This window comes from Onychomys torridus, chromosome 4 (genome assembly GCF_903995425.1).
Source record: "Onychomys torridus chromosome 4, mOncTor1.1, whole genome shotgun sequence".
Lineage (NCBI taxonomy): Eukaryota > Metazoa > Chordata > Mammalia > Rodentia > Cricetidae > Onychomys > Onychomys torridus.
In genome coordinates, this window is record NC_050446.1 from 60,765,773 (window position 1) to 60,890,447 (window position 124,675).

The following is a 124,675-nucleotide window of genomic DNA, read 5'->3' on the forward strand; positions in this document are numbered from 1 at the left end:
TGAAACAAAAAGAGATATAAAGTACTATAATACCCTTAAACACCAGAGAAGAGTGGAGAAGAGAGAGCCATGCCTGCAACTTCAGGTGGACCATGCAGAGACTTGTCTTAGCACAAGCAGTTTCCGACCCTCGCGCTATTCAAGGATGCAAGAGAGAGAGTCACAGGAATAAGGAAAACATCGTCTGGATGGCACATCAGTCCAACCTGATGGACCCCTAAGGCTTTCTCATTCTCTTGTGAGAATGTGCTTCTGTGTCCATTCATCAAAGGAGGCACAGTGGCATTTCATCAGGGCAGAAACACTACAGTTTCAAATGGAGCTCTCTTTGAATGTGTTATGAATAGCTGTTTTCATAAGGCACACATGATTTGATGCTTCTGCTTCCAAGGTGATCTTACGTAACTCACTTGAATTCCATTCACTCTACTCAGGGAGCCAGATGAAATATGGGATCCTATATGCCAGAAAAAAGTTAGCTAATGAGGCTATTAGGAATCAAATAATATTTCCCTGCCAACCTGCCAATAAAGATGTGTCTTTCTTAATTAAACCTTTTGTGCTATTTTGCAGAATTATTTAGAATTACTAAGTAACTTCATCTCCTTCCATTTTTCTCTCTTACTTTCTCATTTTGCTGTTGTTTTTGAGAACTGTTTTGCACAGAAACATGCTAGGAAATTCGAGCAGATTTTTAAAAAAAAAAAAAAAGCAAACAAACAAAAAAAAAACTCAGCAGGTCCTTTGATCCATGTCTTGAGGTATAATTTAGTCTGCAGATAAAGGGTTTGGAAAAGAAGAAAATTAATTACATGCACTAGAATTAAAGTAAAACTAAAATAGCTTGCAAACTTCAATTAGTGGAGATTGAGGGGGAGAAGTGGAAATATATACTGATTTTTATGAAATCAGATCACTTTGACTGACATAGGTGATGTCAGGAACAATGAGAGGGGGAAGCAGGAACAGATGGTGTCCAGATTCCCTAGTCCTGTATCTCAGCAGTTAAAGGAGAGGGAGACTTTGAACTGAGACACTTGACAGGTACGTTTCAAACTTTTTATTTGAATTTCTTAATGTCAGAAAAAGTTTTGATTTGAAATAAAATTTGATTGTGTGTTTCTTGGGAATATGGGAAATGCGGGTGTGTTTGAATATGGTATATTTCCAAGAAATTTGAGTCTTCGGCTTGATATTTTGTTTTTACGTAATTTTGTTATGATGTAGTCTGTCTAATTGTTTTATATTGTTTTAACATTTTCTGTTATTGAGACTTAAAATTAAGTCTCTCAATTATTCTCCCTCTATGCTGCTCTTCCAGTTGCCATTGGCAGACCCCTACTCCTCCTGTCTGTCAGTAAAGCAGGACTTAGAGAGTTAAACGCGCAGTGCACTTTTGAACATGTTCTCACTCTCCTGGAAGTGATTTAGTGACTGCCCATCCCAGGTTTACATGCAAGTCTGTCACCAAGAATTCAAATACCTTCATTATCTGTTTCATACTCTTTAACTCACTTTCCACCTTGTCATTTTTTTCCTGTGAAATAATCATGGAATTTTTTTTTTTCTGTGTTGTGTCCTTGTGTGTTTCAGATTACCATTATCTCACTTAAATGTTTGCTTTTGTCCTTTTATTTATTTATTTCTATCCTCTACTCTTCTTTGCTGATGTATAACAATACTCAGGAAGTTTTTCTTATTCTGCCTTCCAGGGGTACATCCTCTGAAATGTTTATATATACTCTTCTATCACTGGTTTTTGAAGTGATATACTTTTGCATATACTTGAGGGCACATGCATCTATTCTACTAAACCCTAAATTTGATGATTCAGTGTAGCCAGAAGTTTCTCCAGTCCTGCCTGACCCCAAGGTCCAGATGAATCTCTCCCACCCAAGGTCCTACAGCCGTTTATAAAATAATCACTCAGAGGCTTAATTACAAACTGTATGGCCTATGGCTCAAGCTTCTTTCTAGCTAGCTATTTCATCATAAATTAACCCATTCCCTATTAATCTATATGTTGCCACGTGGCCGTGGCGTTACTGGTCTGGTGGTATCTTGTTCCTTGAGCAGCAGGTGGTGTCTCTCTCAACGCCCTTCTCTCTGTATCTCTTCTTGGATTTCCCTCCTGGCTACAATGCCTCCTTTGGACCATATAGGCCAAGGTCATGGGCAGAGCAAATACCACTAAAATTCAGTGCCTGCCCTAGCCCTAGGAATAGTCGTCTGTAAACATAAATTAATATGGATTATCCATTCTGCTACTTATTAAAAGTTACTAATATACTAAACAAATACTTGTTAAACTAATGAATATATATATATATATAGTTGTAGTATTTTAGAATTTTTGTGAACACATCAAAATAATAAATACAAGCATTTTTACAATTAGCATAATCATCTATGCTTTTATTTTAGATCTCCATCTCATTTAATTATATATATATGGATCTTCATCTCATTTTGACTAAGCCAAACCTGATCTATGAGTATAGCAGAATGTTATTAGGAGTCACTTTATGGTTATGTTTTTTTAACAGAACCATAGTAGTTTGCTTTCCTTTAGGTCCCTCACCTATCTAGTTTCCAGCTCTTGGTCACCAGAGCAGTGTTGGGGATGTGTTCAGTCTTGGAGAGTGACCCTTAAATATAATCAGACATTAGTTGGTTACTCCCACAAGCTTTGTGCCCCTATTGCAGTAACACCTCTTGCAGGCAGATCATCATTGTAGATTCAAGAGTTTGTAGCTAGATTGGTGTTTCCCATCCTCCTATGGTAGCATGCAGAGTACCTTCTAGTACTATGAACACTAGTCAGTAGAGGTGATGCCTCTATCTAGGTAGGCACCAGCTCAACTTATTCATGTTCAATATAACTCTACCTTCTTAAACATCACAAGGGGTTGGAGATTTAGCTCAGTGGTAGAGCGCTTGCCTAGCAAGCGCAAGGCCCTGGGTTCGATCCTCAGCTCCACATTAAAAAAAAAAAAAATCACAAAAACAACAATCATTACATATGGGCAGGAATATGAATGATAGAAATAATAAAAACCTGAAAAGAGTTGGCTCCATAGAGATCCTGAAAATCCATTGGTTCGTGCCAAATTAAAACTATAATGAAATAAGTGTTAACATTTTTTAAGGGCTATCTCTATGGCTCAGCTGGCAAAAGTGCTTGCCGCCAAAGCTGACAACCTGAGTCCCATCCTTAGTATGCACATAGAGAGAACTGATGCCCATAAGCTGTCCTCTGACTTCTACATTCAAGCACACACATGCACAAACACACTAAATAAAGTTAACAAAACAAAACAAGCCATAAGATCTGTGGGTCAGAAGAGGGCAGCAAAGTGTAGCTCAGGCTAGAAGACTGGACTGAAAACGGCCTGTGCGGAGTGTGTGCCTGATAGACATGGCCCTATATGGTGGGTGCAGCATTTAGTAATAGAGAGATGCAGGAGTTGAAAGATGTTCATCTATTTTCTTTGTACCAGTGACATCAGCCAATATGTCAGATAAAAGACTATAGAAATGATGGACGGGTTCTCATTATCTCATAGCTAGATTCCTCCTGAGGAGAATATTGTCAATTCAAGGACCTACTAGAAAAAAAAAAAAAAAAAAAAAAAAAAAACAGAGCTAAGATTTCTCTTAGATATCCTGGCCTAGAAAAACACAAATAACTCAGATTGACAAGAGGCCAAGTCACAAAGACTGCATCCTAGAAAACAAAGGCCAATGACAAACCCAAGGTAAAAGGAGACCAGCAGGGGCCAGAACTAGATGGCAGATTGAGTCTAAATGCACCATAACTTTTGGAAGGAACTATGAGATTAATTCTGATATATCCATACCCTTCCTCCTGGTTAAAGGTGGCTGTGTTCACATGAATGTGAGACCTCACATGGCTAAAGAAATCCATTATTGGGAAACAACTTTTGACATCTTTTACTGCTTAAAGTTGTAAGTGTGGTTTCTGAAGATGAGAATGATCTCAGAGTTCTGTGCTCTCTCGCCCTCATCCTTCTCCCCACTGGTGCATTTGCAATTTAAAATATATCTTTCTTTGTCTTCTTTTAAGACCTTCCATTATGCTTTTAGTTCATGTCTTCCCTTAATAAACTTGAACCACTAGAATGTATGTTTAAGACAGTCCAATGGGCTCTCAAGAATTTTTTGTTGAATTCACTGTAAGCTCTTACTTAACCCCACGTAGATGCAGTGTGTTTTTGGTGCTTCTGTCTACTATAACCAAAGTGGTCATTATAGACAAATTAATACAAATCTTTTTCTCCTGATGTGGTAGAAAGTTTTTCTGAGCTGGGGTCTTATTTTTAGAAGAAGTAGGTGCTGACAGGTTCCCTCTATGCCCTAGCCTGTCCAAAAAACAAAACAAAACAAAACAAAACAAAAACTAACAGTGAATAGAACTAAACATCTCTACCACCTACACATATTTGTGCAAGGCCAGTCATAAAGCTGCAGTTAAAAATAACTTTTCAAGTATTTCCCTTCCTCCTCTTTTATATGGCAAACCTCTATCAAATGAATTTTTTTTTTTACTTGTAAAATGTTTTCCCCTTAGCCCACAAACTAATTATGTGTTTCCCCAGGCCTACAAACAAATTGGATATTTACTTTATTATCTAAGCCACAATCTATGCTGTCTAATTATTATTAATGTCTTTATATTTTCCTGTCTTAAATTTAACTGCTGTATATTGTACCATAAAAAAACAACATGTCAACAACTTACTGGTACAAAGACAGAAAGTTAATACGGCTCAATTAGGATAATTAATTACTGAAGATAGGCTGTGTGCAATCCTTGGTTCATTTGACTTGATCTAATAGAATCCATATGCCATGCCATAGTTGAAAGGCTTGAGAAATATTGTGTTAATTAATTAACTACCTTCAAAATCGATTGTCTGGTTTCAGATCTGTATTTCAAATGTGTATCTTAAAACAAGATGATGCATCAGGTTCCTGTGGAAACTTTGACCTTTGTGGGGAGAGGCTATAAAAAGAGTTCTTAGATTGTTTAAAAAAAAAATATTAAGTACTATATACAAAAATTTGTTTCTGATATTTTCATCTTAACCAAATCTCTAGTCCATTTAGAAATTATATAGAAAATGACCATGTAGTTAAAGTTTTCAAATCAAAACAAAAATTTTCTTTTATTTCAAAAAGAAATTTTTCAGGTTTAATAACAATTCACTTTTAAATTCCTACAATTTAATTAGTAAATTAAGGATATGTGTGTTTATGTGTACATGTCCCTATGCTTATGTATGCATGCATATTCTGTATGTCATGTTTTACAGTTTCTACTTCTAGAATCTAAATATTGATTTTTAAAAAATCGAACTATGATGAAAATGTTTTAAACTTAATTCCTATAATTTTCCACAATAAAAATGTATTTTTAAATTCAAAACATATATTTATCATTTCAAAATACACTTAAATGGAAGTAAATATATCAGACCAGAGGAAAGCAAAATGTTCTTCCCAAGAACAATGTTCATAGTCATTTTTAATTGTTTTTGTTGGCAATAAAGAGAAGAGAAAATCCTACAGACATTTAGAACAGGTAAGTCATAAACCACAATCAGCATCACTTTGGAAGCTTTGATTTGGCAAGACTTCTTCTTAGTATGTCTTTAAAGGGCAATCCTTAAGAATATGCATCTGGACACCACTGCCCCACTTAGAGAAAACACAAACAAATGAGGAGCTCCCTGTATGCTCACTTCTGGGGCCAAAGCTCCAAAGCAGCAGGAGTCTCCATCTGTCTGCAAGCTGCCCTGCACTATTTGATTCACAAAGTTGTTTTCCTTTGGTAAAAGCACATTTAGCTAACCTCTGAAGAGCAATCTCTATGGTGATTAGAAGGAAAAGTAAGAATATTATAGTCAGGCTATGTACTAATTCTTAACTTGGTAATAAAAGATTAAATTTGGGGAGGAAAGTACAAACATGAATAGGTTATTGTCCAAAGAACTGAGAAAAACACAAAAGTTAATAATTTATAAATGTTTGAGAACAATTAAAAACTTAACTTAAAATGAAAGCAAAATATTCATGTGATAAAAAAACAACAAACATTTAGTAAACTCAATCAACCCTTGAGAGCTTTGTAGAAAAATACTCATCAAACTCAAACACACACACACACACACACACACACACACACACACACACACACACACACACACTTCCTGATCACAGTGGAAATATCACCCTTGTATTGAGTACCCAGTTTTATCCCATTGTTTTTGAAGACCAGGATGTGATTCACTGTAAAAATAGCTCTCTCCAGTATAAAGTGTCTGAACAAAAATAGTTTGTTGTTGTAGTATTCAGGAAAGTCTAAAAAGTGTAGTGTGTGTGTGTGTACTCAGCAGCCCCATAGACTCTAAACAACCACTGTATAATTGTGTACTTTGCTTTGAAGAAATGTGTTAAGAACATAAAAGAAAATATTGATTCTTGGCTATAATGGCTTTCCAAGTTAAACAACAATTGTTTCAATTGACAACCAAACATTTTTCTCATGTATATAATTCATTAAAATGATATGCTTACATTTTTAGTAAAACTTCTTCTTTTACTATGTATTTTATTTTGTATATTTTAGGAGAACCTACGTTCTAGACAAAATTATTTGAAATAAAATTAAATATAATAGGATAAAACAAAGACTAACACATTGGAATTGGGCAAAACAAACAAACAGAAGAAAAAGAGCCCAAGAATCAGAGACCCCCTGGTTTGCATGCTCAGCCATAAAAACACTAAACTGAAAGTCCTAAGATAGATCTTTCTGCCTCCTTTCCACAGGGTTCCAGGACGCTGAGATGGAGACATCCCGTTCAAGACTGAAGGTTCCAAGATCTAGAGAGGATTTTTTTTTAAAGGAAAACAAACAAACAAACAAAAAGTTAAATGGCAAAAAAAAAAAAAAAAGACAAAGACACAAAATGCTGTGAGCGCCTACTTTGGGTGGTTGTTTTGCTTATCTGCTTTGCTTTGTGTAACACTGTGCCTAGTTTGACATGACAGTAACACTTTTTATTAAAAGTTTTTTCTTTTACTTATTTTTTTCTGAATTCAACAATAGAGGCAACAGAAAGTCTTTCTGGTGTTAGGTAAAATATGCATGGGAGAGGGGGGATAAAAATTTTTCCCATCTCATATCAGTAGCCATAAATTACCAGAAGCAAATCTTCAACAGAGCCAGTAACAATACAACCATGGAAGTGTTGGAAAAGACACATCCAGTTTCAAGAATTAGAACTGTGGTGGTCTAGTATCTTCATGTGCTGACCTGGGAAGTGGATTGTGCATTTGTCTACTTCAGAATCCCCTCGGGGGTAAGAGACATACAAGGTGGTCTGAAGCATAAGGTTGTTTTTTGAGTTACCTGTGATTTTAGAGGGCCCAGGTTTCAATGAGTAAGGTTTTTAGATTACTTAACTCCTTCTTCAGTCAGATCATTTTGAACTCCTCCAATCCTGCTCGGTCCCTCCCCTTTGCGGGGGATTTTTCTCTCTTTAGTTCCCTACTGATGTATCAATGTCTAAAAACAGGAAAGCAGCTACTTGGAACAGGACAGACGCTGCTATTTATTAGAACTGAGAGTTTCTCTTACCATCGTATCTTTTCAAATGGTGATGAATATTCATTAAGCTAGAAAATAACTGGCCAGCTGCAAGTCTTTGCAAGGTGTCTTAGCTCTCCAAACCCAAAGGAAACAAAATCAATCCTGTTTACAGGCATCATGAAGAAGGGAGAAAGGAGCTAGTAACACATTCCTGGGAAGGAAGCGAATGCCCTACAAGTCTTAAAGGAACAGGTGCATTTAAAAATACCCCTGGTTTTCTGACTTCTTACAAAAATTTACCTTAGAGTGTTGAAAAGAGGAATTATCTAAGTATCATACTAATCTTTAATATGATCTCCCTTTAGTGGTAGCTAGGAATAAGATGGGTAGGAACAAGATTGTTTGAAAGATTGTCCTGAGGCATGTGTTCTCGCTTATGATGAGTTAGTTAGTCAGTAAATTGTGTGTAGAAAAAATCCTCCATTTTTCCTGAGACAGCAAAAGAAATGCTAACTGCCTGAGAGCTTCCCTAGAGGAAAGCTGTTGGATCCTGGAAACATACCTCTCCTTCAGTGCTCCTCTCTCTTTCTCCACTTCCTGCACCCTTGGCTTGCTGTCTCCCACTCCTGTTGTTACATATGCAAAAGCGAACAAAGAACACCAGGCTGAAAAACAAAACTGGGGCCATTTATTTGCCCCAATTCTGTCAGCCTCAGAAGGACTGAGAAATCATGATATAAAACTAATGTCATAAACCCTTAAATGCTCCGCCTTATACATTTAAAGGAATATGAGCACTTTGGAATTCCTGATTTTCAATTTGTCTAATGTTGTCTTAGAATAGAAAAGGGGGGAAGTATGTAATGGTTACACTAAGCCTTAATTTCATTTGCCTTCTGCTAACTATAGCGCTCCAGACAAGAAGAGATGGTGGGGGCAGAGTTTATAAGAGTGGTATTTGTTCTTGGTCATGGAGACTTAGTTAATTAAGTGAATTGCCTATAAGGGAAATCTCAATAATTTTTCCCCATGATATTAAAGAAAATTATTAACTCCTTAAAAGGTAGGTCTTAATAAATCATCAATTTATCTCACAGATTATGATATTTTTCACATAGGACCCTTGTAGCTTTAAACCATAAATTTGCCAAAAATGAAACAAAAAGCACGCACACACAAACACGGATTCTGTTGTGTTGACCCACTGCTCCTGAAACCCCTGAAGTCTGGTCAGCACACCTTATGACAGTCCACTGAACAAAACGGACCACTTGCCATTTGCAGTACTGCGTGTTTCAGGATATCTTGCCATGCTGGCCATTGTGTGGTTCATAGTTGTCACAGCTTGATCGAGCTATTGATTGGTTTCCTCTCTTGGCAACTTGACTACCTCTTCCAGTACTATAAAAGCTAGACCACGGGAGGGAGGCTTTCTCATTAAATACAGCTTGACTCTCCTGAGTCCTACATCCAAAGTGTGCAGTGTCTTAAGCAATAGGAACTTACCTTCAACCTCTGAGAGGCAATCAAAGGCATCAGTAATTACCTAGATTGTTTTGGGAGTCACTTGGTCTATCCTAACCAACAACTAGAATGTGGTTTTTCACGCCAGCTACTAGGATTTTTTGTTAGATAGTTTATGGCTCTTTGGGGGAACATTGTCAGCCCAGTGGCATCACACATGCACACACCACACACACATACATACATGTATGTGTGCATGCCAATGAAATCAAAGAAAAAGAGGCCATCAGTTTGAGAGAAAGTGAGAGTACATGAAAGGAAGAGACATAGGAGGAGTTAGAAGGAAAGAAGGGCAGGATAAAATGATGGATATGATTTTAATTCAGCTTTTAAAAAAGTGTAAATAAAAAAGTAATTCTAATTTTGCCTCTGAAGCGGAACAGTCCCGCGGCTTTTATTGAGAAGAACATCTTAGCGGCTCCACTGGATCACAGCTGAGGAGACAGACACTAGCTCTGCTTTTTCCTAGTGTCATGAACTTGGGTCAGTTACAAACGTTCCGAGTCTGAGTTTTCTAATTTGCAAGATAGAAGCATTCATATTTACCTAAAATCGTGTTATGAAGATTTTAAAAATGTACTTTCAGAAAACTTAATATCTTATCTAGACTACAAGTAGCACTAAATGGGCGCTATTAAGATACGCGTCGGTTCCTAACTGTTAAATGATACCTTTGACGTTGTTTGACTTCAGATGTTCTTCTTACTCTTAAATGGCCTTGTCCAAGTCAAGTCAGAGGCAGGCACATGGGAGCGTCGCCAGCACAAGGTGCACTGAAATGCGTGCACATGCATCGCCAGCACAAGGTGCACTGAAATGCGTGCACATACATGCATTGGTTTCAAGGAGCTGAATAAGTCCTCTTTTGTGACTGCTATCGATGCTCAAACTTCAGCCATCTGTTTTCCTTTAAATGTTCTCTGACTGTCCCTTTCTTTGTATGACTTCAACCATCTTCTTTCCAGGCCCTTGGGCATGAAACTCTATTCTTTCTCATTGCCTCCCTTTCTCAGACTTTTCATAATCAAAGTCTTGCAAAATATTCTCTTGAAGGAAAATTGATTTCATTTGTCTTCTCTTATCTGTCCTATATTAGCTGAGTCCCTGGTGAGAACATTAGTCACAGGATCCAAGCAGGGTTTTCTTTTTCCACCCGTCAATTGAAACAAAAACCTCCACCACTCAATCTCCACATTCTCTTATATTTTTGTAACTCAATGTTGAGAGCCTCAAATTTCTCAGCTTCTTCTTCATCACTGCACACTGGCCTTTTGATGACAGTCCTTATAAATTTAATAATTTGAAGAATTATTTAGATTATTAGCCACTTACATCAGTAATACATAATGTAGTTTAATTTATATTTGAATTAATATTTTTTGAAATAAAGTGATGTGAAAATCAATTTGATTTTTGGAAAATTATAATTCAAAGCACATAATCATTATCACATTATTTAAGCATGTCTCAGAAACTGCTAATGTATGTAGATTTATAATGATGTAAACGTTATAGTGTTCACACACAAAAGCATCAAACTGTTTTACCACACATACACAAGCAAGGATGTTTTTTATCTGCAGATGTGTTTGTTTAACTGTGTTTGCTGAACAAACAGTGGCTAGGAAAGTGCAGTTCATTCTGTGATTTCTTTAAAGTTGGGAGTCATTCCAATTTGATGAAACAAGAAAGCGAGGGGGAGAGGGGTTGGAAAACGTATTTTCTCTTGGCTCCATCTTCAATGCTGATCTTAATTTTTACTCTAACAAAACTACAAACTTGTGACGTTCAAAGTTGGATTGAGTTCACATACTTAGTAGAAGGTAATTATAACTATTGTCACCAAGCCAATGTAACAACATGCCAATTGTGACCAGCCAAGAAGCCTGGAAGTCAAAAACTGCCTTATATTTATTTATTCTCTAATGTTGGCTGTTTATCAGGAAGTGACTTCAAAAAAAAGGAGCTGCAATTAATTTATTAAATAAACTCTCAAAACCCTGGTACATGAGCTCCATTAAAAAGCAACACCTTCAAAATATTTGGATGTAAGTGTTCATTATATTTGATTTGACTATTACTGTTTCTAATGATTTGTGAAAATATGATCATGATGACAAGGATTAATTTGATACAAAACTTCTACATGTTTTTGAAACATGGTATTTCTCTCTGTCCATTATCTTACAGGAAAGGATGTATAATGTGTTTACATGAATGTGTGTGTGTGTGTGTGTGTGTGTGTGTGTGTGTGTGTACATATTGTGTAATTTTAAACTTAATTTTCTCTCAATAGTAAACGCAACCAATAAATGAAATACAAATTATAATTTTAGACCATACAAAACTCAGCAGAAAGATCGGGTCAATAAAAAGTAACCTGTTCTGATGGAGATGATGTTTGGTCAACAGGTCTAAGATCGAAGTTAGCAAGAGAAATGGGGTCTGGTATTTTATGACCTCACAGTAAGTGAAAATCATTGTACGGGGCTGGAGAGATGGCTCAGAGGTTAAGAGCACTGACTGCTCTTCCAGAGGTCCTGAGTTCAATTCCCAACAACCACATGGTGGCTCACAATCATCTGTAATGAGATCTGGTGCCTTCTTCTGGCTTACGGGACACGTGTAGGCAGAACACTGTATATGTAATAAATAAATAAAAATCTTTAAAAAGAAAAAAAAAAGAAAATGCATTGTACATATCAAAATAGCTAGAAGAAAACACATTGAATGTACTCACCAGAAAGAAATAGAGATTAAGCTGATCATGTGCTAAATGACCTGAATTGATTATCACCAAAATTATATATATATGAATCAGAACATTTTGAATCAGAAGGTATTTACAATTACCTTCCTCTACTAACTATTCTGTATTTCCTCCATCTTCAGCAGGCACCTCAATAGGTCTTGACTCTTTCCTGGAGGAGTGACCCATACCTTCATTCCTGATAGATCTGTGCCCTTTGTCATCCTGCCTGGATTAGGTTGTTGTAATTTCCCATTGACTTTAATCACAGGACATAGTAGCACCAAGAGACTCCCTAAGGATCTCCTGCACTCCAGACATAATCTTTACCTCCATTATGGAGAAGCAATCCAATTTCCTCTCGGTAATCTGGATCAATCATCCCTCCTAACACTGTTATTCCTTTCTTAGCCTGTTGGCACAAGGGCATCAGAAGCCCAAAGTGACCAGGGGGAAGTCTTATCTTCCAGTTCAGTGGAATGTTTGCTGTGTGTCCTGGCATGAGCCTCCACAATACCACCATCTCCGGAATCAAAACTTCTAAGGCCAGCAGAACTTAAGGTCATAGGAACAGGAAGCAAAAAATTTTCCTAGTGAGTAACTAAGAGGGATAATGAATGGAATCTATTCTGTTTTCTACTCCTGGATTTTTGGACCCATGGATTCTGGCTATGGGAGAAACCATACCGTATATTGGATGCTTATTCAAAGCATATACCACATTCTGGAGAACCCTGCCCTAGCCTCCCAGGCTGCTACGACCTAACTGGTGCTGTAACTGTCTTTAAAAGTCATTCTATCCTTCTATCAGGCCAACTGCTTCAGGATGGTGGAGACCATGGTAAGACCAGTGGATTCCATGATCATGGGCCCACTGTCACACTTCTCTGGCTAAAAAGTGAGTTCCTTGATCAGAAGCAATATTGTGTGTAATACCATGATGGTAAGTAGATAAGACATTCTGAAAGTCCATGTATAGAAGTTTTGACAGAAGCACTACATGCAAGAAAGGCAAATCCATAACCATAATAAGACAAAGTGTTGTACTTTCTGCAACGCAAGTGGTCTAGTGTAGTCAACTTGCCAGCGGGTAGTTGACTGGTCACCCCAGGAAATGGTGCCATATCTGAGGCTCAGTTTTGGTCACTGTTGTTGGCAGATCTGGCATTCAGCAGCAGCTTTAACTAGGTCAGCCTAGGTGAGTGGATGTCCATGTTGCCAAGTCCAAGAAAAGCCTCCATCTTTGCCACCATGGCAACATTGCTCATAAGCCCATTGGGCAATGACAGGAATGGCTGGGAAAAGAGGTTAGCTGTCCACAGAATGGGTCATTATATCTACCTGATTATTAATTCATTCTCAGCTGAAGTCACCTGATAAGCATTTACATGGAATACAGGTATCTTTACATCTTTCACCCATTTCGAAAGGTTTATTCACATCCTTCTTCCTCAAATGTCTTTTTCACCAATTTTCCAATCATGCTTTTCTCAAGACCTTGAACATCCAGCCAATCCATTGGCTACAGCCCATTAATCAATGAACAATTGCACTTCTGGTCATTTCTTCTTCCAAACAAAATGTACAACCATACCCAAAGCTCTGCCCACTGTGAAGATTTCCCTTCGCCCATGTCTTTCAGCATTGTCCCAGAAAAGGATTGTAAGGCTGCATCTTTCCACTACTAGATGGTGCCTTTATTATGTGCAGAATCTTCAGTAAGCAAGACCCTAATCTTCTCTTCCTCAGTCAACTGATCATAGGATATACACAATGAGGCTATAGGTGCATGCTTGGCAGCAGATGGCCTTGTAATGGGAGTAGAAACCATAGGCATTTGGGAAAATTTTTCATGTAACTTGCTTGTGACTTCAGGGCCTGCTCAGGCCTGATCATGTATATGCCACTTATATTTGATAACAGATTGCTGCTGTGCACATCCTACTTTATGATTTGGTGGATCAGGGTTAGGTTTAACTCATGATGGGCAGGAGAAGAGAGTTAAAAGGAGCTGTGGTAGGAACAACCACCCTTGTATCTTTCAAGTCCTTGATGGTGGCGCTAATTTCTCCAATTCCTCCAGAGATGTGATACTGATTTTTAGTCACTATTTTTTTTTGGCAGAGGCAACTCTAAGAGCTTGCATTTGGCCTTTTCAATCATAATAGCCCTCATTCCACAGGTCAAGGAACCTATGTGAGAATTCTGCCAACATATATATACATGCATTTGTGTGTATACATATGTATATACATATAAGTTATATATTCTGGGACAGGAGAAATAACTAGAGGATGAGTTCAAGGACCCACAGGACCTACTGTGAGTCAGATTTTAACCAAAACTCCATTAATCATCCAAACTCTATTAAGTCTACTTTAACTGGAGTTTAAGAACCATTTCTTGGGGTCTCTCACAATCAGCATCAATTCAGAACCAGTAGACCCTGGAAATTCTGACTGTTTCCTTTCCCCAGTGTATGGTTACTCTTGTAAAAAGCCATAGGTCCCTCTGGGGAAGGACTGAAGAAAGGCTAACAGTAGAACTTGTAGGTATCTTATCAAGGTCCTTCCTCAGGGGAACCTGGCCATCAATTCATTCAGGGGTTCTGGGTCAGCAAACTAGCTCAAGTACAAAAATTGGTTCACAGGTCAAGATTCCCTTTTGCCACAATCCAGTGTAGCCTTCCTTTTATTTGTTTGAGGATTTTTCTGCCCATACAAACCAAACAGAAATGCAGCAGGCTTCTTACCTATTTCATGCCCAGAAACACGATGACTGATTAGCAAGTGTCAAAGGCCCATATGAGTCATGTCACCATAAATTCACTTTGCCTGTGCTGACCATTATGGATCAGGCCATTATGGCCATTTCTTCACCTGTGCTGCCCATTACAATAATTATGAGCACTTTCCCTTTGGCAAAATGCTGCCATCTGGTCTCTGCTACCTTCTAGCCCAATTAAACCCATTTAATTCATCCAACTGAACAGTAGTGTCTCTAATCATTTTCCTCTAACACAAGGAAAATGGCGCAAACAAGGCTCCTTGGATTCCCTGATGCCTCTCTCACTATTTTGCATCTTATAGGATTAGTGAAGGGCATGTCTTCTGGGTCTCCCCATTGTTGAGGATTAGGTTTTACTTGGTGTGCACTCTCTAGCATTATAGTTTCCAGGTTTTTTTTTTCTTTTTTCTTTCTTTTTTTTTTTTTCCTTTTTCTTTTTTGGATGTACTAGAATAAATCTTGGAGTGTCTTACAGAGCTTGAATGTTTTATTTATTTTGACACATGGAAAGCTAAAACATCATTTCCTTTTCACAGTTTAGCATCAGGCCGACTGTTTCAGTCATTCTCTGCTCCTGTTTTTGTTGCCTAAGAAATGCACGAGCAAATCAAATAACAGGCTTAACAGTGAGGTGGTTTGGGCATTATCCTTGGAGAAATCCAAGTGGTTTTATATTCAGGATTCTCCAGTTCTAAATGTCTGTAGTTAAACTTGTCAAAGCTTACCTAAATTTTCTAAATCTACTTTGATTGTTAATTTTTCCTATATATTTAGCAACATAGCTACGCTCTGATCTCTAGCATAGCAGTTCTCAACCTGTGGGTTGTGACCCCTTTGAGGACAGACTGTCCCTTTCACCAAAGTCTCCTAAGACCATCAAAAAACACAGGTATTTACATTACAATTCATAATAGTAGTAAAGTTAGTTATGAAGAAGCAACAAAAATAATTTTATGGCTGGAGGTCATCACACATGAAGAACTGTCTTAAAGGGTCTCAGCGTTAAGAAGGTTGAGAACCACTGCTCTGGCAGCTGCCCAGTGTCCTGAGAATATTTTTTTACATATTCAAATTGCTAACATATTAATGCTTTCTCCTCATATTTTTTCTTATTTCAGGGATCTCTATAGTCAGTCAGATATTCCCCTTTTGAGATGTGGTCTCACACTACCTTGGTTATATTTGAACTTGTGAACCTCTAGAGTGCTTGGCTTATAGACATACATTGCCACACTTGGCTTCTTCCTCATTTATTATATAGCTAAGCTTAAATGGCATGGCTACATAAAAAAGTACACATTAATCCAGAAAAACCAGATGAGGCCAGAGTTCTTACCAGCATATGAACTTCTAGAACTTAGTAGAGAATACCATATATAGTAATTCCCTGTCACACTGATTATTCTACTTTTATCTTCATGTTTTGTTTCTTCTTTTTTCTAGGAAATATTGAAAATTTTAGAATGTAATCTATTAACATTCAACGTCATAATTCAGGAGCTAATGCTAATTAAAAATCCAGGCACTGGAGGGGAAAAAAACTGTAAGTCAAGAGTTTATCACCACATGATTTTCTCACATACTTTGTGCCAAGAAGAAATAGATATGCCCAAGAGGCAAAGAAAGACGAATCCAATTTGAAGCAGAACTAACTGAATTATGAGTGGGAAAACAAATTTCAGAATTGAAAGTGAGTATAGATGTAAAGATAAGTTCACTGTTCATCAGTTTACATTAATATTTACATAATGGAAATCAAGATTTTTCTACCTTAGATAGATTTCTGATGTCCCTGATAAGAACAAGATGAATAGAATGGATCTCTGATGTCACAATGGATCACCCGTCAGTCAGAAATGAGACTTCACATGCACAATACACTTAGAGACAGTGACTTATTTTCTCTGGATTGATTCCTTAAATAGGGTATCCTGACTCCTATATTTATGTCCTGGATTAATGTAAAATATGTTTATTCTTTATAAATTAACTACTATTTCTGTTTATTTATATTGTTATCATTATGAGAAGAGACCAGCCTCTCAAGGCATGGGCCTCTCTGCAAATTTATTGCCCCCTTAGAAAATGTAAGCAATTTTAGCATTCTTGTATATGTATGATCTCCAAATCTTGCCTCATTAATCCTTGTTAAGATGACAATAACAGTTAAACAGCTCCAGATCTTGCTCATTCTTTTGAGCAACGCTGTTGCAATAGCATTCAAGATATAACTGGATCAGGTACACTAGTGTCATCTGAGAACTTTCTAACTCCAAGTTCTCAGGTTCACCTAGACTGACAAAATCAGTAGTCGGTTTCCTACCAAGTTGTCTAGGAAATTCTGAGGCATGCTCCTGCTGGCCAGCCTTATTGCTCTTCTGAACTGAGGCTCTTCACTGTTTTCTTATCTTGATCCCTCCTCTTTGGCAGTGTGGGTTAACCCAGGCACTTCTGCCAGCATCATATTTTTATATGATCAATGTAGCAAATAAGTTATATTGAAATATTAAGAACCAATTTGTTACAACGCCATCCCTGCTCCTTTGTAACACAGTTGCATGGACCAGTTTAATGACTGCCATTGTTTTGACATGCTGATGGTCAAAAGTTTTCTGGATGGATATCTGTGATCACTCTAACAGCACCGCATCTGTGATTGTACAAATGATAAATTAACCAATACTGATACAACTGCAGTTGATTAGTTTATGACTATATTCACTGGGAAGAAATTCTAAATTTTAACCAGTTAAAGGAAAACAGTGGTGTGAGTTTTCTTTGCATCCAAGTTCATGGACTCTGGTTTCTATCTATTAGTCCCTAAGGGGTGGGGGTACCCTCTCAAGAAACAGTTTTTTTTAGCCCATGTAAAAGATACTTCTCTTGTGATCTGATAAATGTGATTCACTATATACAACAGAAGAGGCAGGATGTGAATCGAGTGTTTTCTGGAAGAAACAGAATAAACTGTTCTCCCTGACCCTGGGGGCACCTCCCTCACTGTGGAGTGCCTACAGGAGTTGTATCACAGCTGATTAAGCACTTCATTGGAAATCACGAGCAGTCCTACAATTTCCTACATCCATATTCAAAGTCTTATTCTCTCTCTTCAACCGTACTCCTGGAGCTTGGCCTGGTGTTTAGCTGTAGATCTCTGCATCTGCTTCCATCTGTTACTAGAGAAAGGCTCTATGATGACAGTTAGGGTAGTCACCACCGATCTGATCACTGGGGTAAGCCAGTTCAGGCACTCTCTCCCAGTCTAAGCTGGAGTCATCCTTGTGGATTCCTAGGAACTTCCCTAGCACCCAGTTTCTCCCTATCCCCATGAAGTCTCCCTCTATCATGGTATCTCTTTCATTGTTCTCCCACTCCATCCCTGTTTCAGCTCGATCATCCCATTCCCTTATGTTCTCATCCCCCATCTCCTACCCTCCATTGCCCACCTCATGCCCAGTTTATTCATGGAGATCTCATCTGTTTCCCCTTTCCAGGATGATCCATGTCTTCCTCTTTGGATCCTCCTTGTTAGCTAGCTTCTCTGGAGCTGTGGGTCGCAGTCTGGTATCCTTTGCTTTACATCTAATATCCACTTATGAGTGAGTACATACCATGCTTGTCCTTCTAAGTCTAGGTTACCTCACTCGGGATGATATTTTCTAGTTCCCTCCATTTGCCTGCAAACCTCGTGATGTCATTGTTTTTTACAGCTGAGTAGTACTCTATTGTGTATATGTAACCACATTTTCTTAATCCATTCTTTGGTTGAATGGCCTCTAGGTTGTTTTCAGGTTCTGGCTATTACAAATAATGCTGCTATAAATATATTTGAACAGGTGTATGAGGAAACCTACAGAGACAACCAAACCAAACTAGTGGGAACTAATAAAATTTAGACCAACACCTGTGGAGCCACCACAGGACTCTGCATAAGCGAGACAGCTGAGTAGCTTGATCTGCTTAAGGGGCTCCCTGGCAATTGGGTCAGGATCCAATCCTGGTGCATGAGCTGGCTTTTTGGAGCCCACCACCTGCAGTGGGACACCTCTCACAGCCTTGAGGCAGAGGGAGGGGCTTGAACCTGCCTCAACTGAATGTATACCAGGCTCTGCTGTCTCCCCATGGGAGGCCTTACCTTCTTGTAGGAGGGAATGGGGGCTTGAGGGAAAGGCTTGGAGGAGAGAAGATGGGGATCTGTGATTGGTATGTAAAATGAATAAAAAAATTTCTTAATTAAAAAAAACAAAGTCTTATTCACTCTAGTTTTAAATCTCTATGTGATGTGCAAATCATTGCTTATTGAATTATGCATCCGTCAATACCTCTGAATTCCTTAGAACCTCTCAGAAATGGCGTGTTTCAAGACATTCCTTTTGATTGTTACAACCAACCCCCATTTGAGGAAACAGAGAGTTGAAGATCACAAAAACACATCAAGATCAGAGGGCAGTTCAGGGCCATCACTTCCACCCTGTTCCAGACTCTGGTTCTGTGCTCTGACCTTGCTGGCTATAGCTCCAAAGAGGCAAGGAGCCAAGCAGACCCGGCTGCCATGACAGCTGAATGGTAGTATCAGATGAGTGAGTGGGACAGACAAGGTTTCTTTCCATTTCAATTACTGTGGGCAGACTCTTCAAACAGGAAATAACAGAGTAGAAAGGGATGAATTACTTTCAACACAAAAACAAAGGGAGAATAGACTGTGAGGAAAAGGATGTGTCCATACTTTGTGACTTTGTACAGTAGCAGGGTTTTTTTTTTTTCTTCTACCTCTTGTCAATTCCTTCTTCCAGAAGCTATTTTAAAACCACAGTAGTTTTCTTCTTCCAGATCCTTTTGTTTTTCATATACTTTCTTCAAACTCTGGTTACGAAAGGGGAAGTAAGAAGTCCTTCAGAGCCCTTTATTGTGTTTTCTCTCTTGTCTGTATGTACAGATTAGAACCTAAAGTGAGCACTAACTAGTCTTAACTTAATTTGGTAACAGTGTAACATGTACTAAGTCCCCAAAAGCTCACTATTAGTTACCACTTAAGGATTGCATTTCCTCTACAGATTCAGATGGAGTTTTGCTAGATGAGAAAAAACAAAACAGCTCTTTATTAAGTACCTACTGTGTGTGAAGCTCTCATCACATGAAACCAGCAGTATAAGACAAAGAAGGAGGTAACACAAGGGCTGAATGGTGAGGATACAGGAGAGAGTGACTGGCATTTGAAGATGGCACAGCTGTAAGGGAACCAGAAACCAACCATCATGAGGGGAACAGCAACCAGACTATGCTCCGGGGAGACCTCAGGGAAACTTCTGTGTGTCTACAAAATCAGTTCTTGCAGGAATCAACCCATTTGTTTATGTTGCATAGTCTGCTGAGAGCAGTGTTTCCATCAGTGTTTACTACAGGAGACAGATACGTGAAGGCCAATCTAAGGAAGGTGGAAGTCAAGGCAAACTGCCTGATGTGTGACAAACCTGGGTGCATTTCCATAGGAGAAAGAGTTGAATTTTACATCTACTTTTGTAAGTTATGTGGGATACCCACCTCTGGATAGCAGGGTAAAGGCAGAGAGGAAAAGTCTTACACAGAAACTAAACAGGAGAGTGAAGGGTCATTTACACTTTGGGTAAGGCAAATCTTCTTCTAGGTAATTCAAAAAATAGGAACTATAAACGTCAACATTTAATTTAAAGCTTAAAAGCAAAACATATATTTATTGTTTCCATGTGAGAAAATAATCCGAAATGATCTTTGAAAGAGCAGTGTAGCTAGACTTAAAAATGTGACCATAGAAGAAGCTCATGATTTCTGCAGGGACTCTCTTGTAATTTTATTTAACAAACCACATGTAACTAGTTACTTTAAAGACTTCACCAAGATTCACAGGTGTAATATTTGAACAATAGAATGATAAAATAGTAAAACAGTAGCTCGTTTGATATCACCACTAAGAATTACTATGTTTGACCTGCTGAAAACCACATGTGAGGTTTAATATATGTAACATATACTATTATAATTAATATAATATATAATGCAATATATATTAGCAGCATGGAAAAACCTATGGCTTAAATAAGAGAATATTTAACTATTTAATATTCGTTTCAACTTGGGACAAAGGATTAGTAGAAGTAAGTATGGGAATACATATGCTTTGTGAAAACCAAGTTACTATTATCTAACATATGTACTAAAGCTCTTCCTTAGTATTGATATCTCAGGCAAGAGTCTAAATATAAACCTAAGTATTACTTACAATATTATGTGTCAAGTATGTAAATAAAACTGCAAGGCAATTCAGTAAGTTCCTATTTTTCCCCTTTGCAAATAAATTTAACACCCTGGAAAATTAGTTTCAAATTTAGAATTCTTAGAAAGTTCAAAATCCTTGGAGAATTGTACATAAGTATGCTAGTTCAGGAATAAGCTACCCTCTGGCCTTTGGGAAGTCCCTTCGCTCATTCTCAGGTAATTCCTGAGAACTAAGGGTTGTCAGAGAAGATGTATGACCCATCAGCAGGAAGGAAATTTCAGCTAAAACTTCATATTGTATCTCTATGAGCAAAAGCCACTGGGTTGAAACATTTGGAGTCTAGTGGTCTAGGATATGCTCACAAGTTCAGACTTATGCTTCAGGGAGACCTGTTTCCTTGATTCTGATCACTTCTCATCTCAGGAAGAAATGCCAAGCCAAAGCAAGCCCAAAGTTGAGAACAGTAAATGCAAAAACAAAGCCAAAGTCTCTCTCCATTTTTCTTCCCATGGTTCTAATGCTAGGACTACAAATGCTGAACCAGGACAGATGCCAGGGCTGAAAGGAAACACATCTAAATCCTTAAACAAACAGAATATATGTTAGCCTGAATTTAGGGAGCATGTGTCAATTACAGAACACAAACGAACTGCAGTCTATAAAACTGACCAGGGCATAGAGACCTGGATTACCAGGCATTGTATTTTGTAAGAAAAATAAAATGATGATGATGATGATGATGATGATGATGATGATGATATGCATAAAGAAAAACAATAAAAAACAAAGCAGAGCAAAGAAAAAGAAGGGAATCCCTGGGTTCCTGGGTGGCGATGAATCCTTTGTTCACTGCGTATATATTCCTTTTTAAGCCTGGATGTGCAGCCAGAAGCATCCAGCTTCTGGAGCTCTTGGTACTCAGCAGATGGAAGCTCAGGACCACACATCAACAAGTAGTGCATATGCTCCCCACGGGACAAAATGAGACACAAGTGACTAGGCCTTTGCTGTGTGCTTTCACCCTTTGCTCCTGCATGCTGTAAGCTGAGGTAAATGTTTATAAAACTTTTGGAAACTAGCATGTTAATTTTGATCCAAGGGAGGGGTTGTTTCTGGTCAACTGAGGGATTTTGAAATGGTCTCCAGTTGGACCATAAACCATTTCATTTTGTAATTATAAGAGAGACGAAATCAGATTTAATTCAACAACTTTTTTAATAGCTGCATCTGCTGTAAACTACATTATAAATTTGTTCGTGTAGTTTGAATTGTAGTTTTTATGGATTCAAAACAAAGCAGCATCATGCAAAGAGTTTCTTGCTTCCAAGGAACTCTTCCTGTCATGGGAGTACACTGTCATAATACAGCATTGTGAAACTCAGTGTGGAGTACTTTCCAAACACTAAATACAGAATGTCCACATGATCCAGCTATATCACTCCTGATACATAGCCAAAAGGCTCTATATCTTATCACAGAGGAACTCATGCATCCATGATCCTTAACAAATTATTTGTAAGCAAGGAAATGGAACCAACCTAGATGTCCACCAATAGATAAGTGAATGAAGAAAATGCAGTATATATATGCACGACTGACTTTTATTCGACTGTAAGGAAAAGCAGAATAATGAAAGGAGGTTGATGGACTTGGAAAGTATTACATTGAGTAGGTAACCAAGATCATGAACAAAACCACATAATCTCTTTTATATACAAATCTTAGCTTGTGATGTCTACCTGTGTGTGCATAAATAGGTGTGAGTGTGTCTATAGACTAAGACACTAACACGGAGGTTGAGAGAGGAAAAAGAGTGTCCAGGAAGGGTGACAATAGTGACGATGTGGGAGCAGAAAGGAAGCTAGAAGAGTACAGAGTGGGGTAAGGCAGGAATGTGGGTAAGGATATGGGGAGGAGAACCAAAATTTTATTTGAAAATTAAACCTATCACTGTGTGTGCTGATTAAATTTTTTAATTAAAGCATAACTGTAACATATTAGATTGCCAGATACCATGTAAATGGTAGAATCTGTCTGGAGGAATTCCATTTTATACTCTAACATCCCCAGTGTGCTTCCTGAATAGTGTATGTTTGAAACAGTTGGTAGACTTAAATTTGTTTTATAATGTTATAATATAATCTCAGCTATAACAATGTTAACTTCACTTTGTGTATACATTAGCATTTGTTATTAGGCATCACACTCAGATTTGTTTTACAAATGATTAATTTCAGAGGTAATAGTTTCAAAATGGGTTGAGCAGTATGTGGTCTGCCTAGTTGGTTCTGTCATATTTTAACCTTTTCCAACTGAATAGTTCAAAATACTATGGGGAGTATTCTTGCTGAATGTAAGCATTTTCCCTTATCTGAGCCTTGTGTTGTTTTTAATTCTGTATCAATATTAGCATAATATTTTAATGCCTATCTCTTCTGGGTGCGTGGCATTTACAGTTTTGCTTACTTTTATCAATAAATACATTTGATTAGCATTCTTAAACACAAAATTTTGTATATTTGCTTGTATTTTTATATTCTCAAGCACATATGGTATTTTAAATTCTCCTTTGAATAATTATGACATATTACTGGTTCCATCATTAGTGATTAAGTTAAACAAAAGCTTTGACACATTTAAGTTTTTATTTGTATGAAGTTATGACCTTGCTTTTTCCTTTTTGAAAAAAATTTTTCATTATTTTATTTCTAGTATTTAACACAAACCCACACATTGAAATATAGTGCAGAAAGGAGAAAAATTCCCTAAAAACATTCCTATATGAGAGGAAATTTCCTTTTCTTATAGCATAAGAATCTGTGCATGTTGGGGTTCTCCCATTGTGCTGTAAGCCTGTATTTAAGACCTCCTCCCTCCTTCAATATACAGCATTCGGCATTAAAAAGAAGGAGAGGGAGAGGGAGAGAGAGGGAGAGGAAGAGGAAGAGGAAGAGGAAGGGGAAGGAGAAGGAGAAGGAGAAGAAGAAGAAGGGATCAAGACCATGATGGGGAAAGCCATAGAGACAGCTGACCGGTGCTAGTTGGAGCTCACTGACTCTGGACTGACAGCTCAGGAACCTGCATGGGACCAAACTAGGCCTGCTGAATGTGGGTGACAGTTGTGTGGCTTGATCTGTTTGTGGGGTCCCTAGCAGCAGGACCAGGACTTATCCCAGGTGCATGAACTGGCTTTTTGGAGCCCATTCCCTGTGCTGGGATACCTTGCTCAGCCTTGATACAATGGAGAGGGGCTAGGCTCTCCTTCAACTTGGTATGCCAGACTTTGTTGACTACCATGGGAGGCCTTACCCACTCTGAGGAGTGGATGGGGGCAGAGTGGGAGGGAGGTGAGGAGGCAGGAGAAGGAGAAGGAAGGGGAACTGGGGTTGGTATGTGAAATGAAAAAAAATTTAATAAATATATTTTTACAAAAAGAATCTGTGCATGTTAGAGTCTTAGCATGGAAAACAAATTCATATCTTTTTTAATTAATTTATTAAATTCACTTACTAGTTTATTGAAGTCTTTAAAGAGAGGACTAAAGACATCACCATTTATTTTGCAAAATATTTCATTAACTGTTGCAAAAAAATTGTGAGAAATTCAATTACTCTGTACTCCAATGAAGATGAGTGAACATCAATGTTAACTTGCAACTTTAATATTCTCATAAAATCTAAATAGAGATTTTTAAGTAGAAATAGCATAAGTTCTTTTAAGTGACTGGAACATCTTGAATAATGTTTCTGTGAGCAAATTAAAACACAAAGGAAATTACAACATTCACATGAAAACATCTAAGCAGTAAGTAGTGCAACACTGTGAGTACTATTAAGCCCTATACAGTTTGTTATATTTAAACAAACACAAAACTCCAGCATGGATGATTTATCAGTTAAAAAAAATACAAAGTCACTTCTAAAAATGTCAGCCAAGACTTTAACAAATAATTGTAGAAAATGATAGATCTAACTTTCAAAATGCTAGAAATTCTCCAAATTAGTTTCTAGGCACCAGAGAAGTTTTCTTATGAAACTGTCAGATTTTCTTTTCTCCTACAAGCAATACAGAAAGTTTCCATTGGCACTTCAGTTTTATAGAAGTCTAGTTTCAAAAATAGCATTGCAGAACTAGTACTGACTGATCTCAGACTGGTGTAGCTGAGGGGTACACCACAGTAGATGCTGGCAATAAAGAAATCTCAACACCACTCAGTATGATAAAAGAATGATAAAACTGAACATTATAATACCTTTTAAACATGTTCTCTAGTAATTCAGCATTCTGTACTATTGTTTATCGTTAATACTTGACAGTTTGGAAGAATACAGAACTACATGAACACTGTCAGCAAAAATATGAATCTAGGCCTCTGATAATAAATAGCTAAAATTTGAGTGTAGTAAAAGGAAGTTTTATACAGTGTTGGCAACTGAAAGTTCAGAACAATCTGCATTCCTTTCTAATGCTGGCTTGCTGTGAAATCAACAAAATTGACACTATCTTAGCAACACCATTTCCTGTACAGGTAAATTACAAATCTGTATATCAGATCATCTAACATGTCAGTTCTTGATAATTTGAATTATTTTCCTTGACAATTTTAAACAACTATTGCAGCATAAGACACTATTAGTGATGACTAAATCATTACTTTCATCCATTGTAACCTGACTGACATACTTCAAAACACACATATATGGCTTTTGCCAAACTGACTTTTACTAACTGAAGTCAATCTTGTTCTTCAGAAAGCCCAGAACAAAGTAATGTTAGAAAAACTAAATCCATTTCAATGTCACTTTACCTCATGAACAAGGCTTTCTTCTGTCTTAATTTAATTCTTACCTAAATACCTGACAGTTCTTCCTCAATAAGTTCAAGGCTTTTCCTGGCTTGGATTATCATCATAGTAGTCTACTGAAATACTGAAACAGAGTATATTATATAGATAAAATTCCTCTATGGTTCATTTAAAAAATAACCTGGGTCTTTTTCAAAATCATATGTCTTCATTTAGTAATAGTCAGTAAAGTTATATTTTAGTGAATTAAAGTCCACACGTGTAGCAGACTAGCTTCTCTTGCTGTAATTGTTAAAAATTTCCTGATTTCAGTGAGTCATCATCAACATCAAAGAAGAAATATGTCAGCACACCAAAGATAATGTGTTTGTGGAATTATGGCTTTGCATTTTCAAATAAATATTTCATATCTTATCACTGCTATTTCTGGGGTTTGTTCTTGGTTCTCAAACTTCTGATGCTGGTATCTGGTTGTCCTTAAAATATTTACCAAATATAGAATTCAGGGTTCCACTTCACCATAGAATCAGCCCAGATACAGTATCAGATACTAAGTTGCATATGATGCTACATTATCTATCTGCTTTAAATGTTACCTAGGTTGTGTTTTGAACTGAAACAATAAAATAAAATGACAGGGTATTTACAGGTTCATTTTCACAGCAATCTCTCTCTCTCTCTCTCCTCTCTCTCTCTCTCTCTCTCTCTCTCTCTCTCTCTCTCTCTCAGATTTAGAAGATAAAAACAAATCCTTCATTGAATCTCTTCATGTAAAATGATTGATCACTTGTCTACACAGTAGAAATGGAAAGGCCAGAGTTTCTATTTACAGATTCAGGAAAACTGATTTCCTCCTATGCCTGCAATAAGATTTTTTTTAAGTAGCTGGCAAAGTGTTTGCAGCTTCCACCAATATATTTCCCTAGTGATTCAGAAAATGATTGCAAACTGTAGAATTTGCTCACCAAGTGTCAGAACAGATGTGCCACAGGATACAACCGTATGTAGCAGCAACTGAAAAACGCACAGGAATTCTGCTCAGTTGCTTTTCTTAAAGAAAAGAACGTGAGATGACAGTCCATTGGAGGCGTTCTAAAGAGGGTTGAAGTCTTTGCTGGGCAAACTGCTTGCTGCCACCAAATGACAACAGGACAAAGGGTTTTACAACAAACAAATATCAAATTGTCTTTTCATGTCTGAAAGATTGAGTGAGGTCTCCTCGAGTGGGAAGAGCAGAGCTCTGGTCGGTGTGGGTGTGAAGGTGCACAGTCACCCATGGGTGAGGGCCTGCTATGTTGTGTGGGTTCTGAGGCATGTCAGCTCCCGAGAGTTGATTGTGCTTATCTTCTTTCCAATTCCACATTCAGTGACATCAGGTTGGTAACTTGAAATCAGTCACAGTGGGAGTATTTACTGGCCAACATCATCAGTTGAGGCTTTTCCCCCCGTAGAGAGAGGGTTGTTAAATTTATCAATACAAGTCTCATTTCACTTGAGGACTTTCTTTGTGGCATTCAAGAATCCGTTTGCTATTAAATCTTCTGGCTTTAAAACCATAGGTTCAAATGGCACAAAACAGGTGAGATCTCTCTATTTTCACATGACTAGATCATACATTTTTTCTGGTTTTAAGGCAACACTTTCAATATCCTGGATGCTTTTTCCATTTAAGTGTTCAGTGGGACAGTCATGACTGTACCCTGGGACATCACTGATTGTTGACACTGTGTAGGATGCACTGCGGAGAGCATCAGAGTGGGAAAAGCCATTTCCAAATTGGATTTTATATTGGTTCCAATTTCTTCTCAGAATTGCTTGAACCTATCAATCAAGAAACAGAAACAGCAATAACAACCCATTAGATGAGATGAAAATGTTCTATTCGAAGCACAGATGGCATCACCTTTATACTATCAGATCAGCCTCCGCAACCTAGAGGCTGACCACTTCTAGGTCATGAAATATTTGCTCTATTGCTGTAGCATGATATATGTTTGCCCAAGTGTTCATTGTTTGAATAGTTTTTCACAGGCTGTCACTTAATTTTTGGCTACTTTTTATGTGCTGTGGGGTAATCCTGTATGCTGTGAAAATGTGTTGCTCTCCTGGTTAATAAAAAGCTATTGGCAGGTAGCCATGCAGGAAGTATAGGTGGGACAACCAAACTAAGGACTGGTAGGAAGAAGGGAGGAGATGCAGAGAGGAATGAGATGAGATGGGTGTGCTGTACTGAGAAAAGGTACCAAGCCATGTGGCAAAGCATGGATAAGAAATACTAGTTAATTTAAATGTAAGAGTTAGTAACAAGCCTAAGCTATCAGCCAATATTTACAATTAATATTAAGTTTCTGAGTGATTATTTGGAAGCAGCTGTGGCACAAGAAAACTCCACCTACATTTATGTGCCCCTCCCCAGGAATCTAAGCATTTAAAAAAAATCTGCAGCAATCCACATACTGTTAACATCCTCAGATATTAAGGATACATAGTTAACTTTCTGTTTAACATATCCATGTAAAATCTATATTAAATATTTCATAAAGTCTGTCCTATTTCTTTTCTTGTTCCCTCTCCAAACTCTAAACATTCTACAACCAATACTGATTTATAGGAAGCTATAACTTTGGGGGTACTTTCAAGTTTCTTATATGCTATTACTTAAGATAAAAACAAGGTTTTCCTGTCTTACTTCATGTTTTAGTATTAAAGGAAAAGGGATGGTCAAATATGTAGCCATCCATTTCTTAAACATAATTCAAAATTAATTACAGACATGTCCATTTAATTTCTTTGTAATTCAAACACTTATAAGTAAAATATTATAAGCTCAGTTATACAATATATTATTAAGAAATTCATCAACTTTTGGACTTTCAGGACAATGCTTTCATATTTGACAACAAAAGCTAATGTATATTCCTGTGAGTATTGTGGTAATAAAAGAATTATAGGATAATATATGTATTTATCTTGAATAAAACTGCATTTGCTTCTCTTGTGGTTTAGTAATTGTAAATCAACAAATAAGATATTTAAATTAAAGTAGCTTAGTAATATTTATGCATGTAGTATCATTTAAAATGCAAGCAAATTATAACTGTAATGGGTTTTTTGTTGGTTTGTTTTTTTTTTTTTTGAGACAGGGTTTCTCTGTGTAACGGTCCTGGCTGTCCTAGAACTCACTTTGTAGACCAGGCTGGCCTGGAACTCACAGATCTATCTGCCTGCCTCTGCCTCCCAAGTGCTGGAATTAAAAGCCTGTGACACCACCAGCCAATCTGTAATGGCTTTAAATGGTATGTGTTAAGTAAATATTTAGAGATATGAAAAATGCTTTCAAACAATTATGTAACTATTTTTGGTGGGAATTATTTTATTCTCATGTTTATTCATATTTTTCTTGTTTATTATGAATGCTAGACTAATCAGATGCTGGACCTACATAGCTTCAAATTGAATGGGAGTGGGATATAGCTTTTCATAAAATAATCCACACTAATGTTAAAAGACCTCAACAAGAAGACACCCATCTTGAGGCCCTAGGACCAATATTTCTAAAAGAAAAGCTAACTAAATCCCAGCAGTCAAAATTAGTTTGAGCTGTTAGATGTTTATCCTTGAAGAATCTATGGTGATAGTTATCAACTTATTTCTTTTTAGTGATTTCTTCTTAAATCAACAGAAAAATCATGAAAAGACAATGTCCTGATGTGTGAATTATTATTTACCAAAGTTAAAAAATGAATTTAATAAAGACCCAGGGTCTTTGCAAACGTGTGTGATTAAAAAAAAAAGTTATTTTTTAACTTCTTTCTCTAATATAAGAGCACATTTATTTAACAGAGTGTTAAATTAGACATTCAGTAAGTTTAAATGGGAAAAAATAAAAAATATGTAGCTGGGTGCTATAAAAGATATGATATGGTTTAAGTGGTGTGTGTATGAGTTTTATGCAGGCAGCTAAATCCAATGCTTAGCATAGTATATGCTCATTTATATACCATAAGGATCAATGATAATACTCATTAATCTAAATCAACTTTTAAAAATATGATAGAGATAAAGAAAAACTACCCAGTTTTCTTTACTGAATGTTAAGGCTTCTCAACGATTTTTTGTTGTTGTTGTTTAGTTGGTAAAAATACATATAATGTATTGTTGATACATATGCCCTTCTGATGACCATAGTCCCTTGTTTACATTACCAGGACATATTTTTATTTGAGTGGGATGGTGCTGGAAGTGGCCTAGCCACTTGTCAACTTCTGTTAACTAGCAAGAAATGCTAAGAGGAAGATAGATGTCTGCTGAAAAATCAGCAGTGAGAGTCAAGTGCACGTGCAGAGAGTAGGCAAAAGCAAGCCACTTGACCTACTGTGAAGGGCAAGAAGGAAACTAAAACCAAGCAACTGATTTTAACAAAAACATGACATACTTGGAACCACACAAACTGAATCTGGCAGCTATTTCTTCATGTTACAAGAGTGGGAAAAAACTAAGAGGCAAAGAGACAAAATGGGAGGGGATAAGGCATTTCTTAAGATGAGGGATGAGATCACACTCAAACAGGGATTGTGTCTCCCAAGCAGAAGGAAAGAGGACAAATGTTACAGATGTTGTGATCAACTGAGGGATCTGGCAACCACCTAGTTCAAAGGATTTCTTATTATTAAAGTTTTCCAATGCCAAATTTTCTCAATTTAAGGCATGGCAGAAGAACAAGGTACTGTGTCTCTTTTGTTTATACAGATAAAGGACAACAGGAGTGCAAGGCATTCACTTCAATAATCCCTGGACACTGTTTCGGAAGGAAAGCGCCAATTTGACATTTAGATTGCAGTATAATTAATGCTCCCAGTTCTGCATGGTTTTTCATTGAAACGGTGAGTTATTTGACCAACAGAGCAATGAAGCTATACTATTTTAAGGATGTGGTGAGGTTGGGCATTGTATGAAAACTTTACATTCCTCAGTTTACATTCACCTTTTTGACATTAGTGTAAATAACTTGCTTTTATTTCCATTTTATAAGGACAAATACACTTTCTTTGGTTCCAAGTCTTTCCTAAAATATAACTGCTAGGAAGAAAGACCTGTCTCTAGAATCTAAAGGTCCTGTCTCGTTCATTCCCCATCGTCTCCTACTCTAGTCCACTACTTACTTTCCCAGTGACTGTGATTTAAATATTAAAACCACACTAATCTGTGTCTATAGATAAAAACCCTGTCTTCCATATTTCATACATGCTCTTTGGCATGTGTTCATATCGTTCTCATGAAAACCTAAATGTTATAGCCAACATCAGCAACATACAAGATTGCCTAAGTCAGTGCATCTGCGTACATACATACATAATAAAGTCTGTTTGAGTTTCCCTGTCAAGAAAAAATGATTTATTGGTCCTTTCTTAGTGCATTCTCTGTCTACAAGTGTTATGGATTAGAGGAAGACAGTCACTCCCATGTATAACATAGGAGAGTCACAGAACTAGTTCTAGCACAATAGTCACATTTGACAGTGCACTGTTCTGTCCCACTGTTATACACGCTGTCCTAAATAAATACAATGTAATGGTGATAGTTTCGGTTACATACACTTTAATTTTTACTTTAAACAATTTGTTAAATCACATCCAAAGAGAAAAAAAGTAAAAGTTTACTTAAGTGAGGAAAAAATACTTTATAGTTTCTCGTGAGATGTATGTAATTTCCAATCATTTATTTTATAGGAAATATCCTTGTAGATATTGCCCACTGGGCCATGTGTCCCCCATCTGAGGTTTCCTGGTGAGTTTCTCGGTTTTCAGTGCCCATTTCTCACTGAGTTGCTGTCTGGACTTCTGTGCTGTGCTCAATTCTGCTAGCATGCTCCAGATGAAAATTGGCCAATAGACCAGAAACAAACAAAAAGCAAAGACAATAATGCTCAAACTGAGCAGTAACACTATCCATGTGTATAGAAATATGGACCCAGTTAGATTACTGAAACCTCTCAAGTAGGAAGTCCTCAGGTAACAGCCTATAAATCGCCAATGTTAATTTGTTTTAATCTTTTGTGTCTATGGTAAAATCTTTTAAAAGTTACATAGTTGAGCCTACTGAAAAAGAGAAAGGGAGAAATGCTTAGCTTGTTTCTTGTGACAATGTATGCTCTATGAAGTTAACCTTTGCCCCCATTACTGTCCCCAGGGCAACATCCAAACTTAGTATCTCCTAATGGTAGGTCAAAGGGCTGCCTACTCATTGGAATATTTTGAAGTAAGATTAACTTTTTCCTATTTCTCAACTCTAATATTACCTGTGTTTTTAGATGAAAATTTGTACCTACAAAAAGTAATTTTATATTATTTTTTCTGTGATAAAATTGGTATTTGAAATAGTTGTTTTGGGCTTGGACAGTGATGGCACATGCCCTTAATCCCAGCACTCAGGAGGCAGAAGTAGGCAGATCTGAGCTTAAGGCCAGATTGATCTACAGAGCAAGTTCAAGGACAGCCAGAGGTACACAGAGAAACCCTATCTCAAAATAATAATAATAATTGTTTTGGGAGGAGTTTATAATCCCATTTTGTTTTAAAAGAAAAACTGTATAAATTATAAAAGTAGTAAAATCAATAAGCGTACCTCTCCATTAAAAAAGCAGAAAATTGTAGACACCAAAAGACCCTGTTTAAAAAAAAACAAAACAGAATTATCTGGATCTGTTTTTTATTCTTTTCTTTGTTATTTAAAACAGTTTTAAATTTAAAATATTTTGGTCATATTCTTTCCCACCCCCAAGTTCTTCCAAGTCCTCTCCCAATCCCTGCTCACACAACTTTAAGTTCTTTCTCAAAAAACAAATACTCAATACAAAAGCAAAACCCCCAAAACCAAGAAAACAAACAAACAAAAACCTCACCCAAAAAGGAAAAAAAAAAAAACCCACCAAACTGTAACCAAATAAAAGCACACACACAAAACAAACAAACACACAAACAAACAAAAAACTAGGGAGTGCATTATATGTTGGTCAACTCCTCCTGAACATGAGGCCTGTCCTGGAGTGGTTGATATGCCCAGTGTCCCTCTATTAAAGATGACTGATTTTCGCAGTCCCAGCAGAGATACACGACAGTTCAGTTGTTAACCTTTACCCTCATGGCCAAGTTTTCACCCCATCATTTTTTTTAATATAACAAAATAAAATAAGATGAAGCAAAAACTATCACACTGAAGTTGAACAAGACAAAGCAACAAAGGAAAAGTGCCCAAGAGGAGGTACAAGAATCCGAAAGATTGCATGTATTTATAGTCCACTTGTTACAGAAGCAGTCAAGAGTAAAACCAAATCCACATGCAAACTCAGTACAGAACTTGTCAAGCTTGCCCCCTTGATCGGCAGGAGCGCCTTACCTGATAGTGCATCAGGATGTGCATGACATAGTCATACACCTCCTCGGCAACCCTTCCTTCGGGCCGCCACGGAAAAAGCACAAATTCAATGCCCAGTAGTGGTACCAAGATGAGAGTAGCTCTCACGGCTTTCATGTAAAGATTGGACTCCGCTTGGTGAGTAACTTTCAACTTGGTGATGAGGACGCGTACAATATTTAATAGGAAAAAGAGGTTTACCTAAAGTGAAAATAGAAGAGCATCTAAAAGTCAGTTCATGTTTAGTATTAAGAAGCCTTACAAGAACTCCCTTTTTCTAAAACCTGGACTATTTCATGCACAAAGACTGAAGGCACATTTTGTATAATACACGTATTAATTAGTGTGTATTTCTAAAGTGATGCTATTCAGATTACAGGTACATGAATTTTGATGAAATTAACTTTTAGAAAAATAAAATTATGGTAGAATTGTAGACTTATTATGAATCACATTCATTCTGGAAATATTTCAGTTATTTTCTTAGTTCATTTTCTATATAATATTTAAGGCTTGTCTATGATTCCAAATCAAGGTCATAAACACTTTTAGCAGAAGGAACTATTCTTAAGAAATGTTCATTTTTTTTTTTAGGATTTATTTGTGGTGTGTGTGTGTGTGTGTGTGTGTGTGTGTGTGTGTGTGTGCATGCGTGTATATGTGTGTGTACCCATACAGGGCTGAGGAAGAAGTCAGGTCCCTGGAGCTGGAAATACAGGCAGTTATGAGCTGCCCAACATGTAGGCTGGGAACTGAATACAGGTCCTCTGGAAGAGCAGCAAGTGTTCTTAACTGCTGAGCCAACTCTCCAGCCTCAACAAATACTGATTTTTTAAAAATCACCTTTTCCTCAGTGCACATAGTATAGACTCTCCAGGCATGTATTCTGCCATAATAACTGTTTTTATGTATTTGTTTTGTCTTCCTTTTGTAATAATCTTCACAATATCTTTTATATAAACATTTCTTATAACAAGTACCTGAAAAAAGATTGTAATTTTCTTTATGCTTATGAAGATACGGTCATACAACTGAACCAGCTGATAATCAACCTAGATGATGCTAGAGAAAGAATCTTTGGTTTTCCATAACAACTTCTATAAATAACTTTCTGCAACTACAATTTACTATTTATGTGATGTAGCAACTTTCCCCCAAGAGATTACACTGTCTTTGAAGAGATTCATTCCTACAACTCTGAAAATGGAATTTGACTCGGTAATTAGGAATCTGCCTTATGAAACATAAATTAACATAATTTTAATTTGTCTGTACCCTCCCATCCCTTTCATCCACTTTTTCTTTCTCCAAACTCTACTTTCTCAACTTTCATACTGACTGTTTCAGTTCCTTTTCCTCTTCCTGTGATAAAATACTCTGACAAAGTGTGTGAGAGTCTATTTCAGCACGCCGTTCAAGGAGCAGTCTGTTACAAAGGGAAGTGGAGGCAGCGGGACTCTGAAGCAGTTGGGCCAGTTCTATATTAAGCCGAGAATCAGGAGCGAGGAACGCATGCTGGTGCTTATTTCACTTGCTTCATTTATTCTGTCCGGGATTACCTGGCCATGAAATGGTCCTACCCATGATTAAAACATATCTTCCCACATCAATTAAAGTAATTAAGAAAATCACCTACAAGCATACTCAGAGGCCTGTAGGTCATTCCATCAAGTGGACAGTTAACACTGACTACTATATTGACAGAAATACAAACTAAACTTTACCCATTTCCCATTGACAATTCGTCATGCTTTTAAGGAGATTGTGTCCAGAAATGTCATATTGGACAAATGGTTAATCTATTTCTTTTTTCTCTCATCTTGACTTCTATTGCATCTGTCCTTTGTTTGGTAACCTAATCATAAATTTTTAAACAACAAACAAGTATGTAGTTTATGTTTATACACCTTAATAAACTCAAAGCTGGGCGGTGGTGGTGCACACCTTTAATCCCAGTGCTCAAAAAGCAGAGACAATCAGATCACTGTGAGTTTGAGGCCAGCCTGGTCTACAAAGCAAGTTTCAGGACAACCAGGGCTGTTACACAGCGAAACTTTGTCTTGAAACACAAACAAACAAACAAACAAATAAACAAATAAATAAATAAATAAATTCAGACAAGGTTAACCCATCTGTCAAGGCAAAAAAAGAATAAATAATATGTGTTTATTAATTTTAACATGTGTCCTGAAAATATTAAGCATAAAATTACTCCACTATTAGGAGAATTCCATGTAGCATAGGCTTTAAAGCAGCCCCCTAATGAGAAGCACACGTTTATACACACTGAAATGCGGTGAAGACAAACAGAGAATGCCATTTGACAGGTGGGGAAGAAGGATGGCCAAGTCAGCATGCCAGCTGCACTCCTACCCCCTCTAAACAGATTTCCCTCTTAAATATACATGGAGGTTTTCAAAATAAAAAAAAAATTCCCAGCCACTTCCTGGAAAAAGCTGGGTGATGATTCTTTTATCCACTTATAAATGAATTTTTATCCATTTATAAGTTATAGGTATAAAATATATTATAAAGTATTTTAAAATCCTAATGTTCAAAAAACACTAATAAATGGCAGAAATGTGGCAGTTTAGAACCCATCCTCCATGAAAGAATAGCCAAATACAAAAAGATTCTTTAAAGCCATCATGCTTATTTAAAACATGAAACTAGAATTGATGAGGAAGCCAATGTCTATGTAAGCTTCTCTCTATATATAGCTGGGGCAGGGTGAACTGGATACCATGCTCTGTGCAGTTTCCCACGTCAGTAAGTATTTTAAGCAAAAGCACAAGAAAAATGTTAAATTTTAGATGAACTTATCTGAACTTTATCTGACTTGGGACAGACATGGTTAAAAGATTCCTGGTGGTTTTTATTTATTTATGTTTTTGAGAATTTTACACATGAGTTCTTCGTTTTCATCATTCCCCACTTACCTTCTCCCTCCTAAAGCTCCCCTCAGGTAAACCTCCATCCCCATACCTTCTCATACTCATAGCCTCTTTCTCTTTATCATTGTTTTGTGTGTGTGTGTGTGTGTGTGTGTGTGTGTGTGTGTGTGTGTGTGTGTGTATTTAGACATGCATGTAAATACATAAGTCTATCTGTAAGTGTTGCTCTGTGTATACATATATAAGGCTGAGCACTCGGTTGATTATGGCACCCATCCCTGGGGAAGATGAAGAGGTACAGGTATTAATGCCTGCTGAGAAATCTTTTTTTACTAGGGCTCCCATAATATTCAACAGCCACAAGATATTTTTGTAGCACAAATCCTAATTAGTCCTTAAGATAAACCCAGAGCCAGATATTGGGCAAATGCTGAAAGATCAGAGAGACAAAGGAGCAAGTCACAGCCACCTCTCACCTCACCAACTCCTCAGCCAAAAACAAAAGGGGGGGGTGAGGGGAGCACCTGTCTCCTCCCACCTTATATTCCTTTCTCTGCCCAGCCATATCACTTCCTGTCTCAACTTCTCTTGTGCTAGGATTAAAGGTGTATGCCACCACTCCCTGTCCTCTATGGCTAACTAGTGGCTAGCTTTGCCCTCTGATCTTCAGGCAAGCTTTATTTGCTAGAGCATACACAAAGTATCACCACATATCTTCCTATCACCACATACCCAGAGTCACAGAAAGAAGCAGAGAGATTCAGTACAGTGGCTGAGGGAGTACTGTTGGAAGACTTCCATGCAAGGACGGCCAGTAATTCCTTACCTATGCCCTCAAGTGGCCTAAACGTCTCCAAGATCTCAAATTAAATGCATCGTCTCTCAGCAGTATATTAAAAGTGCTGGAGATGCACCCTCCTGCTTGGCGTGAGGGAGTGTGAAGGAGGGAGTCTGAGCAAGAAAGATGGATTGTGTTTAAATGACTTATTTATTGAAACTGTACAAAGACTAGAGCCCCGCCTAGACTCCTGGAATTTAAAGGGCCAATGAGGGACCCCAGAGTTAAAACAAGGACAGAACAATTTAAATTGGATAAGAAACAGTGTCCTAGTTTTGTCTTAGGTCACTCGGTGTCAAATGTTTTATGAAGATAGAGCACATATTTACTTCCTTTGACTGAGCAGTGTCCTTTTTACTGAGGTTACATCCCTGCTCTTCTCTCCCAAAGTTGGTGTAGACAGGCTTTTCTGGAGATTGAGTTAGCTGTTGTTACATTTTCCATTTTGTAGGTGCTTTTCCTTCATTAGCACCTCTGATTTTAAGAGTTTGAATTGCAAACTACTGCTGCACACTCTGGTCACATGCAATAAAATATTGACTTGGGTTTGTTCATGGGTAGTCTGCATAACATGTCTTAATTTCTGTGAGCTCTGTTCCAAACTGAATCATGGTATCATGCAGAAATGACAAGTGAAGAATTGTTGAAAGAATTCTTTTGCACATTTTATCATAATCTAGGCATTCTGCTAGTCACATGCCAGAACATGTCATTTACTCCTTAAAAGAATTTTTGAGGAATTTCTACTATACCGTCATTACAGGAGAGGAAGCAAAGTAATGGAGAGGTTAAAAATAAAGTGAGCCAAGCACCACTTCTCCTTCGTGACTGTTTTTTAACCAGTTGATATTTTTCAGTATTAAAATAGCTTGGCCATGAACATGAAGGTTGGTATCTATATTCTAATTTGTTCCGTAAGTAGATTGTGTCTGTTTCATGTCAGTCATATTCTGCTTTTATTATCATGGATTTATACTGTGTTTTGAAGTTTAGTATTGTGATGCCTTCTCTGTTATTTTTGCTTAGAATTGTTTTTTTTTTAATTCTGTAACTTTTATGAGTCCATATGACTTTACAATTGTTTTTCCAACTCCATGTAGGATGGCATTAACATTTTGATAGGTGCTGTGTCCAAACCTGTGGATTGCTTGAGACAATGCATTAGGCATTTTAATAGTATTAATCTTTTCAATACATGAGACATCTTTTCATTTATATGGATGTCTGATATTATTTCCTTTTTTATAAATTTCATTGTCAAAATCTTTCATTTCCTTAGTTAAATTTATTAGCAGATATTTTTGTCAGTGTGTACAGATGCTGTAAATGGAATTGTCATTTAAATTTATTTTACTGTCAATTTGCTATTGGTATAAAAGTCTCCATTATTGATCTATATTTTGTAATTGAGAATCTTATTATGGATAGATTAGTATGTCTACCTGTTATACAATATGAAGCAGTAGGGTCTAAACACGGAAAGCAAAATTAGTTACCAGGAGCCTCAGTTATGATATACTCTTGAGAACAGCTTGACAATGATATTTGTGAATTACGTCAACAGTGTTCTAAGGCAACCATATAAACTAAATTAAAGTTGAAAAACAATAGTAAAATAATAGAAGAATTTTTTTGTGTGAAAAATCATCTGAAAGCAAGGGTCAGAAGCATTTAACTTGTTCTAAGAAATTTTTGCTTCTTCTTATATGAAACCTAATGCCAGCTGCACAGTACCACTTAGGATCTCACTCTCTATGCTAGTTTGTATTAATTTATTGCTCATTGAAGTAACCCAAAGAAAGCAGAAAATGTGACTTTCGTTACCCTATAAGTGAAAAAGACAGAAAATAAAACTGCCCAGACAGCTTAGGGGAAAAGATTCCCAAAATGCACAATACCATTCTCATCCTTGGCCAGAAGCAGGATATGTTCTTGGATTTATGGTTAGGAATGCCAGAAAGGAGCTCTGGGTTCTTAACTCTTTCAAAATGAGCACCCTTGCCTCAAGACTATATATGACCATGTGAACCAAAATCCAGTCTGGACACTAATCCCTTCTGATGAACAGCTTTGGAATTGGATCTCTAGATCTTCATGGTAAGACAGGTTGTATCTATTCCTCCATTTCAGCCTATTTCCTAAATTTTTAGGGCTTCTTAACCTGGGAATATTATAGTAGTCTTGGAAGCCATTGAGAATGGGTACTAGGGCTCTCTTAAGGCTTATTAGGGAGAGCTATTTCCTCCAGGACAAAATTGAGTCTGCCTCTGTCCCTGCATGAAGATATAACGTACTTTAAGAACTAGTCTAGCTGGATCTGTCGATCACCTGGGCATGATACCACCCTTCAGAAAAACTGCTTCATCTTAAGCCATGCTAAGGAGGTGAGATGAATAATTATCCCCTTAATGAGATAATCTACTTATTCTTTTTTTAAAAAATGCATGCCAGGCTTCCTCATAGAAGACTGTGGAGATGCCTACTTATCTGAGTTACTCAGAGGAGCATAAATTTTTCTTGTACTATCTATCTCTTCTTCTAAAACTTACCATGTTTTTCTTGATGCCCTGGGATTTCTCACTCTTTCTCTGAAGCTCCCACCCATCTTCTGCCATGTGGCTGCTTACAAACGACATGTCTTTCTCTCTTCCTCTTCTTTCTCCCTCCAGCTGGGAAAATTTACAGCCTGTCCGCCCTGTTGTTTTTCTCTTAAACTGTAATAACAGTGTCCTTGGGGTTTTTTTGTTATGTGTGTATGTTTTTAAATTTAAATAAGAAGACTAAGAACCTAAAAGAGGAAATCCCAGTTGTGATGGGGCTCTATAAATTTTCTGGTAACACAGCCACATTCAAAAATGTCCAATTGCTACACGCATATTAAGTGATGTATTACAGAATACATCAAGGGATACTCTTTCTAAATAAAGCTGTTTCCTCAATGGCCCATTACTCTTGCATAGGTGTGCTGTAGTTTCTTATCAGAGCAAGCCTCTGCTCTGCAACTTGCCTGAGCAGGCAGAACTCATGGTATCATCCCTCAGACTCTCTGACGCTCTGACATTTACCATATTTAGCTAGCGAGAGGAACTAAGAAGTTAGAGACAAGAAGAGAGAAAAGTCAGAGTGTTTGCTTCTTCTTCCCTGCCTGGCTGTGGTTTAGGCACCAGCTGTTTCCCACCAGCCGAGCCAGAGTCCTTGCTGCATCACTGTTAGCATCTGTCTAATTCCTTTTGAACTGCTTTGACCTCAAGTCAAGTTCAACTGCAAAAGCAACTTCCCACACATGGTCCTTAGTGCTTCTCCATCACTTGCAAATTAGCAGTTTACCTTTCCTGCTCATATCATAAACAGAACACCTTCATTGAGCCCTAGTCAATTAAGTAGCACATCAACTCTGACTAATAAGGTTGGAGGGGAGATTCAGGTAATAGGAGCAACAGTGAGAAACAGAGAATTGCAGTTACATACCAGTAAAGCAGCACAAATCGGACCATGGATAATGTAGAGGAGATGGGTATCGGAGCTGATCCAGCAACTAGGGGATAAAGTGAAGACATTATATAAAAAGTTTTCACTTCGCTTAGCTCTAATAGAAGTCACAAGTGGAAGATATCTTACTTGTCGTTGTAATACAAGCTTCTGGCAATGGCATGGATGCAGGCAGGAAGCAGCGGAAACCCTACAAGTAAGGCAAAAGCAAATGAATAGATGCTTTTCCTTACAGATGAGGCTTCTCAAAGAAGTTGTAAATGTGAAATTCAGAGACACTTTAACAGCCACTTATGTTTACTGTGGAATTGCGTATGTATAGTCAAGCAGTAAATGTGGCAAACTATCAGGTTTGAAAAGCACATGCCATTTTGAATCAGTAAGATTCCAGAGATTAAAACTATAATATGCTGCCTAAGTCACAATCTTTGGAAGAATTTCTGTATTCCCATAATTTCTGTGGGGTGAAATTGGATAATATTTTTTTTTCCTGGAGCTGAGGACTGAACCCAGGGCCTTGCGCTTGCTAGGCAAGAGCTCTACCACTGAGCTAAATCCCCAACCCTTAATATTTAATATTAATTGTTGGAAATTTTGAGGCTGATAATTATTTCTACTGTAAGAGACAGATTCACAGTAAGTCATGTTTTGCAGAAAAAGAGAAAAATATGTTTCTTATACCATGATTTCTGAATGTTTTGAAGCTTTCAAATAAGAAACTGAAGTGAAGCCGGGCGGTGGTGGCACATGCCTGTAATCCCAGCACTCAGGAGGCAGAGGCAGGTGGATCTCTGTGAGTTTGAGGCCAGCCTGGTCTACAAAGCGAGTTCCAGGACAGCCTCCAAAGCTATAGAGAAACGGTGTCTCAAAAAAAAAAAAAAAAAACTGAAGTGAAATGTTTTGTAGAGACAATCAGGATGTACTGACAATTTGGTATGTGAACAAGCATACCTCTTTAAATATATCTCAATATCTACATCTCTATCTAGATAGATAATAAAAAAATAAAATCTGTTTTATCTCTGGAAACTAGCCCTATTAAATTAATTTCCTACATATTATGTTCATTATTCCAATGACCTTAAGAAACCTGGCAGTATGTTCCACTGTTAGTTTTTATGAGTAACACAATGCCAAGTGATTATGTGAAAGAAGTAGATCTTTTGCATATTTTAATTCAATTGTTGACCCCTCCCCCCCAATTTAATTATAAAATGACAGTTTAAGAAGATCTCAACAGGGCTGGATGTGGTAACACACATCTTCAATCCCAACACTCAGAAGGCAGAAGCAGGTGAATCTCTGTGAATTCACACCCTTCCTGATCTACTTAGCAAATTCTAAGCCAAGAAGATCCAGTCTTAAAAACAAAGAGACAAATAGGGAGGTAGGGAGGAAGGGAGGGAGGGAGGGAGGGAGGGAGGGAGGGAGGGAGGGAGGGAGGGAAGGGGAACCTCAAAGGGTTTTTGGTGAAATTTCAAAGCACCAATGTCCTCATTTTACACATGACCAAGGAAATTCAATAGAGGGCAGAGACTGGATCTTTAATCCATAATTTCAATTCTATTGTTTTAGACACTATCATTCAACTTGGATAAGCTTGTCATTGAAATATCAAATGTTAAAAAGGTATCATATTATTAATCAAAATGAGACAATGAGTTTGTGACACTTTGATTTATATATTTCCATTTGTCACAGTGAGGAAAGTATCGATTTACATGTTAAGAATGATTGGTAGTAAGTCACATTGCCTAAAAGCTAAAAGTCTTCTTAATCAGATGATTCTGAAGGGGATCACAGTGGCACCTACCCCAGCCAAGAAAGTAATACCACATCAAGTGCTGCTTCTCTGCAAACACGGCCACCACAATGAGTGTGTGCAGGTAAATGCCTTCACAGAGCATCCAAAAGTAGTTACAGCCCATCAGGTAGAGATGAATGAACTGAGACACTTTGCAGCTCACCTAGGAGGGAAGAGTGTTTTCTTAGTTTATGAAATCCACAGGAGAAGCAATTGTCTAGTTTATTTCAGAAACCATGGGATTTTTCTTTCCACTCACACAAAACTGTGCAAGCTAAGGAGTTTGGGTTGTATAATGCTCTTTTGAACACTCTTCCTATGATGGATCTAAAGTGATTAACCATGAACTCTGTCAGTTCATAAAAATCATGTGATATTCCAAACAATTCTGTAAGTCCAAAGCATCCCTTTGCTTAAAGGGTGTCTGTTTTTCTAATGTGTTCTGGTTATTGAATAATTAATATAAACTGTCCACACATATGCAAGTACACATCTGTTTGATTGTGGTTGTTGCTTTTGGTTAGAAAAACTTAGATAGTCTTATCTGCACTTAATTAAACATGTGCAAATACTTGGCAAGTTTTGTGTCCTTCATTCCACAGGCATAAATAAAATTTACTAAGTTATTCTCCAATGAATCTACACATTATCCACATATAAAATATGAGCTTTTCATATCAGGATAAAGATAAAGAACTGTGACTTTGCTTCCTCTTTTCCTTGGGTTCCCACTCTCTCTTCTCTTATAGAGGGAAGAAGAAAGAGTTTCAAACATCAGATAAAGGAAACACAAAGGAGCTGAGAGATAAAGATTCTTTTATCTTTAAGTAAGTGAATGTGTAGCAATATGTGGCAATTTTAAATTTCCAGTCTAAAAGCCAGTACACATTTAGTGGTTATAATTTTCTGAAATAAATATCATATATAAACCTAAAGCACTGGGAAATAAGTTTTGAGTTATCATGAACTAAAACAAATAGTATTTGCATAAATATCATCCTAAAGCATTTGTAAAGTTATCATTTATACATATTTACCAAATCCATGAATGTTTCCATGAGGCATGCATTGTAAATGGCCACACATTATATAGATTTAAAAAAAAAACAAAAAAACTAGTAATAGGAAAGTGAGATTATTTGCAAATATTTGTATAACATTAATCAGAGCTGCTTTCTAAACCAAAGTCTATAATTTTATTTTTATGATTATATACATGTAATACACCTTCCTAAAGGGTATTTGTAATGTCATTTCTTCATTTAATATGTGTTAAAAATTCATTTACAAAATTATAAATAATGCAGTATGTGTTTTACAAAATGATATTCAAGTCTCTCAAAGATAAAATAATTTTTAAAGATGATTTCATTATATTTATAATATATTTAATTTTCAATGTTTATATAGGTACTACATTCTTTTCTAACTAAATTTGATTTTGATGTTACTTTAATCCCAGCATTTGGGAGATAAAGGTAGACAGATCTGAGTTCGAGACCAGTCTGGTCTACAGAGTAAGTTCCAGGACAGCCAGAGAGAGCTACACAGAAAAACCATGTTTTGAAAAGCCAAAAACAATTAATTTAAAGTAAAATTAACATAAATTATTATAAGAGGAAGCATTTAGGATATACTTCAGAAAAATAGTTCTGTGGAGGGCACTGTTAATATAATCCAGAAAATACTTTTTTTTTCAAATAACAAATTCACTGTACTTTAACTTATACCTTCTCTATTAAATACATACCCTTATGTATAAATGTAAGACTTAGAAACTCTTACTATGTTACAAAACGGATCCTCTCATTCCTAGAGAAATTCATTCTGAAATGGCAGAATGCCAGCCAATGTTTTATATTGCTAATTATATCCTGGTCTGTTTCCTACCCCAGTGACTTTAGAGAGAAACACAAGACAGATTCAATCACCCAGATGCACATGTGCAAACAATGGGAGAAACTTTAGAACTTTGTAAATTACCCTAAAAACACACATAAAACACATACAAGAGTGTTATTTATTGACCCATTTGTTGAAAATTCCTTCTCTTCTTTGATTCCAGTAACTAGATAATATAATCCAGAAAACACAACCTAATGTTCCCAAGAGCACAAACATACAGAGACACAACACACACACACACACACACACACACACACACACACACACACCATACATATGCCACACACACCACACACATACACACACAACATACATGGACACCATTTATTGACACACACCACACACATACACACCACGCATGCACATACCACAGATGCACACAAACACAGACACATATACACACATTCATATCCAAAATTGGAGTTTTGCCTCAACGTTAAAGTAGATGATTCTAAAAATGTGAATATTTCTGCTATATACACATATATCTGTAGTGGGTAGTTGTTCCAGCTTTGACCTGGAAGTACTGCCCCTAGTGAGGCTTCCGGTAACTGCCATGCCTACCTATGACCTTCCCCTGTGCCAGGGCCAAGACGGGAGCCCTGAAGACCCGAGATCTGGATGTGCTGGGTCTCTTGGTTCCTTGTCATCCTAGATGCTGGATGGTAGATCGAGCAGAGTTCTCCAGAGAACCCAGCTGGACTTCACCTCTCCTGGATCCTGTAACCAACCCCTTTACTGGCTGTAAATTACCCTAAAATAAACCTCCTTTTTAACTATGTGGAGTTAACCTCCTTAATAAATCCCCACAATACGTATCTGACTCCAAACATAGTATATGTGTATGTATATAGATATATAATTATAACACAGATAATTTATATACATAAAAATTTTAGCATATATTTTTAAAATATGGCTTATAGGAAAAGTTTTATTAGTGTATATTGAGACAATGGTAGACTGTTCTAACATTTTATTTTAATGGAGTTTAACATTACATACAAAGTATGTAAATCCTTATCCTCCTGGTTTTATTAATTTTTAATGTAAGCCTCATGCCAAAATATAATTTAAAGTTCCTATTACATATATAGTTTTCTTTCATGCAAGTATTCAGTTGCTTTGATTGCTTTTTAAATTGAACTGAACAAATGTTATCTAGTCATCGTCATCTATGGGCCAGCAGTATCAAGATTCCATAGCCATGACATGAACTGAAGCCATGGAAATATTGAAGGAAATTTACCTTCCTAGACTATAATATTGCTAAGATAGACTTCTGCATGTCAAACCCCAAACTTTACATATGTATTTATTTAATGACACATATATTCCATATCAGAAACCACTCCCAACCCATGTCTCTCCCCACTAATTCTCAAAGGTAAGACCATGCTTTACTTACAGGATTTGTGGCCACTAAGGGCTGGTTATTAGCCACAGCAGTGAGGTGAATGATTGTTACAATCGAATTACAAACAAATGAAAAGAACAGATTTTTATGCAAGGTGATCCGCTGGCAACTTAGGCTCCTACAAGGCAAAAGAAATACACTAGGTTGATATCATAAAATGTTTCTACATTTTTAATTAAATGTAATTTAAATAAAGTATACTTTCAATTGATAGAGGTTGCTCTAATTTTGAAATAAATTATTTTGTGTATCCATACTTTTCACTTGATAAAAATGTTAACTGAGGACAAACCCAGATAAAAATGAGTTGCTTTAGTAGGGTGACCATATGTAAGGAGGGGAACTTGCCTGTACAAAACCTCTGCATTAACTTCTTCCGCTTAATTCAAACACAATTAAATTTTAATTCATTCTGCAAATGCAGAAATTGAGATTCAGTGAAGTTACATAATCAAAAACATGTTGATAATGAACTTGAATACTTCAATTTATCTGAGACTCTCACGCAGATAAAATGCCTCTAGTTACACTACACAGTCTGCTTTGATTATATACAAGTATATTTTGTTGGGGTGATAATGACTATATTCATATTAATCAGTCATAGGAAAAATAATTGCATTTATACTAACTGCATTGATGAAAATTAGAAATCATTGATGATTGTTTAGTATTGTTGATTGTTTTTCTGGTTGCCTCAAATAGCCTCAAGATATAAAAAGAAGTTGCCCTTTTATCATTTGCATAAAACAAAGGAGAACTGGCCCTGTGTAGTTCATATAGAGTAGATTTCAGAAAAGGTGTCATTACAGTTGAGTGAAGCAGCTTTTCAGATGTAATCCACTTAGATGTAATCAAGCTTAGATTTTTTTGTGTGTGTGTACATGACTACTTTACCCACATTCAAGGGAGAATTCCAGCACAAATTCCCTCAGAAGCAATTGAGTGGTTTTATTTGGGTTTCCTGGTAATGATAATAAAATCAAACCTACATGAAGCTGACTGCTGACTGGCAAAATTAAGCACATGTGTAGTAATTCATATTGCATCATTTCATCGCAGAAAATAAAACCTCATATATATTTTACTGAAACTAATTTAAATAGTCTTCCTTGAGAAACCACCCTACACAGTTCCAAGACTTCTACTTAAAAAATTAAAGATTTAGTATAATTTTGTCACTTCCCTTTGCATTAAGAAACAGAATGTCAAAATTTGGAATTAGGATGGGTATCAATGTTTCCTATGTTTAAAGATACAATTTTTAGACTATTTTCCTTCTGAAACGTATGTAGTTCTGTGATTCAATATATATTTCTACTGCTTCAAAGAATGAGGAAGTCAATATAACCCAAACTAATGTTTACAGGTTGCCAATACATGCTGGATGCTATTAGTGAAGATTTATAAAAGAGTAATGATGGACAGCTCTTAAAATAACCATTGAGTGTAGATGCAGTCATTTAACAACAGGTATTTACAATCATCTGTAATCCATCAAAATAGAATTGCAATGTCTTGTTTCATACTAGAGTCAGTGAACTTGACTTGATTTCATAGTGCATAGTAGCATGAGAGGAAGGCTCAAATAAAGTTTGATCTACAGAGTGTTGAAGATATTCCACAGAAAACAGGAACTTCCAAGAGTTTTTAAGAGTAGCATGATTCTTGTAATTTAAAGAAATTCAACACTGAAAGACAAGGCCTATTTTCAATAAAATGACACAGTAATGACAATGCAGACAACAGATGAACAGGACAGGACTACTTAAAGATACTCTTCTTCTTACAGTAACAGTGCAGACAACAGATGAACAGGACAGGACTACTTAAAGATACTCTTCTTACAGTAACAATGCAGACAACAGATGAACAGGACAGGACTACTTAAAGATACTCTTCTTACAGTAACAGTGCAGACAACAGATGAACAGGACAGGACTACTTAAAGATACTCTTCTTACAGTAACAGTGCAGACAACAGATGAACAGGACAGGACTACTTAAAGATACTCTTCTTAAATAACTAGCATTGTGTAGTTTATTTCCATAATGTATCACTCTCCTATGACAGAAGTCATGACCAGACAACTGTCTGCTGGAGATTTTCACTGTACCTATAGAGTACCAAGCATTGTGTAGGGAGGAACTACTTAATAATGCACTTATGTGCGTCTTTGGGTTTCAGAATTTAAGTAAATGAGCTATCAGAAAAAAAAAATTTCTCTTTATGGGGCTAGTTTGTCTTTTTCTGCTGATTACCTAATCTAAGTCATTGGGTAAGACCTATAACCCCTCTTTTAAAAAACTCATAATTTTCAAATTATGATTAAAGATTAGAAAGCTTTGCTTAAAGGGCAAACTTGAAGTATTTTAAAGTAATTGGTTGAAAGCATTAAAGAATTCTATTCTAAAATAGCAATATGTGCCAGACCTGGTGACAGAGGCCTAAAATCTTAACTATTTGGGAGGTCAAGGCAGGAGAACAAAAAATTTAAGGCTAGCCTGGGCTACAGAGGAAGTTCCAGACCAGGTTTAAAAACTTAGTAAGATTCTATCTCAACATAGAATTTAAAAAAATCACTGTGCTAGGAAAATATTTCAGTGGCAGAGACCCGCCTACCGTGCACAGAGTCATGGGTTCAGTCTCCAATACTGCCAACAGGTTAGCTAATTAAAATTAGAACTAAAACATTTTTATTATTACATTTGTATTTTAATTTTACACATCAGCCATGGGTTCCCCTGTCCTCCCCCCTCCCACCTCCACCCCCACCTTCCCCCCATCCCCAAATACAATAATAAAATTAAAACTAAAAATGTTAATTCTTGAATGCAGTAGTAAATGAAAGTTGAAAGACAGGGTCTTGGGAATATAATAACAACATTTATAATGATAACAGTTAATACATGATATACATGTATGAAATTCAAAAATAAAAATATGATGTTAAAAGGTAATTGTAATTTGATATTAATGATATGCTCATGGGAAAAGATTGGAAGAAATTAAAGTGTTAACCATAGTTAAAAATCTTTAGACTTCCCTTTGTACATGTCCTTTCTTATCCTGATCCACATGTCTGTTCCCCTCAGAAATTTCCTTTTCATGTGATTTCCCCTTCCCCAATCTGTCTTAAATGGTGAAAACTTAGCAATGAGCAGCTGGTATATATTGTCTTCTGAAGATGTACCTGAATATCAGCCTACATAACTCAAGCCACCGATCTCTGTTTTAGCAATCCTGATATTCAGCTGAGCTGTCAAGACTGTTAGAATAGACTCGACCACTGCCAAATCAGTTCGCTCTGTTGTGAGAGCATACCACACTGTCTAGAACGTTGGCCTGCTGCCTTAGTGTCCTCCATTTTCTGCCTGTAGGCATGCACAGATTAAACAGTGCAGACAGATGCTATCTGACATATGGATTCCATCAAGGTCCAGTGATAAAAATGTCTCAGATTTAGACAATGATGCCTATTGTTTCCTTCGAAACACACACATTAACACATGTAAGTAGATTGGCGCAGATAAAAATCAACTTTTAAGTAAAATTTTTAAATCAAATTATTAAACAAATGATTACTCAAAGAAACATGATAAAATTTTGAGATATGCACATATAAAATTTGTCCTGAGGACTGCAACTCAAGGCTTTGTATGTGCTGGAGAAATCCTTCTCCGCAGCTAATGACTTTTTTTTTTTTTTTTTTTTTTGAGGTGAGGTCTCCCTATGTAGTCCTAGCTGGCTTCGATCTTATCATGTAGCCCAGGGTGGCCTCAAACTCACAGATACTCACATGCCTTTGCCTCTGCCTCTGAAGTGCTGGAATTTATTATCTGATTGATATCACAAGGAGGCCTACTCTTTTCTGAAAGAAAAGGGCTGCCTCTTCAATGCCACAGGTGAGTCAGGGCTGCGTAGGGAGCAGCCTGGTTTTCATGTGGCCAGCTGAGATCTTCCTGTCTGTGAACTATGTCCTACAGTGCTTTCCCTTGTCTTCTAGTGGGCAGGAAACCACGAGAAGAGAAAAGAAATGTTTGCATTTCTTATGCTCCAAAAACAAATAATTTTGTTTAGAGATAAAATTTGTAATGATAGCAGCCACCATTTATTGAGTCTTTAATAATTCTCAGGCAAGCTAGAGTCATTATCTTTACAACCCCTTAAGATATCACTATCTTTTAATAAAACTGAAGAAGGTTGTTCAAGGTCAGACATCTAATAGATGACCTATTGAACGAAAAATTCTTGAGGAAGCAATGAGGGATTGTTTACTTTATTATTCAATCAGTACTATTTGTTGTTTATATTTACCTGCTGGCCAATGTTTCTAGCTTCTGGGGAAACAGTTGTGAACTACTCAGAGCAAGACCCTAATAAGTTATTTTTATCACAGTGGGGAGCAAACAGACATGTGATATCCTTCTTAATACTTGTGCTCATTTAAAAAAAAAAATTCAAAGGCTACGATGAGAGTGAAAGGCATTCTCAGGACAGACCCAGTCAAGAAAGGTTAGTGGGGACATGGATTTTAGGTAGAGAAGATGCCCTGAGTTAATGTGATGAACTTGGTGTTTTGAGAAGGAAGAAGAACAGAGGGTAATAGCATAACGTAACACTGTACCTTTCTACAGGTGAAGAAAAATAATAAGAGATTAGCTGCAAAATATTTTCCTTATTCTGTAGGATTGCAGTCAATTGTTATGTTTATTTTTCTGCCTTCTAATGGATATATATACATACATTGTGTGTGTGTGTGTGTGTGTGTGTGTGTGTGTGTGTGTGTAGTCTACTTTTCTAATTATTCTCATCTTCTTTAACAGTTTTTAACATCTGACTACCCCACCAGCAAGTGTAGCAGTACAGTTTCTATACATTCAATGACTCAATGGCTTTGCATTTCCTAACTACTAAAAGGATGATACAATTCTGGTGGGGATTTACGTTGAGTTCTCATATATAGTCACATCTGTGTGTGTGTGGATTAAATGACTCTTGTTGTGTGTTCTCTTTATACTATGGATTTTAATACATTTAAATACTGTATAGTTTTATGCCAAACAATAGTTTACTACTTTAGTTAAAATAATACTAGTTTAGTTAAAATAAAATACAGTATTTTATAAATACTAGTATAAAATAAACTAGTTTAATTTTATGCCAAATAATAGTTTACTAGTTTAGTTAAAATAATGTCTCATTTTAATTGAGACATTTTTAAATAGCACTTTTGGTTTAATTTTTTCAAGAGACTACATAAAATATACTGATGGAGAAGTTAATAGTTATAAAACATCAATAAACATTTATCTTTAACATATATATGTAGCTTCAAATTATACAATTATTTCTTAAGAATCCCAATTCTGTAATGGGTTATTTACTTTCATTCCCATATATGATACTCTCCTCAATCAGCCATTAACAACAGTTATCTTAGAGTAGAAATGGTTTTTACTGAGCAAATTCCATTACTTCTTGCCCTACCTTGCCCTTATCCAAATCTAATACTCTAATATGGAAATGCAATTTTATTACATAATTCAGTATATATTTTTAAGGTTTCTTTTTCCAACTACAACTCATATTATGTAATGGAAATGGTTTTAAACTCACACAACTTTCAGTATGAGGAACACAGTTTTCAATTCACTGATTAAACTACAGCTTGGAGATAGACTGAGTATGATTTCACAAACAAGACTAAAAAATGCATATTCAGGTAAACAATATGCAGTGTTAAACTAGACGAAGCCAAGGATGCATACGTATGACATAACAGACTTGAGAACCTAAGGACACAAAACTTGAAAAAAACAAATGGATCACAACAGTTTGAAAAGCAAGGATGTGGTAAGTGGGTTTTGACAGGCATGATATTGGGCAACTCTAGATGACTGTGAACTCAACCTTTGTCAAAGTAATGACAGATAAAAAGCAAGGTTTTAAATGAGCCACTTTTAAGAGATCATTCTGGTTTCCCAGACAAGTTTATCAGACAGATTTGTAGAACAATACTCAATGTAGGATTCCTTTGATTCTTAGCTAACTTAAAGGCCAAATTGTATATAATTTCTAAAGAAAATTATAGCTATAAGGAAAAACTATACCTGCTTTAATTCAAGAGAAATATGAAGACAAATAAAATGGATGTTCATAACACTGATTAAAAAAAATATTCAGATTTGACCTGGGAGCAAGGTGAGAGTTTGAGTCATTTGTCTCAAAACACATAAGTACAAAGTTTATGCATAAGCACTATGAGACTATCTCACTAAATTGAGAATGCTTGACTTAACAATGGGATATTTTTCTTGCTGCATTTTATTTGAGACTTATGTCAATAACCTAGAGAGATAATTTCTACATGCTCGAAAATATGCAACTTGCTTTAAAAGAAGTTGGAATTAGCATCTAAAATTTCAGCAAAGAAAAGATGTCCTTTCAAGAAGTCAAAACAAAATGGAAAAAAATAGAAAAGAAAATGAACCATGCCTTCCCTGACAAGTCAGATAGATGCCGCACACTCCCTTTCATGTGCACGCAGATGAAGCCTTTTATCTGAGTTGAAAGGAAGATGCACATTTGCTATGCTTTCAGTTTTGTACAGTAATTAAAACATAATTTGTAACTAATCCCAGTAAAGTTTATTTATTTTTTTTATCGAAAGGGTTCTGCTTTGTTTTTCCAAGGATTATTATGAGTAAGTTATTGCCTCTGAGGGTTTGGCAAACCCAAAGTTATGGCTCTGTGTCTCCCCCACCCTTTCTGTTCTCTTTCTTTTAACCTCCTGCGCTGATTCTTTACTTTAATTGGCTCTAATATAAAACAAATCTATCTGGTGAACAGCATTTCATGTTCTCTGTTTCTAATTTAAGCACGGATGAGTAGTAGACCGTTGTCTTCCCTTTCTAAGCAAAAAATAACAAACAGTACCCTAAATCAATATTTTGTATTGTTCTTGGTTTTTATGAGGGTGGACCAGTGACCCTTGACTACCAGAGTGGGGAAAAAGAGTTTCCTGTACCAAAGACTAACTGAAGAAGCCTGCAATATGAGGAACGGGGTTGAGAAGCAGAAGGAATATGCGGATGGATTTTTCACACACACAAAGATTTTATCTGCAGCATCAGCTCCTCTAGAAATTGTTTCCAGGCTACTTGGCATGAAATTAGTAATTTCTATCATCCCTGACAGTCTATGACCATGCTTCATGCAGCATTTAATTGTAGGAATTTCGAGGTGCTCAGACTTTCTTTGATTTATCTGCAGTCTGCCATCTTACTTTACTTGGATAGGTCTACGGATCAGAATTTAGAGTCCTGATCTAACTATTTTCTTTCTTGATGGAGACAATGAAGGCTGGAAAACCTCAAGGAAAAAAAACTACAAAGCCTTTATGTCCTCATTCTTCAAAAGTTCATAAGGTTTTATATGATTTTTATCAGATGTTATTTATTTGTGAGGATGCTTTCTCATGTCTCAGCACAATTCTAACCATAGTTTTGTTTTGTTTTGTTTTGTTTTTTCTGAAATCCTTATTCCATTCACCAAACCATTCATTCTGTATTTGCTTTCATTTACATGGACATTATGACAATTAACCTTCTAAATATGACACATATAAAACTAAAACTTTTGCTTTTCAGCTTTTGTTCTAAGGACCTTTTAGTACACTTACTGGGACTAGGTAGCTAAACTGAGAACTTTTAATGGACTTTTAATAAAAAGTGATAGCAACATCCACAACTGGGAAGATTTGATTGTAATAAGATACTACTCAGCATTACATCTCAGTGATAAAACTGATATTCTAGCAGCCCTAAGCACAAAACAGTCATGTAGGTGGTAATGTCATCTGCATGACAAGCAAGTGAAAGAGCATCAGAGAAACAAGAGAAATTGCTCTAGGCTCTGCTACATCTGTCCTGGAATAATGTCTACACATAAAAAAAGTATTCGAAATGCCATGTGAGTTCTGACTTGAGCATTGGCTGTATTTCACTTAAGTCTCATATAATAACAAAGGAAATGGTTCATAGTTTTGTTTCTTTCTGTTCAAACTATCTATAATTCAAGAATATTCAAGTCAAATAAAATAACTAAGTCAAGCAGAAAGATTATAAATTGAGAAGGACTGAGGAAAGTTAGTTCTTTACTGGGAAATAAGAAAAGTTAAGAGTTAGCCTAGATAATATCTTTATGGCTTCTAGTTTACAATTTCTCCCTGTTGAAATTCTGTTCATCAAAACAAAAACTTTTCAATGACACTATCATATCACAAATCTCTGATTCATGAGTCAGATGAATCTTTCTTCCTTCATGTTCCTATAGTTCTTTATAGCTCTACATTAATATGTTTAAAAACTGTTTGACTACTAACATGGGGATAATGCTGGGTAACTACACAAATGGATTTAGCCTATGTTCCTCAGTGAATTGGTAACTCACCATTTTCTAAGCAGTTCATAAATGCTAGATACTGTGTGAGTTGATGATGTGTAAAAGCTTCCTACAAGATGGAAACATTCCATCTTAAGGGAAGCGCCTCAAGAAGAAACATAAGCAACTAAAAATGGCCTCAGGACATCCCTGAGGACCATATTCCCTAGACCCCCTCCATGACTGAGTATATAATGAAAGTTGAGAGTTTCTCTCAGAAAAATTGAAGCCAAACTTCAGAGAAGACAAGCAGCAAAGAAGACTCTGAGGGCAGACCAGCTGCCTGGAAAAGGCAGAAACCAGTCCAAATACCTGGAAGAAGTTTACAGCAAATAAGGCACCTGGAAAAATGTTGTTACACAACAGTCTATTTAAAACATGGCGGCTCACTTTAGACAAAGAAAACATTGAACTTACTTAAAACTAGAATTAGGCAAAGCACAACACATTATTAATAAGTGTTGATATCGAGATTAAAATATACCCCATGCTTTTCAACACTGTCTTGCCCCATTTGTTAAAATTGTGTCCAGATTCAAATGTGTGCCTGTCATACTAACACAATTAAAAGATGCTTAATGCTTTCTTTTATAACATTCAGTACAATAAGCAGCCTATTGTAAGTTTAGTATAAATATTAGGTATAAGCAAGGTAATTATTTGCAGTCCTTTAATAACTTTCATAGAGGCCAAGAACCAAATTTCTTAAATTGATAAGTAACTCATTAAATTTAAGGTTTCAATTGTGAGGCACTATACAATTACTCTTAAGAGCACAAATGTTAGTAAATAACAAACACTTATATCTTTTGTATATGGATATTTAATTTCTTTTTCCTAGAAGTTTTTTTAGTTAAGCCACATAGTTTCTTGTGGTGATACTGTGTTTCCCAACATATCATGCACCCTAATATATTTATATGGGGTCAGAGAACAGAATAGCCACTAGACAGACATAGAGGCCAGAAAATGGTGGCGCTCACACCTTTAATCCTATCACTTGGGAGGCAGAGATCCATCTGGATCTCTGTGAATTTAAAGCCACACTGGAAACAGCTAGGCATGGTGTCTCACGTCTTTAATCCCAAAAAGTGAGCCTTTCATCCCAGGAAGTGATGGCAGAAAGCAGAAAGGTATATAAGGCGTGAGGACCAGGAACTAGAGTCTGGTTAAGCTTCCAGGCTTTTGAGAAGCAGTTCAGCTGAGATCCATTTGGATGAGGACTCAGAGGCTTCCAGTCTGAGGAAACAGGATCAGCTGAGGAATTGAGAGGTGAGGAAGCTGTGACTTGTTCTGCTTGTCTGATCTTCCAGTACCTGGCTCCAGGTTTGTTTTTATTAATAAGACCTTTTAAGATTCGTGCTACAATTTCTTCTTTTCTGTGACAAAGTTTCCTCTGTGTAGTCTTGGCAGTTGTGGAACTCTCTCTGTAGACCAAGCTGGCCTCAAACTCAGATATCCTACCTCTGCCTCCCAGATACTGGATATAGGGCATATGCCACGACCGCTAGCTTCTTCTCCTTTCTTATTATTCAAACTCTATTCCTAATTATTTGGACTCAAGGGGTTATATTTCTAACACTGGTATCTTAATCTTTTATGACTTCACATAATGGGCATGAGGACAGTATTTGGGACAACATGAAATTTCTGGCCTTTTGGTTTGTCTATTGTTTCTTTGAAACTAATTTATTTCAGAGAAATATGAGTTCATCTTTGAAGAGGTGGTTTCCATAGATAAATAGTTTGGAGGTTTTAAGTCTTAACCTTTAAATATTAGTTAAATAGCTTTTGTTTTTAGAATAAAACATATATAAATAGAGACATCAAAACCCTAAGCCAGAAATTTATATCAATGATAGTTTGCCAACATAAATTTCTTTTGCATGCAAAATACTTTCACAAGTACCAGTTTCTATGATGTTATATATTTCAACTTAAAGATCACTCATCCTAATTCAAATTACTTCTCCATTCAAAGATTGTTAGGCTTTGAAAGAACATTGTAAGTCTTCAAGCCCAGAGATAAACCTAAAACAGGAAAAACCAATTATATAATATTCTTTTGTATGAATGGGTTTAGCATGTCATACGTGTGTGGGAACATGCACAAGTGTATGTGTGCATACATGTGGAGACCACCAGTTGACACCAGACATCTTTTTCAATCACTCTCTCAATTACTTTTAAAACAGTATGTCCCATTGAACCTGGAGCTTGCCAATTTGGCTAGAATAGCTGGCCAGCAGGATCAAAGGGTCCTTTCCCTACCTCCCTAGCACTGGAATTACAGACACCAGTTTCAAGCTCCCAGCTCTTTACCTGGATGCTGAAGATCCAAACTCAAGTCCTTATGCTTATGTAGAGAGAGAGTACTTTACTGACTGGGCCATTTCTCTGACCAACCATGTCAACATTCTTTTTTTTTTTTTTTTTTGAGACAGGGTTTCTCTGTGTAGCTTTGCGCCTTTCCTGGAAGTCACTTGGTAGCCCAGGTTGGCCTCAAACTCACAGAGATCTGCCTGGCTCTGCCTCCCGAGTGCTGGGATTCAAGGTGTGCGCCACTACCGCCCAGCTCATGTCAACATTCTTGATTGATTATAAGTGTGTAATTTCTCCTTGAAATCTTTGAGTGACAATGAGGTCTATTGATAACTAGATGTTCACTACATTTTGTTTAGCTATTAAGAGGGTTTTTTTTTTAATTAAGCCATATATTTTCTCCTATTTGTTACTGCACAAACTCTATTCCTAATTATAGTTATTTGTACTCAAGATGTTTTATGCTTCTATCTTAATCCTTTATGACTTAACATTCTTTGTCCTTTTATGATATAATCAAAATAGATATTATTTGCTTTAATTTCTCAACCTCCTTGATAACCCATTTATTATGAAAGTGTTTTCTCCTTTGAGAACTGAATGAATGAGCAGTCTGATTAGAGATTCAGACTAATGCTATACTTTCCCTGGTCCAGTTTGGCTCCAGTATTGTTTGCCTTGGCAGCCCCACTTACCTCGTATGCCCAGTGAGCCTTTATTTTATTAACTCTTAGTTTTTTCACATGGGGAAGGAGTATTAATTTTGCTTTTTACTTGGTGAGCATTTTACTGATATCTTTGCTAAATCAAAATTGCATAAGGCACATGACATAGAATTCCAGGAGATCATTGTTTTCGTTCTTACTACTGGTTTGGGAATGCAATGTAATTGCCGTTAACTTTATCGCCTTCAGAAATTTAATGTCCTGGGATGTTTTGGCTTGTTACATGAAAAATAGAGACAGTTTAATCAGAAGAGTCTCAGCTGGAATGGTTTTTAATTTAAAGAGATTATTATCTCTCAAATGCTTTCAAATTTTTACACCATGTCCACTGTAATTAGTTACAGTTTCAGTAAGGAATTCAGGAAGAGTCCACTGAGGAAATAATCAAGTTATGAAACATTTAATCAAGTTAGAGGGTGGAGAAGATGATAGGCAAGACTCATTGATAGTTTTTGTTTATATAAAGTACAGTAAAAAGCAATCTAATATTTTAAGCAGAGAATGACAAGTAGGGTCCTATTTGATACAATTTTTTTTAGATTATCTACAGGTGAATAAAGGGAACTGATTTAAAAGCTGCTAACTAGCAGCTGGGTGTGATGGAGCACACCTTCAATGCCAGCATTTGGGAGGCAGAGGTAGGCAGATCTCTGAGTTTGAAACTAGCCTAGTCTACATTCAAGCCAGCTGAAAAAGAGATGATGCAAACAGGATTTGGTAGCATAGAAAAAGGACTATAAGAAGGAATAAAAAGAGAATGGACTCTCCAATTACTGCTGAATTTCTGATGAATGTAACTGAGTTTTTGGAGATATCATCAATGAAGATCACTCTGTAAGAAACTGGTCTTGAGTTTGGAAGTGTTGGATATTATGAATGCGATCTAAAAATGTTGCTCTTAGGAGACTTTTGGATTGATATAGTTCATGAAACACAAAAACATGTATCTTTGACCAAGAAATGTCAAGGCTTTAAAAAAAGATGAAATATTTGCATAATAAGACTAAAAATTTATTGTAAAACTGGGCTAGAGTTATATCAGTGGTGAAGAACATTGGCTACTCTTGCAGAGGACCCAGGTTAAATTCCCAGACCCACATACTGGCTCAAAAGTGTGTGTAGCTCCAATCTGTGGGGATCCAATGCCTCTTCTGAACCCTATGCACACCAGACATGCCCATGGTGCACAGCACCCATACATGCATGAAAAGTTCAGCCACTGTGGAAATGAGTGTGGTGGTTCCTCAGGAAGATGGGACTCTATCTACCTCAAGATCTAGTTACACCACTATAGGACATATACCCAAAGGACGCTTCATCTTCCTACAGAGACACTTGCTCAACCATGTTCATGGCTGCTGAATTGGTAATAGCCAGAACTGGAAACAGCCTAGTTGTATCTCAACAGAATAGCTAAAGAAAATGTGGTACATTTACACAATGGGGTATTACTTAGTTATTGAAAAAAATGAAATCATAAAATTCGCAGGTAAAAGGCAAAAGGATAGATATAGAAAAAAGTCATCCTGGGTGAAGTATCTTGGACTCAGAAAGACAAATATGGTATGAATTCACTTATAAGTGAATATTAGCTGTTGAGCCAATGATAACCAAGAGACAACTCATAGAATTACAGAGAGTAGGTACAGAGTAAGGGACTGGTGGAAAGATAAATCTCATTAGAAAAGGAAAATAAAATAGACAGTCATGGCCAAATCTGGGGAGGATCAAGTGGCGAGGGAGGATGGAAGAGGGGGAAGAAGAAGGGAATATGGGGAGAGATAGTAAAAAATTAAGGGTTATTTGAGGGCTAGTAAGGAAACCTAATAGAGTAGAAATTTCCCAAAATATATACATACATGAAGTCAATCCAAATCAAATTGCCAAAGAATCTGGGAGACAGCCCTATCTAGCCATCTCTTTGTCAACAAATTAAGCTTCCAGTGACTGAGTTGGGTTACATCAAATTGAGTTGTTGGCCAAAGGACTCCCATGGGAAGCAGAAACAACCCAGGTTGTTGCCAAGACTATGGATTGCTCTCCACAAACTGACAGAAAGGCCCATTGCTGAAGACAACACCTACACAACTCACTGAACATAGACAAGTCAGGCTAGTGACTACACAGAGTCTTAATCCCTATGTTCCTGCATCTTTGGTACAGGAAAGCACTCTGCATGCTACCAAAAGAGAAATACAACCATCAACACATCCATACGATCTACAGTGGTATTCCTGCCTATACATACAATATGCTAGGTCAGTCATAGCACAAAAATTCCGGGAGTAACCAACCAATGTCTGATTTGACTTACGGCCCACTCCATGAGATGGAACCCATACCTGACACTGCGAACCTAAGACCAGATAGCCCAGGGACCTAGGGCAAAACCAAGTACTACTGTTCTTAAAAAAAAAAAAAAAAAAAAAAAAAAAAAAAAAAAGGCAATAAAATGACTTCTAATGACACTCTGTTATACTCATAGATCATTGCCTTGCTCAGCCATCATCAGAGAAGCTTCTGCCTGTAGCAAATGGGAATAAATACAAAGACCCACAGCCAGACATTCTGCAGAGAATGAGAGAGACCTTAGAACAGTCAGCCCTAAATGGGATATCTTCATTAAATCCCTCCCCTCAGGGCTCAGGAAACCCAAGGGGTGGGGAGGTAGAAAGAATGTAAGAGTCAGAGGGGATGGAGGAAACCAAGAAAACAAGACCGGCCCTCTAAACCAACATGATCAAAGCATATGTTTTATTTTTATATGCTTAATAAATTTATAAAATTAGAATTGAGATATTTCATAATAACTTTCCTATTTCATGAAACTAAAATAAAATAACATTACAATTTACTTTAAATATTAAACTTAATGTTGTTTATATACAACAATATACAAATATACAAAAATATACATACAGTTTGTATATCTTTCAGCATATGAGTTCAATACACATATAACCTGAATTTACACAGTTTTCAAATTTTAAAAAAATTAAATATACTTACTTGAAATAAAAAAATATGATGAGAGATATGAGCAAGGATGCAATAGATAATCCATGTCCAATTATAGTTAGGTAGAATAAATTCAGTGCAGTCTATAATTGTGTGATAAAAAAATAGAATGAATTCTGTATCTAAAATCTATTTGTATATTATAGATTTATAATCACTTGCTTGAAACCCAATAAATCCTTGAAAACATGTAAATGAAGTACATCAAATACTTATGAATCATGTATGCTTTTTAAGAAATTTTAAGTCACATATTAAATCTTTGAGGTAATGCATTTACTGATCTAGTTTATACTATAATAAAATCAGCAATTTTTTATTTAAAATCACTTGATTTGGTTTGTTCAGAATTAAATGCCTGGTAAGGCTTTCTTTACCTATTGAGTTTTTCTATTTCTTTTCACAAATCTAAGGCTCAGACACAGATCTTAATACGGAAAGTGTAAAAATCCTTTGATCTATAGAAATGTGTTGTAACATTTTCTTCTTAGTTTTCATTTTCTTTCTTTTTCTATTTGATTTTAACATTTATAGAGGGTTGGTTGGATAGTTGGTTAGTTGGTTGGTTGGGTTGGGTTTTAGTTTGGGATTTGGTTTTGGTCTATAACTTAAACACCTCTGAGTAGGCAGAGCATACATGATACATAAGTCCAGTGGTACCATGCAGTTATTGAGTGATTACACTATACTGATCTTCTGAAAGCCACTGGAAGAAAGTACACTTATCCTGTTTAGCAATGAGGGATTTCTTGTCATGGCCATGGGGCAGATAAAGTGCCAAAACAGGAAACACATATCAATGTTCATACTTTTAATCATACACACGCAAACTGAAAATACATCAACATATTTCAATCAAGCTTTACTCTGTGAGTATCGTTCTTCACCATGACTTTAATTCTAAGTTTCAAAGCAGGAACAAGACTGAAAGTGGCCTCCACAGCCAGTTAGGATGAGTACCTTCTACTGAGGAGGAGGTGAGGGTTTAAAACCCACTGAGCTTATCCCAATTGCCTACCAACAGTTTTTGATGTAATTCTAGTATTCCACTAGAAATGAAAGCTTTCCCTTATATTACACTTTTAAGTTATATTTTCTTTGGAAAATCTGAAGCCCCTATACTGAGTCACTGACTTGTAAGTACGCTGTTATCTAACAGGATTACTTCTCCAGTGTAAGGACAGAATTACTAGCAGCTTCTCCACAGATTTTTTTTTTCATTGTTCTTCTCAAATGACTTTAGGAAATGGTTTCAGTGTAGAATGGAACATTGACTACTTTTCCCCAGTAATTTTTAAACTGTTTTAAAAATGTAAATTGAATTTCAACTCATAATTGTCACACATACCTTCACTTTTTCATGTGTGCTGTTATTACACAGAGTGTAATTTGTCCATGTTCTGTTACTATCCGGATGTCTAAACCAGTTTCCATCTTGGTCACAGATCTTTGTAACCTTTTCTTTAATATTAAAAAGGAAAAATATTTAAAAGAGTTTAATAAACCTACAGCTTCTGTTCAAATTTTTTCTTTGGTTAAATGGAATTCAGAAATAGAACATTAAACATCAAGATATTTATACACTACAAATCTTTCTAGACTATGTTTGTGATAGGTTCCAAATGCATTCAATAAACACAGTGTTCACTAAACAGATTGCAGTAAGATTTGTAATTAAAGCCCAGCATATACCTGAAGGATCAAAGTCCTGAAAGTAATCAGGGCAATACTGCATCGATTCAGTTCCTGCTGCAACATCATTCCAGCATAGCCATCCATCCCAGGTTCTATTGCAGTAAAGGCCTTAGACAGAAATGAAAACAAAGGGTACTAAGTCTCTGGAGCTACCCAGGGAAACAAACTCTTAAGGAAGGTTCCTTAGTGCTTGGTGTAAAGAAGTCTCCTGGAAATGAAGATGTATAAAACCCACAATTGCTTGATTTCGTCACTAAGTAATCATTACAGTAACCATTAAGAATTATTATTAATATTATCCAAACCAAATTTAGAAATGACTCTGCATAAATATTAGATTCAATTTCTTCAAAAGCAATTGTTCAATAAATCAGGGTATCTTTGACTATTTTATCTAACTATGAGATAGTTGTTAATTTGTGTCCCTGTGCTTAATTTCTTTCTTTGATTTGTTTTTGTTTTTTGAGACAGGGTTTCTTTGTGTAACAGCCCTGGCTGTCCTGGAACTTGCTTTGTAGACCAGGCTGACCTCGAACTCACAGAGATTCACCTGCCTTGACCTACTGAGTGCTAGAATTAAAGGCATGGGCTGCCATCATCACCCACCTAGAAACTGTATTCTTAAGGAAAGTTTTTTGAGCATTTTCTGAAGTAAATACCTTCTAGTCAGTATTACTATTTTCACATTTTAACCATAATCATCTTATTTTCATCAATGTGAAGATAAAGAAGCTTATATAATATATATTGCACATTATAATAATGTTCTAAAAATATCTAATTAAAAAATCTGTAACAATCTAGAATTTTTCAGAATTCAGTAGAACACTGACTGCTACATGAAATATTATCTGTTAATAATAGCATATCTGTACAACAATCTTGTGATCATTTTAACCCCAATGGAGCCATAATAATTCTGGTCACCTAAAACTGTAAGTAATTGCAAACTTTGAAAAGTCAAATAGGACAACCACAGCTTTCTTTCCTGTGATCTTAAATAAATTTCAAAATGTTCACAATCATATATAGCTGGTAAAACACATTTTGTGATCTATCAAGAAACATTCTTACTGGCTCAGAAATCATATTAAACTTGTCCAAGTTCCCACTGCAAGATTGTGTATAATACACTTCTACGTGGGCAACATGATACATCACAATGTCTTTTTTTCCCCCACTGTGTTCTATGGAGTCAAAGTGAGATAGATGTCTTTGTTCAAATGGATTTCAGATTTTAAAAAAATATATAGTTAGTCTACCTTTAGTGTATTATTTTTTACAAATTGCAAAATGCATTGTGAAGTTCTGAGTTAAAATAAGCAGTAATCCTGAACTATTTTATCACAGAATTGTTTTAGTATGAAATCAAAATGATTCCCTAATGTTCAGCATTAACTTTTAGTACTTAAACCTTTATCTAGATCACTTTCAAGGGGTTAATTCAATAATTATAAAGCAATGATATGGAATAAAATGATGTCAGTCGACTTAGAATTGGCATACAAATGTTTTAATTACTTTATAATTCAGTCTTATTGATGTCCTAAATCAGATCATTCACAATTCTTTGGAAAATTTCAAAACATACTTTTCTGACTGCTACAACAAAAATACTGGTGCAGCTCCAGTGCATAAACAGTTCTTAACATATTAGTAAATTAATGTTCATTTAAATTAAGCTTAAAGGTGCTAAGTGTGAAAATGGTTTTCTCTCACTTTTAATAGCAAATTTCTTTTTGATTACAGATACTCACATTTGACTTTCTTATTTGATTTACATATAAGTATATTATAAGTGGTTCTTTTTCTGAATGTTTTGAAATCTTTCTTTTCTCTGACAGCTTAAAAAAACAGAGTTATCTAAAGGGTTCACATTTTGCTTTGGCTCACTGTTTTGTACTCTGTCTTTGAAACCAGCTCTGCATTGGGCTTCCCAGATTAAACCAGGGAGTTCTTTGGGGTTTGGACATGCTTAGAAACTCCCTTGGTTACTCATCTTCTACATCAGAAGCAAGGCAGAGAGATCTGATGTTTGGAAGGTCCTCCGTGAATGGCACTAATGGCAAAGGGTTTTCTTAAGGAAAACAGAAACATTTAGACTTGGATAGCTTTGCTATCAAATTTACTATGAACTTATATGTATTATTTAAAAGAAAAATACCCACATACAAGTTCTATCAAGCAAGATGTTTTTTAAAAGATAAATATACAAATTATATGAACTGGAAGTCAATGATTATTGACTTGTCTTGTTTTAATTCTAGTATCTTTTAATATTTTGAGTATTCTTACACCTTCTAAGGGATAATTCTGGAAAATTCGGTGTACGGAGTGCTTTGTTAAATTTTACTAAAAAGAGTGAGTTGAATCATGTCATGAAACACACTTCACAAATACATAATGAAATTTGTACATAACTAGAAAATAAGTGACTAATTAATTTTTAATTATTGGATGTAAAGTGCCCACATAGATAATTCTTTTAAATATGTGCTGAGTGCGTCTGGGATTAGTAGTGGCTACCTTCGGCCTGTTGAATAGGATCTTGCATAATCTTTTGGTAACATTCGTATTGAGCTGTCATGATCTTGTTTCTAGTGACTCCCAGCTCTGTTTGGTTAAAGCCAAACGGGCTTTCTTCTTCTGGCTCCGCTGTAACGAGAGTCTAAGAGAGGAAAACAACAATGCCTTTAGAACGGTGGAAGCCTTAGAGACCTGGCGGAAAACAGCAAAAGCAGAGAGGTGCTTGCTCGCTAAATGACTCTCATGAGGAAAACCCCGTGTGTAGCGTTCGCCACTTTCTATAGTCTAAAACTCTTAGTGTGTCCAGTTTCAAACAGCCTTCAGGCTGCTGCCAACGACAGCGCTGAGAAGCACCGTTGACTCTCCGAAGCCTGTGGTAGTCGGCCAGCTACATACAGCACAGCCTACACACTTGTTCTGAAATGCCAGCAGCTGTATTTAAGGCCCCCAGTGTTTTTACTTGCTCTGTGAATGCCGGTAAAGTATCCATCACTGCTACTGAGACTCTCTTTCATATTGTAAAACAGTAGAAAATAGCATCCAGATATCAGGGAGTACTGATCACATGGAAAATAATCAAATTTTGTAGACTTGTAACATCAAAATAATAATTTCCTCACTGGGTGACGGCACCTTACCTGATTAGCACTAATATTGGCTGTTATTTTCTGGTAGGTTTGAGTTTCCTGATAGAGATTTATACAGAAGTTACCCTGGGACATAATAAATGAAATTCTGCAGCATCGAGACTATTTTTAAGTCATTTGATTTTACTTTTCAATGTTGGGGGTTGAACCTAGTGCCTCATGTAGGCCAGCACTGTAAATTGAGCTACGATCCTATCCCAAGACAATATTAGGGGGAAAAAAACACACATAAAACCATGTTTCTGAAAAGGTTTGTAGAAAATAAGCAAAGTAATGATAATTTCAAATATATGTACACACTGTCCATGGATGAACTCAAGGGAAAGGGTCACAGGGCATTATATTACACTAACTCGATTGGTAAAATGCTCCGGTATTGCCTGCAGGGAACTCAGGTTGGGCCACGTAGCTTGCTGGCACACTTAACTGAGGCTGTAGCTGAAGAAACAGCTCTGTCCATGGAAGTCTAGTCCATTACCCAAGATAACATCTCCTAAGTGCAGACACTCGACTCCTTCTAGACTTGGGGATGTTTTCCAGTGCATGGACTCGCAGAAATGGAATATTGCTCATTGAGGTTTTCAGTGCTGTGTTTTAATCCCTTCATTTGAATCTTTATGAGGGCTTTGCTAGGAAACACCATGGGAAAATACTTTGCTGGCACAAAATTAGATGAGATTATGTCTTTGGGTTTCTCGTCCATGTAAAGAAAGAAGAGCAACACTGAATGCTTTCCTTTGATGCAGAAAGCCAGATGAAGGGACACATAACTACAAATGGGTGAAACCAGGAGGCATGCAGCTCTTTTGGCCTTGACAATCCTCTGCCTTTACTTCTGGCTTCACATCTCTAACTCACATATGCAGAGAAGCACGTGGATGTGAACACACACATGGAGACACACTTGCCCTAAATTCAGCATCAAGATCCATTTGAATGAGTGAATTAATGAATGAATGAGAAAAGTAACACAAAATATAATACATGTCTCCTAGATTTTTCCAATTGATATATGATAATCAATTAGTGGAAAAATTTAAGACTAGAATATGGATTTTTTTTCCAACACATAACTGAATCCATGTGTCTCTCTAAATGTATTTTATGTGCTGTGTGTAATTGTACTATTATAAAGTGTAATCCCAGTGTTTTCCTAACTTTACCACTTTAACACAAGTTTTGTACATTTGAATCCATTGATCTTTCAACCTCCTTCCAAAAACCCAACAGTCCATATTTGTTATAAAAATTCAAAGTACAAAAATTAGTAAGGAGAAGTGGATTATTGCTGTGTTACTTGGATATAAATATGAAATCAACTTACTCATTCAATAACTACTTTAACTTATATTCATTAACTTTTATCAATTACATGAATATATTATAAGTGAAGGATAGTCATAATTAATGAGAAAAATATGTGGGATGAATGCTTACCATATTAAAAGGCAAGAGAAACAGAAAATACAGCATACACTTTTTCTCCATCATTAGAGTCCAAATGAAATGTGTTATGTGTTCAAACTGTGATAAAAAAGAAATAAATGCAATTCAATACTCATGAAATCAATACATGCTTCGAAAGAAAATATCTTATAATTCCACACTCATTCTAAGAATTTGATTAGTAGTCATTCAAATATTGGGAACAATTTGACTTACAAATAAAGCAAACGTCTTACATATGTATTTTTGTGTAATTAGAAAGTATCTTGCTTTCTTTGCCTTTACCAAAATTGGAATAAAATTATTTAACTACAAACATAATCAGCTTTATGTGACTATCTTTTACAATTTATTATGTACATATAATCTATCTTTATTTCTTATAAGTATTAAACTTATCTGTAACTTCCTGACTTCAATATAAGCAAGAAAATTATTCTCAGGCCAATTTCTTTAAAATTAATATTCGAACAACATAAAAATGAAGTTTTAAGCCAGGTAGTTAACTCAGGAAGCAGAGGCAGGTAGATCTCTGTGAATTCGAGGCCAGGCTGGTCTACAGAGTGAGTTCCAGGACAGCCAGGACTGGTTTCTCCAAAAAGAGAAAGAAGGAAAGAAAGGAAGGAAGGAAAGAAGGAAGGAAGGAAGGAAGGAAGGAAGGAAGGAAGGAAGGGAGGTAGGGAGGGAGGAAGGAAGGAAGGAAGAAGGAGGGAGGGAGGGAGGGAGGGAGGAAGGAAGGAAGGAAAAGAATTCTTCAGTGTAGAAAATTGTGATTAAATATGTGTTAATACCAATTATCAATGGACGGGCTTCGAATCGCCTAGCCTCCAGGCACACCTGTGAGGAACTATGCCTATTAAGTTAGCCTCTGGGAAGTGAAGCAACAACCAGGAAGCCCGCATGGGACTGACCTAGGCACTGTGCATTTATGTTATAGTTTTGTAGGTTGATCTTATTGTGGGACTCCTAATAGTGGGAGGAGGGGCTGTCTCTGACTCTTTATTGGCTTTTGGAACCCTACTCCATACACTGGGTCTCCTTGCCCAGCCCTTAATACATGGGGGGTGCTTAGTCTTACTGCAACTCGATATGCCATGTTTTGTTGATACTCATGGGAGACCTGCCCTTTCCTAAACAGAAACTGAGGAGGAGTGGATTGTGGGGTGGGAACAGAGAGGGGATGAGGAGAAGGAGTGAGAGGAAACTGCAGCTGGGATGTAAAATAAACAATGAATGAATAAATAAACAAATCTAGTTTTTTAAGGTTAGCCTCTAGGTATGACTGTGAGGAATTATCTGGATGGGTCAATTGATGTGGGAAGCCCTACGTTAACTGTGGGCAGCAGTATTTTGTTACCTGGGATCATGAACTAAATAAAAAAGACAAAGTAGGGTGAATGGGAGCATCCATTGCTGTCTGCCCCTTGCCTATAGACACAAGTGGGTCAAATACCTACTGTCATTACTTCTTTGACAAACGGGGGGGAGGGGGGGGATTAACCCTCTTCCTTTAAGATTGTTTCCTGACTGGTATTTTGTTAAAATGATAAGGAAAGTAGTTAACACAGAAATTAATTCTTTTAAATCGGGAAATAAAAAGACTCCCAAAGTCATCTACATTATTGAAATAAAGCTATGAGGATGAACATTATTAGCAAAATTAGTGTATTTCTAATGTAAAATCACACTCTCTGCTGGTGAAAATGGCCTCTCCAACATTATCTGCCAGCTGAATACTGAGACAGACCTGCTGGGCTGAAGCCCCTGAAGCTCACTTCCTAATAATAAACTCTAACACACTAGTGTAAAACGTCTGGGTTATCATGATATAGCCACTGAACACGATACACACTTAAATTAAAATGTAACCATGATTTTTCATAGGAAATAAAGAAGATCTTCAGTAGATATTTACCACTGAACAATAAACTTGGATTGAATTCTATTAGAAAGCAAGGCATGACATTCATTATATAACTATTTTCAGACTAAAATTAGGAAGCCCTTTTCCACATGGCCCCATGTTTTGTGTTTTTTATGACATGCATTGAGACCCCATCGGTTGTTAGATGGAATTTGCTCCACTATTCACCCCCACTGATGCATCTACCTAGCTGAATATGCTTTTTTCAATCATGAGCAATCTTCTGAATATTGTTACTGTTCTATCAATAAGCTACCCTGGACTTTTTAAGATCTTAAGAAAAGCATGTCTGAAAATTAGGAAGGACTGTATTATTCTCACATCTTAAAAAAATAGTGTGCTAGACTGAAAAGTACCAATCAAAGTTTCTGTAATTCAGTAATTAGCAAGTTGTTATTTTAGTTGTTAGTTACATTTCACCCCTGGAAAATCTAATTTCCAAATACTTACATGCACAATTGTCTCCAGACTCAAATCACATTTTCTCCTGGATCATATTCGACATTGTCTTCAAGAACTTCTTAATTACAGGGGTCATGACCTAAAATATGGATTGATTTAAAATAACTTAATATGATGTTAACAATACAAAATTATTTCCATAATAAACTGAAATTTTCTAAGTAATACCTATACTAAAATTATACATTCTTGAGCTACCCTAATTTTTAATGAACTACAGAAATGTTACTGTACAGGATAATATGGGACAGTCTTTATCCTGACTTTTAGATTCTTTGTTTATATTATGTTTGAGTTACTATAAGACAGCTTAGTCATTGAATGTAAATTTTCAATTTAGACAATAGATTATATAATAAGAATACAGTTGGCCTAGAAATGTACATTTTTCCTATAAGTAAATAATTTTTAAAGTGGTTATATTCTTGAAGAAAATATTGCCAGGCCTGGTAGTATACACCTTTAATCCCAGGACAGAGGCAGGCAGATTTCTGTGAGTTCAAGACAAGCCTGGTAACATGGGGAGTTTGAAGCCAAGCAGAGCTATGCTATGAGACTCTGTCTCAAAAAAACAACAAATAAAAAAACAAACAAAATGATTTTGAAAATTAGCATTTATATTTTCTTTCTTCATTGGTTTGTTAATGTATTTTCCTAAGGTATTTATAACTTTAGTAGATGTTTCCATATTTATTATTTTTATGTGATTTATAAGTACTTTCAATCATTGTACTTTAAAACAATGGGTATGGTTTTCTGAAACTTCAATCATCTAAAATCAATTTTAAAAAAGAAAAAAAAAAAAACAGAAGAAAGCAGTTTTCTTGGAATGAGAGGGATTTGTATTATAGAGAGGTAAAGGTCCATGTAGTTTTCTAAGCTCTTCTTAGCACAGCAATAATAACTTATTAAGATGCCTGATTAAGGAATGCAGAACTGTAGCAATTTGAAAGTCATCACTAAGTAACTCATTTCATCTGGACCTGGGGACAGTACAGAGCACTCCAGGTTTCCTGGGATTGTTAGCGAGTTAATGAGTCATGGAGCCCCAGCAGTTCTGACTTATGACCTGCTTCCAGCCATGCTGTACTGCTGTCAAATTTGCCAAAGATGTCAATATTGATTTATTAGATTAACATGAACATAACTTTACAGATTCTGCTCATAAAATCTCTTATCTCTCTATACTTGGGTAGCTATATCTCCCTTTTACCTTTTTTTTTTCTTTTAAGTATCATGTTAATAATGATTAATTTTGAAACATTTATTATTCAAACCATGGAAAAAAATTATTCATTTTGTTTACTATCAAAAACAGTAAAGATTCTATTTGTAACCTCTGTTTTGGGTGGTTACATAGTATCTGATGTAATTAAGTATTAATGAATCATTTTCTAAAAAAAATAAAATAAAATAAAATAAAATAAAAGAAGGCCAGAAACATGGCTCAGAAGGAAAATGTGCTTGCCATAAAGTCTGATGACCTGAGTATCCACATGACCTGATGACCCACAGGAAGGAAAGCAAGATTAAACCACTGCTAATAATCCTCTGACCTCCACACATGTGCCATGCAAGTGCTTGGCCCTGCCACATAAACACAAAAACTAATAAATGAATACAGAACACTGAATAAAAGGCTACAGAGCTAAATACATAATTAGTTGGCTTAAGGTTTTGCATCTAATGAGCTAATTTTTTGTGATGGACTACTCTTAATTTTTTTCAACTCATTCTCTTATATTTTTAGCATGTCTTTCAATATAGAGTCAGATTGTAGCAAATTTGTTTGGAAGGCTTGTCAATTTTATCCCTACTTGTGCACATGCATACACTCATGCATGATATGCGCAAGCAACTATAGTTACATCAACACAAAACTCGAGGTACCGGCCTCACATGTCTATAGTTATATATTATTTATATTTGAATTTGAATTGATTGTCTGTAATATCAGAAAGGTTGAAAATAAATTCTAATGAAACATAGAATAATATTGTTTTAGATGTTATTTGTTTCATATTTGTTTATATTTTGTTTTCAAACATGATATTAATTTTCATTTATCTAGCATAGTTGGAACATTGAACAATCCAACTGAATTTTTGATATATAAATTTTAAATACAGCTAGATTTGTAAAACATCCTCTGGGATAAAGATTAATCTTCTTTTGAACTATCTCTTAGTTCAATGAATTATTATTCCTTTAAGTTTTTTATTTCCTTTCATTTGTTAGTATGGTTTTTCAGAGACAGAAGTCACATCTGAGTCATCGGTGCACTTTCCTGACTAGAAGTTCATGCATATTTACTGAATACATTAATTAATTAATTAACTGGTTACTTTAGAATACCAAAGTTAATATCAAGAATATTGATCATAAGAATCAATTGTTACTCCTTATTTTAGGTTTTTTATTGTGAATCTATACCAGCAGTCCTCAACCTATGGGCCACGAACCCTTTTGCATTGCACATTAGATATTTATATTACAATTCATAACAGTAGCAAAATTACAGTTATGAGTAGCAACAAAATAATTTTATGGTTGGAGGTCATCACAACATGAGGAACTGTATTAAAAGGTCACAACATTAGGAAGGTTGAGAACCATTGTTTTATACTGACAATGAAATTCTTTTGTAAAATACTTATATGATCATCTCTACTTTCTTACAAAATAAGATCATGAAAGCTATATAGTCTTCAAAACTGCAGATGCCAGAATGTCAAATAAGAAATAGTCTACTAACTTGGGAATGCATCAAGATTAAGCAAAATTTAAACTGGAAGCTATGTTTAAAAGATGACCAGTACATATTCTTCTGTATGTATGTACAGATATATGCAAATTAGAATATAAATAAATATTATTCTATTTGGAAAAAAAGATTGGTTTAACAAAACAATGCTTTGAAGATTTACACACACGTCAAGATTAAATTTCCTTTTACAGGTGCTGAAATCTTCAAGGCAAAGTGCTTCAAAATCATGTTTGGAGATTTCCCAAATGTAACACATTGAGAAACATTTTACCTGACACTGCTCTTATTTTTGTGGTTATCTACTAGATTTCCAAATCAGAGTTCTAAAAATGCATCTTAGTGAGATCTATCTTAGTTGTCACCAAGTCATCTTGGCCACAGTAACTGAACAAATATTCTCAATGCAAATAGCTTCGCTTTTCTAGCTTTCCATCATTGCTCCATTCCTACGTGATCTGGAAAACTTGCTCCTGGGAACAAGGTTGCATGCTACACTGAGTACTGCATTCCTAGTCATTGGAGCAGGCGTATCACCTGTTTGTCAAGACTACAGCAGTAAATTTGTGAGATAATCATCATCAGTCACACACAAGACTTAATGATAGCCAGTCTCTGGGTGATTCAATTCATTGCTGTCACCTGCTCTTACAAGGTCTTTTCCAAGTTTCCCTGATAATAGTCACAGGCAATGAGTGAAAGCAATGGAAGAATCACCCCTTTCACCATAGGCTCTTTAGATGAGTCATAGATAGACCATGAGTGGGCAAGTGGATAGCACTACTGCAAATGTAACTGAAAATCAACTTAAACTGTGTCTCATATTGTCAAATGCAATTTTTCAGATTGTTCTCTATAAAATTCATTAATTTTGAAGAGGACACTGCTATTGGCTTATTGCAGCATAGCTATAAATTTATACTAAAAAAGTATAAATCAGTATAAGCTAATCAATATTAATTTGTCAGGACACAATGATGCAAATGTTTACATGCTACCTGCAAGTTTGCTTATTCTTTTCTCAGCTTATTATTATTAACATATATATATATATATATATATATATATATATATATATACTTTATGTTTATTTTGTTATGTCTTAATTTTTAGTTGAGTTGACTAATCCTAATATTGAAAGAGTATGTTCACTCTAAGATTAAGAAAAAAATAGCTTCCAACTTCTATTCCTCCACTTCTGAAATATCCTGAGTTATTTTAGAACCAAAGCCATATTCTTTTCTTTGTTTTTTGAATCCAGTAGCTACAGAGCCAGCCAACAGAAGCTTCATTTCCCACACGTATCTACATGCTTTAATATCCTAGACCTAGGCTTTATAAAAGATCAGTTATGTCCTAAGCACGTGCATTCCCTTTCTTGTTTCATATCAGATAAGTCATTTCTCTTTGGTCAACTCAAAGGATAAACTTTTTAAGGTTAGAATTCCTTTCTTACAGTCTAAAGAAAAATATCTATTATGGAGGGAAATTTTTTTAATATAAATGCCTTGAAACATGATTGTTTTTCCTTTTCTCATCACTGCTTATTTTTTGACAAAACTTAAATCTTACAGTAGAAATACCATTACAATTTACCAATTTGTTTCACATACAATGTAGTTATTGATAGAGAAATGACAGTCTAAGATTTCAATGTTGCAGCCAAATGTGGCCCAGAATAACCTGCACAGTTTTAAGGCAAATCAAATATAAAGAGTTAGTGGGATCTCAAAGGATTCTGCCAAAAAAATCTAATAGTCCATTGCTATTGCTCTTGGTTACTCTCCAGGTCTGACAGGAAGACCTTATGGCTGAAGACAACACATGCTTGAGTGATAGAACATAGAGAAACCAGTCTGATACACATGGAAGCTTCACTCCTGCTGTCTAACTTTCTTAGTTCTGGGAAGCACATTAGCATAAGAGAGAAGCAATCACCAATCTTACCAGCTGCAACCCTGTGTGCTACAATAATGAATGGCCTGACAAGACATGCCCACTGGTACAGTAGTGGCATGAAATCATGGAAGTAACCAACCATTTGTTGATTGGGTCTAAAGACCTCTCCATAAAAGGAAACTCATGCCTGGTACCAAAGGGGACCAAAATTCAATGGGTGGCTCTCATAGGCCCCAGGAAAGAACATAGTACTATTATTCTGCTAAATGGACACAGTAATAAACTGCCCCCCAAAAGTTCTTATCATTATAGTCATAGATTAGTACATCTCTCAGTCCTCATCAGGGAAATTTCTTTTTGCAATGAATGGCAATTAATACATAGACCCACAATTAGTCAATGAGCAGAGAATGAGAGACTGAGATACTCAGCCCTAAATGGAATATTTATATCACACCCCTACCGCTCAGCATCAGGTATTGTCAAGGAATAGCAGACAAAAAGACTCTATGAGCCAGAAGAGGTAAATGACTACCAGGAAACAAGGCAGTCAGACACATGAACTCACAGTGGTTGTAAAAGCATGGACAAGACCTAACAAAATCCAAGGCTGGAGTCAAGGAGTTGAGTGGGAAGTCCCACCTCTATCTCTCTGCAGCTCTTGGCAATTGACAGCTTCTTTAAAGGGGTAACCTTGTTAGGTTGCCCTCACTCCAAGGGCCTCACAGCCAAGAGTATTTGAGAAACATCAATTGGACTCAGTTGGAGGAGGCAGTGGGGGGGGGGGGGGGAGACAGAGAGAATGAAGTTGGATGGGTAAGGAGATGGAGTGGATCTGAAAGGAGATTAAAGAAGAGAGCTAAATATGATCAAAATACATTGTATTAATCAAAAATGAATAATATTATTTCCAAAAGGAATAGTTGCAGAGATTGTGAGCTGCCTGATGTGGGTGCTGGAAACCAAATCAGCACCCACATCAGAAGGCTCATAATCACCTATTGCTCCAGTTCCTGGGTATCTAATGGCCCTCTATCCTCCTTGGGCATCTGTATGCATGTGGCAAACATAAATTCACACATATATACATACATACATACATACATACATACATACATACATACATACACACACACATACATGTAAATAACTAAAATATAAATAAATCTTTTCGAAGAACTATATCCTAAAATCTTTAAACCAATCTTCTGACACTGCTTTTGTCTATTTGTTTTCAGTGTCTTAGGGATATTCTCCTTGGGTCTCCAATAGCTAACAATCCAAGAGTCTAAATTTAAATCAGACAATGAAAATGGACCATTTGGCTGAATAATAGTGAGCGTGTAGAAACTGAAGTTCTAGCAAAATTTTTGTATACAGTGTATTCAAATAGTGTCATCATAAAAAAATATATATATAACATTTTAAGTTTTGAAAAAAGATCACTGCATAAAGCTTCCTAACTTGACTTCAAGCTGGGTTGGAATGGCCTTTGCGGACTGTGCTAGAATACAAACCACAGAACCTCAGTGGGCTTTGTGCTGACTTGCTTATCTAATGAGCATTCCAGACGGGCAGCTGAATAACTATTAAGACAGATTCTTTGTGGTTGGGTTTGAGATTTCATTTTACACTCTAGAGTATTTACTCATGGGAATAATTTTCCCATTGTGGGCATAATTAGCCATTTTCCGGTAATTTTAGCCACACTCTTTTTATTTGAAAAGGCAAGTGGCCAATATCAGCCCAATTAGTAAAAGGTGGGAGGGAGCTTTTTAAAAAATGCATCTCTCTACTTAATGGAACACTCTCCACATCTAATATGGAAAGACTTAATTGAAGTTAGATGTGACTAAACTCTGTCAGGCTAGTAAAACCTCTGATTTAGGCTGGATGAGCCATAGCTATATAGTCAAATCCTCCCTTTTAGTAGGGTCATCAGAAGAGCACATCTTCCAACTGTAGCTGCAAAGCAGGCAGAGCATGGTATCAGGATATTCTTTTGCATCCTTTTACCATATGTAGCCAAGTAGGACAGTCAGCTAAGCATTGTACACTGTAAAGAAGACTATGACATCATTGGAGCCTTTGAATCTGGCCATATTTTAAGTCAATTACAATTCTGAAACTCCTCGTCAGTGTGAATACAAAATTTTAATATTAAGGTTGTTTCATTTTGTAAACATTTTGAGAAATGCTGTTGTAGTGGAAAGTTCACCAATTTTAGAATAAAAAAGCTTCACTTTTCACTCTATGGTTAAAATAGCATGAAATACCTACAAAAATGAGACAACTGCATTTCTTTCCATCATATAACCTAGATACTTACGAATTTTTTATCAAAAAAAAAAGTTTTACCCTAAAAATGATTTTAAAAAAGTTATCATTCCTTGCCTAGTATATTCTGTGCCAAGCTAGTAATTCATTACTAACACTTTTAAATCCAATGGATCTATAAAGTGATTGTTAAGGGGTAATATATATGCTCAGATGATCAATATTTAAAGTAGACCTGTGGAATATGTTATATCCACCTCAAAAAGTAAAGCTAACTCTCAGGAGAAAGCATATAAGACCATTTTGTCACCCTGCCTTAGGAAACATTTTTATAGCTATGACATCAAAATACAAGTCACAATTAACAAAAAGTATTGGACTACAAATCAAAATTATATATGCTTGTGTACAAATTATGTCATCATGGAAATGAGAGGCTGAGGGAATCTCAGTGGTAGAACACTAACCCAGAATGAGCAAAGTCCTAGATTCAATGTATATACACACTCACACACTCACATTCACACACACACACACACACACACACACACACACACACGCTCACACGTGCTTGCACACATACATACATGAAGGAAAAGAAAGTAAAAAGGCAACCCAACACAGAGGGACAAATTTGCAAATCATATGTTTGATAAGGGGTATTTATCTTTAATACAGAATGAACTTTTCTTCTCAATAATAATAATAATAATAATAATAATAATAATAACCACCTCAACTTATAAAAATGGCCAAGGGATCTAACAGATGACCAATGAGCACTTGGAAAAAACTCATTATCATTAGTCATCACGAAAATGCAATTCAAAACCACAATAAGATACAGCTTCTTACCCACTTTGTTATTATACTTAAGATAAAAAGAAAGACAAGTAATAAGAAATATAAGAAGAGATGTGGAGAAATGTAACCGTTATACATTGCTGATTGGGATGTAAAATGGTGTAGTCACTTTGGAAAACCATTTCAGCAGTAATACAGATTAAACCTAACATTACCATATGGCCACAATTGTATGTCTAAGTATGTACTCAAAAGAAATGAAAACATAGATCTCCACACTGTACATGGGATGCTTATCTACAGGTCACTGACAGACTTCTGAATAGTTTTCACTTTCCACCTATTAAGAACAACAAGCTAGGAGCATCCATGGGCACAGAATACCAGGGCTGGTTACAACTAAACATCATGTACAGTGAAAGCCAGTCAGGAAGGTACTTGTTTCTAACAATACATGTGTGAAGCATCCAGAATAGGCTAATCTAAGAGCCAGAAATTCCATTGGTATTTACCTAGGACAGGGGGAATGGCCCTAGAAGTGATTGCTAATTGGTACAGGCATCCTTTGATTGATAAAATGTTCTCAAATCAGATTGTGTGACAGTTATACAATACTGACTGCATCAAAACCATTAAATTGTACACTATAAATGAGTAAGCTGTGTTATATTATTTATATCTTAAGCTGTTATTTAAAAGTTAATGTCAAAAGACATGTGTCTAAAGGGAGAAGTTGATTATAACATCTCTCTGTCTCTGTGTCTGTCTCTCTGTGTCTCTTTTTCTCTCTCTGCCCATCTTTCTCCCTCCCTCCCTATACCTTTCCTTCTCTTTCATCCACCTTCCTATCTCTGTCTCTTTTTCGTCTTTTGTTAGAAATATAACAGAAATGTTGTAAAAGAAAACACAATCATCCAGACCAAAAAAATATCCTTGCTTCACTTACATACATTATATCCCAGATTGCCATATGGAAAAACTGATTCTTTTTCCTTCAATTTGGTATATTATTTTGTGTCAGCAAAAAATTTCCAGTATTTTACATGGATTGAACTATTTTGATTTGTAAAGAAAAATGCAGTATCTTCAAAATTACGTTTCAGGGCTTGCATTTCAATTTACATACAAAATATTCTATTTTATTTCACTAATAAATGTTAACAAAAAATAACCAGTTATTCTGAATTAATGGAACAGATCACAGTGTAAAGTAGAAAATTTTTCTCTGATTGAGATAGGATTTATTATTGCTTACCTTATCCTCCCAATTGTATTTTTTAACAATTTTAGAATTTTAAAATATGTATACATACACATAATTCCTAACACTATCGACTATATTTTAAGTACTTATCCAACACCAAAACCAAAACATCTATAACACAATTAGAAGCAGGAAAACAATTAGCTTTCCATCCTATCATAACTCTTGTCCATGTCTGCATCCATCCTTCCCCGGCCCCTTGTATTTACCTTTCCCGTTCTCTTTCCTCCATGGTGTGCTGTGCCCACATGTACATTTGTGTATATATATGTATGTATGTATGTATGTATGTATGTATGTATGTATGTATGTATATATATGTGTGTATATATATGTGTGTGTATGTATATATGTATATATATATATATATACATATATATATATATATATATGTTATTAGCCACAAACTGCATGTGAGAGAGAATATGTAGGGTTTTTTTTTTTTTTTCACATTTGAAGTCCATCCCTTTTCCCGCAGACTCCGTAACTTCATTTTTCCTTGAGCAGAGACTTTCATGCAAATGTCCACTCTGCTTGGCTGATGGAGGCAGCCAGACTGTTCTGAGCAGTGCAAAGTTGTGGCAAATCCCAGAGACGGTGATGTCTAACATGTGTGCGATCTCGAGAAAACTACCGTGTTTTTCATATATTTTCCAACCCTTTTGCAGAAAATAACAATTGTAGAAGCATTAAATGCTAGAATAATGTGAACGGGTTCCTACTAACTTTGTGCCCCTTTTTCTGGAAACCAGAATAGAGAAAAGGGCAGGTTGCTGGAGAGCCTTCTAATTTATATTAGAAATCTACAACATAGCATTCCAAGAAAATGAGCTGAATAATTTACCGTGTGAGCAGACAAGAACATACATAGTACTGGGCATACAAGGCTTCGGGTAGAAGGTTTATGTATCTTTCGACCCCAGGATTTGCGTTAATGCTGATTTTCAATGTAGTAGGTTTGGGAAGTGAAGCACTTGGAGAGGATAAGTTGAGATGGAGTCAGAAGAGTAGAGTCTCACAGAGGGGTTAATGCCTCATACAAAGAGGGAAGAGTAGGAAAGCGTGTGTTGTGTATACCAGCACATGTGAATTTTCCTGTACCATCAGTGACATCATATGAGAATAACTAGAGAGGAAATCTTCATTTATAACCCGGCCAGGGAGCCAGGTTTCAGTTTTGTGACTTCTAGAACTCAGCCAGTGTTGATTTGTTGCAACAGCTCACCAGATGAAGACACAGAAACATACTTAAACGTCCATGATGTCAGAGGACTTTCATTTTTGGTGGCCTGAGAACTTAGCAACCTAAAAGTATAGGTCATTCCCGGAATTGGATATTGGGTATCAGAGTAGGAATCCCCGGCTGATTCAAAGACTAAAGTGGGAGAAGGGAGGAAGGGGATCCTGAGCCCAGCTCAGATAGTTCATGATTCCAAGAATGTTGTCTCATGGTTGTAGAGATTAGCAAGAGAGAGTCCGTGAACGTCCAGACATTTGGTCAGGAATGAGCTGTCTTTAGTATGAAGGGAGAAGACTATATATTATAATAAATGTGTGTGTGCAAATTAATTTAGATCCCTTTCCCAAACATTAATGTCTAATGAATTCAAAGTCAGCAAGGATGTGTATGAGCAGAGGATAAAGAGTCCAGCTTTCTAGGGATGAAGACCCAGAAACCCAAAGTCGATGATGCAGGAGTGAGCCAGGCAACGTGAATGGAGATACAGAGGAATTCACCAGTGGACACCTGGATGTGAAGCTCAGGCGTCAGTCGGACAGGCTTTCATGACACTCTGTGAGCACTTGTAATTTTGCACATCCGAAACACTGCTTAATTTAATTATCAGCTCCTGGGACTATGTCTGGGTTGGGATTTAAAAATAGACTTTCCAGTGCAAAAGGAGTCTGCAGGAAGGGGCTCCTTGCTGAATTAAGTTGTGCTTAAGTGAGAACTGCCCCGCAGAACAACACGTTCCCTGTGAAAAAGATGGCAAACCCATTCCAGTGGCTCTAACCTTTACGAGCTGCTATTATCAACCCAATTGTATGTTTTTTCCTGTTGCACAAACATGTTCCCAAAAGACTTTTAAAATAGATTTCTTTCCTGCTAAATTGTTGTGCCAAGCACTTTTTCTGACTCTCAGCTCTAAGTGGATCAGGATGTGTTAAAGGAAAAAAAAAAAAAAAAATGCCCTGTCACGCTTGACAGGGTTTAATAGGCCTTAACAACAGTGAAATGTTTCCTAACCTCGAAGCCCCGCACCCCCGCTCTGGGAATCTTCCCATAGTGTGTTCTAACCAAAATAAAAACTATCCCGAAGAAACAGATGCACCTTCGCCAACAGTCGAGAAAGGTTTCTAGTGAAAAGTCTACACACCCAAGTAGAGTCTTCCAAGTGGAAAAAAAAAAAAAAATCAAAACAGAAAATAAACCTTGCTTGTAAACATTTAAATATCCTACAAGAAAAAAAAAACAAAAACAAAAACAAAACAGTGCCCTATTTTAACAGGACTGAGCTCTTAAACTCAGGAGGTGAAGAGCAGTCTAGAAAATATGTCTTCAATAAACAAACAAACAAATACAAATCTACAGAACTGGTTTTTCGGTGCTGAGTGCTTCTGGATAAACCTGGTGAGTCTCTTCATTACTTTATCGCTTTCTGGATGTCTTTTGTTGTTTCTGAAAATCAATAAACATAGCCACACTCTACTGACTCTGTCTCACCGTTTCGAAATGACTCTGCTGCTTCGGGGAATACGTTTCTCTAACGGCAACGGGGCTTGTGTCGCCAGCTACGTGTCTGTCTACCTCGTACACAGTTTCCTTGACCAAACAATGGCAACCTCAAGAGGAAATGGATGGAAAGAAGCACAAGATAAACACTATCTAACTGATATTTTAACGGTGACTGGGGCAGGAAGACTCTATGAGGGATTTGGGGGCAGGAGCCAAAATGATTATCCAAATGGTATGGCAATTGGGCATTAAAAACCAATTAAAAATAACACTAGAAGTCTTGAAAGGGGGAATGAGCAGCGCTGCAGGTTCCCTGTTGAAGGGTGAGGGTTCAGGACACCTGCAGGGATGTTTGCTAGCTGGAGTCAAAGGCAGCAGCCAGGCCTGCAGCCTTTCCCCAGGTCTCTGCAGTTATAAGATGGGAATAGCATATGCATCGTTAAGTACCGTGGGGGATGGCAGGTAATAACCTTCAAATCACCCACTGCACACAGTGCCTGGGAAATGCTGCCTGTGCAGTAAGTGATGGTCTCTCCCCAGAGCAGAAACGAGATGCCCTGGATCACTCTGTAACTGGTCACAGTTACCAGAATTGTAATATTCAGTTAAATTATATATGAATATTTAACAATGCCAACTCTCTCAGCTTTTTGTAAAGTAAATTTTGGGGGCCACTGAAGATAGTGGGATTTAAGACATTCAAGAATGAATGAGGAAAAAAAATGGGTCCGAGTCCTTTGTTTCTAATCAAATGACTCTGCTGTGTGTGTATAACCCAGCTGCTTTTGGCTTTGTCTGCTGATGCCTTTGAAAATACATACTAGATCTCTCCTCTAAGAGCAGTAATAAATAGTAATGTCATCTCTCTCTCTCTCTCTCTCTATATATATATATATATATATATATATATCTTTCTGTCTCTGTCTGTGTGTGTGTCTCTGTGTGTATGTGTGTGTGTCTCTCTCCCTCCCTCCCTTCCTCCCTCCTCACTCCCTCCCTCCCTCTCTTTCTCTTTGCCTGAGGATAGTATTATTAAGGAGAGGAAGCCTTCCATGCTTCTTCACAACAGGCTGAAAGGGGCCTCTGACTCTACACTATCAACTCTTGTTTTTGTTACCTTAATCCACTCCTAGATAAAGAGAGATGCCAGTGACATGGGAGGTGTCAGATAATGTGGTCTGCAGATAATGGGAGGTGTTAGTTCCAGAGAAATCGATGTAAAGAGATGCAAGGTAAATAGTTCCAAGGTGGGGAGGGGGAGTCTGTAACACTATGTGTAAAAGAATGTCTATTGGGTTCCTTTGAGGTTGAGAACTGGGGAAAAACTTGATATTTTGTTTTTATGTCCTAACTTGTACTATTTAAGATTTATATGTATCTGTATGCAGGTGTGTGTGTGTGTGTGTGTGTGTGTGTGTGTGTGTGTGTGTGTGTTATGTATGTGTGTGCTTTCGTCATGTTAGACATTCTAATGCTGTATGTGTTCCTATAAAATAATGCCAATGAGTGGCTATAAAGCAGAGAGGATTTATCACCTCGTTCATGGAATGTCTTGTCAAAACTTACCACCAGACCCAACTCACACTCCATTCAGGGGCAGAGGGTACCTGACGAGAGTAAACCATCACTGTCATCTTAGATGACTTTTTAAGTTCCAGAACGTTTCAGATAATTTCTTGTTCTACAATATTATATATAGGGCATTTGATTAATTTGTGAAGATTATTTGTAGGAAAACATAATAAAACAGAATAACCAATTTACATTTTAAACACACTTTCTGTGGAAAAGTCTTGTCAAGAAAAATCTTGGAGGATTCTGATTTTGCAAGATGTAAGGGACCAGTAAGGAGAAGGAAGAGGTGGAGCTCTGAAACAGAGAGAAGTTTTGGGAGCCTAGGTTTTATTCACAATTAATTTGTCAGTTTTTAATCTCTGTTTTCAAAGTCAGTATCACCATGCTATCATTGGTACTGAAAATATTAACTGTTTAAAAAAGGATGTCATTTGCTGACTTTTACGGTGTTATTTTCTGTGTGTGTGTGTTTACATTTATACATATACATGACTTACTAAAATGTTTCACTTTGTTAGGTTTTAAAATGATAAAGAAAAGCAATAAACTTGCTGAAGAAATTATTTTCTCATATCTTTGAAGAATATAAAAATCTTAGTAGACATAATAAATCATGGTAACATGTTTGTTTTCTAATGAAAGACAGAAAGGGGGTGGATCCAAATGAGAGGGGAGGTAAGGAAGAACTGGGAGGAGTAGAGGGAGAGGAAATCATAATCAGGCTATATTATGCAAGGAAAAAAATCTATTTTCAATAAAAGGAAAAATAAATAAATCATGGCAATCAAATGGGAAGAGTATGAAATTTTTAATAGACTGTTTCTATTAATTCATCTGGAGTGTACATTCAAATTTTATAGTACATTTTTGCTATTACTTGTACTGATATTGACTTCCATATTATATTAGAAAAATCCAATTTTAAAATAAAAGAATTAGAAAATTAATCATTGGGCATAAAGTAAGGACTGAGAGCTGAGTCAAAGTCTAGTATAAATATGTGGAGCTTTGACATTACAGCTGTCGTTAGCATAGACACACATCTAAGTAACAAGTTGTGTGTTAAACAATAAAAAATAAAAAAACATTAAACTGAGTATGAAGAAACCCGGGTTCTAATTTTAACCAAACCCAGGGATTACAGTGGAGACAGAATGGTGTCTAGAATAGACGACAGATGTGGTGCTAAGGCTTTTTGAGAGTGGTACAAATGGTTTCTCAAAGATCCTACCTTCCTGTGTTGTCCTAGTCTCTGTTAACCAACTACAGAGTCAGTATGCAGCACCATCTTTCTTTTGGTGGGCTCCATTTTCTTCCTCTTTAATTCCAATAATGATGTGGTACCAGGATGTTAATGTTCATTAACTCTTTTCAATTCTATTGTCCTAAGTAAAAAAATCTACTAATATTCATATTATTATAAACAGAGTGCATGCATATGCAAATATATACAACTACATTAAGTATTAAAGTCCAAACTAAAAAAAAAAAAAAAAAAATCAAAGAACATTTTTAATCATTAATTTACATTGGAGTTTACAGAAGACAAAAATTGCAATTTCATATATTTCATACTTTTCTTGTTGATATATATAGAAAACTGACTTTTTAAATTTTGTTTTATAGCTAGCATAAGTTTTATCTTCCCAATACCTTAATAAATGCTCTAAAGAAGATTGGCATTATATTTTAAAGATTGCTTAGAGTATTATAAAAAAAAATAAGGACTAACAATAAAACCAAAAAATGTTCAATACAATACTCATGACAGTTTTATTGTTAGTACTTTTGGTGTTTGGGAATAAGTTCAGGGTGTTGTGTGTGCTGGACAACCATGATGACTCCCTTGTTCTCCCAGTACTTTAGAGACTAAGGCAGGAGGCTAGCCTCAAATTTGAGGTGAGCTTGGGCAACACAGTGAAATCTATGCCGGAATGGTTTACAGTGAAAGGCCACGTATAAAAAAGAGAGAGAGAGAGAGAGAGAGAGAGAGAGAGAGAGAGAGAGAGAGAGCACTTTACCCTCACTCACTAAAAATCCCCACTGAAGACAATACTTCACTGCAGCAATAAATACGGGAAGCGAATTCACCTTGAACTACAGTCCTCCTCTGTACAGAGGGGAAAAAAAAACTGCTTTCTGCAACGGTTTTTGTTTTAACTCTTGGGATAATCCAGATATTTTTATTGTTTTATTGATATGCATATATAATTTTCATATAGCAACTAGTTACCTTTTAGTAAACAGTTGAAAGAGGTAATTATATTCCTGTAATAACTGAAGACTCCAAAGACCAAGGAAAAAAACACAGCAATTTTTCTCTTATCATTTTTATTCCATTTTCTCTTCTCTGCCATCTAGAGTAATAATATATAGTAATTAAAGCCATTTTGTGGAGGTATTAAATGTATTATAAAGAAGTGGCAATCGTGTTTATAGGATTTATAAGTAAATCACTTGATGCTGGCAACTGTTCTTGCTCAAAAGTCTAAAGTCTTTTCTCTTCCTTCCATCACTTTCTTTCTCCCAAGGCTGTCATGGGGCTGAGAGTGGTTTTGTGAAGGGATATTTTACATGTGAATGCCTTTAATTGACCCTGTTTGCCAAATAATGATGGATAATTGCCTTGATCTCCCTGGGAAAGTGTTTCCAAAATGAGTCAAGTACTCCTTTCCTCCCTCCTTTGAGGCAGCCTCCAGGGCTTGCTTGTTCTAACTCCGGGAATAACCTTGGTGGAGAGTAAAGATGTCTCTCTGGGACAATAAAGGAGATGCTGGGATACAGTGTCCATAAGAAAAATACATATTTTCTGACATTTTCCTTCTCAAGTACTAGGAAGCTTAAATAACTTCAAGCAACAGAGAATTGGCAGCCATATTTGACTTGAAAGTCACACAATTTGAGTGATTGTCTACACACTGAGGACAGCAACTCCACGAAGTTCCAAGGCAGAATCCACACATTATTGCATGATGCTCTATTTTCTACTGAAGATTTAGGTATTCACTCAACAAATATTTATTGAGATACCGGTAGGCACCTAATAGAGGACTAGATATGAGTAAAACAATGAGAAATGAAAACAGATGAGATAGAATTTCTTACAAATTATTCTGTAGAGACAGGAGTTAAACATTTGCACAAATTTAAAGTTACAAATGAAGATAAGTCCTGTGAAGGAAGGAGATGACCTCATATGGTGGCTCAAGGGATGATTTCCCAGAGGAAGTGGTATTTCACTAGCCATCTGCAGAATGGTTAAGAAACACAAACGCAAATAGCTTCTATCAGAAGGGGGATGGGGGCAGAGGGCAAAGGAGAGGGGCTAGGAGATGGTCTGTGAAGGCAGGTAGTGTCTTAAAGAACACACTGAGCTTAGGGTTGGATAACTTGCCAAACACTCTGGTCTGGGCCCTCTAACACCTGCAAATATCTGTTTCCAGTAAGGAGAAATGATTTGGTTTAGGGATCATCAAAAGTCAAATGCAGCTGGGTTGTGTGTGCGGGAAGAAAACAACATGGATGAAGAATCCTTCTGAAGAGTCTGACTTTGGAAAAGGAGAAGAAAGAGATTTAGTGGTAGGTGTGGAAGGACCTGTGAAGTGCAATTTTATTTTTAGATAAAACTGACATCAACATTTTACAATAATAACAAGGATGTATGTGAATGAGAGAGTTTGACTATACAAAAGACATTTTGATTTCTCCAAAGACTGGAGAAAATGGAATGCCAAGCAGCATTGGGAAGGACTAGCTGAACAGCTTCTAAAACTGGGATAGAGCAGGGCAGGATAGCAGTTGTGGTAAGCTTGGGTGTATGGAAATAAGGCAATAACGTTCTGTCTACTCCTTCCTTTTGTAACATTGGTTGTTGAAAAAGATAAAAGGAGCTTATGGGATTCATGGAACGCATAGAGATGTTGGAGATTTAGATTAAAGTATGCTGATTGAGGAAAGAATATCAGTCCCACAGCTCATAGGAAAAGGGTTTTATAGGCAGAGAGTTGAGGTGGAGCCAGGAGCTTACAGGGGGACAGGCTAAGGATCCATGGCCCCTGAGGGCATCAGTAGTCTAAGTATTTTCACTTTGGGGATGACAGCACTGTAGATAGGGAATTTCAAACTTTGTGATTGTATAATTTTTGTGTGATAAAATTAAATAGTATCTTTTTTTCCTGATGTAGCATCTAGAGATTTCCAGAGAAAACACTAAGTTAATAACATATTGATTTTTCTTTTGGTATTTGATAAAAGAAAGGATGTTGTGAAATAACAATCAACTTTAATTACTAATAAAAAAAAATGTAAAGAGCAGAAGCTCCTTTATAGTTCAAATGACTTTTTTTTCTCTCCCTCTGGAAATAGTGCCCTCCATTTCTTGGACTTGGATAGCCCTGCAAGTACTCAGAGTATTGTACCAAAAGAACTTTAAGAAAAGAACTTTCAAGGTAATATTTTGTGTGTATGGTACATGTGCAGGTGTGTACTCTATCACTTTCGGCCTTATTCCTTTGACCCCTGATCTTTCACTAACCTGGAACCAGCAAGCCCCAGTGACCCTCCTGTCTCCACTCCTCATCCTGCTGGGATTCCAGGTCTGTGTAGCCATACCTAGCTCTTTGTATGGGTGCTGAGGATTAGAACTCAGGTCTTTACATGGGCATCAAGTGCTCCTACCCAGTGAGAGCTGTCTCCTCTGACTCCAACACAGGTATTCTCAATACAGTTGAGACAAACTCAGCTACAATAATTTGGTATTATGTAATACCCATACAAAACTAAAAGCATGTATATAAAGGGTTGTGGGTAAGTTGGTAGAACACAGGCTTCCCATGCAAACAGATTTCAGTCCTAACACTGCCGTGTTTACTCACACACATACATACACACTGAGAAGGAAGAAAGAAAAAAGGAGGGAGGAAAGAAAGGAGGGGCAGGGAGGGAGGGAGTGAGGAGAGAGGGAGGGAGGGAGGAAAAGGAAGAACATTGTTATTACTATTAACTTGGCTCTCCCTCATATATGGTAGAATAGCAATAAAGACCCACACGCCTGTAATCCCAGCACTGGGGAGGCAGAGGCAGGCGGATCTCTGTGAGTTCAACACCAGGCTGGTCTACAGAGTGAGATCCAGGACAGCCAGAGCTACACAGAGAAATTCTGTCATGAAAAACTTAAAAAAAAAAAAAAAAGGAAGGAAGGAAGGAAGGAAGGAAGGAAGGAAGGAAGGAAGGAAGGAAGGAAGGAAGGAAGGGGCTGGGGAACCTCCTCTATTCAAGAGAGTAGTATCCTAGTCTTGGTAGAGACCTAACATCCTACTTGGGGCGGGTCAATCACCTAGCCAAGGAACCACCCACCCTAGGGAGGTGGAATCCTCTTAAGCCATGCTAAAGAGATAGGTGGGATGGCTTTTTCCTTTAATGAGAAACTGTGCTTTTCTAACTGGAACTCCCACACCACCGGCACAGTAGATTATTGGGCTGTAGCCACACAGCTTCATTTGTTGGCCTGCTTTTCTGAACTATTTAAAAGTGTAACTTCTCTTCTTCTTTCTGTCTGTTTTCTAAATATGCTTTCTCCTAATAATTCAGGCATCCAAAGATAAGGATTTGTTTGACTCAAACCTCTATACCCTTTGGCTCAACGTAAAATAAAATGGGTAAATTAAGTATTGAGAGTAGCTTTTGGTTTTCAAAGTCTGTGATGCCTCAAAGTATTTGTTACTTGTTAAGTTTCAGTAAGTAATTCAACATATAACTGTTCTTATTGATTATTTTCTATCAATTAGTATGAGTATAACTAGTATATGTGATAAGTGTACTTTTATCTCTGAGGATTTGTAATCTCAAGGCAAAGTAAACACAGTAAATATTTAATTGCAATAGTTCTCCTATCTGCCTGGGGTGCATTCCAAAACAGCCAGTAGATTTTTCTCACACATACACAGTATAAACTTGATAAAGTTTAATTCATGATTAATATATAATAGGATTAAAGTAATTAATAACACAGAACATAGAAATTTAAATATTACTAGAGTTTAATAACATTCTCTTGCTTTCTTCCTATGTGAGGGTGGGCAAGTGGCTTAACATAAAATAAAATGGGTAAATTAAGTATTGAGAGTAGCTTTTGGTTTTCAAAGTCTGTGATGCCTCAAAGTATTTGTTACTTGTTAAGTTTCAGTAAGTAATTCAACATATAACTGTTCTTATTGATTATTTTCTATCAATTAGTATAACTAGTATATGTGATAAGTGTACTTTGATCTCTGAGGATTTGTAATCTCAAGGCAAAGTAAACACAGTAAATATTTAATTGCAATAGTTCTCCTATCTGCCTGGGGTGCATTCCAAAACAGCCAGTAGATTTTTCTCACACATACACAGTATAAACTTGATAAAGTTTAATTCATGATTAATATATAATAGGATCAAAGTAATAACACAGAATGTGGAACAATTATAACAAAATACTGCAATAAAATTGATTGACAGCATTGCTCCTCTTGTGCCTTGGGGATCATGTAAAATAAAATAAACTCACACACAAGCGGTGATGGCTGTGACTGCTGTCCTTCTAAGCAAGGCAGCTCCTACCAGGTTAATGGGCCCCAGTGGGCCAGCCACATATGTAGACTGATATCCTGGACAAAATAGTACAGTGCTTATCTGACTGCTGCTCTGCTGTGATGGTTATTCTTTTGACCAATTAGTTTGATTGCACTTGCCCATCCTCACATAGGAGGAAAGCAAGAGAATGTTATTAAACTCTAGTAATATTTAAATCATTCTTATTAACATATTAAAAAGACAAGAGTGGGTTTGGAACACTCCAGACAACGGTATAATTACCATCAGCAGTTCTTAGTTGTTAATGACCTGACCTTTCAATACTCCTTTTGTTCAGGCTCTAGCTCTGTGTGTTGATGGTGAGAGAATGAACGCATGCAGAGAAAACTGTAATTTGTGTTTGAGTAGCTAGCTATGCAGTGCCTGACAGTGGGGGTAATTCAGAGTTGCTTTGCCAACACCTAGATCTGGAGGAAGCTGGAGTCAGCTATTTGCAAAGACTGGAAATTTGCACCAAATATAACATAGATAATGACTGAGGCTAAATTATGCTGATTAATCATATAAACATATGTACATATCTTTGTAAGAAGGAAATTTTCCCACCATGCTCTGAGTATGGCAAAGCTGTATAAGTATAGTTGCTTATCAAAGTCATATCTTGGAGAAGCCATTTAGCTCTTCTAAGCTCAATGCTCACATAAATAAAACATGAGCTATAAAGCTATCTATGCTCTACATAGTATTTACATGATTACAAAATGAAAGATCAGCATGTAGTCAGCTGAAAACATTTGCTAGCAAAGTATAAGCATTCAATAAATGTTAGCTATTACTACAATTAAAATTTAATATTGGATATAATTATTTGCTCCAATCCAGCAGGAAGACTAGAAAGTGTTACATCTAAATTGAGAGAATAGTGTTATAAGTATTTGTTTATTTGATTCATATGCAAGTTTTGCTATCACAAACTAAGAAACAGTAATCCCTTCTTGCCATTGCTTTCGGTTTCCATGGTTTCTGTTATCTACAGCCAAGACAAATGGAACATTGCAAAGAAAAATTCTTAACATTTTTAACTTGTTCAGCTCTTCTGAGTAGCATGATGGAGTCTTGCATAATCCTACTCCATCCAACTCGGGAGTGTTAACCACCCCTTTGTCCAGCATATCATGCTGTATATGTGGCTGGCCCTCTGGGGCCCATTAAGAAGGAAATTTTCCCACCATACTTTGAGTATGGGAAAGCTGTATAATTATAGTTGCTTACCAAAGTCAATTAATATATTTTTACTCACAAAATTTTCTGGGTTTCTCAATATTAGTCAACTATTTTACCTAATAGTAATTTTTAAATAACAAGATTATAAATATGGTCACATTTTAAGTCTACTGCTAATTTATTTACGTGAACCACATCCAAGTCAAAAGGGGCTCATTTGAAATCTAGTCTGTATTGAAAAAGTCCATCAGCAGCAGCAACCTACCAATAAGAGAATGGGAAAACTTTTTTATTATTATAAAATACCCTAGGTCAAAGCACACGTGTGAAACTGGCAAAAGATGCCCTCTTCCTGCAGCTAACAAAGCAATCTACTCCTTTCATACTTTTTCTCTGTACATTTAGTAATTGAACCTCCTAGAAAACATGAAATGTCAAATGTTCTTTTTGTTGTATTGATTAACTTGTTGATTTAGTTACAAATCTCTTGTTGAAATATTCTTTGGTTAACGCCACAAATCACAGGCCTGGGGCAATGAATGAAGTGGCAAAATTCCTAGTGGCAACATATCAAGAAGAGATTTTGATGCATTGCATCATCAGAGTGTGAGGTCATTAACTGATGGAATATGAGATACAGGAGAGGAGAGAATTCCACTCCAGACCAATGTAGATGAATGTCTTCTAAATGTTAGGAGGTTGACCAGGGGCTTAATCTAACACATATGTCATTGAACTTTTCACACAAAAGGAGAATTTTAGTGGTACCCTAGAGTACAGTGAGCATACCCCAAGTCAATTCTTATGCCTGTGTCAAACGGATGAAACTAGAAAATATCACTCTGAGTGAGGTAACCCATCCTCAGAAAGACAAACATGGCATGTGCTCATTCATAAGTGGATACCAGTTATAAAGCAAAGGATAACCAGACTGTAACACACAGCTCCAGAGAAGCTAGGTAACAAGGAGCACCCAAACAGGAACACATGGATCGCCATGGAAAGGGGAAATAGGTAAGATCTCCTGAGTAAACTGGTGGGAGCTGGGGCGGGGGGAGCAATGGAGGGTAGGGGATTGGGAATGGGAGCACAGGGGAATGGGGTGGTAGAGCTGGAACAGGGTCAGAGTGAGGGAGATATCTTGATAGCTAGAGATGTCATGAGTAGGGAGAAACCTGGTGTGAGGGAAGTTCCCAGGAATCCACAGGGATGACCCTAGCTTAGACTGCTAGTGGTGGTAGAGGGGTGCCTGAGCTAGCCTACCACATTGATCAGATTTGTGAATGCCCTAACTGTCATCATAGAGCCTTTATCCAGTAACTGATGAAAACAGATGCAGAGAGCCACAGCCAAGCACCAGACCAAGCTCCAGAAGTCCAGTCCAAGAGAGGGAAGAGGGATTCTGTGAGCAAGGTGCATCAAGACCATGATGGGAAAACTTACAGATACAACCAAACCAAGCCAATGGGAACTCATGAACTTTGAACTGACAGCTGTGGAGCCTCCATGGGACTGGACTAGGTCCTCTGCATGGGCAAGACAGTTGTGTGGCTTGGTCTGTTTGAGGGGCCCCTGACAGTGGGAATAGGATCTATCCCTGGTGCATGAACTGGCCTTGTGGAGCCCATTGCCTATGGTGGGACACCTTGCACACACAGCCATGATGCAGAGGGGAGGAGCTTGGACCTGCCTCAGCTGCATGTGCTGGGCTTGCTGACTCCTCATTTGAGGCCATACCTTTTTGGGGAGGGGATGGGGGAGTGGGCTGGAGGGAGACAGGGGAAGTAGGAGGAGAGATGAGGGAATATCTGTGGTTGGTATGTGAAATGAATAAAAAAAAATTTCTTAATAATAAAAAAATAGAAAAATAAGAAAGAAAAGTGTGCCCATGGGTAAGCAAATGTCACAGTAGACTATGAGTAGCAAACAAAATAAAATAACAACAAAAGCAGAATGCTTTGAAAATGTTGATAAACAAAAGGAAAACAAACCCTTCTGAATAAACTGAAAAAAAAAAAAAAAAACCTTGCATGCTGCTTCAGCCTCTAATGATGTCTGTGGCAAGAAACTGGCTCTGTCTTTGTCATTATTTCATTAAACTGTGATTTTTTTTTTAAACAAAGTATTGGCTGAAAAAAAGTTGAATGGTTGGTATGTCAAGAAAATAGGCCATCAGCTACAGTCCCCACACTGTGGCCATGCCCTGGCTGCATGTCGTCTTTATCCTTTAATCAGTGTCGTTCTAATCCTGCCCCCATGGTGCCACCTCCCTCTTGTTAGAATAGTTATGAAAGATGACAAGTGATGTGTCAGCATGGAGAAAAAGAATCACTTTCCCTTTGTGGGTAGGAATAAAACTAATATTGGCATTATGGAAAATGAAATTCCTTTAAAACAATAAAAATAAAACTCTTGCCGGGTGGTGGTGGCGCACACCTTTAATCCCAGCACTTGGGAGGCAGAGGACAGCCTGGGCTACAAAGAGAGTTCCAGGAAAGGCTCAAAGCTACACAGAGAAACCCTGTCTCGAGAAAAAAAAAAAAACCCTCTTCTATAATCCAACTATAGCACTAATACAGATATCTTATGAACACAAAGTCTGCAACAGTGTTTATAAATTAAGTATCTTCAAATGGTGATTGGCTGAAGAAATGTGCTACACACACATGGTGCATCACTCAGCCATAAAAGAAGGAAGCAATTCATTTGAAAAAACATTGATGAACTCAGAGGACATACATACTGAGAGAAATAACCCAGGCACAGGATGAGAAATACCACATGGCCCCATCTTATGAAACTTAAAATAGTTGATCTTACACACCTGGAAAGTACATTGTGGTCCCCAAGGACTTTATGGAGTTGATAGAATTGATGATTGCAGAGATATGGGTCAAAGGGCACAAAATTAGTTACAGAAAAGGAATAAGTTCAAAAGATGCATTGATCATACAGCAAGTTGATGTTGGTAATGGCAATATAAGGAAACCTTGAGAAATACTGACAGTATTCCCACTAAAATAAATAAACAAATAAAATGGAAAATATGTAAAAGATTCATATGTAAATTGGCTGGATTTAGCAGTCCTATACCATACAAATATACTTCAAGATATCACATTGTCCATGCCAAATACATACAATTGTATCTGTCAATTTATAAAGTACTCATGATATAAAGTTTAATGATGGTTAACTTATAAATAATGGCTACATGAAACATTTCTGTCCTAATCATTTCTGATTATAAATATCTACAAATTTTGAATGACATAGAGCTGATATACCATATAAAAGACAGAGAATGTTTCCTATTTCCTACTTTTTTTGTTTTGTTTTGCTTTGCTAGGGTTAAACTTAAGGCTTTGTGTGTACTGGGCAAGAGTCCTACCATTGAACTCTATCTTTAGTTTTTCTCTTCCTTCTTTTATTCTGGAATGGAATCATGATAAGTCACATGGGCCTTAAGCTTGCAAGTCTCCTGCCCCAAGTAGAATAGCTAATATTATAGGCCCAAGCCTGACTCTGTATTTCTCATTTGTATATTATCTTAGTGATAAACTCAACTAAATATATGACAGCCTAATTCTTTACTGATTGAATCTAGTTAACACCATTATAATGACATATATGAAAAAGAGGCAAACAAAAGCTAAAGTGTTGAAATAGAAAAAGGAACTCTGAGTGAGGCTGAAAGGTCAGATATGTCATAAATGAAAGTCATTATTCTTTAGGGCTGGCCAGCTAATCATCACCCTGTAAGGCAAGCCCCTGGCTAAAGAAAGATCCTGTCTCAGAAAACAAGATAGAGACCATCTTAAGGACCATCACTCAGCTGGGCAGTGGTGGTGCATGCCTGTAATCCCAGCACTCAGGAGGCAGAGGCAGGCGGATCTCTGTGAGTTTGAGGCCAGCCTGGTCTACAGGGCAAGTTCCAGGACAACCATTGCTACACACAGAGAAACCCTTTCTCAAACAAACAAAAATAAAAAGAACAACACTCAATGTTGTCCTCTGTCCTACATACCAACATACGCATGCACAGAATCTACATAAGAGTGGGAAACAGATTGGTTTGTCTTGTTTGTTTGATCAATCAGTTGATTGATTGACTGATTGATTGTAACAAGGTCTCCTTGCATAGCCCAGACTGCCTGTGAGTTTTGATTCTCCTGACCCTGCCATCCAAGTGCAGGGATAACAGTTATATGCTACCAACTAAAGCTTTAAGAAAGATTTTAAATTAATATGTTTGTCACACATGATTCTTGACAAATACTGAAGAAAAAATTATTTTTTGACTGCAGTTAAATTTTTCTTATATCTGAAATGAAGTGCATTTATTTTATAGAATCAATTAGATGCTGTGGCTATTGCTCTGTATAAATAAAACACTGATTGGCCAGTAGCCAGGCAGGAAGTATAGGTGAGACAAAGAGGGAGGAGAATTCTGGGAAGTGGAAGGCTGAGGCAGAGAGACGTTGCCAGCTGCCACCATGAGAAGATGTTAAGATACCGGTAAGCCACAAGCTATGTGGCAACTTATAGATTAATAGATATGGGTTGATTTAAGATATAATAACAGTTAGCAAGAAGCCTGCCATGGCCATACAGTTTATAAGCAATATAAGTCTCTGTGTTTACTTGGTTGGGTCTAAGCGGCTGTGGGACTGTCATGTCATAGAGTTTTGTCCTGACTGTGGGCCAGGCAGGACTGGAGAAAACTCCAGCTACATTTGGATTTTTGTTTGTTTGTTTGTTTTGTTTTTCGAGACAGGGTTTCTCTGTGTAGCTTTGCGCCTTTCCTGGAACTCACTTGGTAGCCCAGGCTGGCCTCAAACTCACAGGTATCTGCCTGGCTCTGCCTCCCGAGTGCTGGGATTAAAAGCATGTGCCACCACCACCCGGATTTTTAAACTATTTTAAAAGTATAAAATTTTCTTGAAAACTAATAGAACATAAACCAAGACAGTCACATTACTCAAAGCACCCTGACAGAATAAAGAACAAAACAACAACAACAACAAAATTTTAAAAAAATAAAATAAAATAACACCAGAACCCAGAGATGCTATCTTTTGGAATCCCTCCCAGAATAAATGAAATGTGAATGTTAGACCTGGATAACTTTTATATTGTATTGGAAATTTTAACAAGACTAGAGAAGTCTCAAGAAAATGTCTGCCTATTTTAGAGGGAATTGGTGCTACTCACTTTACTATTAAATCTAAGTTCAAATAACTGTTTCTAGATGACTTGACCATATCAAAGACAGATTCCTAGGGAGCTAAACAGACAGCTTGATGGTTAAGAGCACTTATTGCTTCTTCCAAGAACCTGTGTTCAGTTCCCAGAACCCACATGATAGGTCCTAACTATCTGTAATTCAAGTTCCAGTGGGTCTAGTACTCTCTCCCGAGCTTCCTAGGCACCAGGCATGCACACTCTACACATACATGAACTCATACACATAAGAAAAAAATCTAAAAGAAAGAAGGGTAGAAGCCCAGATGATAATAATAGAGTAGAACATTAAAATGGTCTGATTACAAAGAAATTGGACCTTTCCAAACAACCACTATAAATGTGAACCAGGAGCTAGGGTTTGGCAATTCCATCTGCAGGCTGACTGGATCATAGTTTTACTTTCCTTTACATCCAAGATCTGTTTTTCATTGGCAGGGAGGTTTGAGATCAAGCACATAAAAAGCTGCAAATATTTGTGTTTGGTTTTCCTTTGTGAGATATCTATAGTAGTCTGAGAAAGTAAAGAGCCTTTCCCCACAGCAGGAACTTCCTGTAAAAACTATAGTCAACAGATCTTCCTCCTTTATAAACATGCCTTTTGTTTCTTTGTAGGATCTAGACATTTCTCATATGTTTAAAGTAGAAACTTGCTCATTTGAATATAACAGAATATAAATGTGTTGCATGTGTCTTTGCTGATCAGTAGCAATATAAGCAATATTTCTAAACATATAAGTAGGACTCTATATATTAAAGTAACATGCCAAAGACACCTACAACTGAGGAGATGAAGTTGACAAAAATTAGACAATCTTTAAAAGCTATAAAGATGTCATAGCAGAGTAAGCTGGCTGAAAGTGAAGAACAGCTGGGACAGGTATAACTCTGGCAGATCTCCATGAATTGTCGATAGGCAGGTGTGCAGCTCTTGTATAGCTTGTTTCTAGCATGTGTGAGGTCCTCAGTTCAGCACCCAGTGTCAAAATAAACAAATAAAAACACAAAATTATACTTTATTGGGGGCTGGAGAGATGGGTTAGTGGTTAAGAGCACTAACTGATCTTCCAAAGGACCCAGGTTCAATTCCCAACACTCACATAGTGACTCACAACTGTCTATAATTATATGGGATCCAGTTTCCTCTTCTGGTGTTCAGACAGACATGTAGACAAAACACCCATATACATAAAATAAACAAATCTTTTTTAAAAAATTATACTTTATTGTATTCACTCTAGTATGGCAATTTCAGAAGGAAATATTTGGTCAAGATTAATATCATTGATAGGAGATATCTAACCTGCTTTGACAGAAAGATTAATGTCAAGATAGAAAACAATATAATAATAAAATATTTGTTAAGAGCCAATATTTATATTCATATATCCAAGACCAAGATTAATTAAAATGCTGTTTATCTTCAAAATAACATTAAGTATAATGGAATTAACAAATAATTCTAGTCTTCAAGTTAAAACAGGTAAGTCAAATGGAACCTAGAGTCCAAACAATTTGGTTACTTAGTTTAGTAATAATCATTGAACTGAATCCTTAGTCAATATGGTCAGGATAAACTAACAAAAAAATGTGTGAAACAATTGTCCTTTAATTTGGGGGAAAATATCTTAGGTTCAATTCAAATTAGACAAAGATTTAAATGTGAAATGTACCTATGAAACATTTAGAAATGTATTAGAAAGCTGGTATCTTTACTATTTTGGAGTCAGAAAGTTTTGAGCAACATTACTAAATATCAGTGATGGAATTAGATCCTTCTCAAAGTACAATCTGGTCAGAGATGCCCTTCTTTCTCTCCTATCTCCTATCAGCCAAGTTTTAGAGTGTGTCCAGTGATTGTGTAAATTAACCATTCCAAAATGCTTGAAGTTAGAAGAGCTAAACTGTTACAGTCTTCTTATTAGTTAGAAAGATGTGTATATGATGGTTTTTTCTCAGCTCCTCTTTAGGTCAAAGTAATCTAATCAGATATTCCAGACTGCCAGAGCTGGAATGGACTTGAAAATCTTGCAGTAAAATCTCCTCACTGTACAGACTTAAAACATAGGCACCAGGGGTTGTTAGTGAACTGTGATATGTTCCATAACAGTGACATTGTGCTAAGAACAAGCATTGTCTGTCCTCAGTCTCAGCTCTAGGCTGTTTTATTAGACCAAAACTAAACCACTATTGATTCTAGCAGATGTATGGAAGGCCATTGCTACTTCTAGTTATGTGTTTCATCTCCATGGGAATGATTTTGTGAACCCATTTCTTGCTGGAATTTAAACATATTTTCACTTTAAACTTAATTGTTATAAATAAAAATAATTACAAAGGCACACACACACAGAGAGAGAGAGAGAGAGAGAGAGAGAGAGAGAGAGTCTGATTCATGCTCAATAAGTCATACGAGATGAATCAACTGAAGAGACAGCCATTTAAATCTAAACCTTTTGTTGCAGCTCTTCCAAACTACTAAGTATACACTACAATTTGCATGATGGAATGATATTCTAAAATATTATATAATCCTTTTCAACATCAAATTATGATGGATACACACATTGGGAAGCCAAAGCCAATTCTTTCCTATTAAAAAATTCTTTTGTTATAGATTCTTCCTTCCCTATCTATATGAAGCAAATGGAAGTGTTATAAGAAGTGATTTGGCAGAACATCACTTGAAAAATGTCAGGAAGAAAAGGGCAGCTGTCACATGCATGTAGGCATTTGGAGTATTAAAACCTTGCTGTGAGGAACAGTGAGTCATCTGAAATGTAATGCGCAGAGGAAACTGACACATAAGAGCTGAACAATGATGAGTTCCCAAAGACAGGCACTGGGACAAAGAACTATTATAGATGGTCTATTTTGGGGTCTAACAGCATAACTTGGGAATTCTTTTTTAAAGTCCACAGCTTAAAAACAGAAAAAAAAGAAACCATCTCTTGAAGCTTTGAATTTAAGATAACACAAATTAGTACAGTTTATTTTCATTAGTATTATTATACCTTAGTAGGAAAATCATTGAAATATTAAAAACCTTTCAGCCCAAAAATAAGTGAGGGTAAGAAAATCTAATGAAGCATTGTAGGGAGGGGACTATCACGTGTATCAATAGATGCATAATTATTGTTCTTACAATTAATGCACTCTTAATATCTTTGACTTTATTGGCAATCCAAGATGTTACTTTGAATATCTTGTCAAAATATATGCAATACCTGAGTGTTAGACCATCCAAAGTTTTGACAGTTGGTAGCACAAGTTGTTGGTGTATCATCATAGGGCCCTGGATGACAAAAGAACATTCCTGTGAATTTGGTAACATTATGAGTAGGAAGTGGAATTTTACAGAACTTAACTTAAAAGCATATACTAGTGTGTTTCTCTGTGAAAATTACAATTTTAAATGGTGTGTTTGAAAGGGAAGTTTGGAGGAGATATATCTGCCACATTTAGGTTACCATTAAGCTAGCCTAGAAGTGAAAAAAAAAAAAAAAAAAAGACAGAGTTTTGCTTCGTAGCATGGCAACATATCCTTATAATGGGGTCACTGAGGGACAAAACATGAATGCAGATGTTTCCGATTGCTTTGAGATCTTAGCACTAGAAGGAGGTGGAGTCTGCTTAAGTGTAGCTTTGCTCTGTAACTTGAAGATACCATAGTCCCCGGCCTTCTGGAGCTATTAAGGTGAAAGCTTACCAATAATTAGATATGTAAATGTAATAAGTGCAACAAAGAAAAATAAAGCAGATAAAGGAAATAAAAGAGAAGACTGTGACAGTCTGAAACGTCTCTGAGAAGGTGGCACAGAAGCAGAGACTTTGGAAGAGGAGGGTAGCTGCTGTGACTGCACTAGGGAAAGGTTAGACTTAGAACGATGGCTGGTTCTGAGGGTTAGCACCATCACAGTGGAAATGTTAAAAGCACGGAGTCCTAGGCCTGGTCAAAGAATAACACAAAGGCTTATTGAGTCAAAATGAACTTGAGCTCTTTTTACACAGAGTGCTAGTAATAAATGAATCTAGAAGTATTAAATAAACCAAATATGGGATGGAGAGATGGCTCAGAGGTTAAGAGCACTGGCTGCTCTTCCAGAGGACCTGAGTTCAATTCCCAGCAACCACATGGTGGCCCACAACCATCTGTAATGAGATCTGGCACCCTCTTCTGGCCTGTGGACATATATGCAGGCAGAACATTGTATACATAATAAATAAATAAATCTTAAAAAAAAATAAATAAAAATAAACCAAATACATATGTTGGCTTGTATACATCTTTCCAGGTTGAGTGAATGTTGAAAATACGATGAAATCACAATATATTTTTCATTGCTTTACATTCATACTGTATAAAAATTTACTGAACTTCAAAGATGTCAAATTTGTATTTTGTGATGTCTTTACTGACCATTGTGATCTGAAAAACTTTTGTTGATTTTATCCTCCTGATCTATTAATCTACTGTTATGCTTTAATGACTACCTAAGTCATTGTCAAGGATTTCTATCAAGTCAGACAAAGGCTTATGTGAGCATTCAAACATATTATGAAAGACTATTTTTCATTTCCCTTTTTTAAATTTATTTCTTTTTAAAAAGGTTTTTTTTTTTCATTTTACATACCAGTCCCAGTTCCCCCTCTCTTTCCTTCTCCCGCCCCCCCTCTCCCAATCCCACCTCCCATTCACTCTTCCAAAAGGGTAAGGCCTCCCTTGGGGAGTCAACAAAGTCTGGCACACTAAGTTGAAGCAGGACCAAGCCTCACCCCCTGTGTCAAGGCTGAGCAAAGTATCCCACCCTAAGGAATGTGTTCCAAAAACCCAGTTCATGCACCTGGGATAAGTCCTGGTCCCATTGCCAGGGGCTCCCCAAACAGATCTAACCACATAACTGTCACCCACATTCAGAGGGCCTGGTTCAGTTCCATGCATGTTCCCCAGAGTCTATGAGCTCCCACCGGCTTGGGTCAGTTGTCTCTTTTTTAAAGCAATAAAGTATTTTGTGAACAAAAGCTTATTTTAATTATCTTGTAATATTACTCTATAATTAAGAAAAAGTATCATGTTTTCATAATTTCCATATATAATTGTAATCTAATAATACTATTTTTAGGATTAGGATTTGGTTATATTAAAAGGGTTTGTTTAGATGTGAACTAAAGCTGTCTAAATCTAGAATCAGGATTTTTCTAAAAATGCTTTTGAAAAAAAATAAAAACTCTTCAGCCTCAGGCTTTATTGGCACCCATATGGAATTCAGCAGGTTCAAAGTTGAAGTTTATTTTGAATATTTTCCCAACTTGTTAGAAGATGCCACTAGAAATAGAAACAGCTGAGGGACATCAGTGTTTTCTCTCAGTATAATTCTAAATTTTTCATTTTTTTATCCCAGTCAAAGTGACCATGGAAGAATATTTTAAACCCTTGGGCAATCAGGTCATGAAACCAATTACACTGGTTATCATAAGATTAAATATGAAGTTAATTGCCCTCCCTCATGCCCAGTTCATTCATGGAGATCTCCTTTGTTGCCCCTTCCTAGGGCAATCCATGAGTCCCTCTTAGGGTCCTGCTTGTTTCCTAGCTTCTCTATAGCTATGGGTTGTTGTCTGGTTATCCTTTGCTTTACATCTAGTATCCTCTTATGAGAGAGTACCTACCATGTTTGTCTTTCTGCAGTACAACATAATATTTATATATGCATTGTGGAATGGTTTAATTGAACTAATAATTTAATTGAACTAATCCATCACTTCACATAGTCAACAACTCTTGTGGGAACATTTAAGATGCCCCAATCTAATCTCTGGAAACTGACTATGTTACAGCACACGAAACAGAAGGATTAAAGAGCATATGAAAGTAAGGCTGTGTTAGACGACCCTTGGAATGAAGAGATGTTTTTTTCTTAGATTATCTATGTGGGCCAAGTATAATCACAAGGTTGCTTTTAAGTGCAAGAAGGAGACAGGGAATTCAATGAAAAAAATATGGAGTTAATTTTGGTTGATAAATTTCTTGCATATATTAACAAAATTATAGTGTATGAGATGTCATGTACTTTCATTTTATAAGATCAACATTAATACATACAGTATCAAAGAATGTGGTAAAAGTAGATGAATACCCAATAGGAAGCATAAAATGTATTATTATACAAACCTCATGAAAATATAAGATATCTAGATAAAAATGAAAGAAACAACTGATTTTGTTCAGTAGCAGAATGTCTAAATTGACTGGATAATGAAATTAAAATGAACTAAACCTTGAGAACATAGAAAAGAAATAGAACATGTACACATAAGCAAATAAACTTTCTTCATGAAAGGTTGCTATAGTCAATAATTAAATTAAAGAAAAATAAACCTACACCTAACTATATTAAGTAGAAATCAAAGCCTTGAAGAAATAAATGAGATAAACTCAACAGATGGTTATAAAGATAATTATGTAGTTGCCATATTATGACTTCTGTGAAAGACAAACTCCAGTGCCTTCTATAATGTTTTAATGTATAAGAAGTTAATATTACAACAGTGGGGAAAGAGATACATCATATTCAGAAGATCTGTAGGTTCCATAACTTACTTTCAATATTTAATAGAATTTAAATATATAGAGAGGATAGATGATATATAGGCCAATGATTGACAAATGATACATGGATAGATACATAGTAGAAAGATGATTGATAGATGATAGACAAATATGAGATGACAGATATAGATAGAGAGATAGATAGATAGATAGATAGATAGATAGATAGATAGATAGATAGATAGATACAGTCAGATAGACAGACAGACAGATAGATAGAAGGGGTTTAGTCACAGTTCCTCCAAATCAACTACTTCAATTACCTAATTTGAAGCAAATGTTTGAAGGGAAAATTTTTATTCTTTTTACATGCAAATTCACCATGATTCATGACCAGAGAGATGTAAATCAAAACCACAATGTGATATTGCGTTACACCCTCCAGACTGGTGAAATTAGAAAGTTTCACAGAAATTCACAGTTTTGGAAAGGCTATGGTGCAATAAATATCTTATTTACTGTTGTTGAGAATTTAAATTGGGTCAGCACTATGGATTGCTTGGAAATGCATCTTATAAATCTTTTCTATAAGGAAATTCATACAGGTGTATAAGGAGATATGTAGGGGAACTGTTTATAACTTCCTTGCTTGTAAAGGTCAAATGTTGGAAGCAATTCTAACACTCCTCAGTGGGAGAAAGGATAAATGCACTCTGACACATTCATGCAATTGAATACTGAAGTAGTGTTAAATAATATATCACACAATACACTCTAAGAGTGATATACCACAGTGCTATATGAAAAAAGCAATTGACACAGAAAATACAATCACACTTTTATACAGTAAAAATCAAAACATTAAAGCTAAATAATATATTACTTAGAAAGTCATACTGGGAGTAAATGATCTCCAAATGTCTAGAACCTAGTATAGTGTAACCGTTTACCAGTGGGGTTGTATGTGTGAATAGTTAGGCAAGAACTTGATGCTCAGACAAACCAGGTTCTAGTAAGGGGGTGTTAAATAAGATGTTTATGATAGATACAATCTGCAAGAGAGATATCAAGTTTAGAGAGTAAACTTTGTAGAGCATCAACACAGTAAGACTGTCTAGAATTGTGCATTTTGAATCTTTAAGTCAAAACATAGAAGCACAGTATATGATGAGAATACAGGGAAGATGGCTTTGACTCTCATAGTACAATCCAATTTGAATTTTTTCTTCCTTTTACAGTGAAAATATCAGAATATTCATGGGAGTTCACAAGTATTGTTAAATGAAAAAATTGTGTACTTGGAATTTAATGAGTATGATTTATTTGTCTAATTCTAGCCATCTGATTTTGATTTTTAAAATCTACATCATACTTTTTTTCTGAGTCCTCTAGGAAACTAATGATGGAATTTTAGGTAACTAATGATGAAAAATCCTTTAATCTAACCAACCAAAGTCTGATTTCCCCTGTTTGACTTAAGACCCACTCCACAAGATGGAACCCATACCCAACACTTCTTGGGTGACAAAGAACCAGATACTAGATATCCCAGAGACCTAGGGTAAAACCAAGTACTACTGGTCCAAAAAAAGTAACAATAAAATGTCTCCTAATATTATTCTGCTGTACTCATAGATCAGTGCCTTATTCAGCCATCATCAGAGAAGCTTCTTCTTGCAGCAGAAGGGAACAAATACAGAGACCCACAGTCAGACATTACAGAGAGAGAGAGAGAGAGAGAGAGAGAGAGAGAGAGAGAGAGAGAGACCTTGGAACACATAGTTCTAAATGGGATGTCTCCGTCAAACCCCGCCCCTCAGAGCTCAGGGAACCCTGTGGAAGAGGAAACAGAGTGTAAGAGCCAGAAGGGGTAGAGGACACCAAGAGAACAAGGCCCTCTGAATCAACTGAACAAAACTCACATGAACTCACAGACTGAAGCAGCAAGCACAGGGCCAACAGAGGTCTATACCAGGTCCTCTGTGTATAGATTATAGCTCTCAGCTTAGTATTTTTATGGGACTTCTGAGTGTGTGAGTGGGTCTCTGATTCTTGTGCCTTCTCTTGGGGCTCTTTTCCTTCTATTAGTTTGCCTTGTCCAATCTTGTTAGTTTTTGTTTTAACTTGTTTTATTTTGTTTTTTAAAATGGTAGAAAAAAGAAAAGCCCTTGAGTTAATGTATGCTTTCAAGTGTGTTTGTGTGTGTGCATGTGTGTATATGTGCATGCATGTGTATGTCCTATTGTGTGCATGTACTTGTGTATGTGTGTATGGATGATTACTCCTGAGTTCAGTGATAGCAGAAAAGCTGTAATTTGAATTAATAGCAAGTTTCTGATACTTGTAAGTTATAGTGATTCATAGAGGGAAAATGTACCTCTGAATAGAATTTCTATCATTGCTATTTATTCAGAGCTAAGGCTTAAAAAAGAAAGTCTTGAATATATCTTTTTTTTTTCAAATTTCAGTGTGAATGCTTAGAGTTTGGTAGTTTTTGAAAAAGATGATCACTTAATTTAAACATATGACTTGTTTACCCTTCTGTGCTGTTATTGTGAGCTTGAACCTAATTAATATATCCATACAGCATATTCTCACGATCAGCAGGACACCAGTAAAGAGAACACTTGCAGAGCACACTGGGAAACCTATGCATTATTTCTGGCTGTGCTGAACCACCTCATGCTGTCTGATAAGCTTGGTGAAAAGGACTTAAACTTTACCAAATAGCCCTGATCCTTTCAGCGTGGTGACTGTCTATTCAGAAACTATCCTGAGAACCTGGAACATGTCAACAGTTTAGACTCTAAGATACCACCACATAGAAGTGAAGCCATTGTCTTGACCAATTAAATGAGTTCAATTCTTAGAACAAGAAGACAGTAAATCTATTTGCTTTTTACAACTTAATAGGCACTTCTCAGAGCTTATCTCAGGTAGTAACTCTAGGCTTAACCATTAACTCCAAGTACCCAAAAACATAAGACAAAGATTATTTTCCCAACACAATTTTAGATTTACTTATTAACTAAAAAAGTACACTTTGCAGTGTCCATCGTCCATGGTAATGTACCTAGTATCTCCCCCATTTTAAATGACATGCTTTGAGATTGGATTTTTATTTTATTATGATTGTGGCAAATAAAATATGTCTTACTGAGACAGCTTATTATTTGGTCTAGCCTCTTATTTTATCCTGTTATTTTGCTCATTTAATTCAGTCTTCCTCTCTTTTTTTAATGAATTCATTTAGTTTTTGAGTCTCATATATGAGTATTGTATTTACACCATTCCCTCTCTCTTTTATCACTACAACTCCTTCCACATTTCCCTCCATTCAGTTTCAGATGCATGGCTTCTTATTCTTTGATTAGCATTGTTTTACACACACACACACACACACACACACACACACACACACACACACTATACATATACATTTAAATGTATAAATTCAACCTACCGAGTTCATTTAGTGTTGCTCTTGTCTTTTATAGTTCCTTTTACTTTCAAATTTCATTCCTGACTTGATTTTTTATCAGACTTTTCATTTAGTCATTAATCATTACTGTTAATTTAGGTGAGGTGTTCTGAGTAGTACCTCCCTCTTTAATTTTGTTCTTTTCATTTTTTTTCTTCAACTTCTACACAAGTCTCCAAGCTTTTCTTTCACATTGCTACTTGTAGCAAGTGTGATACTCTGGATATCCTCAAAAGTGGAACACTTTGAGTTGTGTTAAATGTTTATGATTTTAAAATATTTGACCAAACTAGGAAACATACAAATGCTTTTTCTAATCCGGGCAGTGGTGGCCCACACCTTTAATCCCAGCATTTGGGAGGCAGAGACAGGTGGATCTCTAGGAGTTCAAGGCCAGCCTGGTCTACAGAGTGAATTCCAGGACAGCCAAAGCTATATAGAGAAACCCAGTCTCAAAAAAATAAATAAATAAAACAAGACAAAATGATTTTCTAGGACTTTCTGAAGTGAGTAATTCTCAACAGGAGTTCTTTGAAATGACTCATCAAATATTAAAAGTAACAATTGTTTGTAGGTAACATTATGAATTACAAAATTGATTCCGATACTATTTCACTTTGTAGGTAGTTATTCAGCCACTGGTGCCAATCCCTTGCAGGGAGACGCTTCACAGAGTAAAAAAAAAAAAAAGGGAGACCAGCACACAGAAGAGTCAAAGCATGCTGAACCGTATGATTTACATTGCCCTATGCGGTACCAAAGTTTCTCTATACAACGAAGAGCAAATTGCAGTAATCATTGAACTATTCAAAATGCACAGCAAATTTCATAGGTGTAATTTAGTATTACATGTTTTAATAGAGCATAGTCAACCTGTAAGTAGTATTCTGTTAGAGACTCTCAAAAGCATGTGTTGCCTCTGCTGAACCTAGGTGAAAAAGAATACTTATTTTGGCACAATGTTTTTCTGAACAAGAATACATGGGAAACTCATTTGTCACTCAAGAGATTGGTGCTAGCTTGAGAAAGTGAAGTGGGCTCTGCAAATTGAGAAATTAATCCTTCTTACACTCAAAAGTACTTGATTTGAAATTTCACTGAAGTATTTATTTTCCTGTGGGTAATTTATTTTTTAAGTGTCCTTTGCACAGTTTAATCAAATCCACCTGTTAGAAATTATTGCTATTTTGTCTTTTTTAAATGTTATTGATGCCACATTACTTTATTATTTCCTGGTATGTGCTACCTGGAATAAAGAAAATACCCTGCACAGCACTGCATTGTCTTGTTTATCGTATGTTTCAGCACTTATGTTCTTAGGATACATTATTTATGAAAACTACAAAATAAAAGCAAACAGAAATCTTTGCATTCTAGAAACACATTAAATAAAGATTAAATCTCAAAAGTCAAGGCATGATTCTCTCTATGCTTTATGATAATAATTTAATCACAAATACACTTAATAATGACCCTTCAGATTAATTCAGAAAGTTTAAGAATAAAATGACAGCAGAGATCCTCAGCCAGGCCCCAGGCGGAGCTCCAGGAGTCCAATTGTCCAGAAAGAGGAGGGACTGTAAGAGCGTGAATTGTTGAGACCAAGATTGGAGAGGCACAGAGACAAATAGCCAAACAAATGGAAGCACATGATTATGAACCAAAGGCTGTGGAGCCCCCAGCTGGATCAGGCCCTCTGGATAAGTGAGACAACTGAATAGCTTGAACTGTTTGGGAGGCATCCAGGCAGTGGGACCTAGACCTGTCCTTAATGCATGAGCTGGCTGTTTGGAATCTTGGGCTTACACAGGGACACTTTGCTCAGTCTGGAAGGAGGGTACTGGACCTGCCTGTACTGAATCCACCAGGTTTAAATGAATCCCCAGGGTAGTCTTGGCCCTGGAGGAGATGGGAATGGAGGGGAAGGGATGGGGGGGAAGGTGGAGGCAGGGGCGGGAGTGGGGAGGAAGACAGGGGAACCCATGGCTGATGTGTAAAATTAAAACACAAATATAATAAATTTTAAAAAAGGGAATAAAAGGAATAAAATGACAGAAAAGAAGGGCAACAAGAAGTTGGGGTTTTTTGGTTTAGTTTTGGTTTTTTGTTTGGTTTTGTTTTTTCCAAGACAGGGTTTCTCTGTGTAGCTTTGGAGCCTGTCCTGGAACCCACTCTGTAGACCAGGCTGGCCTCGAACTCACAGAGATCCACCTTCCTCTGCCTCCCGAGGGCTGTGATTAAAGGAGTGCACCACCACCGCCTGGCAGAAGTCGTTTTAATTTTTATTTTTAGCAATACCTCAGCAGTATAGAGCATAATGAGTACAATGCAGTTCATTGCTTATGGTTTAAAAATCTAGTCACTATTGCTACTAGAAAAATAGGGTAAAATAGGAACTATGATACATATATATTTCATTCACTATGCTCTGAATCTACATTGTATATATCCAAATACAATAGACATCACTCTTTATCCTCCCCAATATTATTGTATTTCTGAGTTATATAAATATCTGGGCTCAGAGTGAACATCTCTGTGATGTTTCTTCACGAATGAATGGTTAGCTCTATGACTCTCAAGTAGATGGGGAATGTAAATTACAAAAAAAAAAAAAAAAGGTTATTGTTGTAACATGTGAATTTTGCCAACTCAAAAGATACATTGGGAGGAGGGCTAGAGAGATGGCTCAGCGATTAAGCGCACTAGCTGCTCTTCCAGAGGACCTGGGTTCAATTCCCAGCACCCATATGGCAGCTCACAACCCTGTCTCAAAAAAACAAAAAAATAGTAATAAATAAATAATAAATCTTTTAAAAAATGACACATTTGGTGATAGTCAGACATGGAGCATTATGACAGATCAAGATTTTGTTTAAGCATTTCTCTCTCTCTCTCTCTCTCTCTCTCTCTCTCTCTGTGTGTGTGTGTATCAGAATCTTTCTGTACATATAAATACATATTCTGAGTTTATAAAATAGTGCTTTGGCTTTAAGTTTAATAAACCTACAAAACTGTACACATGTGAAGGAAATTGAATGTTAACATTCTTTTCACGGTTTTTATTAAATACTTGTTGATTGGCATTAAAAAGCTTAATGACTTACAGAGGACAAGGATGTAACTCAATGCCTATTAAACTTTTTTTGGTTATTAAACCAAATTTGCATTCTCCCACATGTGATCTTTTTAAATGCTTGATTTACTTTCTTTCATCTCCATTGCTAAGCTTTTTGCTTTTGTAGACGACCTAGCTCCATTGACCAGAAAGGCAGTAAGTAATGGAGTAAGGCTTTGTCAGGAGCCAACAGTTGGCAAGTTTGCCAGTTTCAACAATAATTCTGCCAGTTTCAGGCATTGTTGGGCCTCTTGTGGAAAGGCTTCAACACTTTGTGTCAAAATACTGGGCTCTGTTCTTATTTATACTAGTTGGAAGAAGGGTCATTGCTTGGAATTCAGTGAAACCTGAACACCAAGCTCATCACAGAAAGCATCTTTACCATCCCCTCACAAAGACAGTGTCGGGATAAACGTTAGATTAACCTGAGAATAATAAAATAGTCATTGGTTTCTGGACATTTTCTCTTGGGACGTGTGCAGAGATTCTAACACATTCAGAGCTGAAGCTCCAGCATCTGAAACCAGGAGGTCACTGTGCAGTTTTCTGTGGCCTTGAGTCCAGTGTATAAAATCCATTCATTTAATCATTTATTGAGCAACCTTAAGCATCTATGACATTCAGACATTCCTAGGAAAGTTTAGAAAGTTAGTGAAATGACTTTGTACATAAAAAAAAGAAACATGTTAGAGAAACATTTAAAAAAAAAAAAAAGTATAGCAATTACGTAAATTACAGTAGAATGTTTGGTGCAAGATGCTTATATTATAAGCATTGGTGCAAGATGCTTATACTATAGGAAAAGTCCAGGCCATGCTACTTAGTTGGAAAGCATGAAAGGACAGCAGTGGGCAAGCATGGTTTTAAGTAGTTACTTGGGCAGAGTTCACACAAAATGACTATAATGAGTCACACTACAGGGAGGTGAGGAACTGTCTGGGAGGAGAACATTTATGCTCATCAAAAGACATATGCAGAAAGCTAGATAGCATACTTAGCTCCCTTTAATTTGTGCTGATTTACATTAGAAGTACTAGCATGAAGCCAATTTTCCAGAGCTGGAGAGCTTCACAAAAGAAATAAGGAATGCTGAGGTCTGTGTGCAAAGAATCCTGTACCCATGAATAAGAGGAGTGGGGTTAGTGTTGACAACCTGAGGCAGAGGTGATACATCTGTGATGAACAGTAAAAGATCCTTCCTCTCCCCGTTTACTCCAGCAAGACATCCTTCACTGAGTTCTGTCATAAACATCTATCCATAACATGGTACAAAATGATGTTTGGTGTTTATACAAATTAAATTTTGTTTCAAATAGTTTTTCTTTTTTTAAAGATTTATTTATTATGTATACAGAAGAGGGTGCCAGATCTTATTACAGATGGTTGTAAGCCACCATGTGGATGCTGGGAATTGAACTCAGGACCTCTGGAAGAACAGTAGGTGCGCTTAACCTCTGAGCTATCTCTCCAGCCCCCTCAAAATAGTTTTTCAATTTGAAATGGATACATTGTGACATATGTCCAGATAGAAAAGCTCATATATTATACTTAAATACTTTTTTCCCGTTCTAAGATTGAGATGCTGTTAGATTTTTGGAGAATATCTGTTCAGATATGGAACAATACTTGAAGTTAATCTGGGTGGAGCTGACTCTTCTCCGTGTGGACCGGTCTAGCTTATTTTCCTTAAAGCACAGCATCTCTACACTTAACAAAGCCCTCCAAGGAAATGCAGCATCAGGTGGCTGTTTACTATCTCTGAATTAGGAAGAGTCCATTAAAGCAGTTTTTTTTAATGTATTCAGGTCTACAACTTCAGAAGTTACACGTCATATGAAAGAGTTGGAAAACATGGTCCTTAAAATATTGAAGTTCAGAACTTAGTAAACACACTTGACTTTCAGTGTCAGTTTGAAAACTATACATTTAGTGAGCGTTCTTAAATATTTGCCAACTCAACATAAACCCTGATAATTTTATTATGTGCATTGTGAACTAATGCATATACTTCTAGAACTAGGTTGAATAAAGTATGAATTATTAAATATGGGCATGCTGGTTTTGTTTAAAAAAAACAATTTTCTTAAGAATAAAACTTTGAAAACTGTTTGACTTCAACAATTTGAAGAAGAAGGCTTTCCCATGAGATTTGATCAAATAGTAAGATCTCAACAACGCAATGGACAGTGTTGAAACCTTAATTATCTTAACGTTTGTCTCATTTTTAGTTAATTCAATTTCTTATATGATTTTCCTTAGTTATATACTTTACAAATGATTTCACTATGCTGTATTCCATGTTTTCAGTCTTAAAATGATCATAGTATAGTGATGCATAGTTTATTCATAGTACATATTAGTATTCAAAGAACAAAATTCCATCCAAATAAAATATATCAAAATTAACAAAGAGTTGTCAACCTGGTTTTCAACTTAGTAAGCCCATATCACATGGAAAGCCCTATATTGGGTTGTTTGCTTGTTTAATAATTTATTTAATTTTATTTTATGTACATTGATGTGAGAGTGTCAGATAGTTACAGATATTTATGACTTGCCATGTAGGTGCTGGGGATTGACCCAAGGTCCTCTGGAAGAGCAGCCCGTGCTCTTAACCTCTGAGCCATCTCTCCAACCCCTATATTGGTTTTTAAAGACACATGAAACAGGGCCTCTGTTTGGGGCAACAGACAAGTAATTCAGGTAGAGGTATGAACTCAATATATACTGCTGTCATTATTACTCAATGTGTGACTACATTCTTCATTTTGTCACAAGATCAGTGGTCAGTTGTGTAAGTGTGGTCTTGTCTAAAGTATTAGAGCCTGGTGTGTCAGACATTTTCTACATCCATGCATTAATTTGGACAGCAGTGGATTGTAGATGAAACATTAGAAGGTGATCACTCTGAAATAAAGAGAGGATCTAACGCATTCTGCACCACTCATATTATATGCATCTTTGTTGGGGTATTCTAAAACAGCTTTAACCTTTCATACTTTAGCAGTGAAATTTCCTTTTCTTTAATCCCTCTGTCAGTGCCACACAGTTTAACCCTAGTATTTTCTTATTATAAATAACTATATAGTCAAATAAGCTATAACGGAGGCGTTCCCTGTGAGATTAAACCGCGATGTAAAGAACAAAAAGGGTGATTTCTTCCTCAGAGTGCCCACCACAACAGCAGGTTTAATCTGGACAGAAAAGCAGAAAGTCCCTCTGAAGAGGAAAGTCGGGAAAGCAAGATCCATCAAACAGGAAGTCCTGTGAATTCCATGCAATTCCATTAAAAAATGTATCTCTGTGAGTAAAGTTTATTTGCATGTTTATTATCTCTTCAGAAAGTGTTTTCAGTTTCTATTACATTCTCAAGAAGGTCATAATCCACAAATACTCAAAAGCAAACTCTGATCTTCAATCCTTTCTTAATCTAAATGTGTTTTTCCATCTTCTTGCACAGGTATTCTTGAGAGATTTTAATACATGAGAAAACATGTGTTTACCATTAAAAAGTAATTAGAAATATCCACTACAAAACAGCCTAAAAACCCAAATAACCAAGAAGACTTTAAACTGCATAAACTGAGTTTGGTAGATCATTCTCAATATCCTTTTTATTTTAAGCTTCTGCAGCTGCCATAGTCTTCGCAACTAAAATGTTCTTGACGCTCCTGACAGTTATTTATTTATTGACTTACTTTAGACAGCATCTCACTCTGCAGCCCAGGCTATCCTAGAGCTTACCAGTAGCCCAAGCTGGCCTCTAAACTGGCTGGGGTAATCCTCCTACCTCTGCTCTGTGAGTGCTGGAATTACACAGACAAGGCTTCATGCCTTGCTAAATTCTAAGTTAATGTAGAAACAGAAATCAAAGACTTTGCTAAGGTACATGTTACATGAGGACAGAAGGATAATCACTTGAGCGCTACAGTTGTAAATTACGCTTGCTCATAGGAGTAGACTGTATTTCATCATCTAAATGTTGGTTTTAAGAATAAACTTTTGTACGGATACACATTATGGCTTCAATTGTATTTCAGAAAGACCTGATGACCTGTGAAATATATTGAGCATCTACTTGTATGCAAATATTCTGCTAAATATGTTCCATGTGTTTCCTCACATACATCACACTAAACCTTATAAAGCAGTATGAATATCACTGTTAGTGATATTTATAGATATTTATAGATAATGAAGGAAAACTAACAAGTGGTAAACTTGAGAGTCATACGTGGATGTTGTAGGGCTAGATAGAGTCTACTAAGCTGGATGTGTGGACATAACATATCAGAATTTCTAAAGCAATTGTTGTTCCTCTTAGCCAATAAAGCCTATTGCAATGTCCTTACAAAGGTCTTTAAAATATAAACTTTATTGAAATTAAGTTCTTGAAGAAGTACACATAGGTAGCCTGTCTTATTAAATACTAAACCTGTTATTCTAATATTAGGTTTCCATTTATTAAGCTAAACAAGTATCTCTTTTGCCTCTCATAATAAAAAATAGCTGAAGAATTATTAATAACAATTTTGTACTGATGAAATTATTTCTCACAACTTTAATTATCATTTCCTATTAAAAATGTAATATATTCATTCCTCCCTGATACTTTGGCCAAAGTCTCAATTTATTTAATATTCTAAATGCAGCTTGAAGATTTACTAGAGTTTTTCTGCAAAAAAACAACTGGACTCAGGTTAAACACAGTTACTCAGGTTCAGCCTGAACACAGTCATAATGATAAGGTTTCTTACAATAGTGTGTGCTCTAGAAAGGTAGTTCCTTTTAGTTTACAAAAATACTTTAGTGTTAAAGGGCAGCAAGAGTTCTCTTAAAAACAGGTTCCACCTGAAGACAGCAATAAAATAAAAAGTTATAACTCGAATATTATAATTATTAAGTAATTGGTTAATTTATTATTCTGTTTCTTTGGCTCATGTCACTTTAGGTGAGTTTGATATTTTGTCCTTTTAATTGACTAGAAGGCAGAAAAATGTCACATATTTATTAAAACCATGTATGGATTAAACTCCTTTACTTTTAAAAACCTTAATATACCATTTTTACCATATTTGTGACCGATATATTAATGTGTTCTTGTTACATAATATAGTGTTACATAAAGAAGCTAACTGAAGAAAAAATGAAAGAAATGTGTTTTGTAAAAACAAAATTTACCATGTGATAATAATTCTAGCAAACTAAGATACCCTAACTTAGTTCATGGCCAGTGATAAATTTATTAAATAATACTAGAGATTAAAATTTTTGTTGTTGTTGTTGGGTTTTAGGGGTTTTTTTTGTTTTTTGGTTTTATTTGTGGTGATGGTAGTTGTGGTAGCTGGGTTTTTTTAATTTGGTTTGGTTTGGTTTGGTTTGGTTTGGTTTGGTTTTAGTTTTTTACAAAGAGTTTCTCTGCATAGCCCTGGCTGTTCTGGAACTCACTATGTAGACCAAGCTGTCCTTAAACTCAGAGATCTGCCTGCCTCTGCCTCCCAAGTGCTGGGATTAAAGGAGTGTGCCACCACTGTCCGGCTGGGAGTAAAATGTTTAACTTGTCCTTAAAAATTAAATTTTTTCCTTTTTTTCTAAAATAATTCATTAATTTAAAAACTGAATTAATTTTAAAAGTGTTGAGATTATTTGTCTTAAACCAATTTACTGACAAATATTATAATACAAATTACACATGAAAAAATAATCATCTGGATTTATTGAGGAATTTCTGCTTTCCTGAGAATTGTAACAGCATATAAAAATATATTTCTTTCTGTCAAATGAATATTATAGTATGATTAGATATAGAGTTCACATGTTTTTCATTTTTCCTTAAGCATAACTTCATCTTTATTCTCCAAATTTTGCAATTAATTGTATTCTACCTATTGTCCCACTTAATAGTCAACAATGATCATATACATTCAAAGTTACACAAGAATTTAAAAGCAATAAAAACATTGAGTTATTTATTGTGCTGTTTCCACTTCTTTCTCTAGTTTCTTAAAAATTGAAATGGGTAAACTACAGATACTGGGAGTCGGTGAAAGATTTGGGGCAGGAAGAGATTTCCATAGGAATAAATGGGGAAAAGATTGACACCCTAGTTAGGGTGCAGACCTTCTTTGTAGTTCTGCAAAGTTTGTCTTTACACAATTGCATTGGAATACTTTCACATATTAAATAAGATTTTTTAATAATTTAATATTGTAGTATAGTTCTTTGTAGAAAATAACTACATTAAAAAAAAATAATAACTTGTGTTTAAAGTCCACCCACAGACCAGACTTTCAAACCAGGCCCAGAGACGTTTCTTCTCCCATGGGTTCTGTGCTATTCACTCATCTTCATTGTGAGTGAATTCTCAATGAGTCAGGAGTTAAGCTGTACTACAGACTTGACCCCTGTCTTCCCTTACTCTGCTGTAAGATACGGCTTATGTTAATGCTTTAGAAGCTTTCCTAAATCCCAAACAAAAACAGGGAATTAGATAGTTGGACTTTATCTGAATTCTGGAAAGGTGACACCATCATACCTCTAAAAGCAGAATTAGTTTTACTAAAGTCAATCAAAGTCATGGATAAAGCATGAACTACATTTTGTTCAGTGAATACCTATTTTAATTCTTTAAAGGTAACTGTATTAGTTTATCTGTAAAGTTTACAAACAATTCTGAATAAGTAGTTACTATCAAACTGTAAGCAGAGATAAAACTGGTAACATGCTATGGTTGTACTAGCTGCAAACAGCTATCTAAATATATTGCTTTACAAACAGAACCATTTAGGTAAACCATATTTCAGATCACATGAGACATTTGAATTCTGTATTTTTATTTGACATATTTAGGACTTGTCTAAGACCATATGCATTGATTTTATGATGCTAAAAGGAATATCTCCTGTAAAGTTAAAGTAACATAGATTAAAAACATAGTTTAGTTCTCAGACATTTATTTATTCATTTTAAAAGAATGATATGAATTCTTATTTTAATCTCCCAGTTATTAACTCAAATAAGGTATGTGCCTAATGACCATCAATATTCATTGTCTGGCATTTTTATGTTATGGTTTTTGGTGACAAAGATTGTTTTAAATAATGCTATTAATATAGATGAGGATATTTAAATCAATTATACAAGATGATTATATGTTTTGAAGTGTTAATTGAACAAAAATCAGAAGAGTTTGTGGAGTTACTAATTTACAATATTTTAATAATGTAATACCTAATTTCAAAAAATAATCTGACTTAGAATATGCTTTTCAATTTCTATTACTATATGATGTTAAATTATTTAATGGGTTGACTTCACTTCTTTCTCCAATTACTTATTGAGCATTTGTAAAAAGCCATATCTTAAAAACACCTTATCCATTTCTACACAGCTGAGACCTCAGTGGTATAATAATAAAAAAAAAAAAACTGAAAACATAAATCAGCTGCAAATGCTTTTAAAAATACAAGTGTATGAATTAATGTTTCCATTACACTGAAAACCACGTATGGGAACAGAGCCAAAAATCATTGAGGAGTTTCTTAGGATGAGTTTGTAATATACTGTTTGTTTGCCAGTCCACGGGTGACTGTGGTCAGAATGCTAGCTAGCATTGAAAGGCATCTCAGTACAGTAGACTTTCATTTAAGTAAGAAAGCATAGAATTCAATAATTATGCTAATAAACACAATTTGAACCAAAATCTGATGTCTTACATCCCCTAGCAATAATTTGCAATGCCTCTGTAACAACACATGTTAACTAGGCATTTCATTCTCAGGACAGTCTGTACTGTGGGACAGAGCATTACAGATCTTTCATTTACAGATGTTTCATCTCAGCGTTGTTCTAGAAATGCTTCTTTGAATACCTAATTTAATTCCTCTGTTTAAGGAGTTAATACACTTGTCCTATCACTATGTTTTCTATCTATTGAGAGCTCCTATCATAGTCTTCCCTGCAAGTCTGCAGAAGGACAGTAGAAGTTACACAACTCTTGAGCTTAAAAGTTGAAAAACCATGAAGTAATGCAGAAATCGCTACATTTCCTTAACAACACTGGGCAGCTCCGGTTTTGTCTTGTTGGGTTTTTTTGTTTTTGTTTTTTGTTTTCCCTTTCCTTACTTGTAAAACATCCATGAACTAAAGACAGTGAAACAGTTCAGGAATACCCCCTCCGAAAAACAAACACAAACAACAATTTTAAAAAGAACAAAGCAAAACAAAACAAAGGTATTTACACATATCTGGCAACAAAGAACAGTGAGAATCTCTTTGGTTAGGGAGAGATGTCAATGTAAATAGAAGTAAGAGGCAAACAGAAGTCCAAGCTGGGGGCTTTTCTTTCAGTCCTGCTTTGTGTTCAGCCACACAGGAAGACTCTTGGACCCCGTGAGTCTTCTGCCGCTCCTTCCTTAGAATACTGATTATGTGGAAAATGTAAAGACCCTTCCTGAGGGGCAGATGCTTTCCAGCTGCCGGGACTGAATTGAGCTAAGAGTAGAACTAATGTAAACGGTATTGTTTCCGGATTAAAATATTTGTTCAGAAATTTGCCTTTCAGTCTATTCATGTTGTTATTAGTTGGTAATTTTATTTTCTAAATACCACTGTAAATACTCTTATACACTAGTAATAGATTCTGTATGCACTCTGGAATCAGAGTGACTCTCTAGTTCCCCTATGTAGCATAAAAAGGCGGTTTCAACATCATTTCAATGTCACTTACTAAAATCTTGATAGAAACACTGCCAAACCACCTGAGAATTTTACTGAGAATAAATATTTTTTAATAATACACTTACCCAGCACAGCTCCTAAGGAAATTCTGTGGGAAACAGTCTCAGAAGGGAATTGGATTTTCTGAGATTCCGCAGGAAAGAGTTTCCCACCCCAGATGAGGTGCAGAAAAGTCTAAGCCTTGCAATGTGGTCCTGCAGGCAGGGTGAGCTCTGGCAACGGAGTCTGATGGTCTAGGGCAGGACTTCACCGCGGGAGAGAGACGGACTTGCTCTGAGTAGATGGGGAGTGTTGTCAGATTGTTAGTGATCAGCCGCAGAAGGGAAACATCACTGCTTCCTGTTACATCACCCGCCCCGCCTGCCATTAGTGTTAGGTTACTTTCTTTCTCAAATAGCTTACCCCAGGAAAGGAGCAATAACTCCCTTCTCACTCTGACAAGAGCAAGAAGCAGCCTGAACAGACAGAGATCCTTTGCTGTATGAACACATTGTTACCAGCAAAAGCTGGCTGGCTTTCACCTAGACTGAGTTGTTAGAACTTGCTGACTGTGATTTCAGGCAATCTGAGAGTAAAAAGAATCAAAGGAGTTAGGGGTGTGTGTGTGTTGAATTAGAGTTCCCAGAACAAATAGTAACACATCTTTCCGTCACATCTTTCTTCTTAAATATGCACGGAATTATGAGCTTCAGAATTACTTCAGACTCAATAATTTGGAGCACTGATATATGATCCAATTCCACAATCAATTTTGCATGAGGAGATGAAGAAACTTCAGCCTGTCCTTTCTAAAAAATCCTTTTACTCAATCATGACCTAAGTATATGTGTATGTATCATAAAGCCAATTTGTGTACAGAGTGTAAAATCAATGCACATGCTCTTAAATATTTGATGTAATTATGTCACTGTATATAATCTAAACATCGTATTATTTTATCTCAAAATAACCTTAAAGAAAATGTGGCTATTTTCTAGCATGATACAATGGAATAATTTTATATAGTAAATGAACTTGTTTTTTTGAAAGTCTTACCTCTAAACATAATTGTATCATAAATATTTTAAGAAATCATTGAGTATAAGCAGGGAAAAACTGTAAACCTGAGGTATATTTGTTAGTTGGGTTTATGATAAATTACGAGATTATTATGTCAATAATCATAACTCCTGAAGCCGGACAGTACTCAATGTTGCATGATCTTTACATTAAGTTTCTCACCTACAAACTGGGAAAGATGAATGAAATAATACCTGGAATTCTTTACATCTTTTAAACTCTGGATCAACATATTTCATAAGATTTAGAAAATGGTAAGCTACTCCAGTGAGCAAGGAAATCTCTAAATTGAACTCAGAGGCACAGACTAATAAGTCAGCTACTGCAACTAGGTAGCACACTGAGTAGCCCAGAGTCCCTGCAGATACGTATTGGAAGTAAGGACACAGGCTACAGATCTTAAGAATATCACATCTCTGTAAGAACATGGTCTTTTTAAACTTTTACTATGCTGATCTGTGGAAGAAATTTATTACAGAATCTTTAATTTTATGTAGGTATATATAATAGGATATATACATATAAAAATAAGAAACATAATTGACAATCTCAACCAATCACTGATAAAGAAAAAACTATGTATGAAACTGAAATGATACAATGTAGCAATGTAGCCTAAGGCGCTAGAGAGTAAGCAGATGAGGTAAATTGGGAAGTTACTTTGTATAGAACTTTAGTTTTGCTTTCTTTAGGGAACTGTTGAATTATATTTTTGTTGTGCTGTTTCCTCCAGCTCTTGAGAAGAAAAGTCACGGCTGTAAATCACTCCTGACTCCTTAAATAATAACTCATTAATCAGAAAAGCAACAAAAACATTCTTGGGTGGAAACCGCAGAGTTCTTATGTGGAGTCACACGCTGCCCAGGGAACCAGGCAGAAAGAAAGAGAGTAATTCTGTCCCAGTGCAGATGCTCACACTTGCTGGGATGATCTTGATGGAATTTTTAGGTATGATGTTTACAGCTTAAAGTTCAAGGTAAAAGAAATACTAGATTTTAACTTTCAAATGATCACAGTTCCTGTCCATGTATCCCATTCTAAGAATGTTTGACCTCTGAGACAAAGACTGATGTGTAGAAAGCTACACACACTTCCAATAAATGTTAAAGCATTAACATTTTTTTTTGACTCATTCATTGGATTTGCTCAAACATAGCAGAGTCTTAGTAAGTAAAGGAATTCTTTCTCAGACATGATGCCTGGAGAATCACACCCAGTGATCATTCTCCTATATGATAGATATACAAGGTGCTGTTGAATATGGAGAATTTAATACAACTTGGAGTATTTAGAATAAATTATTGATTGGGTGCATAAGCTTATGGCTGTGGTCCATGGAGGTTCTGGATAAGTCTTGTTGGTATCATATATGTGTGTCTTCCTTAGGGAAGTAGACATACATTCTAATAATCAGATCATCAAGAGTTACTATTTTAGGAACATGTAAAAGTATGAATACATGCTATATTGATAGCTGGTATAAGACTTCTGGGAAACTAAAGTATGCCAAGGTATGTAGGGACGAGTGAAAAGATTGAAACTTCTCAAATATATGTTTTAGTATGACAGCAAATGGTTTGGATAGCTACGGCAAAACTAAGTAAAACTGTTTCCAGAAATCAGTTAGGTAATTCTGAGCCAAAGGGCTATTGTTAGTACATTGATTCAGTCTTATATATTCCACATGTATTTTATATTATGATCTTTTTCCAGAACAGACTGCTGCAGCTACTTAGCATTATCGGATAAGTAGTGATCAAGTTTGTATTTTCAGATAAATACTCAAAGTAGTTCTGTTTTAGGAAATAAAGAGCAAATAAGAAGTGTCTTCTGTTTTGGCCACTTAAAAGACAGTTGACAAGCATATAAAAAATCACAGCATCTGTAGTTAGTAGCTAATGCTGCCAGTATACCCACATAGAGCATAAAACATTCAGAGAGTTCCCAGTCCACTTTTCGGTAAAGTGAAGAATGATGCACAGATGAAAGGCATTCTGAGAAACAGTCACATTTGTCTACTTCAAAATTTTACTGCAGGACTTATGCCCTCCATTTTGGTCCTTTATGGGGCTCGAACGTGCCAGTCTCTAAATAAGGCTGTGGGCTCCCCTACAAAATGACTCTTGCCTCACAAAGCAATTAATCAGGAGGATGCTAAATCAAAGTCTTACATCCACAAGTTAGAAAAATTAGATGAAAATCATGTGTGACAAATTTAGGTTTCTGCTGTCTAAACTGACCACAAGAGTTTCTGTAGCTACTACCTTGAAATGCGATTCTTTAAAAACAACCAAAACAAAAATACTTTTTTTTCCTTTTTTAAAATTTATTATATTTGTGTTTTAATTTTACACATCAGCCATTTGTTCCCCTATCCTCCCCGCTCCTGGCCCGGCCCCCACCTTCCCAGCATCCCTTCCCCTCCATTCAGGTTTAAATGAATCCCCAGGGGAGTCTTGGCCCTGGAGGGGATGGGAACAAAAATACTTTTACATGAAGCATGTTATAGATAGCCATTCCTAGTGAAAGTGCAAGGGCGGCCGAAGAAAGCATTTAAAATAAGTTTGTGAACATTTTCAGCTATCACGTTCTAAACTAGCAATTTTTTATGTTTTTAATCATGCAAAATCCATTATTTATGTGTAAATCAATGATGTAATTAAAAAGCTAATGTACCCCATCCCATATAAGAATTTACTATTTGAGAAACAGATAAGTCTTATACACTTACATAAGAACAATTTATTAAGGAAATAACTTTAAAGTTGACTTTATCTAGCAACTGCTGTTAGGACTTTTTCCAAAGCAAAGGATAATTAATTGCACTTGGTAAAAACAATTTCTACCCAATACCACATCTACTGAGAGTGAATATGCTATTACTAAAACTAAAGGGCCAATTTTTATTCATTTGTACAAATTATTTATTAAAGGTAAGTAATAATGTTTTAATAAGCTTTATTGCATAAGATTTTTGCACTTGCAAAAATGGAAATTGAAGTGAGCAGTCAATGCATGTCATCCACATAACCACAAAGTGATTTCACGAGTCTGTAGTATTTCTTATAGTATTTCATTATGTATTTCCCCAGGAGAGTCCAATTACAGCAGAATCAACCAAATATTTACCTATACAGCTCATTCTTGATATGTCTTGGTGGATGTGAATGTCTGTGGGACTTAGTATTGTCTGCCTGATGGTGTTCATGAGGATCTCCTGGAAGAAGAAAGAGTTAGTACTGGGAAATGAGGCATGAAACAGAACAAGTAGAATGAATTTTAGATCTGAAACCCTTACGAAGTCCTGGTTTAAGCAAGGTGAAGTAAGTACTCTGGCTGCCAGCACTCTTGGGTGGAGGGATCTTATTTCTCAGTTCTCAGGGCAGTCTTCCTTTCAAGCTCAGCAGTGTTGCTATTTGGATGAAAAATTACGTGCGGTCACTCCTGTTCCATGAATCTATCTGTGTAGATGGACAAGTAGTAAATAAAGAACAAGAATTAATGTGTGAGTGGTTCATTTGAGGCACAAAAATCTCCTTTCCCAGAAAGGTTTAAAATAATTCTTTCTATTTCTGGAACCGAGTTAGGTCACATTGAAAATGACACTTTCTCATCTCATGATATCAATTTATACTGAACGTGTTGTGAAATGCTTTGTATTTTGTTTTTGTTTTTGTTTTTTCGAGACAGGGTTTCTCTGTGTAGCTTTGCGCCTTTCCTGGAACTCAAAGAGATCCCCTTGCCTCTGCCTCCCACGTGCTGGAATTAAAGGCATGTGCCACCACCACCTGGCTGTATTTTTAATATTAATCTTAATTGTGAAAATGAAAGTTGTATTTAAATTTGTATGGACATCTTGACATTTTTAAATGACCGATTTTGTATTTGCAAACAAATTAATCATTAAATTCAAAGATAACAAATAGTTTTAATGTTTTCCAACACTAGAAGACAATATAGTATTATTATTATATATTATATTGTTCAACTATTGTCATTAGTACAACTTGTGAAAGTTTTTAGCAATTTGCAATTTATTCTATTTTCTTCAAATTTTCCATCCATTTTATTTACCACAATCCTTTTCTCTAGAATATAAGTAATTATAAATACAAAGGAATTTGTAATACACATAATGCAAAATTAAAAAGTAACATGTCATCCTTTGAATAAGAACTCTGGAGACCTGGGTAAAGGTATGGGATTTTTGAAAGCTGAGGAATTGGATATCTGCAGTCCCCTCCTGCCACCTAGTGTTCTCAAATTATAAACCGTGGCTTGTGGGCTGGAGTAAACGTCAGTCACACACACACACACATACACACACACACACACACACACACACACACACACACACACCAATGCTCTGAAGCCTCTGACTGGATCAATGTAGATGGACTCCTGAACAGCTGATCAGGAATATCAATCGAATTTCCAAAAATTCCTAACATAACGGTAAATGCCTCACATTTTGATAAGCTTCTGTTAAGTTTGAAAAGTATTTGTTCAAGATATATAGGTTATAATATGGCTCCAACTTAAAATTTAGCTGACCTTTCACAAAATCCATATTTTGTGCATATTCATTATTTCCAAGATAGAGCTCTTCAAACTTTTAATCACCTGAAAGAGGTTTCTGAATAGCCATCCATTGAACAGAAACTAACTGATCATCTACCATGTTAAACATTCAGATAGCAACTAGAATACAAAATTTGCCAATAGGACATTCTCTGTTCTTGAGATTTCGCTGTAAACAAACACCGTTATTGTTTGAAACCTTTGAAATTTCTATACACATATACAATTTAAATTGAACTATATCCACCTCACTCTATCCTCCAACTTCCCTTATGGCTACCAACACATCTTCATCCTCAAAACTTTATGTGTCCTTTCGCCTTTCTCTCTCCTTAGTAACTTATTAGTCTAATTAGTGCTGCTCATATGCACATGAGGATAAGGGACATCCCTTGCACTATGGGAATGTATTAGTGTCTTCACTTCTAAAGAAGAGTGACTTTCTCTTTCCCAGCAACCATCAACTGTCAGCAGTGCCTCAGCTAGGGGTGGGTATTGTGATCCTTTACCTCCTCCATGCTGGGATGTTTAACTGGCTTGGTCTTGCTCAGGTAACCACAGCTGCTCTGAGCAGAGGAGAGCATTTCATGGTACTTCTCTAACCCTCTAACTTACTACATTTTTCCACCCCTCTTCTTTGATGTTTCCTGAGCTTTGGCCAGTAGGTAGGTGAACTGTTTGGTGTATGTGGGGAGAGGATGAATTCCTGCATTGATGTGTATTGTATACATGAACATGACCAGGTCAAAGACCCCAATGCTTTAGACCCACAGGAACAGCAAAGCCTTTCCCAGGTCAGGCCCAGGAGAATGGCAAAGCTTTCCCCCAGTGTGTGTGTACAAAAAAGTCTGAGGGAATGCTGAAAAACTATTTAAACACCTAGTCATCATCTTCTTAAGGTTTTTTTCCTATTGTCAGTAACTAATCATCCTCCTAAGAGCATTATAGTGCTTCTGTTTGTCTGGGAATCAAAATGGCTCAAAAACTGTGAGAAAATGGAGCACTACATCCACATATACTGGAAATCAGAGCCTCTAGGTTTAGTAAACAGTCTGCCTGGACCATGGACCTTTCTTTGATTTTTTTAATTTAATTATGATTAACATGTAAAGAATTTGATACAGTATACTATTCCCAACTAATTTCTGTATCCTGTCTTTTTATATTTGCTCTAAAACTAAGATTGTTAGTATGTGTTAAGTAGAAGAAGCAATGGAGAGCATTTAGGTCCTATTCTTCATTTTAACAAAATGATTTTAAAATTTGATCACTAAACTTCATGTTACTTATGATTTTGGTACATATGTTATCATCAGATTAGCTGGTCTTTATTTTGCTGCAAGATTATTCAGAAAAAAATGTTGCATTTCATAAAAATTCATTTGTTTATTGAAATTGATGCTTAAACTTTACTTTGATATTTATTTTTTCACTATATTAAGTAATGATCAAATGGCCGAATGTGAATTTATTTGGTAAAAATCCCTCCTCCTCACTGTTCATTCTTCTTGTCCAACTCCCCCTCTCCTCCCTGCCACCTTTTATAAAACAAATTACTATGGAGCACTCTGCTCCAGTCCTCCTTTTCCGATGTTCTGGGTAGTGTTAGCTAAGACACAAACGGTGTGATTGAAATCATCCAAGGGCTGGGCCTGAGGGCCTGAGAGGGTGGGGAATTTTATGTTGCACAGAGAATGCAGGGAAACATAATCATGGCCTCTGTGTTCAAGTCAAAGAACCCAAGAAAGAATGGGAAACCCAAAGAGAATGAAAACAAATAAATGCCAGCTTCACAAGAACAAGAGAAAGTAGGAACTGCTGGTAGAAAAATCAAAGCCCTCTAAATAATTGACTAATTCTGCATCCTTTTCTCCTTCTGATGTGGAGATGGACCCAGTGTACTAAAATAATTTGAACTGGAAGCATTAATATAATGTATAGTTATATAATTTTTATTTAATGATATGTTTAGTTGGATACAAAAATTGATGAAATGGTTGATGGAAGTACAAATATAGAAAGCTTACATAGACTTTAGAGTTTTTTAAATTTATGTGTACCTGTGTATCTGTGTGTGTGCCAC

General features: G+C 36.3%; 1 protein-coding gene across 3 annotated transcripts; it reads right to left on the minus strand.

The window, feature by feature from the left end:
- Nucleotides 1-24,574: 24,574 nt before the first annotated feature.
- Nucleotides 24,575-117,395, minus strand: Calcrl (calcitonin receptor like receptor). Of its 3 annotated transcripts, XM_036185912.1 has the most exons (16): nucleotides 117,355-117,395; nucleotides 117,018-117,225; nucleotides 98,292-98,359; nucleotides 68,695-68,785; nucleotides 66,312-66,398; nucleotides 64,228-64,369; nucleotides 61,699-61,809; nucleotides 61,355-61,467; nucleotides 59,998-60,089; nucleotides 45,487-45,613; nucleotides 42,183-42,336; nucleotides 40,499-40,559; nucleotides 40,349-40,415; nucleotides 33,131-33,349; nucleotides 32,360-32,401; nucleotides 24,575-27,556 (listed from the first exon to the last, which is right to left on the minus strand). In XM_036185912.1, exons 5-16 carry the CDS (start codon nucleotides 66,363-66,365, stop codon nucleotides 27,332-27,334), a joined length of 1,407 nt encoding a protein of 468 aa, XP_036041805.1. In that variant the 5' UTR covers nucleotides 66,366-66,398; nucleotides 68,695-68,785; nucleotides 98,292-98,359; nucleotides 117,018-117,225; nucleotides 117,355-117,395; the 3' UTR covers nucleotides 24,575-27,331. The 3 variants fall into 3 exon arrangements, with proteins under 3 accessions (XP_036041805.1, XP_036041804.1, XP_036041806.1); XM_036185911.1 differs by lacking the exon at nucleotides 117,355-117,395 and having other exon boundaries at nucleotides 117,018-117,312; XM_036185913.1 differs by lacking the exons at nucleotides 98,292-98,359; nucleotides 117,355-117,395 and having other exon boundaries at nucleotides 117,018-117,312.
- Between the last annotated feature and the right edge of the window lie 7,280 nt (nucleotides 117,396-124,675).

Coding starts and splice junctions, on each gene's coding strand:
- Calcrl (XM_036185912.1), bottom strand. CDS start 66,365: ATGATGGAGAAAAAGTGTATGCTGTATTTTCTGTTTCTCTTGCCTTTT. Junction 40,416..40,498: donor AGCTTGTATTACAACGACAA/GTAAGATATCTT, acceptor TTTATCCCCTAG/TTGCTGGATCAGCTCCGATA. Junction 33,350..40,348: donor CGATTTGTGCTGCTTTACTG/GTATGTAACTGC, acceptor TTTTCACTTTAG/GTAAACCTCTTTTTCCTATT.